Here is a 143,247-nt window from a genome sequence, read left to right on the forward strand (position 1 = left end):
TTAAAATCCAGACATGTCCTCTTCACGGAGGAACTCTATGACAGCGAAATTAATAACGAGTAATTATTTCTTCATTCAGAAGCCCTATAATTTGTTCCTGCGTGGCATCAAAAATAAAAGGAGGGAGTCCAGCATCTGACCCTTGTATATCAGCCTCTTGTCTAAACTCTCTCCACCCGAGTTTTTGGACAGCGTCCAACTATCATGAAAAGACAGAGTGAACACCAACCCCCCACCCCACTACACCCCACTACAAAAAAAACTGGATTCCAAACTCCAAATTCCTCCTTGAGTAAAAAAAGGAAGAAAAGACAACATCAAAACAACACTGAATCAAATTGCTAAAATTCTCTTTCTGACCGCAGCTCCTGCTCGCCCTCACCTATAAGGAGCACTGATATTGATTACCAATGAAGTCAGTTGATGGAGATTTGTTAGCTGGAGCAAATGGACACTGAGAGGGCACCCAAAGTCCCTCCATCAAAATATTCAGAGAGGACCATTTCCGAGGCAGTGTTCTCAGCTCCTTCCTACCGGGGTGAATGGCCTCTCTGTGCAACCTGCCAACTATCTGCCAATGGCTGCTCTCTTTTACAAGTGAATAGACTGAGTTTAGCCACAGTTAAAAAGACACACTAACGTGCCATGGCTGCGCCACAATGGCCGCCCGGGTAATTTGCCAAACCTAATGATGCCGGTTTGGCCCGGGCGAGAGGAGGTAGAGAGCAGGAATCCTAAAGAGGCACACAGCTGCACTGATCCCTCTCTTCCTATCTCTCTCCTCGCTCCTCCCCGTCTCCCTCCGTCCTCTTATCATGATCTCCATTTCTTTCGCTTTGCTTTTTTGCCAGATGACACGACTGGGATGTATAACCAAACACGTACAGCTGCAATCACTCTCTGTCAATACCCGCTGCCCCACTTGAAGGGAGCCGCTCTGTCAGTAGACATGATTGAAGATTACTGGTTGGACAGCTCATTCCCTGTAACATGAATTTCAATGTGAAGCCAGGGTGATGGAAAAATCACAAAAAACAAACATCCAATGGCCTTAGCTACGCTTGAACGGTACCACAACAACAATTTATTTAACATTTTTATGCATCAAACTTTTAGTTTTATCCATTAAGCAGTTGTTGAAGAGTTGTGGTGTCACTGATCAAGATGTTTATATCAATAATTGGTTAATTTACAGCCTATAGCTACTTTAATGCCAACCCTAATGTCATCTGCTCTATCAACAGATGTATTTTTACTTACTTAGCTCTGAATGGCAAAAACGTTAGTAACAGTTCATGTAGTATGCATGACTGCTAATGATTATCTCAGAGTGGATGATGCAGAGACGGAGCTGCGCTCTAATGCTTGCATTGATCTAAAATTTTTAAAAGACAGTAGTTGTGTTTCACTTCAAGGCAAGACTGATAATCAATATTTAAGGAGCTGTGCAGAAGCTACAAACACTCTTGATATGGAGGAGATGGTTTACAAAGGTGCCAAACTGTGCCATGAGTGCTAACCACCGCACAACTGGGGTATTCAGCTGCATGTTAAGTTAATTTGTGATTCTAAATTACATCTAGGCTTGAATGTGGGCGTCTTTGTTAGGCCTGTGACAAAGTGGTGAGCTGGCCAGGGTGTACCCTGCCTCTTGCTCTGTGACCACTGGGACACCCTGAATTTGGAAGGCAGAAGATGGATGCATTCAACAAAAGTCCTCCCATAAAGAACAGAAATACATTAATTCACATGTTATAAGAGCGCAGACAACGCCGATGTGTTAAATTGTACACATCCTTTATGAGTGTTTTAACATTTGGTATTAAAGAGTCTTAGCGCTTGTTTACATTTGTATTGACCACTGTCCACTTTTGATCTGATCCGCCAAGATGAACTTTAAACTCAAGTGCTAACACGGTTTAGATTACAAAGTGCAGCTGCCAAAACAAATCATAGAGATCAATCCACACCTCTCTAATCTGTATTAAGAGTTCCTTCACATACTGAACAGTATGTGAAGGAACAAAGAGCAGTATTCAGGCATAGAAAAAATTCAGAAAGAATTTCAGAAAGAACATTTTTTGGTGAACTTCCAGCACTGAAAACCAATCTTGCCCAACAGGTCTACCAGGACTGAAGCAGACTGCTGGTCACAGAGCTATAGTTGTTGTTATTATACTATTTCTGGCCTGGTTGGAGGAGATTTGTACAGTACTGGTAGTAGTAGTAGGAATTGTAGACACCATGGCCATAAGTCTCCAAAAGTTGACTTACGTGAAAAGGGAAAGACCATCTCTGAATCGAGGACGGGCCTAAGGGTACATCTTTCGCCATCTTACAATGCTGTGATTGTAGCCATTCCCCAACTATCTGTGAATGGTGCTCATGGCCATTGATCAGTGGTCTTTGATCAGTGGTTGTTGATCAATGGTCATGACGATTTGCATAATCAAGATTAAGGAACTGACCTCCCAGGCCATTGTTCTTTCAGTGGGCTGATTTCAGTCATTATGCAAACGTACTGTTTATAAGATTGGGGAAAAATGCAGTCAGCTGAGACTGAAGAAGTCACCTAGATGAGTGACGAAAACGCTACGTCCGGATGAACAGAATCAACTTTTGGAGATTTACTTTCCTGGATGATTGAGAATGCATCAAGACATGGCCATAAGTGCAGTCAAAACAAACTACTGTCAGACTCTTCCAAGCAATGCCTAGTGATTTGACTGGTAGACGACAGATGGTGCACAACGATATGTTGGCAAACTAATAAAAATCCCAATCCACTCAAATTTTTCCCCAAAAAAATTCTTATTCATGCTGTCACGAAATACCAAAGGACAGCCAGCCTTTATGGTCAAAAGATGTAAAATAACGAAATTAATTTTATGTCTTGAATGAATGGGCCGATATTAGCCAACAAATGAAATGAAATTTAAAAAGTAAAGAAGAGATATAAGAAACTTTAACCATATTATGAGGATTGATGTTGCATAGTTTGTCCACCAGAGGGCACTCTGAGAACTACCCTGTTGGTAACACACGTGATTGGAACGCCACAAACACAATAACCAGATCATCTGACCAGAGTTGGGCAGAGTGTAACGCTTGAGTAGCTCAACTCTATGTCAGTCAAAAGCTGATTGGTTGACAAGCCAAAGGAGTGACAGGAGAAGCGTGAAAAAACATCAAAGACGGGTTTGACTTTGTTCGTTATAACCTTGCTCTTCTCCATGGCTGACCAATGGTACAACAACAGCACAAGCAAGAGTAGCCCTTGTTGTACCACAAACTTGGGACACTGCCTCCATCTGAGAAGAGACGATCTCTGCAGGTAGACGGGCAGCCTGTAACTCCCTACAGTCTGCAGAGAGACATGCTGAACTCCTAAACGAGTAAATAAATAACTACACAATAATTTTAGGGAAATCTGTTTGTGTTTCATGTGACCTACAGAATTGCCTGTTATATCTGACTTTTAAATCACCAACTTCTGATATTGGTCCTAAAAGCCCTATATTGTCAAGGCTACTGTGTTCTACATATAAGCCCTTTACTAATAATAATAAAGCACTTTACAATGCCACTATTCATTCACTCTCACATTCATACACTGGTGGAGGCAGCTACAGTTGTAGCCACAGCTGCCCTGGGGCAGACTGACAGAAGCGAGGCTGCCATATCGCGCCATCGGCCCCTCTGGCCAACACCAGTAGGCGGTAGGTGAAGTGTCTTGCCCAAGAACACAACGGCCGAGACTGTCCGAATGGGCAACCTTCCGATTATCAGCTTTAATTTCATTCATAGTAACTGATTAAAATGACTCGTAAATGTCTTACTCCCCAAAACTGTGCACGGCAAATACAAACTGAGTTAATATTATCATTCCAAATATGATTGTCTTGGGTTTTGAATTTCTTGGGTGGCTGACAGTCTGAGCATTTTAATTACTAATCCACTGCACATAACCGATGCTGCTGTCATGAAAAATCTCATAAGACCTGGTCCTTATAACCCACCAGAAAAAATGATCATGGCTACTATTTTCCACCAACGACTAATTTCCATAAATCATGCTCATAGTGTAAAAACACCCCGAAGACATTAATCAGCAAACTGTTGGTGCTGTGATTAACTAGATTACAGCATGATGTCAGTAATTAATTGAAGAGTAAAAGGCGACTCTTTGCAATTTTAAAAATAGAAATAAATATTACACTTGCACACGTGCAACATGTGGCTTTTGCTTCAGAAAGGCTTCATTACTGAAGTGGGGAAAAAAAAAACCCCACGCACACATTCAGACATAATAACCCAGACTAGGAGTATTGATCCAGGGCTGGGAGTTTCCTCTGTCTCCCATGCTTCTCTCCACCCCATTCCTCTGTCAGTTTTAGCACTTATGCTTTAACCAGAACAAAGGAAACATCCACTACACGTTACACAAACACATCCCCACATGTAGTCTCCAAAGTCACAGCTAGGGTGATGTACGCTGAAGACGAGCGAGGGGGAAAAAGAGGAGGGGTAGGTGAAGGGTCATATTATAGATGATTAGAGAAGAAATGAGCCTGCAGTGACACGAAAACTGACAGGCAGGCAGAAGGAAAAAAACAGGCAGAAAAAAGTAGACACAAAGACAGAATGGACAGGACAACACAAAAGAATAAGCAGTTGCACTGATGCAGCCAATCTCCGCATGGGATATGTGAAAGCAACGCACACACGCCGCACAAATATCACACAGAAGAAAATAAACTTACTAGTTCACCATCAGCACCAGACAGATTCGGCAGATGAACGAGCGTGGCACAGATCCCGGCGCTTCACATGGTGGGAGAGAGCGAGACAGAGAGACAGAGAGAGAGAGAGAGAAAGGAAGGTATGAAAAACAAGAGAGGGAGAACTTGTTACACATCGGCACACAGTGGCACGCTGACCAGAGAGTGTGCAGGGAGGTGAGGGGAGGTAAAGGGGTGTGTGAGTGTGTGTGTGTGTTTGTGATGGGGAAAATAAGGGAGGGGGGCAAAGAATTTCTATCTGTGCAGAGCAAACTGTTAACTCAATAGACAGAGATGTTCTGCCCCGTGTGAGATCCAGTTTTAGATTCTGTTAAAGAATTAGGTCACAGTATGGCGGGAGCCAGCTTGAGCGTTTGAATTAGTTGTGGTTTGTTACAAGCTCAGTATTGCTGTGCTTTTGCACTGCATTTAAGACTGATGACTTATCGACATGTCCTGTTATTCACTTATAGTCACCTCAGACTGATGCACTGATGAAGAGTAGCTGATTAGCAGGCAAAGTAACTGCTGACCGACACCTTTTTATGAGTCCTAAAGAATAATCAGAGCTAGCATCTTGAGCATAGAGTGTATATAAAATATAGACATCATCACTGTGGTGTCACCTGTTGATTAACAACAGCGGGGAGTGTTTAAGCTTTTTGAAGCTGACTGTGAAAATGAAAACGCCGCTTGATTTGCGATGGGCACGTCGTTAGCCAATGAGCATGCCCGGGATAAACCTCCTTTCTGGCTCTAGTAATAACCATAATTTACAAAATGTACTTGATGTTTTGTTCAGCAGTGGACCAACCAGAAACACTGTCCTCTGGTTTTAAGGCAGATTCCACTTTGGCTTCACTTTTCAGACTTGGAAGCTACGTGCATGTTTTATTCAGTCTATAATCTCAAGCTAAAGCAAATGGCATTTAAGGGGACACCTTTAATCTTGAGCTAAAGGGGCTGGCTTTGGATCAAAGCAGCCATACGCCAAATCAATCGATCATCTTATCACACAAGCACAAATAACTCAAAAGCTGGTGAAAATCATGATTCCCAGTTAGTATTGGAAAAATACATTAAAAGGACAAAACAAGCAATGAGAAAGCTGTGCGTGAGCCCACCATCGTGATCAATAGTAAATGGACTGGTACTTACAAAGCTCTTCTTTCCTTTAACTGAGCACTCAAAGCCCTTTTGAGCACTTAAAACACTAGGAGTGCTCAAGAGATAAGTTGCACTTCTCTCCTTTGCCCTCTTTCATGTGTGCTCAGTGGAGCAGAGGAGATACACGTGGTGAAACAGCGAGCAGAGGAGAGCAGCAAAACATAAGCACGGAAATCAGATGAAAAAGCTGCACATAAAGGGTGAGCAGGTAACCAAGTGCTCAATTTCCAGACGGCAGCAACCTAGGTTCCAATCTAACCTGTGGAGCTTTGCCCTGCCACTTTCTTCACTTTCCTGTCTGTCGCTACTATCATTATCAAATAAAGGCAATTGACAAAAAACAATATAAAAAAAGGATTGTGTACTGAATTATTTGTTTTTTTTGGTGGAGGTGGAGGGGTGGTTTAACATTTAACTTTCGCTTTCTCTTTCACACTCTTATAACCATGAGAAAGGCCACCACAGGGAGGGACTAACACGTCCCTGGTACTACCAAAACGCTAACAGCGAAGCTTGAGTTACAAGACAGATGGAGTGAGACTTCCAGTGACCACACCCGTAACTCAGTTATGAAGGTGGATAAGTTATTTAAAAAATGCCCTTTTATTGCTGTAAATTTGAGCATTTTAACATGGTTTGAAACCACCTTAAACACGCACCAAGTGTTGCTGGGTTTGCTATATTATATAGTGTGGCAAAAACAATCAGCAGCAGATAGATAATGGATGATAGGAAAATGTCACTTCTATCTGAGAAGCATTCTGAAGTAAAAGAAAATGTTGTGTTTATGGCAAAACCTTTAACATTAGTGCTAAGAATTAAAACACAGTGATGCACGAACTCTCAAACTAACTATTTACGCTTTAATCAGCAGGCACAAAGGCAGACAAAAAAGAGGTTAAGTGCTCTCAGCTACATCTGAAATCATCTGGATACTAAAGTAAGACTTGGTGTTGGTTGAACACAGCTGCAGTAGCACCGATGTGTAAATGAATCAGGAGACAGAGTCAACACCAAATTCCATTAGTTCAGACAAACATTTCGTTTGCCTAAACAAAGAAATTCAGACTTCCCTCTTGAGAGACCCGATGCCCAGCAGAAAACTGTGATAACATCCGCTAATAAATTTAACTGACTGTGACCCATTAAGGGCAAAAAAGTTCAAACACAAGCACGAGTACTTTTACAACTGAATACGAATACTTTAAATACCCTAAAGAAACTAGCTGTGGATTTTTGTGTTAGCTGTAGAATAATTAGAGATCATGTCAGAAAACATGAGTCTAACTCTTTAACTCTTGATGCAGTGAATAAATTTAATATTGACAGCTGTGAGCCAGCCTGGTTTTCCCATCAGGCTTTACAGAAACTTCATCCAGTGGATGTTAGAGGCGGGTGGATCAATCCAAATATTGATAGTCGATACTAGAGCAGGGCGATATGACCAAAAATATTTATCACGATATACATTTGAAAATTTGCGATAACGATATAACTGACGATATAATTGACACTAGACAAAATACTTTACAACTCCACAAGTTTATTAGTGCAAAAAACCCCATCAATGTATTTTCACTTAAACAAGCAGCTGTTTTTTATGTGCATTAAAGTTATATAAAATTCCTTGCTGACAGTTTAACCAAAAGTCATTTCCAGTGGAAATTGGCCGACATATCCTCAGCATAACCATGTATAATATCCACTAAACTTAAAAAGAGGTTATACACACACAATACGGTAATATTATGTTGAAGCACAGTACGTATCACTCCGCGAGGCGCCTGCCTACGATAGCCGTAATGCTCCAACAATCCATCAAGCGGTGCGGCTTCGTAGCTCAGCAAAGTCGTACTAAAACATTTGACAGATTTTCGAGCGCCGTGTACATAAAATTGTTTCGAGGTCAGTAAACACAACCAGAATTCATACATAAGGCACACAGGATTATAGAAAGCAGTATCTTTACAGTATCATTAGACTTTTATTTTCTATTTACAACCACTGTCAATTTTCAGAAAAATCAAAGGATTGATTTTAAGTGTGCTGTATTTTCCAAAAAACATGGTAATAACAACGGCCCGCTAGCATGCTCTACCAAAAATAGTGCTTTGTTGTGTATCTGACGGACGAAAGCCAAACTGAAGTTGCAGCATTTTTACAAACCAATTCTGGTTCATCCGTTTCATTTAACGATCCGCTTTCGCTCTTCTCATTCTGCGTCACCGCCATGTGCGTATGTAAACACAGGCACTGCGCATGCACGTTTTACCCATATTCTATCGCGATATTTCATTTTCTTATCGTTGCCCAAAATTACACCGGTATTAGCGTGAATGGTATGATATAGCCCAGCCCTAGTCGATACCACTGGTATCTTGTTGTCACTGGTATCAGATTGATACCAGTGCGATTAGATTGATGCTTATCATACCCTGAACACACTCTGTGAAAAATATCTGAACCTTTTTTGTTAGTTACTTGTTAGTTAGACAGTAACTTGGTATCAGATCAATACCAGAGTATCACTAGTGGATACCTGGTAATTACACATGCCTTTGGCAGATCAAATGAACATGGAAGTAAGCAATGAGGGGTCGGAGGAATGTCCGGAGAGTAGGGCTGGGCCATATTATACCTTTCACGGTAATACCGGTATAATGTTAGGCAACGATAAGAAAATGAAATATCATGCTAGAATATGGGTAAAACATGCATGCGCAGTGCCTTTGTTTTCATACGCTTATATGCACATGGCGAACAGGCATGGCGGCGACGGAGAATGAGAAGGGCGAAAGCGGATTGTCGAATGAATCAGATGAACCAAAATTGGTTTGTAAAAATGCTGCAACTTCAGTGGTTTGGAACTGGTTTGGTTTTCATCCGTCAGACACCCACCAAAGCAAAAAATTTTGTAGAACATGGAAGCGGTCCATGGGGGCAAAGGGAGGAAACACCACAAACCTATTTCATCATTCGAACCAGAAGCACTTGTTGGAGTACAGCAAAGCTGTTTCAGCACGTGAAGAAACGTCCGCTTCAACTAGCACGGTGGTGAGACCAAAGAAGCTGACTCAACAAACAATTGGCGTAGCTTTAAATAGCTGCACGCTAGGACTGGGCAATATATCGAGTTTTTAAATATATCGACACAGTTTTATACGAGATATGAGATGTGACAATATCGTTTATATATCGATGTAGTCTACGTTACGTTATAACTATACTTGTGGAGCCGCAAGTTTTCCTCTCTTTCGTCCACTGTGTCTCTACGCAACGTTACTCTGCCTCGCCTCTCTCCTTCACTGAACACAGCTCCTCCGCCCCCATCGCTTCACCTGCAGGCAACGACAAGATGGACACGGCAGCTATCACAGAGGAGCTGGTCGGTAAAAAGAAAACATTTGGAGATTACTATTTTAGTGCTGTCAGCGTGACGTTAACGCCATAACTACATTAACGGGGCAAATATCTGTTAACGAGTTACCGCGCATCGCCCCGTGCATGAGGCTGAACGGCGTCAACGTGTTAACAAGCTAACCGGGCTAACGCGTTGACACCTAAAATCCTTTCATTTTCTCAAAATGTCGACAGTGTGCCTTATGTATGAATTCTTGTTGTGCTTACTGACCGCAAACCGATTTTATGTGGTACACAGTGCTCAGAAACCTTTCAAAAAGTGTTTTGGTACGACTTTGGTAAGCTACGAAAGCTGCACTGCTTAAAGGACTGTTGGAGCATTATAGCTACCAAGGAGCCTCGCGGAGTGATACGTACTCTGCTTCAACGTAATATTACCTTACTGTGTGTATAAGGACCATAAATGGCACCTGTTCAGAGACACGGTTACAAAGAGGATTTCAAACTCCAGGCTGTCAGTCACGCAGTAGAACCTGGGAACAGAGCAGCTGCTTGTTATTATGCTCAGCGTCTGTTAGTTTACATTTTGACTGCACAATTGTGAGCTCTTTGTTATGCACAAAAACAACATTGTTTTATTTTATTTATGGAGCATTATTATTTAATAAATGCTGATCATTTATTTCTGAGTAATTTTTTCTTGTACATCTATGCTGTATGTTAATAAAAGTGCCTGTGTGAGATTTGGGACACAGTGTGACTAAGAACTCTCTTTTTGTTCTTACTTTATGGCTTTAAAAAATATCGAGATATATATCGTATATCGCCATCCAGCTAAAGAATATCGAGATATGAATTTTGGGTCATATCGCCCAGTCCTACTGCATCTCTAATGACAAAAGTAGTAAACGCTGGGAGGAACTAACTAATGCAGTGATGCATTGTTTAGCCAGGGATATGATGCTCATTCAGCATGTGGAAAGAGAAGTCAATTGTATCGTCAGTTATCTTGTTATCACAAATTTTTAAATATATATCATGATAAATATTTTTGGCCATATTGCCCTGCCCTACCGGAGAGTATACATAACTGTTCACTTAATACGAGATACAGGCTTATACCATTTATTACATTACCATAGACCACAGGTGTTGAACTCCAGCCTCGAGGGCCAGTGTCCTGCAGGTTTTAGATGTGTCCTTGATCCATCACAGCTGATTTAAATGGCTAAATTACCTCCTCAACATGTCTTGAAGTTCTCCAGAGGGCTGGTAATTAACTAATCATGTGATTCAGGTGTGTTGACCCAGGGTGAGATCTAAAACCTGCAGGACACCGGCCCTCGAGGCCTGGAGTTCGACACCCCTGCCATAGACTATCAGCTACACACTCTCTCCCCTGATATTCCACCTGTCTGTCATCAATGCAAATCCACCACTGGTAATTTGACTTATTCTTTCTGGTCATGTAGTTATTGGAAGAGCATTTTTACTGTTACTCTGAAGCATTTGGAAAGAGCTGGGAACCAGACGCATTTACAGCTATCCTTGGGGTGACCAGTGATTTGACGTGTGTTAATAAGTATGAACAGATTGCAATCCACTTTGGAATGGCAATTGCAAGAAAGTTAATAGTACGACAGTCGGGTGAGAAAAAAAAGACTCTGCACTCACATTTGAGCTTTGGATGGGAAGAATTGTAAATATGTTGCATCTAGAGAGACTGAGGCTTCTCGGTGATATGAGACTCAATATATTTGAGAGATCCCGGCATTTTAATGGCATTTTTGAATGGGGAAAATCAGTATGCTGCGTGTGTGTGTGTATTTGCTTGTGTCTTTACTGGGAAATACTCAAAGAAATAAAAAGAGGTAAGGGTATTTGTTTGAATAAAAATGCAGAAATCTACATCCAGTGCAGGAAATAAGATATACATTTTCCAATTCAACACGCGGCGTCTTTAAATTACAACCTTAGAAATGGCAATGCAGTCCAATCTTTCTGTTGTATTAATTTACATCTAATATCTTTGATGTTCCACTCTCCACCGCTGTGTGCTTTATGATCTTTGCCCGTCCAGGTTCCTTCAAACTTAGAAGCATAATCACATTCTTTCTGTCATTCCTGAAAGGTTTTTTGCTTCCTTATACATGTGTGATATTTGCTTAAGCAAGCGAACACAGCTGCTGGCATGCTATGGACAGCTTGCACCGTGCTGCCACTGACCACTGCTGAGTACAGGAAAGGCCGAAACTCACCCACCATAAAAATTCTGGGCATATCTAAGTGCATCATGAAATTTAAGGACTAATAAATGGAATGCAAAAAGGCATAAATGATCGCAAATACTGTTTCTGTCGTTAAAATGATAAATACAGAAATCTTCTGGCTGTAATGAGCCTGATCAGCGGGCTGTATGACGGACTAAGATCAAATAGCTCTCCTATGGATGCACACCATCATATCTGCGCAGTGCTTTACCAGCTCTGTGCGGACGCTCTATCAAGCCAGCAAGCAGGAAATATGACAGCTCCTCACACTGTTGACAGAAACAGCAGCCAGGCGCGGCTGTACAAGTGGCTGCCAATCTGATAAGGCGAAGGGGTGACCTCCTGTTCAGAAATTAATGGCACCGATAAATCAAACACACTGAAAAACGACAGGCTCGTTTAGCTTCTCGTGGGCCCGGCGGAGCCTAACAGACAAATAACACTGTCCAGTCTCATCCCCAACTTTAACAGGGCAGGATATTCATCTCTCCCAGCCTCAGTCTCACCACAGCGGAGAACCAAACCCCCCACCACTACCACCACCACCACCACCCCACCCCCTGAGAGGATGAATGGCTCGCTCCTGTGCAAACTTCAGGATGACCTCCTCCGGCTGTGTTTTTGCTGCCCCTCCTGTCAGCGCTGAGGCTGAAAGATTGCAGGCACGGTGAGGCGGCAGGGGAGCCCTCAGCGCAAGCCGAAGCAGCACCGGTGAAAAACAACCAGCTCGGAACATTATAGAGGACAGTGGGCTTTGGGTGGGGGCTAAAAGACAGCCAACAAACTGTCAGCTAAACAAGTCAAATCAAATCACTTTTTATTGTCACATCACATGTGCAGGCACACTGGCACAAGTGAATATGAACTTCTGTATCACCTTGAATATAATGGTTCAAAGCGCCTTCAGTGGCTTGGGATTCCCAGCATTCTTTAAAAGCATCTTAGTCTCAGTGTATTTGCTATATTAAAGTTTAGTATGTGGTACGTTTGAACATTTTTGCACATATTTGCTCGCTTTTTACCCTCTTTGATGAACATTTAATCATTTAACCTGTTGTTAATTTGAAATCGTTGCATATGTAAGTCACCTTAAATACAATTTTTAAATGCTATGCCATTCAGAATATGCTTATTCTTAATTATGAATGTGTAAAGCTATTTTATGTCAGCAAAAACTTCAACAGCTCAGGTTGACCAAGCAAAAGTCAGTGGACTGATTCCCAACTACTACAATCCATGTGCTTCATTGGGCAAGATACTGAACCTCAAGTTGCCCTAGATCAGGGGTAGGCAACTCCAGGCCTTGAGTGCTGGTGTCCTGCAGGTTTTAGATGTGTCCTTGATCCAACACAGCTGATTCAAACGGCTAAATTACCTCCTCAACATGTCTTGAAGTTCTCCAGAGACCTGGGAATGAACTAATGATTTGATTCAGGTATGTGGACACAGGGTGATATCTAAAACATGCAGGACACCGGCACTTGAGGCCAGGAGTTGCCTACCCCTGCCCTAGATGCATCCATCTGAGTGTGTGTGTGTGTGTGTGTGTGTGTGTGTGTGTGTGTGTGTGTGTGTGATAAAAGCTTGGGTGAATGAGACTTTGAATGCTCAAACTGAGTAGGATATAAGTGCCACTCTGTTTACTGTTGGATAAATATGCGCTCATAAGTTTAGAAGTACTTTATTTATCCCATATTTGGAAATTCTGGCATCATCATGTCAAAATATTTCTGACGTCCCCTTTTAGAGGCGTCATCTGCGCTTGTGAAGTCAAGAAAAATGGTTCGATAACAAAATAAAAAACCAATTTTTTCCATGTTTTTGTGTCTTTAATCTCAGAATATTTTCAGATTCTCTTCTTACAAATTGATTTTGTATTATTTGCTCATATTTTAACTTCATAATATTAGACAATATTACATTTTTGCACCACATTAATATCAGGGCAGCTCCAGGACTTTTTTTCCTTGTGAATTTGCGAAGTTAATCTCAGAAAATGTAAGTTTTTGTTTAAATATTACACAACTTTTTTAAACTTGTGTTTCTGAATCAATTTGCTTTTATGCACTCGTTATCCACTCCTGTGTTTATGTGACTTGTGGCACTTGTAGATGAACTCTTGGAAATTAGATCTTGGCGTTGGTTACATTTAGTAAAATCAACTTCAGCAGCTCAGACTTGAACTAGCAAACTTATTTTCCAGTCATGCACACTGACATCTGTCCCGCAGCTTGTCTGAGGTATTAGAAAGCATTATTTTCAGTGTCAATTAAACTGCGAGTTATGTTCAAAATCAACTTATTGACCATTTTGTTGATAAGAAATCTATCACGGAGCAAAACTAAATTTGCCTATGATCACATTTCCTCCAAACTTATTAGCAAATATTATTACTGAATATCACAATATCAACACTCTAATATTGTCACAATCAATTAATCCAAACACACCAGCCAATCCCCAATGGGCTCCATTAATCACAGACCAGCTGCAGAGGAGGGCTACAGTGGTAGCCCAACAACTCTTAACCCCCAAAACCAGCGCCACCACCACCCACGTCACCGCCTTCAATGGACTCCTTGTGCAGCACATAGGGCTCCACTGTGAAGCACGTCTGCGTGTCACAAAGAAATATTGATGTTAAACACTTCAAACATTCAGTTCGTTCCGCTTTAAACACTGGCTGTGTTGATTTTCGAAAACCCTGCAGTCACTGAGGTTTACCTTTCTACTGGAGCTATAAAAAAAAGACTCACACACACAAGAAGAAACAGGGGCTAGGTCCAGTTTAGAGGTTAGAGAAGAAGCCCACAGACACTTACGGTGAGTCACTGAGCAACATTCTGGGAAATTTGCTAAAATCAGATCTCAAACATGTAGATTTGCATAAGTCATGTTTGGGTCCAACCTATAGCACGCAGCTGGTCTTGTTCTGTCAAAACTAGAGTCTGGCAGCTTTTAAAATATCATGTTTACTCTTCATATCTTGTTTATTTACTTGTGCAGAAATAGAAATGCAAAAATGAGAGATGGTTTTAGCAGCTGCAAACTTTTTTTTTGCTGTTTATCGGGTAAACTTCGGGAGGGTAAGCATCTCGCACAGCGGCACGAAATCTCTTACCAAAATTCACATGCCATCCGAAGGTCGCTGCTTTTCATTTCCAGAAAGCTTTCTGCTCTTCCTCATAATTACCACCATTGTCCTACAATGCAAGGCACAAAATGCAGAGATTTGTACCAAGTTTATTAAAATAAATAAAGGTTAGGCACACAGACACAGTCTCAGTCTGTCCATCAGGGCCTCGGGAATAAACTTGCTCATTTGCTCTTTTTCCACTCCAGCCCAACCTCATGACACTGTGGAGGTCTGTGGGTAACACATTCAGGAATCCAGTTTAATGACTGAATGCCACTTCCATTTCAGGGGTTATACATTAGCAGCAGAAGGGCTGTTGCATATAGTCAGGGCTCTGAGAAGCCCTGTCTCTATTTAGTGCTGAGGCAGAAAGAAAAATTAATTGCAACTAAAACTGTTATTTATTTGAGTATTATATAGGAATAAACACATTTAATACTTCCTGCACAGTCTAACTGTAAAGCTTGTCATAGATTTGACATGTTTGACTCCACTGCCTGCTGTCAGTCACACATTTAACCGAGGAATAATCATAATAATGATAGCAGCACGTTCATGTTTACCAGTTAAAGTATGGTAAACTTAGAGTCTGAACAGTCTGTCTGAAGGAAATATCTGTTAAGTTCTCGGCCTTTTTTCCTTCTTCTATCACATGGATCTCTTCAATTCAGTTCAATTCAGTTTTATTCATAGCTCCAAATCACAACAACAGTTGCCTCAACGTGCTTTGTATTGTAAGGTAAAGACCCTACAATAATACAGAGAAAACCCCAACAATCAGACAACCCCCTAGGAGCAAACGCTTGGTGACAGTGGGAAGCAAAAACTCCCTTTTAACAGGAAGAAACCATTGGCAGAATCAGGCACATGAACAAGTTTTTCAGCATCACTCTGAAACAGAAGTTTTAGAGATATTGTGCAAATTTTTTAAAAAAAGCAGTCCTATAACCTGACCTTATAACAATAACAATACAATAACCACCTTGTGTTTCTGCCCCATCTTCAATGACAGCAACAACAACAACAACAGCAATAGTGCAGGGAAGACGGAAGTCATGGTGTGCTCTCCGCCCAAGACGGTGCTACAAAAGTTGTTTTAATGTATCTTTGCAGTGGTTTGCAGTTGTCTGCAGTTTGTTTGGCGGGTACTTTTGCACAAATCAACTACTTTCAGAAAGCTGGATACACTCTGAAGCAAAACCCATTTGTCAGTGTCCTAAAAGGAAAATATTCACTCACTATATCATCTACAGGCACCAGGTTCACAGTCCGAGGTGTATACTGACTGAACACCTGGAGGAAAATTACGGGCTGATGTGAAGCCAATCCATCATGTTATCCACTTGCAGTACAGTCACTGTAGCTTTACCGTTGCACATCAGTCCACCAGGAATGTAGTCTACTTCTAAAGTTTGGTTAACCGGTTACAAATAAATCCTGCACTGACGACACTGTCTAATTTTACTAATCTTTCTAAAGATATTAAAATGCATTCACAGCACGTGATGCAGTGTTAAGAAGTTCTGACTTACAGAACAAATAATTTCATCAAACTGTCAACTTCAAAGCTTTAGTACTTAATGCTTCCAACATGTGATTTAAATAAGAAAATATTAGAGCCGAATTTGAGGGGGAACTCCAACTAAAGGATACTTCAGGGTTTTAAACTGAAATATGCTTTCCAGCTTTCCAGGCAATACAAATTTTACATTTGTAAATGGAGTTCGGCGCTAATTCGTTCAACGCATTAACCACAGACGGGCTGATGAATTCCACGAGCTTGTCTATGAAATAAAGTTTAAAAATGGAACAAAAAAAGAAAACAATGTTAATGGAAGCGCGAGCTTACCTCTCACCTTTGGGTCATCACAGGATTCACGGTGAGGGGAGTTATGCGGGCTCAGAGACAGATGCAGGACTCGCTGCAGACCCGCCGTCCACAGCTGTGCACTCTGCTGCAGCCCTGTGATGGCAGGGCGAGGCAGGCTCAGACCACTAGGGGCGCTGTGTGATAAACTGAGTGGTTTCTACGTTTAATACCGCAATAAGTGTGATTTGACAGGCGTCTTTATGCATGACGGAAAACAAAAAGAGAAAGAAAACAAGAAGTTATGTTGCTTTTTTGTTTTTTATAAAAGTCAGTCTCAGGCCCGTATTGAGTCATTATGACTTCCCAGAGCCGATAGCCAGTGTGAGTCTGTGACACTGTATTGCAGAACATTTTCTCCAGTAAGACAAACCTCGCTTTTTAAAGAAACTTTAAAAACTTTACAAAAAAAGTGGATCCACTTAGTCAGGAAGGTTGTGCTAAAATTAGTCTTGGCTATGGATTGTCCAAGGGTTGCCTTCTCTTTCTTGATAGAAGGCATGTGCCACTTATTACTGGCACATGGATGAGCTCATTGAGAAAAAGAAAAATACAATCAAGAAACCACTGAGCAAAGCTTGGCTGCCACCTAGCGGGAGAACATTACGCAATCCCACTGCAAAACATTAACCTAATCATGTACTCTATGTAAACAATGACTGTATCTAAAGCACTGCAGTTTGCATTTCAGATAAGTTATGAATATTTCCAAAAGCCTCAAACACGTTTTTCAATTAAAATAATCAATTACGACCTCTGTGTATTTTATTTTTATTTAATTTTATATATATATGTATGTACATGCACACACGTAGATATACATATATACTATACATATTCAGTAATGTGCATACACTTTATATTTGTACATATATTTATTGTTATAATCCTCAGATTTACCCATTCTTATATTTTGTTTGTTCTTACGTTATTGTATTGTATTTTGCACGCCTCTGTTGCTTGTGAAGCTTGTACACAAGAATTTCACTCACATGTGCTGTACCAGTGTACCTGCACATGTGATGTGACAATAAAAGTGATTTGATTTGATTTGAAAACATAAACACATAAAAACTCAGTCAGAAATAGAACAAGTTCAACATATAATACAGTTAATGTAAGATTAAAAAAATGAGACAATTTACCTTGCAATCTGTATTCAGGTGTTTCTTCTATATACACTATAAATATAAAAATGCAATTTTCAACCATAGTTTGGCTTTAAATCTAGAATTATTTCTTTCTTACCTATTTCTACTTGCAAGATGTGAATGCTTTTGGACTTGTAATGGTAGATGTTCAACATAAAAAAGCATGTGAGCATATGACATAACTAAATGAATGAATGAATGTTGGGAAACATGACAGAACAAAAAACTAAACAACGACAAATCAGCTACAAATCTAATAGGGCAACAAGTGTATTGTTTTTCTGCCTCTTCTTCTTCTCATTCTTTATGATCTGCATATAATACTAATCATCATCGTCATCATATTATAGCACTTTTTTCCTGAAATTACAACGTAATAAATAAAGCCTGAACCATAAAATAATTGCCAGAAAATTATTTATTTATTTATGGTATTTTAAAAAAAAAACCTGGACTGTTCCTTGAACCTTCTGACTAATAAAAAAAAAGAATTAAATATTACTTTGCATTTATGAGTTATAATCTGCATCTGGCATTGTTGTGCAATTTATTTAGGCTTTCATGAAGAAGAAAAAAATCACAGGTCTCAAAAACTCCTGTATGAACTATGATGCATTTGGCTTCATGTGGTTAATTCTAACAATATGCAGTGACTGAGAAAGCATTAAGTTTAATTTCTTTTGTAAAATTACCAAATCATGCCATTTCTAAAGTCTTCACTCAAAGCTCTACTTCAATCTTGTTATTTAGAAAATAAAGGGGAATTGATTCATCGTTCAGTCCTATCTAATCGCAGTTTTTAGTATATCCAACTGAGTAAACCTGTTTGCTTTTTTAGCTGTGATAACGTGTTGATGAACTGTTGCTCTGATTGTTTCTATTTTCTCAGCCATGACGCAATAAACTCCCGCGCTTTAGTAATTCACCGGTAGCTAATAGAAACAACGCATTCACGTTCCCTGTGTCGATTTCAACCAATAGACACAGAGAGTGCGTGCCAGCCAATGGCGAGCGCATGCCTAAGGTCTTCGATCCAATGACCCCTGAGTAAGGTCGATAAAGCTAGCCAATAAGACGCTAGCAGCATTGTGTGACCGAGGCAGGGTCTGCCGGGTTCATTTCGCCGCTCCTCCACCCGGCTGCTCTTTTTGGATCTCACTGCAATGGCGGAACAGCAGCAGTTCTACCTCTTGCTGGGTAACTTGATGAGCCCTGACAACAACGTCAGGAAACAGGCAGAGGTAAGACGAGGAAAAAAACAGTTTTTGGTGGCTGACAAGTTCGGCGAATGCTGGAAGTCGTGTGGCCAAGTTAGCAGAAGCTAACCACTTAGCTGTCCATCCTGGCCGCGCGCAGCCTCTCACGTCAAGCTCGGTAGCCCACGTGCGCTGTGAAGCCGAGTACTAGTCAGCTAACGCTAACTACCACCATGTTGCGTAGTTATACGTGGACATAATTTCGATGTCACAGATACCAGCGCTGTCATGACACCATGTAGCCGTACGTGTCTCGGCAAAGCTCGGGCTGTTCGGTAAAAAGTGAACGGACCCGTTTGTCGGAACCAGCCTCCAAACCTCCAGCTGACAGTGGCGCCTGTAGAGTACAGGAAGTAGCAGCAAGCTAATGAGCTACCCACAGTGCTGCTAGGTTTGTTAGCTAGCACGCTAGGGTTCAGCACATTGGCTTGCTAAAATATTAAAGCGGAATATTGAGACTGAACGTGGCACATATGCTGAGTTACTGCTGCGGTGATAAACAAACCATCAAAGGGATAGGCTGTAGATGGTGAGGTAGTTCATTCAAAGGGGCGATTACTTATGCAATGGCCTCCGGTCGTGTTAACTAAAAGTCAAGTCTTAACCAGACAGTTTTAAACTAGCAGCCGTGTTTCCCTTCGTGAAGTTGATCATCTCAGTTTCAGACACGTCAGTAGCTAGGCTCGTCTCCTCGGATTAGTTTCTCTCAGAGGATTTGTTTAGGCTGTGTCTAGCTCGTCTATTCACTCCCCCCCTCACAACCACCATTATTAGCCTCTTGTCGCCGCAGAGCATTGTTACCAGCGTCCCCCTCCCTCTCCGGCACCCCGACTTTTGGATGAGGTGGTTGAATCTTATCACACACCGCCTCTCTCTACCAGTCAGCGTTTTTCTTTGATAAACTCAGACTGTCTGCCGGGATGCTAAGCTCACTGGAATTCATCCTTTATAGGAACTCCTCCCGTTCTCTTTTACTCGCATAATAGGAATTGATCCACCTGTATGGGACCTAAACTCACATTTTAACAGTTGAAAGATACAGTTAGTCACCCTTTATTTTATTTTAATTTTTTTGTAGTTAATCCCATCACTAGTTCATCCAAGTGGTGGTATTGTGAGAAGCCATGAAGTGCATTTGAATTTGTGTGGCAACCAAACTCATTTAGGCTTTAGGTGGACAAATGGATTAGTGCAGTAGTTCAAGTCAGGTTATAAGAGGAGTGGACTTTGCAGATTGATTTGCAGGTAATTCAAGGGTTGCTCAACCTGAGCGCTTGGTCATTCTGATTCTAATTGTTTGGGATTTGATTTTAGCCCAGCCGTTGGCACATCTGTGCTCCTCCCTGTCTCATTTTGTCAGTTTGGGAATCATTGAAGGTGGCTCTCCCGTGCAGTTGTGTTAAGAGTTTGTATTCGATCCTTCCACATGATGGGGATGCTGAAACTACATGCACATAGTGACTTTTACCAGAGCGCACACCAGAGGTTTCACTGTATCCCTGTGGAGTCTCATTTAACTTGGGTAAACCAGCATAACAGTGGTAAAATAAATGGGTGGCTCTTGTGTATGAGCCCATTAGGGCTCATGTTCAGTTTATAGCCATATTCGGTACACTTGCACAAATGTCACACTTTTACTGCTCATTAAAATACTGATTGTCTTTATAGCAAACATCAGTGATGTACAGGGTTTTTCCTGGCTCAGAACTGGACATTTGGGGTGCGATTATGCAAAGAAACACAATGTGAGTTGAGGCAGAGTGTTACCTTACCTGACAGATGTCTATGTATTTTCCTGTGGGGTTTTTTTTTTTTTTTTTTTTTTTTGCCATTTTTATAAGGAAAATATATTCATGCTTCTGTAGCTTAACCCTCAGTAAAAATGGGAAAAGTGAATATTCAGTCCTGCCTTTATATTTCAGGTAATCCCTGATATGACCTCACTGGACAGTCCTTATTATTTTGACCACAGCATCTGTTTAAGCTTGAGTGTTTTGGGGGGTTTTTTTTGGTTTTCTTTGTAACTGCAGTAAAGGGAACATGATGCTGTATTAGCAGTAGAAATTCATGTTGTGCATGGCCTGTCTGATCCTAACCGCGGTGCTTTCATTTTCTTTTCAGGAGACCTACGACAATATTCCAGGCCAGAATAAGATCACATTCTTGCTACAAGCTGTCAGAGATGCGTCTGCTGCAGAGGAGGTTTGTACACGGATTGTGAACATATCTGTGGCATGACATGGTGAATTTTTTCAGCCTGAAGCAGGGGAACTTCAAAAACTTGGCCACTTAAGAGCCCATCTGAGACATTTATGATCTGTTGTATTGTGCTCAATGAAGTCTTGACACACCCAAAAACGGACCATTTAGGCCAAAGGTCAGACAAAGTTGACGTAATTCTTTCACCTTTAAAATCTTAAGTTGTCAACAAATGTTGTGTATGAAATTTGTTTTTCACTCGTTCACATCTCCGTGGGTTTTTCGGGTGCTGTGTCACAGTTAATATGAGACATTACATGCTAAATAAATGGATTATGTGCATTTTTGCCCTATATGAATAATGTACTGAGTGGGTTTTAATACACACAATAACTTGGAAAAACATCATCCAAAGTAATCAGGGATGCGCTCCAGCCTCTGTCAGAATCTAATAAAAGGATGGTGAAATATTAAATCCAAATATTCTTATATATGTCTATCTGTCGTAATTATTACCCATTCAGATGGCAGTACACATGGGAAAGAGTGATGCAATGCGTGACACTGAAGCCTGCAATACCTTTTATCTCTAAAAGATGCAACATTGCTGGCATTTCAAGTATGTAGTCCGGCTATCACATGTGAGGCCTCGGCGCTGCCTGACTACGGCTTGTTGTGAGTCACAGTTCTGGCATTCAGGCAGTCATGTTTACTCTGAATCCACCAGCTGCTTGGGTCCTCATGCTTCCTCTGCTTTACTTTACCTCAAGGCTGATATTTTTAGAGGCTTGAAATGGGAGCAGGCAGAGAGGTGCTTGGCCCAGGGAGAGTGACTCTGCCATTCTAAGACACTCGGTCTGGTTTTGTTTTTGTTTTTTTTTTGTTTTTTTTATTCCCCTTAATGACCACTCACTCTAAAGGTTTTGGTTTACCAAACGGGTAACATGTCTTTGCAGAAGGAAACGATTTGTTTCACAACACTTGTTAAATAGAGAGCATAAACTATAAAACTAGCTGGTCCAGTAAGCCAACTGCCCAACTAAACTGAAAAAGGAACACTTGTGTATGGGTGTCTGACATGACTGTTTAGGTATGACGTCATGTTGAAAGCAGCATTGTATTTAATAATTTTTTTTGCCCCCACAGGTCAAACAGATGGCAGCAGTGCTGCTGCGGCGGCTGCTGTCTTCCTCTTTTGAGGAGATCTACCCAGGCCTGACCGTGGAGATGCAGACAGCCATCAAAACAGAGCTGCTGACGGGCATCCAACAAGAGACTTCCCCAACCATCCGCAAGAAGATCTGCGACATTGCAGCCGAGCTGTCCCGGAACCTGATCGGTGATTTTTATATTTATTTATTTTTTCTCTCTCACTCTCTTCTGGTGGCTGTTGATTAAACGCTATGGATAAGCCACGACTCAGTATTTCCCATGTTATGCAGGAATAATGGGCAAACATTCTCATGGGTCATTAATGAAATTCTCAGATGTTGATCAAATAACATTCAAAGTGGAAATTACTGAGGAATGTTTGGTGTTTTTGTTTAATGTAGATGACGATGGGAATAACCAGTGGCCAGAGGTGCTCAAGTTTCTGTTTGATTCTGTCAACGCTGAGAATGTCGGCCTCCGAGAAGCTGCCTTGCACATATTCTGGTGAGCTCATGTTGCATGATGAATTCAAACTCTTACTCAGGCGGATGCACTGATGGCTGACTGATGTCTTCCAATGATATCTTTCTAGGAACTTTCCAGGAATCTTTGGCAACCAGCAGCAGCATTATATGGAAGTTATCAAGCGCATGCTTGTTCAGTGCATGCAGGACCAGGCAAACCCACAGGTAAGGTTTTAGGATGGAGCATGGCCAGGGGCCCGTTCTTCGTACGTCGCTTACTACATCCAAGATCAAATGACACATCCAAGATCAAATCATCGCGCTAACTCTGAGCTCGCTATTCCGGTTCCCCGAACACACCTGTTGTTGACGATTAGTATAGCTGGATGAAGTAATGTGAGATCACTGGGTGGCCCAACAGGGGCTACGCATCGATAGTAGAAACATTGATCGGCAACCCTTTGATTGGTCGGCGAAAATGTCGAAGGAGCGCGCTCGGTATTCTTCGGCAGCAGAGCAAGAACTCTTGAGTGAGGGATTTCAGGAGTTTCAGAGTCTAATTAAAACGCAAGGGAACACTGCAAAGGCTGCAAAAGCAAGGAGAGAGGGCTGGCAGAAAGTTGCTGACAAATTAAACTCGTAAGTAATTTAATAATAACAATAATAATGGAGTGGATCTATATAGCGCTCTTCAAGGCACCCAAAGCGTTTTACAATGCCACTATTCAGTCACTCTCACATTCACACACTGGTAGCTGTCACAGCTGCCCTGGGACAGAAGCCAGGCTGCCATATCGCGCCATCGGCCCCTCTGGCCAACACCAGTAGGTGGTAGGGTAGATTTATCATATCACACTATATTATCCAATATTATATTACATTATATTATATTACATTATGTTATATTATATCCCCTTTCACATTAGAGCCACAACAGGACCCACTAGAACATGGGAACAAGTAAAAGTGAAATATGAGAATATTCTACAGAATGGTAATATTTATCACTTATATTGCTTTTCGTCTCTTGGACAGAGACCCTGGAATACTCTGTTTGTTTGTTTATAACAGCAACCAAGAAAAGGGGCAGCGCAAAAAAAGACAGGTGGTGGTCCTGCACCCCCTCGTCAACAAGTTGGTTAAGTGAATAATACCCTCACGGGAATATCGATATCTCTCTATGAGCACACTGTCGCGCTGAGCTAAAGGATCCTGTCTGTCCCGCAATATACGCTGAATTCTGAGGACTCTCCTTATCAATCTTGCACCTTCCGCAATGGGTGGCTCGCGTAAACGGACAGGACATGGCTGCAACAGACTTCCCAAATCCACCTTCGCTTTTATAGCCGTGGTCTCCCATCTTGATTACACGAAGTAAATTGCAATTACTACTCTGAAATCTGAATTACATCTGTAATAATCACATACATGTAATAGAATGTTAATAGTACATTTCCCTTTTTTAGGAAATGACCTGTATGTATCTGTGTGACATCAATAAAAGGATCAAGTGCTGCATTATCTTTAGTTACATTGATGTTATTTATTTATGGTACAACAGTGGTAAAATATCGCTGTTGCTTTCGTATACATGAAGCGGAAATACCTGAGTGGCCGCGATCTAATCCTGTTTACATAAAGTAAGCCTGCTCCCGAGCAGGTTTACGCTTACGGCTCTGTTGCTATGACAGCAAGTCCCGGATGGGCTTCGAAGAACCGAACGATCCAGGATCACGCGAAATCGTCAACAGTCAAATCCGGCTAACTTACTTAGCGAGGTACGAAGAACGGGCCCCAGGTAGCTGAAACGTGATGTCATTTAACTTTGTGTGGATCTTTCTTTCATATCACACACCTCTCAGTTCCCTTTCTTAGCTGCTTTTATGTATTTAAATTAATCTCACAGATTCGTACCCTGGCAGCTCGGGCTGCAGCATCTTTTGTTCTGTCCAATGAAAGCAACACAGCTCTGCTGAAACACTTTGCTGATCTCCTGCCGGGAATCCTGCAGGTAAGCTATAACACATTGGTGTGTTTGTGATTTCAGATCGGATCACTTTGTACTGTAGATACGGAACCCGTCAGTACTTATGTTTTTGCACCGGTAATGGCTTCTGAGCACTAAGAGCATCAGTCATTTAAGATCTATTAATTAAAGTTTAATGTTGGATATCTGCAAATGGAGGCTGGAACTTCAAAGTAAATGGTCTACTGCTTACTCGGAGTGACATGATGTTTTCATACTGTTATGATCGATTCTGACGACAGTCTCTGCATTGAGAGGTTATTGAAGTCATGTGAAAGCAAATACACATGCAAGTGTTTGGTAGCGTTTGTTCCTGCAGGTTATAATAATGCAGCATCATTATGAAATATTGGGCATCTTGGATCCTGTAGCAAATCTTCTATTGCAGTAGCATATTTTGTGTTTGACTCATAAAGGTGGAAGAGGAAGTCAGGACAGAATGTGGCATTAACTTTGCCACACCTGTTGAATATATTTGCATTACAAACCTACCTGTTTGTTTGATTTACCCATCAGGCAGTGAATGAGTCATGCTACCAGGGAGATGACTCTGTGCTCAAGTCTCTGGTGGAAATTGCAGACACGGCACCCAAATACTTGAGACCCAACTTGGAGGAAACACTGCAGCTCTGTCTGAGGGTAAGCTGCAACCTCTAAATGGTGAATATCTCTTTACCACTGATCAAGACTCGAGGCATCGTTTCATGTGCAATTGTCCTGTCTCCTCAGCTGTGCGCTGATACCAACCTTACAAATATGCAACGGCAGCTGGCATTGGAAGTCATCGTCACGTTATCAGAGACTGCAGCGGCCATGCTAAGAAAACACACGGCCATTGTAGCACAGAGTGGTAAGAGTTTGATTCAGCGGCCTCTATAATGATGTGCCCAAATAAGATGAGTGGAGTAGTTTTGATAGAAGTCTGTTATGTTTATTAGTGCCTCAGATGCTGGCTATGATGGTGGATCTCGAGGATGATGATGAGTGGGCGATGGCAGATGAGCTGGAAGATGAAGACTTTGACAGGTACGTCCTGATGCACTAATATATTTCCATCTTTGAGGGTCGGTACAGCATCTGCGTCCCCTACTTCTTAGGCTACGTTCACACTGCAGGCGAAAGCGCATCAAATCCGATTTTTCTGACCCTATGCGACCCATATCTGATCATGCTATGACAGTGTGAACGGCGCAAATCCGATATTTTCAAATCCGATCTGGGTCACTTTCGTATGTGGTACTGAATCCGATACATATCCGATGTTTTAGAAAGCGACTGCTGTTTGAACGGTCAAGTTGCATTAAATCCGTCTTTTACGTCACCGACACAAGACTGAAGCCAATTATCAGCGCCGGAGAAGCACCCGATACGACATCGCGAACGCTTCCTGGCCATCCAGCGTAGATGTCAGTGAAACTGTTGGGAAGACAACGTAAACATTTTATTTGTACTGTTTAATCTGCAGATTCTGACAGAAATCTGCAGCTATCCTTTGAAGCACCGCTCCTCTCTTAAACAGCAATAAGGATCATTATTAGGTTATTTACATTATTATGTAAATAACAAAACAACTTAAAGCAAAAATTGGGAAACGTGAAGTCCGAAGTCTTTATATTAAGGGCCATCAGTCAAACAATACTGTTGCTCTGGGTCTAAACAGAGCGCGTTGTGTGTGACATCTTCTTTTGCGCATGCGGGCCGCTTTGAGCGTTCACACTAGAGCACGTTTGCTGTCGCATTTTATTTGTAGTGTGAACAAGCAGACAAAAAAATCGGATTTGATCAAAAAATCGGAATTGAGCATTAAGACCTGCAGTGTGAACGTAGCCTTAAAGTACTCTGAAGTTCAGTAGATGTGTGCATGTCCATAAGTTCCTGGATGTTTCTTGTGCTTCACCAGTAACGCTGTGGCTGGGGAGAGCGCGCTCGATCGAATTGCCTGTGGTCTGGGAGGGAAGATCATTCTTCCCATGATCAAACAGCATATCATGCAGATGCTGCAGAATCGTAAGTAAAGCTGCACATTACTGCAGCACTGATTTAACTTTAATTAAGCTACCATTTTTTTTCATACAGCAAAATTAACAGCTGCTTTGGTACTAAAGTGCTTAAATTTGTGTCAATTATGTGTTTCCTGCTAGCTGACTGGAAGTATCGCCATGCTGGGTTAATGGCGCTGTCGGCCATCGGTGAGGGTTGCCACCAGCAGATGGAGGCCATCCTCCAAGAGATCGTCAGCTTTGTCCTCCTGTTCTGCGCCGACCCTGTAAGGAAACGGCAGCCGTTGTACAAAAGTGCCACTCAGTTTACTTAACTGTCTTAATGGTTGGTTGATCAATGTTTAGTCGCATCATTTCCCATTTCTTAATCATTTACACTTTTTTTTTTTTTTTTTTTTCTCCTTCCTAGCACCCAAGGGTGCGGTATGCCGCCTGCAATGCTATTGGACAAATGGCCACAGACTTTGCCCCCACCTTCCAAAAGAAATTCCATGATAAGGTATCTGAAGTGACTTAAACAGCTGTGCAAGCATTTTCATTTTCTTCATGGCTACAAAGACAGTTTGTTTATTCGTTTTAGGTGATCTCAGCCCTGCTGCAGACCATGGAGGACCAGAGTAACCCTCGGGTGCAGGCCCATGCCGCCGCCGCCCTCATAAACTTTACAGAGGACTGTCCTAAATCGCTGCTCATCCTTTATCTGGACAACTTGGTGCAGCACCTTCATGTCATCATGGTTGCCAAGCTGCAGGAGGTACAGTAAAGTGTTCGAGGAGACCGTGCATTCACAAAGTCGGTGTGTGTGTGTGTGTGTGTGTGTGTGTGTGGTCTGTTTCATACAAATCATTTCTTCAACCTTCAGCTGATCCAGAAGGGCACGAAGCTGGTGCTGGAGCAGGTGGTGACATCCATCGCCTCAGTGGCCGACACCGCAGAGGAGAAGTTTGTGCCATATTACGACATGTTCATGCCCTCGCTCAAACACATTGTAGAAAACGCCGTGCAGAAGGAGCTCCGGCTGCTGCGCGGCAAGACCATAGAGTGCATCAGTCTCATCGGCCTGGCTGTCGGCAAGGAGAAGGTATACTTTGACCATCAAAGCATACCATGTGCCAAGATCCTAATTCAAGGTTATTCCCTTTAAATTAAGCTTTAACCCTCATATTCGCACATCTTTCTCTCTGCCCTTCTAGTTCATGCCAGATGCATCGGCTGTAATGCAGCTGCTCCTCAAGACCCAGACTGACTTCAACGATCTGGAGGATGATGATCCCCAGGTAGGACGACTTGAACAAAACTTAAAACTATCTAGTTCAAGGTGGTGGTCACACACAGTCAGCTGCTATGGTTTGTTCTCGGTTTAGATCTCCTACATGATCTCAGCCTGGGCGAGAATGTGCAAGATTCTGGGGAAGGAGTTCCAGCAGTATCTGCCGGTGGTGATGGGCCCCCTGATGAAGACTGCCTCCATCAAGCCTGAGGTGGCCCTGCTTGACAGTAAGTAACAGACAGCTGCCGCCTGTGCCTCCTGCACTGACTTCTGATGCGTGTCCAGTTTGTTCTATAAGCCTGAAATGAAAGTCTGCAGGCATTCAAATGATCAGTTACCAAAGCATGCTTTAAACCTGATCAATCCAGTGGTGAATAAAGGCTGCAGCCATGTACCTTTACCCATATTGCAACGAATCAGTGTCCGTAGATTAATAGTCACAAATCTCTGAAGAATATCTGCTCACTGTCACGTGTTCATATTTAATATTGCAGTAATGTGCTGCCTGCTGGGACTTCTATATGTGATTCTTGTATGTGTAATGTAAAGGATTCACTTAAAACTCTTTCACTTTTCTCCTTTTAAAGCCCAGGACATGGAGAACATATCAGAGGATGATGGCTGGGAGTTTGTCAACCTGGGAGACCAGCAGAGTTTTGGAATCAAGACAGCTGGCCTGGAGGAGAAGGCTACTGCCTGTCAGATGCTGGTGAGAAGAAAATGAGACTCAAGACTGTCCTGAGAAGCTGTGGATGTGGTCATCACTCACTCTTCCTCTTCTTTCTTTTTCTCAGGTGTGTTATGCCAAAGAGCTGAAGGAAGGTTTTGTTGAGTACACAGAGCAGGTGGTGAAACTCATGGTTCCTCTGCTCAAGTTCTACTTTCATGATGATATCCTCTTGTTATGACATTTTAAACTTCAGTATAATTGAATGGTCTGATTCTTATATAGCAATTTCCTATTCTTCCAGGGCACTCAGTGCTGCATGATTTTGGGGGGGCAGGGGCATTCAACCTTTAAAATAGTTTAGCTGGATTCAAACATTCAGGAGGAGGCAGCACGATCAGATTCCATGTTTAGATGTTAAAGACTTCAGCATGAACGTCTCTGATGGTTCCACTGTTCAGATTAAGTGAAAATACAGGTGACGTTGGCCTTAACTGTCTCACGTGTGCGGGTGGCAGCAGCTGAGTCCATGCCCCTGCTGCTTGAGTGTGCCCGGGTTCGAGGACCAGAATACCTCACCCAGATGTGGCACTTCATGTGCGACGCCCTCATCAAGGCCATCGGCACAGAGCCAGACTCGGATGTCCTGTCAGAAATCATGCATTCGTTTGCCAAGGTAGCTACATTTTGGGCTTTTTTTTTTTTTTTTTTTTTTTTTTTTTTCCCTTCTCTCCCCATGAGCCATGTTATTTTGTGCACTGACAAAAGTGTGTTTGTTAAAGTGCATAGAGCTGATGGGAGACGGCTGTCTGAACAGCGAGCATTTTGAGGAGCTGGGCGGCATCCTGAAGGGGAAGCTGGAGGAGCACTTTAAGAACCAGGAGCTCAGGCAGGGTGAGACTTCAGAAACACAAATATTTTACCCATGACAAATGATACATCACAAATACCATGAGGGCATGATTATTTTAAATGCTGGTACAAAATCCTAACACATACTTGTGTTATCCAGCTAAGAGACAGGATGAAGATTATGATGAGCAGGTAGAGGAAACACTACAAGATGAGGTAAATATTTTTGCTTTGCGTGTTAACCTTCAAAAATGATGATGATGATGATGCAAGACACTCCAAGCCATCATGGTGTTTGTCTTCTCCCAGGATGAGAACGATGTGTACATTCTGACCAAAGTATCTGACATCCTCCACTCGGTGTTCAGCAGTTACAAAGAGAAGGTGCTGCCTTGGTTTGAGCAGCTGCTGCAGCTCATTGTCCAGCTAATAGTGAGTGATTGTTGAGCACTGTTTTTAGTATCATATGTACATGGAAACTGGAAATGAATACTACTAAACTGTCTCACTTGTCTTCAGTGTCCTAACAGGCCCTGGGCTGACAGACAGTGGGGTCTGTGCATCTTTGACGATGTGGTGGAGCACTGCAGCCCCTCCTCGTTCAAATACGCAGAATATTTCTTGCGGCCGATGATCCAGTCACTCTGCGACACGAGCCCCGAGGTCCGGCAGGCAGCTGCCTACGGCGTCGGCGTCATGGCTCAGTTCGGAGGCGAGAACTACCGCCCCTTCTGCACAGGTATGACCTGGTCTTTACTTTACCTGCTGGCAGTTCAGTTGTTTAGCGACACCTACATGATGTGCTCTGGTCTTTCTTCTTCGTCACAGAGGCCCTCCCCCTGCTGGTCAGAGTCATCCAGGCAGCTGACTCGCGCTCAAAGGAAAACGTCAACGCTACAGAGAACTGCGTCTCTGCTGTGGGAAAGCTCATGAGGTTCCGACCAGAGTGCGTCAACGTTAACGAGGTCCTTCCCCACTGGCTCAGCTGGCTACCGCTCAAAGAGGACAAAGAGGAGGCGGTCCACACTTTTGACTTCCTCTGTGACCTCATTGAGAGGTAGGGTACCGAGACTTCATTTTCCTGACTGTCTATGAACCACCTCCACCCTGCACACCTGACCTCTCAATCCTTTCTCCACAGCAACAACCCGATTGTCCTCGGACCAGAGAACGCAAATCTTCCTAAAATTTTCTTCATCATAGCCGACGGCGTCTCAAATGAATCTATCAAGAGCGAAGACGCGTGCAGCAAGCGGCTCGCTAACGTGATCCGTCAAGTGCAGGTAAGCCCAGAAATGTAGACACAGCCCTCAAATCTACTTTGGGTAATCTGCAAAGCATTTAAACATATTCTTGTCATATCTTCCAGACCTCAGCAGGATTGTGGACACAGTGCATATCGACACTCAATGAGACGCAGCAGAAAGCCATACAGGACCTTCTGAGTACTGCCTGAGCCTGAACCTCGCCTCCGTCACCTCCCTTCTCTTTAAAAATTAAAAATCAAGCCCATTAAGAAAAGTTGAACTCCTGAACCTCCTCCAAACACTCCCTCTTCTTCCTCCTGCTCTGATCTGTAGTGCATATGGATGCTGGCTTCACCCCAACCACAACCCCCTACCAACTACATTACTCCACCTACATTCAACTGACTTGGAGCAGGTTGGATATGAATGACGAAGGAGGACTCTGGCCATCTGCTTTAAAGACTTTTTACCTGTATTGACGGGAGTGGGATAAGAGTAAAAGGTTTTGTCTCATCACCGTTACACGTCTTCTACTCGGATGTTTTTATTTTTTTCCCAACCATTCCCAGACATGTGACCGGTCTCGTCGCGCCCAGACTCAATCACCAAGTCGCCCTACACAAACTCATTGGACAGTCGGGCTCAGGAGGAGCTACAGTGGGGGGGGGACGTGGGGACAGGACAATTCTAGTGGACTGAGCAACTGAACGAGGTGGAAATGCACACTGGGCAATCACTGCCTGTCTCCTGTGAAATTATTATTTTATTTTTTTGTATTTTTATTTTTATTCTTTTCTCGTTACATCACCCCAGCATTTCCTGGGGGGAAATGTCCTCTGACTACTGCAGCTCAGAGCTTTCAAAAGTAATGGCATGTTTAAGTGGCTAACCCTAGAAAATATTCATCGTTAGGAAATTTACGTCATCGTTGTCTGGGAGAGTTGATATCGACTTGAGCAGCTTTCCTCCATAGCCTTCCAGACAGCTGTTCACAGGAAGTGAAGCATTTGAACGGTTAAGGGCCCTTTTTAGGTAGCAGCATAACGACTCGGTGCTCTCTAAGAAGTTGGTCACAGCTGTAAAGCCTGTGGCGCGTTGGTGAAATATGAAGTGTAGAATGAAATGTATTTGTTTAAGTACTACCTTACTCTTAACTTTACAGTTCTGACCCTTTGCAGTCCTGCAGGTATGTGATGGAAATCCAGAAACTACCAAGAATAAAACTACATTTGAGAATTCTGAAAAAGTGGTCTTCATTTTCTGCTTGCAACTTCCAGTCATTCGGCATCTTGGACAACCAGGGGAAACTGTCATCACATGTCTACACGCGCATATTTTGAAGCTTTGTCTAAACTGGCTTTAATTTCGCAACACATAAGATGTTGATTCTGCCAGTGCCATCCTGATTAACATGTTCTGTAAGCTGAAATTCAGTTCAATTCTAACCCAAAGTAGTGTTTACAGCCAGGATTAAAGTGTTCAAACATGTGGCACAGCTGAAAGTAGTTTCTGTATAAAAAAATCATCCATCCATCTTCATCTGCTTTATCCGAGGCCGGGTCGCGGGGGCAGCAGCCTAAGCAAAGAGGCCCAGACCTCCCTCTCCCCAGCCACCTCCTCCAGCTTATCCGGGGGAATACCAAGGCGTTCCCAGGCCAGCCGAGAGATATCATCTCTCCAGCGTGTCCTGGGTCTGCCCTGGGGCCTCCTCCCGGTGGGACATGCCTGGAACATCTCACCCAGGAGGCGCCCAGGGGGCATCCTTGTCAGATGCCCGAACCACCTCAGCTGGCTCCTTTCGATGTGGAGCAGCAGCTGCTCTACTCTGAGCCCCTCCTGGATGGCAGAACTAAAAATCAATTTTAAAATTTTCTCCCCATCTTGTCTCAGAGGTTTTGAAAGCTCCTCTTGAGGTTGTACTTCTGGGAAATTCAGGATACTTTGTCACAACTCAAATTCTTGCAGTGTGTTTACAGGTGCTGTTACACTAAAATGGCAAGATATAACTGCTACGCTTAAAAAGAATTTTTTTTTAAGTGTCTATTATATTACGCACTTATATTTATACATGTATATATTTTTAAAAATATATAAAGTTTTAAATTATGAATTATTGGGTAATTCTGGATCCTGGTAAAACATCCCAGCCACTGAAGACACGAGTCACAGGTTTGCCATGTAGTTTGTACAGAGCTTTATTGGGACATCTACACCAAAAGAAAAGTTTAAAGCTTTCAACCAAACTGAACAGTCATGGATGTTACCCTCTGAAGACAACTGGAAATGTTTCCCTCTTTTAATCAAAAACAGATCAAAATAAACATAAGCATGTCGAAGAGCGCACGGTAAACACCAGGCTACTGGAAAGCTCAAACTAACATCCTGCAATAAAATCCAGTATCCACGCAGGTTATGTTGACTTCTTGATTAAACTGGGGCTGGTTAAACCTCATGGTCATTTTCAAGGCTGCGATTTAAGATGGTGGTAAATTTTATTGAACTGGGGGGGTCATTATTCCCCTTGATTCACAATTACCAACCTTCAAAATGATCGTTAAGTTTCAACAAAAACCGACGTGTTATCGCAGGGGTGGGATGTTGTATTAGTTTCAGCTAGGAGTACGTGGTTTAACTGGCAACTGAGTGTTGTTGCAAAGCAAACTGAAGCGTGGAAATGTTTTCTGTACAGCAGTTAATTCACTTTACATTCCACTGGGGACATTTGCAAATGCTGAAGTTGGCAGTTTAAATCCCCAGACCAGCTGGGAAAACCTGCTGAGGGACATTGAAGCGAGCGCCGCCTTCGCTGTAAAGCCGAGCACAGAAATCCTCTTACAAGGCCATGTGCAACTTTATTTGTCCAGACTGGCTTTAAAGAGAAAACTCATAATGTGAAACGTACTCATTCGACTTGTAGATCCGTCAGCTTCAGCTCAGATATGATCAGCAAGGTGATTTTAGTGTTCGGCGGTGAGCTACAGTTCTCAAGAATGCAGGTAGCCTGTCCTCGGATGTGGGTGGTTGTCTGAAGTGACTGAAAACGCCACGATCATCTGATTTGATTAAACACTGAAGATGAGAGCCGATTTACGCCACAGAGAAAATGAAGACCTTTGAGTTGGATCAACCCTACCGGACCACAAAGGGGTGTGTGTGTCAGTGTCACAGGAGATAACATAGTATTTACAGTGAAGATGTACAAGCTGTTAAGTGTGCTTGACAGGAAGGAGAGGGAAATTTCACATTGAAACACGGTGATTAAGTCAGAGTAATTTCCACAGGACAAACAACCAGAGGAGCCTCCAGTCTGCTTCTCCCTTTCATTCATTTTTCAGTGTCCATTTCTTTGTCTTTGTCTCCTCAGGAAGTCCTTCTCTACTTTCAGCCTTCGCCCCCCTCACTCCTCGCCTACTGAAGCATGTCCACGAAGGCGTCGAACTCGTCTATGTTTTTCTCATAGACGCGCAGCTTCTCCGGCAGCGAGTCCTGCGGAGGGAGAACGCAAACTCACGTGACTACTGAGATTCATTTCCGTGCTGTCAATTCTGTAGGCGCCAAAAGCTTCGCCGTCAACACAATTGCAAATAAGAAGGTATTTACCAGGTCGTCGGCCATCGATTGGGAACTGATGTGAAGTGAGAGACTGGCCAGTTGTGGAGGATTCTGAAACTCTCTGTAGAAGGTGCCCAGATCCATCGGCAGCAAGTCGTCTTTAGAGAAGGCCGGACGCTAGGTAGACGGGAAGAGAAACCACTTCAGCTTCATAATAAAACACCTGGAATCTTGTTTTGCTTTAAATTGGACTTTTTTTTTTGTTTGAACCCAGCTGTGCACTGTTTTTTTCCCCCTAATAAAAAAAATAACTACATACAAAATCAACCATGACGAAGTCGTCCTGCTGCCCTGACCCCTCTGAGCCCTGAGAATGAAGGCTGCCCTGCAGGGGAGACGGGCAGGGAGGAGAATCTGGAGGGTGAACCTGAACACAAACGCACACGCACAGCAGAAAAGGCGTCAGCCTTAAAGTGAACCTCAACTGTACTTGTTGTGCAAGACGACATTTGGGAGCATTATTTTTGTCCACCATAACACTGAAGTTACCATAGGATCATTCTCCTCTGAGTCCAGGCCTCGAGGAGCAAACGCCGCAAATGGCAGGTCCAGACTGGCTGCTGTTATCTACATAGATACACACAGAGCAGGGTTCAGTGTGGTGGGTGAGAAACTAAAATCGGTGTAAAAAGCAGCTTAAGATGACGTACCTGTGTGCTGGGTTTATTAACAAAGGCTCCGACCTTCCTTGTGAACGCATTGAGCGACTCCACAGGGTCCGAGGGAGAAACGCTCCTCCGCCCTTCTTCTTTGCGTCTTTCTCCGCTCTGCGACAAGCCGTCATCATCGCCACTGAGAGGAGAGAGAGGGACAAGACAGGAAGTTTAAATTTCAAAATGATTTAACGGAACTACGGACCAACACTGGAGTTCAGGGAATAAAAATAGGTTACAGTTTTCACTGGTTAATGCAAAGCCAGCGGACAATCACCTGCTGCTCGGTGTGTTGGGGGCATGCTCTACTGTCAGATGAACATCTGCTCCATGAGGAGGCATCAACAGAGCCCCGCCTTCCTTCCCAGCATGCAAGACCTAGAGAAGAAGCAATGGCAGGGTTATGAGAGGACATAAACAAGAATCTTGATGGACATTGTTTAGTTATTTAAGAAGCTAATTAGGAAATAAGAATGTTAATCAGTAAATAGAAGAAATCATAACTGCAGTCCTTCATTAGGCTTTCTAGAAAACAGAATATCAAACTATGAGAATAAACCACCATAACATCATTATTTATAACAGTCAGAAGTCTTTGCTTCACTGATCGCATCGTCCTCATCATAAGTGGGACGTTTTATGCATTCCTGCAATCACCTCAGAAATGGAGTTCCACAGGGTTTGATTCTTAGTCCACTGCCGTTTCTTTCTAATCATGTTTATTTCTAGTCAGTGTTTCAGTGTCAGTTTTCTTTTTATGTGGAACTAATTTTATGAACTTATTAACACTTTAATCATAGTTTTAAAATGTTGCGGTGATAGCCTTGCAGCAAGAAGGTCCTCTTACTATGACCTACAAATATGAAGTTGGAAGATTCTTGTTCAACAGCTGGCTCAAAAATTTAAAATAAAACACAGCTTTTTGTTTAGTGTAAAAAGTATGCCTGACCTCTTCCATCACAAACTACTGAGCTGAGAGCTTTGATGTCTTTCCACGGCTGCCTCGGATCTTAAACCTTTATTTTCTGACACTTCTTCAGATCATTGTAGCCGCTGGTGATTCTTGTTTAATTGAGTTCTGTTGTTTCTGTCTTCCTATTGTGTTCTTGTGAAGAGAAAAATAAACTCTGGGCATAAAACATAATTAACTGCTGATGGTGTGAATGGCATTATGGGGCAGGGATAGCTCAGTAGGTAAAGTGGTCGCCCCATGATCGGAAGGTCGGCGGTTCGAATCCACTTAACGGCTACCCTGAGGTACCCCTGAGCAAGGTACCGTCCCTACACACTGCTCCCCGGGCGCCTGCTTAGTGGGCTGCCCACTGCTTCACTGAGTGAATGGGTCAAATGCAGAGAAAAACAAGTAATTTCCCCATGGGGATCAATAAAGTATCCATTATTATTATTATTATTATTATTATTATTATTATCATCACCTGGTTTGGATTGGAAGCAGGGTGACAAAACTCTGCAGCTCCTGTTAAAGCTGTCGGCTGGTAGGATAACCTGGAGGCGTACAGCTGAACAGGAAGAGACACAGGAGGAACGATTAAGCATGGAGGAGTTCAGGTTTATCATATACTGTGTGACTTTTAAGGGACATGCTGAGCTATCACAATGATAGATTTACTGAGGTGGTGCCATGTGATGTGGATGATCAAACATGTCTAGTGATCAGCAGCAAACTGAAGCTGTGCACTGAACAAAGTAGTGGAAATTTAAACAGAAGATGGAAAGAACAGGATTAGATGAACACACGCCCAAAAGCAAATGTTAAGTCTGAGAAAACAGATCTGTTCAGTGCAGAATCAGGATGTGTCTCACAAAAACACAAAGAGTCACACTCCCTCCCAATGGTCAGTATAGACTCACAGTGTGAGTGACAAGTCCAGGAGCCAATGGGAGCTGCAGACTATCCAGCGGGAGGGGCTTGGGCAGTTTAGAGGGAGACGGGCTCAGCGTACACACACACTGAGCCAAAGCAGGCGCGCGCGCACACACACACACACACACACACACACACACACACACACACACACACACACACACACACACACACACACACACACAGATAGAACCCACAACAAGACAACAGGAAAAGAGAAAAAAAAAGACAAGGAGAGAAAAAGAGAAAGCGAAATGAAAAACAGGAGTGAAAATGGAGAGAAGAATCCACAGGTTAAAGAAAGAGATGACGACGAGGGGTGAGGGAGCGTACGCTAACCTGAGAGGGAGGGGAGGTGGAGAAGGAGGTGGCGCAGACCTCCTGTGAGTCCTGAACGCCTGCAAACTGCCCTCCGTCCTCTTCATCGGGAGCCCTGCACACACAGAGATATTTGTAGTTGAAGTTCTGAGCTGATGGCAGACATGTATACATTTGTTTCTTTTACTGAAAGATAACAGAAAGCCTGAGGTCAAATGACACAGAGTGATATTAGATTAAGACACTGTATGTTTTCCTTCTGATACACCGATTCGACTCTCATGGAGATAAAGGACAGGGAGATAAAGTGTGACCTCAGAATGATGGATTGCATCACCTTGAATCTGACTACTCAACTTCTGCACTTGGAGGTCATTTAAACTTCTCTGCAGTTGTGGGAGACAAAACCAGACTGAGTGGCGAAGCTACCTGTAGTTGCAGGGATGGCCCATGCTGCAGGGAGGATCCACAAAGTGATCCACGATGATCCCCATGATGGGAGCCGACCTTTCGAATTGCCTGAAGAGGAGGACAGTTAAACTGCTCATAAGATGCGTTTCCCATTGGAATAAATATACAAGAACCTTCTCTGAAGAACAGCTGTTGTGGCTTTGATTTGTTGGTTACCTGTTAGACATGAATGCCAGATTGGTGCGGTAGGCGCACGAAAGCGTGATTGTACCGATAGGGGTGCCAACAACTCCAACGCGCACCGTTTGGAAACCTTAAAAACAAGCACAACATAAGCAAATGTAAACCAGCCCTATAGTGTGAAAGTACTTAATGCAATACAGTAGTGATGAAAGCTTACTTTTGAAAAAATGTTTACAGTACAAGCAAATCAAACTGCTGTGTCAAACTGGAGCAGAAAACATGGAGAGATGTGTGTTGTTCAGTGTTTCTGTATTGATTTAACAAATGTCAGTCATGGAGCCGAGTTGGTCCTGATTTAGACTTCTGTGGTACACCATTGCAGAGCCCACATCGCAACCTATGTGACTGGCTGATGTCGTTGCAGACTTTTATGCTTGTGCGGGTGCATTACGTGTTAATTACCACGAGTCCTTATGTTGACGCTGTGACCATTGTTCCTTATGTATCTCTGGAAGTGCACGTCAGTTTTCATCATAGATTTCCCAGTGAAGCATAAATTGGTGATGCTTCAGTTGGAAAACACTGCGACATATGGCACAACCACAAACACCTCTGAACAACAGAAAGTACAACATAACCTGGCGCACACTTCCCTAGAAATTTAACTACATGTCAGGTTGTCGGTCATCCAGGTCATAGTAATCTAAGGAGCTTGGAAAGAAAAGCGACTGGACTTGAAGTTTCTTGAAGACGTTTCCACCTCTCATCCGAGAAGCTTCTTCAGTTCTAAGAGCAAACGGTGGCGAGTCCCAGGTAGAGCTGGGCGATAGAACGATAACGATATGTATCGCGATATAACTTTTACTCGATAGAGAAATTAAGCTATCGCGATAGACCTCGCCGCTCTTGTCCTCTTTTAAAAAAAAGAAAAAAAAAAAAGAAAAGGTCAGCCAATCCAAATTAAGTAGCGCAGAGCCGAACCAATCACAGCCGCAGCGTCACGTCGCGTGACTTGTTACGTACAGCACAAGTGCCAAGCCGCACGTGTGTTTGTTTGGGAAGCAGCCAGCTGGTAATGGAGGAAATGAGTGTGCCGACTAGAAAAATCAACCGAGCGTGACCGAAGAGAAAACAGATGATGGTTCCAACGCCGGAGAGATTGTCGAACGGAAGAGCCAGAGAAGTTCCGTAGTGTGAAGGTATTTCGGCTATTTCAAGTCTGACAAAAAACAGAGTAGCGTGCACTGTAAATTGTGCCGAAAGCAAGTCTGGAAATACAATAAACTGGTGCATGCGTCACACTGTGCGCCACGTTATTGTTTCGGTGAAATGAATTTCTACAATACTGTTAATTCTACTCTCTGCAGTGTTTAAATGCTTACATATACACACACAGTTACTGTCCGTCCACACATACGACTCGGTTCTGCTTCTATGCCCCAGCTTTGTTTACTTTTTCCCACCGAGGCTTCTAGACTTCTGATTGGCCAACATCTCTACACGGTTAGGAATCTAGCTCCACCTGCTGCTTTGGCATGTTCATAGCAGCGTTTTCCTTCATTTCTGCCTTTATGTGTGGACGGGATTATTTTTTAAAACGAAAACGGAAAATCTCCGTTTTCAAAAATACCCGTGTACGTGTGGACGTAGCCTCAGTCTCTGACTGGAAGCGCTAATTCGTCATTCGGCTTTTGTCAGACTAAAGTAACTGTTAAAACTGTTTGAGAAGCTCAGCTATACAACAAGGAGAGATTGAGAATTTCCTTTTAGTTCTCAGTTTATTTGATATTGACAAAAGTTAGTCAGTTTTGTCTGTTCTTCTGTAAAACAAACTAAGATTTATTTTTAGAATTAATATTTTGTTTCTAAGTGGAATTGACAATTTAGTCTGTTTCGTTTGTTCTATTTTGAAACTTAAACGCTTTAGCGGCTGCCTTTTGTGTAGTTTGCAATATTTGCCTTTATTTATCTGAAAAAGTCTCATGTTCCTTAAGTACATCTACCATGTTGAACTTATTATGGGAAATAAATATTTAAATCAAAACAAGCTGCTGATTATTTCACATTTTACTTGTGAGCAACGGCACATTTAAATCTTACAAATATAGTTATTTGGCTTATATCGTGATAGATATCGTTATCGCCTGAAATGAAAAAAACATATCGTGATATGAAAAAATCTCATATCGCCCAGCTCTAGTCCCAGGTATTGAAGCCCTAATGTTGTTGTCCCTTAAAAGGATCGCTGACCCACTATTGATCATGTGCCTCATCACATGAGTCTGAAAAAAGGGTCATTACATATCAGGTTGCAGTCTACAACTACTGTGAATGGCCTGTTTAGCACCATCAACTCCTCCGGGGCATTTACAGCTACTTTGTCAACGCAGTTTTGAATTTATCAGAGAAAGAACAGCAATCATTGTCTCAATATAAGGAATATTTAACAGTTGTAGGCTCTACAAAGCTTTTTCACAGAAGCTTAAATCAGGTCTTAAACTTACCTTCTCCTAATCCACTCAGCTGGACCTCCCCGAAGTAGATCCTAGACAGAAGAAGCAACACGCAGTTTAGAAGAATGGACTGAAAACAGCACAAAGATAAAAAGGAGTGAGATGATGCATTCTGGAAGTGAGGACAAATCACCTGTAGAGTATGACATAGTCGTGTCCCTGCTTTCTGGACAGTTTATAAGCAGGCGTGACTCTGGTGATGGCCAGCAGAGACTTCAAGAGGACAGACAGACGGTTATAGACTGCATATGACACCTTGATTTCCTTATCGCACCTGCAGCAGACAGAAAACACGGTGATGTGTTACAATACAGCAGCTTAAGGGGATTTTAAAAATATCTCTGCAAGGCAGCTCGTTTTCGTGTTTCCAGGTCTGCTTCTCGCCGACTACCTTTCTTTGATACCCCTCTCTAAATTTATCTTGTATGAATAAAGCAGTGTGGTGCTTGGGGAATGGAGACCATTACTGATCATTTTGACTGTACTTTCAAAAGCACAGGTGCACAGAGTAATACCAAAATTAAAACAGTGTTTTGTACAGTGCTGGTGGACCTGACAGGGTGCCGACAGGCTCACTTTACCACCTACAGAAACAAAATAGTTCAGACACAGTTTTCAAACGGAAACACTTCAGCAGTTAGGTCAAATTATCATTCGACTCTTCTAGTTTTAAAAGAAGTCTGATTTTAAAGAGGTTTAAGAGAAGCTAATGCCACTCGTCACTGACCCACTTTACTGATGTGTTTATGGGCTCAATCACTGACTTCACATCTCACTGAATACAGCAAGACACTCGTTTATTTTAAATTACGGTTCTCATTAGAGAAAAAAAACAGCCATAGACCAGAGTACACTTACAGAGAACTCCCTTCTGATTTACAAGTTCCTACAATGAAATAAGCTTCAAGACACCAAGAAGGTGAGGGTCAAAATTCTCAGCTTGAGGCTTGAGGATAGGACCTCATTGTCCATTAAAGTGGGTGATGTCCAATTGTTTATATACAAATTATTTTACTCAAACTGCTGGTTATTACTGCATTTCTGAGCTTCTTCATGACTTGGATGCTCACAAAGCTCTACGTTTAGTACGGGTGTCTGACAGCTAAGTTTTGGCAGAGAAAATCAGTAACAGTACTGATTCAGATACTATAGTTAAAAGATTTGTGGTCCTGCTGGCTGATACTGTGCAAACATGGAGAAGCAAAATCAGCAACCCTGAACCACATGGCCTACAGAAGACTTTTACTAAAGCAAAAACAAAATTCACTCACTTTTCATTCATCTCCAGGCACCAAGTCTCTAACTCCATCGAGTCCCCCTGAAGGAAGACAAAGCAAAGAAAAACTAACGAACACAGTTACATTAAAGAGGCTGCATATTTAGTTAATGATGTGGTCTGGCTGGTGTTGCAAATGTGTAAAACAATGATAAATCCCAAAGCCCAGTTTTTACAAAACAAGAAAACAGGATGCAGGTTTTTTTTTTTTTTTTTTTTTTACCTCTGATGTCTTCAGAGAGATCTCAACACACATGGAGCGCCCGATGCCTGGAAGCTGGCCAGCCAGTGCCTTTTTGGCTTCATGGGTAACCTCTGGGATGTCTTTGATGGCCAAATTAAACTAGAAGGAATATTAACCTGAATATCCATAATCCATGCCATGAAAAGATCCACAGTTAACTTGAAAGCCAAACAATCATGACAGAGAATGACTACGTTGTTTTACCCAGTCAGATCCAGTAGGCGATGATGACGAGCGAGTGCAGATCTTCTCTCCCAGCCTGGCTTGGACTATCACCTGGACAGTCTACAGATACAGAAACAGGCTGCTCAAACAATGAGCTGGTTTTACAGAAACAATCCATAGAAAATTGCTGACAAGCCTGTCCAAACTATAACAGGCACTTTTATGAAAGAGACATATGTTGGAAAAGATTGTTTTAATTCCAGTGCTTTGAGCCACACTAATAAAAACCTGGCTTTCCATTGTTTATTTATTTATTCACTTCTGAAGCCTCAAATGTCCATTTAGAAACCTGCAATTACAGATGTATAGAAAAAGTTATGTTAGTGTCTCACCTTAAGTGCAAAGAACTTAATAAACTTGTCTAAGTCCTTTTGATCCTGGGGCTTCAGGTCACTCTCCATATTGTTACAACCCTGCAAGATAGATGATCAATGGAAACTTATTGAGGAAACAAGGGAAATTATTGTGTTATAACACAATAAAAATAATACAGCCCACAACAAATAAGGAGGATAGTTACAGTAAAAGTGTAAAAGCACAGTGAGGGCCCTAAACTGTGGGAGTGCAAAACCTTTACATGTAAAACAATGATAAACACAAAGAAAGTAAAAGATAAGACTGAAATTGCACAAGTAGTGCAAATTACATTAACAAATAAAATAATTAATAAGTAATATGTGCACTATAAATCTAAGAAACAGCTGCAAGAGGGTAAAATACAAAAATACACCTTCTTACAGCTTTTTAAAACAGATTTATGGTGTATACATTCAACCAAACAAGAGTGAGAAACAAAACGTAAACTATTCATGTACATACATGTGCATGCGCAATTACATGTGTTTAAGTAAAAGTGACTGAAAAACCTAAATACTGGGGAAAAGCTGAATTCAACCCCCATTATCTCCCCATTGTCCACGTGTTGGGGGGTTTTCACTTTCCCATTTCAGGACTACAGTTCCTAAGAAAATATTTCAATTACTTTAACAAAATAAGCATTTTTCACCACACTGGCAACAGTTTAGCGTTTTAACTGAAAAACGTGGACAATATAGTAATAAATAAAAGGAAAACTTTATCACCGTGGTCTTAGCCCTCCAAACAACAGTGGACTACAAAAAAATAATAATAAAAGCAGGCTAGCAGGTTAGGCCTCCACGTTGAAATTGTCCAAATTATAGTTAGAGGTCATGTTAGAAAACAAAAAAAGCCTGACAGCCTTATTACTCTTTACACAACAACCGATGGTAAATTCAAATTCTACAGAACCGTCTTTTTTTTGGACAACTACGAAAGGTTTAAGGTTCGCAAAGCCGAATCTGTGAAGCATGAGGATACTGACCCACGGAGCAGCTGCCGTTAGCCTGCAGCTAACACTAGCTGCCCAGCTCAATAACGTACTTTAACTTGATCGCGAAACAACAGTACTTACATTAGCTGTGACCTTAACAACGGAGCTTCAATAAAATGCAAGCCAGTTTAATGCAAGCGAGACCCAGAGCTGTGTCACACAGACATTTTATACGCCCATTTGAGATGTACACAACGTCAGCAGCTGCTGTGCCACTTTTCTGTTTATCTTCTCCATGTCGACGTGTTTGTGTAGCGGCGTGTTCACCGCGGCGTTTTCGTTAAAATACAAAACTGCTACATTTAGAGTAAAAAAAACAAGTTTTTGACAAAATAATCAGGAAGTATTTTTACGCGATTTGAAAAAAAATTATAACCACACTGAACTTATATCTAAAACATAAACGCCAGTCTGTGTGGCGAATCTGCGAATTCAGAGCCGCAGGTTAACGTTAGCTATTTCAATGACTTGTTTTTTGGGTCCATAAATGCTTTATTTTTTTATCTGAAGGTAAGAGTATTGTCCTTAATCGTGCAAAAATTATTTATCAGTGCTTTCAATTCGATTTGCAACTGTCCCACTACTACATGACAGCAAAGTTGTCATCTCAAGTGAGCAAAGAAAAAAAAAAATAATAATAAACGCAAGCTAGGGTAGCACGTTAGCACGCTGGCTTGACTTGGCTCACATGTACTGGAGCTATCCCTAAAGCTAATGATGGCTTGCTGATAATAACGTTTAAAACATCAGGACATTCCCGCCTAGTATTAAACTCTCGGTATTTAATGGGTTCTTGTATACAAAGAACGTGAACGTGGTTTTCCTTATTAGCGAAAATATAATATCAGCAAAATAGCACATTAATAATTGTAGCAATGTTTAGTGGAATAATATATGCTGCAGATTAATCTGTATGTAAAATTCCTCCCAGGTTTGAGGAAATAAGGCTATAGCAAGTATTTAAATTGAGTTGCACTTATTAGCAATTAAAAGGAAACGTTTTCTTATCCTCAGCATGGCCATCCCTATAGCCATCTTGGACTGTGATCTACTCCTGCATGGTCGAGGCCACAAGACCCTTGACCGCTTTGACCTGGACTCAGTCTCAGACAGTTTCCTCATCACGCAATTTGGCTTCCCCAGAGACTTTATCTTGTATCTGGTGGAATTACTCAGAGAGGTTTGTGGGCCTTCATGTCATGTTAAGAGATCAATTTAACTTTGTCTTTATGAAATATGCAAACACTACTCTGTTGTGTTCCAGGGTCTATGCAGGCGAACCCAGCGCTCCAGAGCCATCAGTCCTGAGGTCCAGGTGCTGGCCGCACTGGGTTTCTACACATCAGGTTCATTCCAGACATCTATGGGGGATACGATCGGTATAAGCCAGGCGTCAATGTCGAGATGTGTGTCCAATGTGACGAGAGCCCTGGTGGAGAAAGCACCTCAGTTCATCACGTTCAACAGGTACGATAATGTTATGCCACTTGATGTCAGGCAGGAATGACAAAAAAATTTGAAACTGTAACTTTGTGTTCCCAGAAACTTGTTTTTACTTCAAAAGAAGTAAAAGAAAATCTCACTTGAATAATAATAATGATGTTTTCCAAACAGAGATTTATCCACCGTAGAGCAGTCCTTCCGGGAGTTTCAGAGGGTCGCAGGATTTCCTGGAGTCCTGGGGGTGCTGGACTGTGTTCAGGTTCATTATATGACATTGTGTAATTAGTGTGTGTGTTTATGTGCATGCACGCTCATGCACTCATTTGTTTTTACAGGGGTAACCTAATCATCTCTCTTACTTTAATTTAATTTCCAGGTGGCCATCAAAGCACCAAACAGCGAAGACTCCTCATATGTGAATAAGAAGGGCTTTCACTCAGTGGCCTGTCAGCTGGTTTGTGATCCCCGGGGACTGTTACTTAGCGCAGAAACGCACTGGGCAGGTGGACTCCAAGACACTGTTGTTCTAGAAAGATCTGCTCTTTACAAACAGCTGCAGGACACAGAGCAGGGCTGGCTGCTGGGTGAGCTCTGGACTTTTTATTCCTTATTAGAAGTTAGCTTGTGGCGTTGGAGTCAGAGGTTATAAGTTTTCCGATTTTCAGGTGACAGCCGTTACCCTTTGAGGAAATGGCTGATGACGCCAGTTGACTGCCCAGAATCCCCTGCAGAGTTTCGATACAATCTGGCCCACGCGGCTACACGTGAGATCGTGGATCGAACCTTCAGAGCCATCCAAACCAGATTCAGATGTTTAGATGGCACCAAAGGATACTTACAGGTATGGCAAATGTGTCACAGCCAATAATCAGGCCCAAACATTTTAGTAGAAATAAACCATGAGACATTTTTAACCTCCAAACAGTGTATTTATTTGTTCACGTTCTGCCCAGCAGAGTGCCCTCTGGTGGACAAACTAAAAAGCTGAAGGATGTTTCTCCAGTGTCCTCTTTATTTTTTTTATTTATCAGATGTCATAAAAGCCAATACTGATAGATCGGCAAATAGGTGATATCTGCTGATAACATCTGACAATCTGCTGAGTTCACGGTATTAGAATGATACACCATCAGTACCAGAGTCAAACAGGCCACGGTCATAACCGAAAATGAGACCTTTACCTTATTTGTGAGTGAAATATAGCAATGCATCTGGCGTAGTATTGCCAGTAATGAGTTGGTTTTTGCATCTGTAGCCGCTACCCCTCCTCTCCTGTTTACAGTACTCTCCAGAGAGGAGTTCATCCATCCTGCTGGCCTGCTGCGTTCTCCACAACGCCTCCTTGCAGTCTGGATTAGACGCCTGGACTCTGGAAAGAACAGAGCCTCTCGAGCAGCCAAAGAGCCTCAACCAGAGACCCGAGGACCGTGACAGCCAGGCAGAGGATCTTCGAAGGCAGCTCATATTCAAACACTTCAGCTGAAGCTGTGGGGGTTAAAGGGGACGAAGATTGGGACCAGTGCAAAGCTCAATATCACAAGAAACACATTTAAAGCAAGAACGTTCACCGACACGCTGTTGCTGATGCAGTTTTTTAATATTTTGCTGGATTCTACTCTACTGACTATACTAAGATAACATAGATATATTTATGTATGGAGAAACATGCAAGACGCTATACAACAAACCAAGGCGACATATCCATACACATTTCAAATAAGTGAACTCCCTGGAAATGCTTGATTATTCCCTCAGGACATTCAAATAGATTCCAAATCTTCATGGAGTGGTTGGAATAATCAAGCACCTCCTGGTGTTTGACAACTATTCAAACTGTGCAGCTGCTTCGTCATCCAGGTTTCTTTACAAGTTGAAAAAAAAAATCACCCACCCCATTATTTATTTTTTTAAATCCCACCCCTCTAATTTTCTTTTCCCCATTAGATTCCACAGGTTAAGATCTTGGACTATGTCACAATACAAAAACAAGACCCTTATTTACAACAACTGCACATTAAGTTGTCTTTTTTTTTTTATGTACATCGGTGCATTAAGACTCACGGGTGAAAATGACAGGCTGCAGTCACATGATTTTCTTCTTTTTTTCTTTTTTTTGGAGCATGTGCGGCATGACGGAACAGTCACAACGTGAAACAGATACAGACGACGTGAGTAAGAAAAGCAGAAAATCTGTGGTAGCTAAATTTTTGGCGCTTAAAATTGATTTTGAAGTGGCAGAACGTTCTTAAAGGATTTAAATAATGAATAAGGCTTTTATTTTGAAGGAATACCGGTCATTAAGGGTGTTTTTTTCCCACTGTTTCTTGAACCTTGTCAAAAAGTGTTTGTTTTTTTTTGGTCAGTTTTCAATCAAGTTATGTAATTAACAAAACTAGTGGTGTTTTACTGCCTGGAATGTATTAGTCATTTAAATGGCTTCATCAATATATACAAACTTTCTACAAACAGGAATAAATACAACATACACTGCTGTCGCATGACCACATTTTTATATCAGGATTGCTATACTTTTTGTGTAGTTTATTCAAAGTTTACTTTTTACATTTAATTACCAAAAAATATATATAGAAATTAAACTTTTTTCCCAAATATTTTGTTTTCTTATATTCTGGAGATTATTTTTGGTCAAATTACTGCGAGGAACCCTCAGAGATTTTCATGCGACAGCAGTGGAACATAAACACTGTATTACAGTTAAAAGACAGAAACAGATCATGTCAAAGCTTTACACCTGATGAATCAGCATGTAAAACGTTACATCATCCTAAATGCCAAAACACAACGTAGCACTATTTCCTTGTTTCCTTTTTTTTGTGCATAAAATAAATATGCTCTTTTTTTGATGCTCAGAATATATTATAAGTTGTATTTTTATGCTTTTTTTAAACGTTATTTTTAAAAAAAAATGGAGACAATAAGATAAAGTAACTTTTTTTTGATGCATAAATTAAATATGCTCTTTTTTTAATGCTGCAAATATATTACATATACATTTTATAATTTCATAAAAATACTTTTGTCATGTTTCCCCAACCTCTTTATGATCCCTCGGTATGAAAATATGATCTCTCTCCCAAAAGAAACAGAGCAGAATTTTGGTCAGAGCTGGAAAAAATTATTCAATTATTCAAATGTCAGATGCAGATGTAAAAAAGCTGAAGCGTAATGGAAATAATTTTTTTCTTAAAGCCAGATAAAAGATCCACACCCTGTGTTGATTGCGCTAAGCGAAACTTTTTTTGGATCTGTAAGAGAGATCTTTGTCAAACAAGTTGCGACTGTTGTGATCTCAAATGTGTAAAGGAATGTGAAATAAAAAGGTTTCACCCAGATTTAAAAAAAGATGATTCATCCATTTTCTGCAACAGAATAAACAAATCGTTTAGTTCGAGGAACATTTTCAGGCCTGTGTTTCCATGTGGGACTTTAGGTGTAAGGCCAAGTTGGTCATATTCAACTGAGCGAAGTGGAAGGCACTTTCAGAATGGCACGGCTTCCAAAAGCATATGTTGATGCCTAGTTGGTGTTGGTGCTTACACATGCTGTTATCTATTTCACACTTGGCTTAAAAGTGTTTCCTGTTACAAATGTTCCTATTAGGTCAACTGCTCTGCTCCACTCTGTGTGTACAGGAAGGGCTTTCACGTATACGGGGAAACAGAGAGCAGAGGAGAGATGACCTAAAAACACAACAGAGGCTCATACTGCGGAAAAAATACACATTGATGACATATTAAGCAGATGCAGCCCTTCGTGCTTTGTTCACCAACCTAATGTGGCACATCAGGAGCATCTTGGAATAAAAGTACAAGAACTACATGATAAAAACTAGAATCCCACAGTGGACGTCACGTTTTCACTGTTTTTAAATGCACACTGCCTTTTTTTTTTACATTTCTTTCAGCCACATTCCCATAATTCTTTCTGTTTGCTCTTGCAAAAAGACCGCGTTGCTTTGCTCTGAACAGGAACGCTACACTTCATTTGTTTTGGGGAGGAATTAAATATATTTCTGGAAACGGGAAACAACTGTTTTAGATGGTCATCTTTAGGGCTGTCTAACAAAGTAACACAAAAGGTCTTTACGCGTGATCACAGCATAAGTGACTCATATATGCCTTTCATTTTGGCAGCTGTGGCTATTTTGTGCTCATGGCCTGTTTAAGCCAATCAAATCTATAAGCTCTGACTGCAGGTTCTTTAAAGTTTAGTAAGGCGACTGTGTTTTTAATGTTTTGTGAGTTATAAACTATTTTTTAATAACTACATATAAAAAAAGATTCGTTGAGTATTTAAAATGATGCAAGATTCTTTTTTGTGCATAACAATGGAGATTCCAGCACGAAGGTCTGTTTAAAATCGAGAATGTTCAAGTACAACAGAGTCTGTCAAAGCAGAGAAGTGACGCTGTAGATAAAGGCATGGTAACAGAGGTGCAGGATGGGAGCCGTAATCTAAGCTCACTAGAGGAGATGATGATAATGGATTTTCTAACAAACTAACAGAAAACGTTTTTTGGTCCAGCTGGATGTTGATTTCAGCAACCTGGAGCATTGGGGTCCTTTGGAGGGATTCAGGGCTGAGAAGTTAGATGAGGAGAGGCTGAGCTGTGTCAGAAAAACTCAGAGTCTCCATCTGGTTTTCTTTCTCTGAGGAGAGGAGAAAGGCAGAGACGGCTGGTTAATGTTTGACAAGTGGCGTGTAAATATTGCAGCATACAGTGGAGTTTGTTTGTACCTCTGCTCTATCTTGGACCCGCTTGTCTGGTTGCTGTGGCCGTCAGCTGTGTATCGGCTGATCTGGTTGTGGGAGTGGCCTTCTGACTGTAGCCTCTCTCCTTCTGATGTCGCTAAACTCTCCTCCAGTGGAGCCTCTTCGTTGTAGAAGAGCAGGCTGCGGGAGCGGACTACGACACAGAAACATGCACCGTTCACTGGACATCCCTTGTGAGCCATCGTTGCTTTTAATTATGTGAAACCAAAAGCTTTTTGTACATATTTCAAAATATCTCCCATTTCGAACAACATCCCAGTTACATTTTTTAGTTCTTTCTCATAGTAAGGGTCAGGGCCTGACTATAAGACCCTGACCCATCAGAAATGATCATATATAAACTTTCCAACAACTGTGAAACAAAGGAAATTCTATGCTGAGTTTAAAGTCAACTGGATGAGCTTTTCTCATATTTTTTGCTAAAAGCTGATTCCTATTGGTTGACTGCTCGGTTCTGTGTTTGGTGGGAGGGGCTTACACACGTGTGGTGAAACAGGGAGCAGAGGAGAAAATCTAATATGACCACAACTCTTAACACTGAATTGAAAACAGTCCAGATACAGAATTCTTGTGACTCCAGTTTTGTTTTTAATTATTAACTTATGTGTTTTCCACTTTTAATTATTTGTATGGGGAACATATAACTGTGCCTTTCTCTCCCTGGACAGTTGCAGAGGAATCTGGTCAATTTTAGGGGGTTAGAGCTTATTAAACCTCACCACTCAGAGGATGGTTGCTGGCAGAAGGAAGTTGCACTTAATTTGATGACAGCCTAACTTCTGGTTTCAGTAGGGCTTTCCCAGGAGTGAGTTGTTAAAGGAAGTGAATTTATAGGGAAGTGCAAAACAGCTCGGAAGGAAAATCAAAACCTGTATCCACTTTCCAAATGGGCTTTCGTTTTGAAGAAAATTGTAACAGTATATATGAGAAGATGGAGAAAATTATATTTCTAAAATGTGATGCCGCTCTTTGCTCTGTCTAATAACTGTAAATGCATTGAATGCATTAGACTGGAGCTACAAAAGGAAACTTCAGCAAAGGATAGACACCTTTTGATGATGACAAATCTGCCATAAACACTAAGATGCTAAATACCGAACATATTTCTAGACCTACCCTGACTGGTGGTGTAGAGGTCCGCCGATGGAGAAGAATGAGAAGAGGGGGAGGACTGAGAAGAAGCGGGGGAGGAGGGCAAAGAGGAGGTGTGACTGACCAGGGAGAGGGGAGAAATGCAGGGAGAGAAGGAGCCCAACACCAAGACAAAACACAGGGCCATCATCTGCGGATAGAGGGGAACATAACACTCGTGTTAATAATAATCACCAGAGCGCTCAGACTGTGATGCTCGTGATGTATTGGGCTCATGCAGACACTTCAAACTTATTGAATTCTGAATTTCAGTGCATATTCCAAATTAAGAAAAGAAAAAAGAACCAAAAAACATTTTTTTAAACTTCTTAGACGGCAAAAGGAAAAAGGAGGAAAAATGGATCCATTCAACAGAGACTGATGGAAAAGAGGAGATGCATGTGATCATCAATATGAGTTTGCTTGATATGAGTAATATGACCACTACAGTTGTGCTTAGCATACATATAGTGATAGGAGCCAATCATTATCATTGACCGCTTTAAGATGATTTAGCCAAACGAGAATGCATCTTCTAAACTTCAAATGGGAGGCAGGTAGGCTAACATCATAGAGACATATTAATTGTAATATTTATACAGTTATAATAAATCCAAATGCTGTCCAAAAGCAAATAAAATCACCTCAATTACAACAAAAATATTAACATAAATGTGTGTGAACAGCAACAGCGGCAGTAGTATTTACCATGAGGCATGTTCCTGTCTGAGTTGAGGCCATTTTACACGAACGGGGGATGACCTTCCCTGAAATCAGCGACTGAAGCTTCTGGAGCTGCTGTAGGAGAGACCTGGAGACAGGAACAGAGGCAGGGATTAAAGAACAAGAAGGGCAGTAGTCATTATTTAGTGTACAGAGAAGACTTTGACTCTCACAGGTTGTGGCCTCAGAGCGTTTGGGAATTTCAATCTCTATAATATGTATATGGCTGCACCCACAATGTGCATGCATGGCTTCGATCTCCACCCAACCCACAACAAAGGTCTCACACACACAAACTCAGACGTACAGTTTGTTTCAGCCGAAAGATGCACGGCTCTCATTATCGGGTTTATTCTACATCAAAGAGAACTCTAACCACCTGATTTACTTTTGTTTTCCGTGTCCAACAAAACAAGCAGAGAGCAAAGCTAAGCTGAATAGAGTGCATGAATAAAACCACTAGAAAACAGCATATTAGTGGGATCTGGGGAGCAGGGCTCTGATGGTATGAGCTGTCTGTGGCTGTGAGGACACACTCTGACCACTAAGTGGAGACAGAGATCAAGTTTCTGACACACAAACACACACGCGCGCAATGCAAACCAGAAAGTCAGTTAAACGTTTAAAAAGTCAGACGCTTAGTCATCTGTTGCTGCTTTTATAGTTTCAAATTTCCATGCTGAAATCAATGACAGGCCCCAGAATAGAGCAGGGAAACGCGACCTGTCAGCTGTAGTAAACTCGTGTAGGAATGATGCTGACCTGCATCACTCGCACGAGTCTTTGATGTAAAACCTCAAGTTATTGCAGCTTAAAATACACGGCAGTGAGCGAGTAAACGTGTGTGAAAAAAGCAACAAGGACAATGGAAACGATTGTCAGGTAATTAAAATTCAGTGCTGGAAGCTAAGCTAAACGAAACATATCCTAAACGTTTGTCTGATGTGGATATGCAGACGCTAATCCAAATCCAACCCCGAGTGTGAGTTACACAACTAACAAACCGGTAGTCCTAACCAAGTCCTGCGTGGATCCGACTAGACGGAAAGAAAACAGCACAGGGGAACAAAATGACCACTAATAACTGCATCTGGGACACTTTTAGGAACTGGGAGCTTAAATTTAGTGCGTTTGTTTAAAGCCTTTTTTTAAACTCACATTTACTCTTATGAGAGTGAACGGGGCTGCGTGTTGACTCACGTTTCCCAGTTTGCGCCAATTCATTGTTCCTCCCTGCAGTGGTTTAACATATTCATCGGTGTGCATGTGTGTGTGTGTGTGTGGCTGGAAGGGAGGGGGCTGCCTTCCATGATGAAAGCTGCTGTTAACTCGCCACTTTAATGACAGGCTGAGTGTGCCACAGTCAGACAGACTCTCCTACCCCCTCCTCCTCAGCCATCCAACCCTCCACACCCACCCACCCTTCTAACCACCCACTCCAGGATAATAGCAGATTGGTTTCATATTGTTATAATAACAGAGGAGACAGCGGCACCTCGGTGAGTCTACGCTTTGCTTATAGAGCACAGATAAATTTCACTTCAGACCCCTTTAATTCTCTCACGCTGCATAGATATTAAAATCCCGTAAAGGTTTTACCCACAGAGCGTGTGTGAGTGTGTGTGTGTGTGTGCATACGCTTGTGTATAAGCTACAGTCCTGTTTGTAGTTTTGCATCTTCATTCTCTCTGGGTGAAAAATGAGAACCATCTTCGTAAGGCCTTCTGCAGCTCGTCCGGCTCTCAGTTTACCAGGCTGCATTCTTTGCACACTTGCTGCTCTCAGTGATCGCAATCCAAACATCATTACATGAATGGTGGGTTTGTATTACTGGTGTGTGGAGCCAGCATAAAACAGCTTCAGTCTGTTCAAAGCTGGAAGATAAAGTAAAGTATGCTGGCACACGTGTGCGTGCATGTGAGTGAAAACCTCACCTGTTGGCTGTCTCCAGGTGTTCTACTTTTCTCCACAGGTCGCTGTTTTCTGACGTGTAATTCTCCACCCTGATACACACACAGTCAGAGATACACACATTGTTTTTATTGTCTTATCCCTGCATATGTTGCTCTAATGAAAAACAGCGTTATCCCCAAAGGCTGGAGTATCATGAACGGTACATTTTGACCACTAATCCACAACATTTTGACCGGTAATTATCTGTTATTGTTGAGGAGGCACAAAAACTCAAATCTTCTGCCAAGTGAAAAACTTCTTTTTCTTCTCTAGACTGCTCCCTTTCAGGTCAGCTGCTTCCATTTAACCCTATCCCGACACACCAACCCCCTGCATGTCCTTCTACACTACATCCATGGATCCTAAAAGGTTAATTGTGTTCACCTGGACATAGTGTGTTCACTGGGAGAAATGTTTTGTCACTCATCCTAGTGACGTCTTCAGTCTCAGCTGACTGAAGGTTTCTGCAACCTTTTAAACAGTACATGCACAATGAGTGAAACTAGCTCCACTGGAGGACAATGGAAGATGCAACCATGAATCTTCTATGTGGGTTTCCTCTTTTCCTCCTGCCTGGCATCTCTATCTTCAATATACTTTGAGCAATATAGCCACTATCCTGCCTCTGTTTATCCAGACCATCTCAGCTTGGCCTCTGTAGGTGGTTGAAGGTTGTAGTAGGAAGAGTGACTGTGGATCATCAAGTGACAAACTTCATAGCTGACAAATGAAGGCAATGCACAAGTGCCAAAAGCTGCAGTTCCCCTACTAGCCATGGCTGTTGAGCTCCTGAGCTTCCCTTCATTGCTCATTTTAGTGACTGAACTCTTGGTAATCTGATAAATTTGGCTCTCCATCCTTGGATCCAAATATGCCCCAATTAAAGCAATGGGCAGTCATCTTTTAGGTACAGTCTGTAGCTACGACATGATTTAACCTAGCCTAATCAGCTAACCTGACTTAAAAGGAGGTGAACAGCCGATTGCTGATTCATACCAGCTTTTCTAAGTTACTGCGCTAACAGCTGGATCTTTGAAAAAACTACATGATGCAAAACATGAAGGTCCTAATTCAGAACTATGAGGTCAATAAGTTTATCGTAACTGACAAAGCCTCTCAAATTCATTTAACCAGCTCATCATTTCACAAGAAAAGAATCCTTTGCTCGGCTCAGATGTACTTTAACCACTCCGTGGGTCCCAGTAATGTCAACACCATTTTTTTTTTACTTTGCACAGTGTCAAACTAGCATCTTTGAGAACACAAATCTGTTACAAAGTTTAAGAAAAATGCCTCACTTGCAAGAGTTTCTCCCTACCCCGTTTTCCTCCTCTGTCTGTCTTCTACTAATCCTACTGATCTCCATTATCAGGGTAACGTCTCGCTAATCTCTCGCTTCCTTTAATCCTCCCGATGTCCCGCTGTGTGTTGCTTGGAATATAACTCATTCATGCACACTCCTTTGAGGAAAGCATCCCGCTGTTTTCTTTTTTAAAGGTTCGTCCAATAATCCCCTCCTCATGTCCGAAAAAAAAAAAATAGAAGGAGATGGATTTCTGTTTTTATGCACGTCCTCTTATGTCTCTGCTGCTTTGGTTGCTTTGATTCAGTTAAAAGAGGCTGCACTCTGACACACCTCTCTCCCCTCGCTCTAATGGGATTAATGGGGCATTTTGTATACCTGTACAAATCTTTGTTGGCACTTGTATTTGTCGCAGTGGAAGCTGTGTAAAAGAAAACCCATATTTTCAACTCTATTTCACTGCCACTGTCAGGAAAGTCAGTGAATCTGGCCCATGTGTTAAGCAGGTTATTGGAGTCCTGCCATAGCAAGGAATGGCTGGAATAATGGAAAGTAGAGAGGAGAGAAAAGCAGTCTCTGTTAAGTTTTGCTGTTCTTCAGTGAATCACAGTGGAGGAGACGAGTGCTGAAGAAATGCTTTGTGCGTTTTGCTTTTTTTAAATTCTCTATCAGACACAAAGATATATATATATATATATATATATATATAGATAGATAGATAGATAGATAGATAGATAGATAGATAGATAGATAGATAGAGAGAGAGATCTATCTATCTATCTATCTATCTATCTATCTATCTCTATATCTATATCTATATATCTCTGACCTCACAAGGACCTGCATTTGCCTCCCATTCACTGGCAGAGCTCTTGCGTCTGTTACTGCGCTCAGCTCCAAAGCAGTTAGGGAAACCTCTAAATGCGAAAAAAAAGAAATCTGGCTCTTGACTAAACTGCAACTACCAAGCTCACTTCAGTGTTTTCTCTTTGGGCCCCTGAATTTTTCTGGGGTTTTTTTCTTTGCCAGTCATGCATGCAATGACCAAAGACAAGATTTTGCATAAAGAGACATGTGGTGAGAGTCATCTTGGGAATAAAACCCTACAAAGCTCTTTAACACTCTCAAATACATTGTAAGGTGAAAGACGTGGAAGATTCTGGTTAGATGTTGCTCTAACTAACCGTTCAAAGGGAGCCTATTGTGCTTGTGCTAATTTTCTGTAATTTACACGATTCTAACATTTCAAATAATAAAACTTTTGGTTTCACATGGCTTTTTCTTTTCTCGGCTCTCTGCGATGTCATAGAGAGGGGATCACATACAGCTCTAGCCATGGCCACAGAAGCCTGGTGCATCTGGCGTTAAAACCTTCTGTTTACAAGGGGAAGCCAATGATTAGAAAGAGAAGGGGAAAGAGAAGTAAAAGGTCTTGTTTTACTCAAAGAGTGAATTGAGGTGCTGCACCAAGGGCTGGCTTAACATTACTAAGGATTATTCTTCCCCCAAAGGGAGGTAGAAGGTAATCGTATCCATTTGTTTGTCTGCCTGTCTGTTTGTTAGAAGTCTAGCGTGCACAGTTTTCACGTTATCATTTTCAAATTTTGTGTGATGGTGGATACCAAAAACAGCTTGAGCTGATTTAATTGTGGTAAAAATCGGGTCAAGGTCACACCATGTGAATCTCATTAAAAACTTTGTATTAGCCACAGCTTCTTATGGATCGTCTTCAAACTTCACAACAATAAACGAGGCCTTGGGGAATATGAGTACCTACTGTAGGTTAGCTAAGTGTTTGACCTTCATTGTTAGGGCTCAAGGTCAAATAAGAATACATTATATTAAAGAGGATGGAGAGAGCAGTTCAATACGACGCCCTGTGATTTCACAGTGACGCCTTAACAGGCTGACGTCATTTTGTAATAAAAACTTCGTAAAAATAAAAGTTTTAGTAAAGCCCTTGCCCTTCGAAGGAAGCTGCACTCTCTGAGTGCTCTTGTTTTGAACTGTGAATCATGCTAAGCCAGTCTAGGAGAGTCATGCACAGCTGCTGGGCTGGCATGACAACAGCAGTCAGCAGTTGAGTCGAGTCAGCAGTTTAAGGTGTGAAAGTCTTCTAAACAATGACAACAATGCTCTTAATATAATTTTAAGGAAACTACAATTCTTATTATTTTTTAAAGGCTTTGGAAAGCACAGACGACAGTTACGAATGTAAACCAAAAGAAATGTGCATGGAGCGGAAAGATAACATTTTTTCCAGCCTTACTTTTTCTCCAGACATTCCACATACTCTTTCTTCTTCCTCCGACTCTCCTGAGCTGAGATCTGGAGAAACGGGCACAAAACCAATCATTGCTCCACCACAAAACCACATTTCTAATTGGAGCAAAATTTTTGGTAAATGTGTTACTATTTCTGTTTGAAATAGTAACACAAGGCAGTCCAAGATTCTGGGAATAGCTCACGTTTTTGTTTTTTTGGTTAATTAAATGTTCAGTTCAGCCGTGCACACTAACAGAAGACAAAAAGGTGCAGTGCCTGCTTACCTTATTTTTGATCTTTCGTCTGACTCTCTTCAGTGCCTTCTCTTCACTCTTCGTGAGAGGAAGTTTGTTAGGTACCGGGTAACCCTCCGCAACCAGGGTCCTCTTCTCTTCTTCTGTCAGCATGAGGGGTCCCGAACCCTGCAGTTTCTGCACAGTGAAACAAGCACTTCATCAGCGCATAATGCTAATAAGCTCTCATAATTCAGTCTCTTATTTATGTCGGTCTGCTTTTAATTTGCATGTTGACAGCGAGCACACCAAAATCTCACATCTCTCTTACATTGCATTACACCCGAGAACAACACTGTTGGAGTTTGTGCGATGGTTTAGCTGTTCACGTGTTTCATTAATAAAAATGAAAAAAAGAAAAAAGAAAAATGTTGCTGACACTGAACAATTGTGAGTAAACAAGATTGGGTCACGATGGCCTCAGAAGGCCACTGAAGATTCATTTATTCTAAGAAAAGCTGCTGAATCAGACAAACAACGTCCAGACGGACGGATTTTCTGACTTTCTGTTCTTTCAGCAAATTATGGGATGTATTTAACCCCAAATTAAGCTGATTTACAGATCAAAAATCCCAACTCTACAGTGTCTGCTTTCACAACAGAAGGGCAGCCTATGAAACTCACAGCGCTATATAAGGACACAGTCATTTGAACATTTCTTATAGCAAACACCAAACCACTGACACATTAAATCCCCCACATGCGCTGCAGAACGGGCACGGAGAGGGAAAAAAACAACAGAGGGCACAGAGGGTAGGGGCTCTTTAACTCACATGCGGCGCGGTGAGGAGGGGCGAAGAGGAGATGGCCGAAGAAGATGAGGATGAGGACGAGGCGCGACCTCCTGGCCTCTGTTGTGGTTGAGGGGAAGACGGCGGCAGAGGGAGGTGTGGGGAGGAGGGGGGCAGTGAGCCATCACTGTCGCCGTGGTTACTGCTGGGAGGGGTGGGCGGCAGCTGGAGAGCATCATCTAAAAAGGAGCGCAGCACGTGAAAGGAATCAGTGCTTCTACTTTAAACAAATGACCACTGAAGATATTCATAGCTAATGTAAGTCCATTCTCCCAGACCCCAAATATTATACTGCTGTGATTATTGTGGCATATGCAGAGACAGCTCGGCGAGTATTTTTGCCCTGATTATGGTCTGCAAGGTAGTAGTGCCTCTAACGCTGGGGTGGTTAAGCCCTCATCATATTTAAAGTGAAGGCTTTTGTTCCAACAGATGTTTGAGGTAATTTATTTTGTAATACTTTAGGTGAAAATGTGCACTAACTAACTCATTCAGCTGCTCACTTCCTTCACAAGGGGTCACCACAATGGGTGGATCCACATATTTGATTTGGCACAGATTTTTTAGACCAGATGACCTTCCTGACTCAGCCCTCCCAGGGATTTGTGTCTCCTTCTGGTTTCAAACCAGGGATGTTAGGTAAATGTCTTAACCACTACACTAGGAAGCCACTTCTAACATTAAAATAATCTGAGTCAGACAAACCACTATAGCACTGTGAGTGTGTCTGTTACCGCTGGGCAGGCTGAGGTACTGTCCAATCTCTCTGGGTTCATCTTTTATAGCAATGAGCTTCATATCCTCTTGACTGCACTCCTGTAGAAACAACAAACGTACCTGACATCAAAAACACCACTCATTTTATTTTTTTAAATGTTTCATCACTGAGGCAAAGGACAGATGGATGCTAACCGTGTGTTTCCATGGTGAGCCTCTGTGTGGAGGGGCAGGGCTTAATATGAGAGGCGGGGCTTCCAAAGGCTGAGGATCTAACCTTTGGCCAACATCAGGCTCCTCCTGCTTCACCAAGATAGCTGACAGGTCCTGGCTGAAGCTCCACTCAAACTCTACAGAAAAGACACCACAGACACAGGCAGGGTCACAAGGGGCTGGAGTCTATCCCATTTATCACATGGTGAGAGGTAGAATACACCCGGGACAGACTGCCAATCTGTCGCAGGCGAACACATAGTGACAGGCAACCATTAACACCTACGGCCAATACTGAATCACCAACTAACCTAAACCCAAGGCATCTCTTTGGACTGTGGGAGGAAGCCAGAGTACCTGGAGAGAATATTTCACACAGAAAGGCCGTCTTCCTGTGAAAGAACGATGCTAACCACCACACGATCATGCTCCCCTAAAGTCATCCTCAGCTTTCTTATACTGAAGTATTTAATCTGAACCAAATGGTTTGATGTGTGAGAACAACAAAAACACAAAGAAAAAGCTAAAGCAGAGCAAAAAACTGCAGAAATACCTCACATTGTTTTGATGTCATAGCAGTGCAACATGGGAACACCGTCCCATCTACACAAACCCTGGCAAACCCTAACCCTAACCCCCATGACTCCAATACAACCATATACATACAACCACGATTGTACCCCGACTATATGGCCCTGACTTTTGCATTCACAATTAAAGGCCACAGTGTTATTGTGTATTGGAACAGACAATCCCAACTTAAGGTTCAATCGCTAACTCCTTCTTTCAACTATCAAATGAAATACCAGTGGCAATAATGAAAAACCACCAGCAACAACAAAAAGTCTCAAGAATTCAAGAAAAGTGTTCCTATTCTTTAGAAAGGAAGGTTCTAGTTAACTGAGAAACTTGAGCAAAGTTGACCTTATTTCTCTTCAGGGAGGCTTTGCTGTAGGTCTTCCAACGGGAAGTAATTGACAGCTTCCAAATCACACTTTGAAGGAGCTCAAAATATCTGAGCTCTTCCTGACAAGGCTGGACAATGTCGTTCTGGCAACTGCGGTGCATAATTTCCCTCCAGCTGGTGTATATACCCTGAAATAAAAGATGGGCTGAACCAGCAACTCGCCCTCATTATGCTTCCTGGGAAGAGAAACAGTCGCCGCCTTTAAACACTGAAAATATGCATAATTGAGTGACCCGGCAATGAGGCGAGAGTGCAATTTCAAAGGAGGGTTCACCTAAACACGATGTGGGTATATTTCTAGAGGAGCACAGGTAAATCGTTGTTTAGTCTGCTTTGAAATCCAGAAAGTATTTTTAGGAAGTTTTAGTGTGTCTGCAGAGATGCCAGTGCATCCAACCTCCTGAAACGACCTGAGGCAAGACAAAGCTGACAAGGCCTGACTAACATCGTGCTGCTTGTTAGTGACTGATGACAGCTAATGAGGAACTTCTTTCTTTCCACTCTGACAAGCCTCATATCTTTGCTGGACTGTTTCTTTTGTCTAAAACTTCTTAAACAGTGGCATGAAAGCAGCATTCAAACCTCTGAGACTGTTTTAACTAAACATTGAAGATTTTGAGTGATCTTAAGAAAAGGGGCTTGACAAGACTGTCTTCAGACGACAAGAAAAAATTCACTGGAAGCTTTGTTAGATACTGCCATGACTCATGAGGGGTGCTGAGTCAGAAGGATCCTGGGAAGAGAAGAACGACGAGTGGAAAGGATAAATAGATAAACAGCTGTAACCTCATCGACCTGTTCCTCACGTTTGCACCCCCGGGACCAGATTTCACATTCTTACCGGTACCTGAAGCAAGACGATCTAAAATAGACGTTGACTTTTATTTTTAAAGCCTTTTCTAAGCACAAGTTCTGCTAACTCCCACACAGCACAGTAGCCCTCTGGAGATATTTTGTCCCTGAAAGAGGGTCGGAGGAAAATCCACAAGAAAGTGTCGTGTCTCCTGAAGCCTGTCTCACAAAACAAAATGACCAAGTTAGCTGGATAACTGCACAGAACAAAACCTCAAACAGCTGTTTTGTTTGGTTACAGATTTGGTTGGTTCCAGATTTTCCAAGCTGCTCTATCCAACTAACAAGATTCCTGTTTGCGAGTCAGAATCCAGATGCTGCAATCAACAGCGTCATCTAATCCATAGATACATTACTCGGTGGTCTATTTCTTGCAACTCAACTCTGACCTTTCCAAATAGGTGGCTTTAAAGTAGCGTTCCACCAATTTTGCACATGGAGTTCAGTTTACTCTGCATTAGAGGCAATTGTGCCAGATTCATCTCAGAAGTGTGTGTGTGTGTGTGTGTGTGTGTGTGTGTGTGTGTGTGTGTGTGTGTGTGTGTGTGTGGGCAAACGTTTAAATGGAAAACATTGAGGTGGTACTTAAATATAACGGAAAACCAAACAAAACCCGAGTCAAGCCAAGTTGAGGCACTGGTTAAAAGAAACTGTCCTTGAAAGTGGTGTGCAATAATTTATAAGTCATGTGACACTGTGGTTGATGAAAGAGAAATCCAATCGTCAATTGAATGTTTAGATTGAAAAAAAAAAAATGGAGCCACTCAATCAATCCACTGTCTTCTGTTTCTCTCATTCACAATTGTATGGCAAGTTGGCAGCTAACACAGGGTGAGAGGCGAGGTACACGCCCGACAGATGGCCGATCTGATGCTAACACAGAGAGACAAACAACCATTCGCACTCACATTAACACCTATGGGCAATTTAGAATCACCAGTTAACCTAACCCCACTAAGTGCATGTCTTTGAACTGTGGGAGGAAGCCGAGTACCTGGAGAGAACCCACACAGTCACTGGAAGAATGCCAACTACACATGCCAAATGCCACACCTCAGCTTATGAAGGAGAGAAAGAAAGAAAGAAAGAAAGAAAGAAAGAAAGAAAGAAAGAAAGAAAGAAAGAAAGAAAGAAAGAAAGAAAGAAAGAAAGATAAGTTTTGTCGCCTTTTATTTCACCTAATGTCTCAGAATGGATGCATTGGTGACAGCAACCTCCTGGCCTCCCTAGTTCTCAGGAGGCTGATCAGTGCTTAGGAAGTATTTCTTAGCCTTAGAAGACAGGTCCTAGTTGTGGCTTCTTCCTTTATCTTCACCTCTGCACCTGCCCGCACCATCTTGTGCCTCTTTAACTTTGTCTCCAAACTGCTTAAACCTGAACTGTCCCTCTAATGTACCTATTTCTGAATCTACTCCTAAGAGTGAGTGAAGGTCTAAAAGTTAAAGTCTAAAAGGCTCCGCGAGCTTTCAAATGGAAATTTTCAATACAACTGTCCTGTTTATTTGAACAGCGCTTATAACCCTGGGACATACGAGTATGTCTAACCAGAATTAAAGGGTCAGCTGCACATGCTTTGAATTAAGGCCCTTTAAAGGTGAGCTGCTCCACGGGGCATAATTAGGCAAAAGTCACGCATTAAAAGTTTTCTTCCTACAACGTTAAAAGCGAAACCACGACACAACTTTTAAAGAGTTAACTGCGGGCAGACAGGGAGGAGTGAGGATGTTTCATTATGTCAGCACTGACACACGAACGCCACGCCAGTGACTTTGATGTTTGTCGCATCAAACACGCATCCTAAAGGCTCCCCTGGTGCATTGAAAGAGGGCTTTTGCTTTTTCGTGCGTGCGTCTGTGTGTGTGAACGTCACGTTAATCACATCCTGGTTTCCTAGCAACATTGTGCTGGTAAAAAACGGACTGAAGTTTACAAGCCGTGAGTGTGTGCGTGATTGGTGAGAGCAAAGAGGGGGGACGGAGGTGTATTCCCAATCAGACAGCTGCTTGCGTGCTTTTGTGTCTGTATCCTGTCCATCACTACAGCAGAGAGAGAATAAATCACATGGCTGCTGACTTTGGGCGTGTGGGTAACGCCCAAAGTCAGCAGCCATGTGAGGAATAAACACCTCAGGGCAGTGAAAAACAATGATAAGAAGCATTATGAGCTACAATATATCTAAATCTACTTGCTGCTGATTATTTGAACCCAATAGTTCAATCACAGTGGGCACAAACATGGATAGCCATTTGCTTCTGAAATCACAAGGGTCTCTCAACCCTATAAAAATCTGCCTTTTAGCCTATACTTGACTGAATGTTCAAAGCGATGCAGGCAATAGAGGGACGAATTATTGCCATCAATGGACTGTGCATTATCTGAGTTTGTACATCAGTAGGTAGTACATGAGCGTAGAAAATTGGGCTTAATAAGTCCAACCGCAGCACTTCCCCCTTGAGCTGGAAGAGCTTAAGTCCAAGGCTGCAGCTAACAATCGCTGCGCTTTTATTCCTAATTTATTCAATTATTCTACACAAAAAAGGTCCTTAGGTCTGCGAATTGATGAAAAACATCCCTGTTATTACTTCCTGAAGGTTGAGGTGACATCTCAAAATATCTTGTTTTGTCCCATCAACAGGCCCCCAACTCCTCAAAAGTCAGAAAAAAAACAGTTAAAAGCAGGAAATCCTAACATTTTTTGGTTTTTATCTGACTGCAGTGAAGCAAAAAGCAAATGCCTAATCAGTTAATCGCATTTTTCCACGCCACGGCATCACTGTAATAGACGTCCCTTTAGCAAGCGTAACTGCCATAGAAGTGATGATAATGATAATGTAGCTGGATAAAAACCTCCACTGGCAGTGCGAGGACCCCACCCCAAACAGCTCATTAGTCCCACTTCAGTATTTTTTTCCATGCTGCCCCGACTCCTGCATGATCTCACACTCATTACGGCTCAGCTACCTGTGAAAAATATCATTCGCCGCTAATGTTGCTGATTAGCAACGTGAGCCTGAAATGTTTTAGGAAATCAATGAGCGCACAAAAGGCATCAGGAGGAAGACAGGAATCCAGTTTTGGGGGTGGATCCGACATTTACCTATGCCACACATCCTGCCTATCAGAAAGAGTCCTCTCCTTAATGAGGCCAGTCCTGTTGCTCGCCTGAGTCTCATTAAGCCTCCTGCCCTCGTTAAGTCCTCTAACACTGTTTTTTTTAATGAATACCAGAAGCTCTTAGCTGTTAGCCAATGCATAAGAAAATGGTCCTGAACACGGAGAGGCCACTGTGATATTTCCACTGACATCACAGTGACACACTTGTCTAAATGTAAAAGTAAGGTTTAGGACAAGTAAAACCAATTGTTTCACTCTCCACGTTTTGGAATTTCGTTGAATGTTGTTAATTAAAAAAAAGAAAGAAAGCTTTAAAGGTCTTCCTGTGTGGGTAAATTGCTGTAAGCTCAGGTAAGAAATCCGGCGTTAATGACCAAATGGCTCCTGGCAGTCACCACGGGGGGTTAATGGAGGCGAGGTGGTTGCTGTGTTTGATCTCAGCGGGGCAGCAGTAGCATTAAAACATTCAATGGATCAGCGCAAAAAGGAGCTGCAGTAAAACACGCAGCTTCTCTTTAACCGAATAAGAGGCACAACAACAACAACAAAGACCACACGCTGAGAGGAAGAAAGAAAGTTTAAAATGACCACAGACAATCTGTACGCTGTTGTGTTCTGCTGGAAGCAGTGTGAGTCCTGCAGTAACAACAAAGCAAGGCAGCCAAGTGACCCTTGAAGACCTCCAGAAACCACCAAACCACATTTGATCACTACTGATTTTAAGCAGCAGAGCCTTCAACTTTCAGGCCCCTCTTCTATGGAACCAACTCCCAGTTTAGATTCAGGAGACAGACACCGTCTCTACTTTTAAGATTAGGCTTAAAACTTTCCTTTTTGACAAAGCTTGTAGTTAGGGCTGGATCAGGTGACCCTGAATCCTCCCTTATTGATGTTCCAATAGCCCTAAGCTGCTGGAGACTTCCCATGATGCATTGAGTGGTTCTTCTTCACTCACCTCTTTTAACTCTCTCTGTGTTTATAAGTTAATCATTAGTTATTATTAATCTCTGCCTCTCTGTCCACCACAGCCATTCAGATAAACAATTAAATGACAGAAAAAATGATTTTTTTTCACCGTGGGCTACATAAATTTTGAATTTTTACACTGTGTTCACAGTGCAATAAATAAATAAATAAAACAGGACATTTTTGTGAATTAACAGTCTGGGCAGTCAGCTGCCAAAACTTTGGCTGTAATTTTACACATTTATTTCTTACAGTTTAAGCCCAAACAGTCGTGCTGACAGATTTCTTTTGTTTACTACAGCAACATTTCTTTATCACAAAAACTAAAAATGTGCTGGTGAAATCGCACTTCTGTTTCTTACATTGAGATAACTGGGAGATTAAATTGAAGTTAAACTTCTTTACACTAATAGAGAGGGCAGTTTCCCCAGTGTGCCTCACCTAAAATCAAAGTGGGCCGTGATGTAAAATGAGTTTGAGGTGACTGCTGTTGCAATTTGGTGCTATATAAATAAAATAGGATTGAACTGACTTGATTTGTTGGGAACCGCCCAAATAGGAGGACATCATAATCTTTTATTGTTACAGTGATACGTTGCTGTTGTAGACTGAGGCTAAGTAAGCACTAACTGATTTCTTGATTTCCATATAAACCGTAATGACCTTCCATCTATTGTGTGCTGTGTTCACTGTATGTGATGGGTACTTTAAGACAAAAGTGGCCTGGATGCAGTTCATCAGGCTAATATCTGATCTCACTTTTATCAACCACTGTGCAATTCAAGCAATGCAACATGGGTGATACTTGCTGGGGCAATAGGGGCAACTTTTTCTGGGTGTTTATCAGGACGCTTCTCGTATAAACAGCCCAGCAGTGGGTGTCAAATAAGTCTGATCTTGTCTGTGAGTGCTACATGATCCTTGCATCCACTGTTTTACCCATCATTGTAATTCTAATTGGACAGGACCTTCTTGTCCAACAAAGCACACTAAGATCCACAAATCCCTTCATTCAGAACTGACGTGCTTTCTGAAAGGTCAAAAACGTCTAACACCTCTTGGTGCTTAATTAACCTGACTCATCGTGACAAACAAGCAGCTGCTCTACTGCCGTGCTCTCGTTTGAAGCTGGAAAGGCCTGCAAGGATGTGCGCATCTTTGGCAAGGCTGCAAGGATTAGAGTTTGATTCTGGGAACTGAGATACTAGGATTTATGACCAAGACTTGCCGTCTCAGAAACATTTTAGCATGCACGCTAAATGGCCTGGAATCTCACAAGACATGTGCTGTGACCACATGTGCATTTTTTTTATTATTATTATCAAAGTCCCCTTCTCCAAACTGCATAAGCAATAACACACAGCAATGGAACTGTGCGCAGAAGTCCAACCCTGAAAAGTCATTCATGCAGCGACACCGCAGAACTTCTCAAATGCAGCAGTCTTGTCAAAACACTGCTACATGCCAATATGACAGCTAATAGTCCAGGAGTGCCACAACTTATCTGTCATTGTGAAAAGTGTCAAATCTAGAAGTGAAAATTGAGCATTCAACAAGTGGCCTAATCTGACATGCAGCTCTTTATTCAACAGGCACAGCACTGTGCATAAAACAGAGCCTAATATAGTAGCTAATGCTAAAAAAAAACTTCTTAAAAGCTTCTTAAACCGCTGAGACAACATGTACAACCAGCTGCATGCAAGACAGTTTTCTTTCACCGCCGCTGCACACAGTAAAACCCCTTTTGGTCATCCTCTCCAGTATAACCACGTTAAGGTTAAAAGGAAATGCTGGAAAACAGGGACTAAATCCGTTTTATGATTATTTATAACACATTGCTGGGTTTGCCATTTGCTTGCCAGAGACGCTTTGGAGAACTTTTTAACATTCATGCAAAAGCAGAGAAGAAGACAAGATGTTGTCGTCCTAAAAGAAAAGCAAAGCAACATTAACATAGTCTTGCAGCGTCTTATTTTTGTGCCAGTGTACAAGCGGAAAAGGCATGTTAGGGCACAGTTGGTTAAGCGATATTGTACCATTTCCCTTTAAAACTTTCGAACGCTGCCTCTAGAGTGAAATATTAAGGCACCATGCAGCAGATGCGGGTTGTAAAATGCATGCATGCACATGTCCAATAACAAATGCATACAACGTGGGTTTGTCAATGTGTGTGTGTGTGCACCATATGTGAACTGATAGTGCTCCAACTGCACAGTGAAGAAATAAAGAAAAGAATATCCACAAAGTACCATGAAATCACAACTAAGCAATTTTTTTAATTGTGCAATATCAAATATTTAATGCTGTATTTCTTTTCCATTTTCCTGTTTGGGTTTGAATCACTGTGCAGATATTCATATTTTGTTTGAAGTTTGGACCGACCGGAGTGACTGTCACTGTAAACTGATTTATTCAGCCTGATATGACTTCATCCTTTGTCCCTCTCTCTTTCTCTCTCAGGAGCAAAGTATTATCTGTCCATCAAGGATTGTGCTTTTTTTTTTCAAGAAATTGTGGCATTTTGGCAGTGCAGATAATTTGATATTTATACGAATGAAGTGGATTTTATTGGATTACAGGAGACAGAGAAGCAAAAGAAGATAAACAGGCATCAGAGAGACAGAGAAAAGGAGAGAGAACGAGAGAGATAACCTGACAGAAGAGAGAGAGAGAGAGTTTCCGCTGGCTCCGGCTAAAGCTGCAGATTTAAAACCATACGCTTGTCATAGTGTTGTGTGCGTCTGTGTGTGTGTGCGTGTGTCTGTGTGTGTGTGTGTGTGTCTGTGTGTGTTAGGTGGGCAGGGCTTAGCTGGAGGAAAGCTGCTCATACTGGGTTCATACAGCAGGATCCCCGGGACAAACGGAGAACAGACAGCACCCAGACAGACGGCGCGAGAGCGAGACAGGTAGAGACGCAGACAGGGAGGGTAGGGATAATGAGGAAGATGAGTCAGGAATAGACAGAGGAAGGTGAAGAAAGCAGGACTCAGAATATGCAACATTTCTCCTCAACTTGCACACAAAGTGCAAGTGGATCGTTAAGCCATTGATTATATATGACAGGATTGAGCCAATCGAAGTGCACGACAGTTGACAGGCAGCAGAGAGGGTCAGGCTGCCTGCTATGTGTTATATCAGGCAGAAACCTGAGCCAACCAGATAACCAGGGGACAGCCAGCGTGATAAAGAGCCAGACTAAACATCAGCAGGAGAGCTTTGCTTGGCTCTGAGCGGTTTAAAAAGAAGCCAAGGCTAAGAAATAATGAAAAGATCAAACTTACCAGAGTCTTGGTCCATTTTGACTGACAGGGCTGGGCTCTGGGGGGCTGAGTCTTCACTCAAGGAGTAGCTGTGCTCTGCTTGAATATCTGTGAGATTAACAAGGCCGTCTCACAAGGATGGAAAATGTAGCAGTGCAAGCTCTGTGTGTGCATATTTGAGAGCTTTCTCATCTTCTGAGTCAATTGTTTTCAGTTCCAATTTTTAAAAAGATTTCAGTCACACTCTCTGTCATGTAAATACAGAGTTATAACATGACAGCACGATTACAGAAGGAAGCCACAAAGCCAGTTCAGTGCCCGACACCTCATGAATGAGCGGTGTCACTGCAGTGCTCTTCCGGTCTCTTGGCTGCATCAGTGATAGCTATTAAGACATATCTTGTCATTAAGGCCTTAATCGATGATGATCATGAGAGCACGGGTTCCTCATGAATGCTGCCCCTCAATATTCATGATTTTCTTTAATTAGACAGAAAAATCTGCTGGGAACTTCATGATGTCCAAGATTTAAGACTCTCACAATTACTCCCAGTGCTGTGCATAAGTCTCGAGCTACCTATCATTTCTTTATAGTTTGCTTCCAAGGAGCGATAGTTCTCCAAGGTCTTTCAACAATTTCCCTTTGGCTCCCTTTTGACCTATTATCAGTCCAGTCATGACTATTGTCACAGGAATGTTTTGTTTATTAAGCCATGTAACAACTCAAAGGATGAACCAGTGTTGATCCTACAAATAAAAAAAAATGTAGCAAAGAACCCATTTTAAATTGTATCTTTAGGCACTTTGTTGCTAGGAGACTGTCACAAAAACACATCATTTGTTCCCATTTCTTCATAGTTAAATCTATGAAGAATGTCAACAATAACACAGGATTAAAAAAGTATTGTTGCACCAACAAGCTGATTCCCAAAGAGGTATTAGCTGAAAATTTGCCATATCTCAACATGAAGTTGAGTGTATCCTTAAAATCTTGAGGAAATAATTGAGAACAAAAGAAGAAGAAGCAGACCTAAAAAAAATCACTTTGGATGAACAGTATCTGCAACTCATGTCCGTAGGAAACAGGAAAAATCCAGCAAAGACCTGACACAGGACCTGAGAGATGATACTGAACTTTTAGGTGATCAGCTATTGTTCAGCGAAGGCTCATTACAAATTGTCTCAGTGGAAGGATAACAAGGAAGTCATTCTTAAGAAAGAGAAATGAGGAGAAAAGGCTGACATATGCCAAATTACACAAGAACTGGACTGAAAATCAGTGGCAACAGGTCTGATGGAGTGATGAATTCAAATGTGGTTAGAATCATTGTCAGGATATGTGGAAGAGGTTATGAGAGAGGTACAACAGTGAGTGTCTACAGTCATCTGTAAAACACGGTGGAGGCCCTATCATGGTTTGGGGCTGAATTTCAACCAGTGGTGCTGGAGTTCCTGCCGAAACTGATGCAATTATGACCACAGAAATGCACCATCAGATTGTGATTCACAATGCAATACCATCTGAAAAGCAACTAATCAGGAACAGCTTCATTGTTCAGTATGACAATGATGCAAAACACACTATCAATGCAGTAAAAGCATACAGTACCAGTCATGGATTGACCTCCCCAGAGCTCAGGCCTCAACATTACTGAAACTGTGTGGGAACATCTTGACAGAGGACAGAGGGAAAAGGCAGCCAACGTTCAAAGAAGAGGTTTGAATGTCCTTCAACAAGCCTTGAGAACTATTCCTGAAGACTACTTAAAGAAATTAAAGGAAAGCTGACTAAAAGAGTTCAGAATAAAGGTGGTCATGCCAAATAGTGACTACCAAACTCATTAGAATAAACTTTTCCAGAGTACTAAAAGTACTATTTTCTGGATAAATGTATACATTCATGATGCTATGTACATATCCACATGTAGTACATATACATATGTCCATACATAGTGAGAGTGCTGTTAAGACTTTAATGTAAAAGTGACTCAGGCGTTCTTGAGACATGATAATAACATAACATCCTGCTTTTTGTCCTTTCTTCTAATCATTCTAATGACTTTGTGACTATGGCAACGACTAACAGTGACACTCATTTGTCTCAAGTGATGAGCTGATGACAGCTTCCACAGGCTGTGAGCGCCTATTTTGCAATAACTTTGAGCTGATAAACAAGATCCAGTAACAAGTGAGTTTAATCTGTTCCGTTCCGCAGGCAGGAGTTCTGGAAGTCAGACTTTGGCAACAAAAGCTGGCTCTCATATCATGAAATTTGAACTCTTGGGCACAGAAGGAGCCAGCGCTGATGTCAGAGAAGGCTTTTGATTCAACCCAAGTAATGAGACTGGGGACTTTTCTCCCCAAAGGTTGGCTAAAGCAATGATATGGTTGCCACAGTTGAGCTAGTTCTGACCTTTAGACAGGTTTGAACGGTGAACTTCTTACAGTGGCTTTTCCCATAACCACAGATGTGACTGGTTCCAACTTTCTAACTTGTGCCCAGCAATTCTGGCCCTGGCGCCAGTCATTTGGTGAAAATGCATGAAACTGGTTCTAGAGTAGGCACCAGGATTGGTGCTTCATTGGTGAAAAAGAGGTAAATGTACAGTTCTGGGCTGCCCTCAATGAACAAAGACCAACAAAAAAAGAACTGCGGTGCTCTCTTGAGTCGCGGCTCCAGACATCTGTTATTACTGCGCCAAAGAAGAGTACAAAGAATGGAAACACACAGCAAATGACAAGCCGACACTGACCGTGCACTCAGGGAACTGTACAGCGCGATCAGCAGCGAGGAAACCGCACACCCAGAGGCAGCGTTTATCACAGCCGGAGACTTTAATAAGGGAAACCTAAAGAAAGTCTCACCAAAACTCCATCAACACATCCTTTTCAACACACGTGGAAACCGGCTACTCGACCACTGTTACACCTCTTTCCGGGATGCGTACAAAGCCCTCCCCCGCGCCCCATTCGGCCAATCAGATCACTGCTCCATCCTGCTCCTGCCCGCCTACAGGCAGAAGCTGAAACAGGAAGCTCCAACCCGGAGGGCGGTGCACTGTTGGACGGACCAATCGGAGTCTGCGCTGCGGGACTGTTTTGATCACGCGGACTGGGAAATGTTTCACGTGGCCGCCAGAGACATTGATGAATACACAGACTCAGTCTGTGGATTTATCAGGAAATGCGTGGAAGATGTCGTCCCATCCAGAACAGTCAAATCCTTCCCAAATCAAAAACCCTGGATTAACGGAGATGTTCGCGCGGCACTGGCGGCACGGAACACCGCCTTTGCCTCCGCGAACACATCGGACTACAAACACGCACATTACCAACTCCGGAAGACGATCAAAGCAGCCAAACGTGAGTACAGGGACAGGGTGGAGCAACAGTTTGACAACCCTCGGAGTATGTGGCAGGGACTAAACACGATCACAGACTTTAGAGGGAAAACCAGCACACCGCAGACCACGGCCTCTCTGTGTGAGGATCTAAACGTATTCTACGCTAGATTCGACACAGCGAACACCATGAGACCGGACAGTGTGCTCACCGCGGATGACGTCAGTGCGCACACTGTGTCTGAGGAGGATGTGCGGAAGTGCTTCAGGAAGGTGAACGCACGCAAAGCTACTGGTCCGGACGGGATTCCCGGCCGCGTCCTCAGGTCATGTGCGGCTCAGCTGGCTGGAGTGTTCACGCACATCTTCAACCTTTCCCTCTCTCTGTCTGTAGTCCCAGCCTGCTTCAAAATGGCCACCATCGTCCCTGTACCCAAATCCTCCACCATCTCCTCATTGAACGACTGGCGACCTGTAGCCCTGACCCCCATCGTAAGCAAATGCTTCGAGAAGCTGGTCAGGGACTTCATCTGCTCTGCACTACCCGACTCACTGGACCCTCTACAGTTTGCATACCGCCACAACAGGTCCACTGATGATGCCATAGCCCTGACACTACACACTGCCCTGTCACACCTGGAGAAGAGAGACACGTATGTGAGAATGCTGTTTGTAGATTACAGCTCAGCATTCAATACCATCGTTCCCTCGAAGCTGGACAGGAAACTGCAGGATCTAGGACTGAGCAGCTCCCTCTGCAGCTGGATCCTTAGCTTCCTGTCTGACAGACGCCAGGTGGTCAGACTGGGCAGCATCACCTCATCCCCCATCACACTGAACACTGGTGCTCCACAGGGGTGTGTACTGAGCCCTCTCCTGTACTCACTCTACACCTACGACTGCACAGCCACTAACAGCTCCAACATCATTGTGAAGTTTGCGGACGACACTACAGTGGTGGGTCTTATCACCAACAGTGATGAGACGGCTTACAGGGAGGAGGTCAGCGCCCTGACCCACTGGTGTCAAGACAACCATCTCACCCTCAACGTCGCAAAGACAAAGGAGTTGATAGTGGACTTCCGGAGGTGCAGAGAAGTACACACCCCCATCACCATCAACGGCGCTGCTGTGGAGAGAGTGAGCAGCTTCCGGTTCCTTGGTGTACATCTGGCTGAGGATCTTACGTGGTCAGTACACACAAACAAAACAGTGAAGAAGGCGCAGCAGCGCCTCTTCTTTCTCAGGAGACTGAAAAGATTCGGCATGAGCCCCCGCATCCTCAGGACCTTCTATCACTGTGCCATTGAGAGCATCCTCACTGGATGCATCACCACCTGGTATGGCAACAGCACCGCCTACAACTGCAAAGCTCTCCAGCGAGTAGTGCGGTGCTCTGAACGGATAATTGGAGGTGAGCTTCCCTCCCTCCAAGACATCTACAGGAAGCGCTGCCTGAGGAAAGCGGGGAGGATCATCAAGGACTCCAGTCACCCCAGCCATAAACTGTTCAGACTGCTTCCATCAGGAAGGAGGTTCTGCAGCATCCGGTCCCGTACCAGCAGACTGAGAGACAGCTTTTTCCATCAGGCCATCAGACTGCTGAACACGTCATAGACACCTCAGCTTCACTACTGGAACTTCAACATTATGCACTCCATACTGTATATAAATGCCACTTGTTTTGCACATATTCAACTCTGTATATTTTATATATTTTATTATTATTATTTTTTTTTTTTTACTATTTAATTTGTAAAAATGTGTATACACACACACACACACACACACACACACACACACACACACACACACACGTAGGAAAATATTTAGTATACACATCCAGAAATGCATACACTATTATATATTGTACATATATTTATTAGTTTCAGGTTGGCCATTCTTGTATTTTGCTCGTTTGTGTTGTTGTGTTTGCACATCTCTGTTGCTTGTGGGGCTCGCACACAAGAATTTCACTCGCATGTGCTGTGCCAGTGTGCCTGCACATGTGATGTGACAATAAAAGTGATTTGATTTGATTTGAAATGAATTGCAGCAACTGGCCTTAGCTTACAGTTCAATAGCTATTGTCATCATACCAGCATACGTAAGTCCAACCTGGTGCTGTACCCATGTGTATTCGATCCAAGGATCAATCAGTGCTCCTGGAATTACTGGTGATTACGGAAAACAAGTGAGAACTAAACAACTAAAAGGGATGATACGGAGCAAAAAAAGCCCAGCCATAAGGAGCTGTGTGTGGGTGGGTGTGACAGGTGGATTTGGATTATCTCTCATAATAAAACAAGAGGAGCTCACCTGGGCTGCTGTCCATGTCAATGTGTAAAAATGAAGGTCTTTCTGCCAGTAGGGGTCGCTCTAATACATGGTCGTCGAAGAAACTGTTAAATAATTCACTGCTGAAGTCGTCCATCTGGTCACCCGAGAAAGGCTGGAAAACATATACAGAAACAGACACAGACAAAGGAGTATTTAGCTGACGTTACTTTATAAAACCACTCTGGTACAATGAACCTCATGCAATTCAACGTTCAATGAAAAGCACAAGGATAAAGACAAGGGAAGATGGGCTCAAGGTATGGCGCTCAAATGCTTTTCTTTCTCCAACCAACAGTGCAAATCTGAAAACATCCAGCTTTCAGTGATATAAAAAAGACAAAAGTGGCAACCTTAGATAAGCTGGGACAAGAAAATAGCTGGAAAATTACTTCATTTTCTGCAAATCGACTCATCAAATAATGGACCTATAGTTTCAGTTCTACGACAGACTTATCTCTCAGTGTCAGAAACAAGACAACATAGGCTGTGTTGATGACACGAAGAGTCAGTCAATGGGAAACAGCATTGACAGATTAATCCTCTAGTCTGGATGAATGAGTCACTGAGCAGAGAGAGACGGTGTTCTGGAAGCAAGGGACAGCACGGTGCTCTGATTTCACTGGTTTATGCACACATAAATACGCACACACACACACACGATATGAGTCACCCTGGTCTTCAGAAAACATGGGAAAAGCTGAACCAAAGCCTATGCGCACATACACATGGGTTGGTTGGAAACCCATCAACACACTGCTTGGAGGCTCTTCAGACACAGTGACAGAAATAACTTGATTTAATTAGCAAGAAACACAAAAGTTGATTTACATGTTTTATTCCTGGAAATTAGCTTAAGCGAGGCTCCCAGAACTGCCAGAAGTGTCACAACAGATAAAATCAGTCCAGGAGCAACAATAAAGACATGATTGGGACAATAAATACAAGGCTTACCTCAATATTTCAAATACTAACAATGGATCATATGCACGGAGGGAAAGGGCTTGTAAGAACTGTAAGAAACCAACTGAGGGCTACCAACGGAGCTGACATAAACACTAAGTTTTAGAGCACATTTTAAATTTGATAGGTAAACATTACTTTCTAAGCGTTCCTGTTATGATTAGATTCCCGTGTCTGTCTATTATGGGGGAATTTTTTTCCCCCTGTGAATTAATACTATCAGATAGAGCTCACATGAGCAATTTACTTTTAACAGATTTAACCTCTTCAAAAGTATATCTGACTTTTATTAATTGGCTTTATTCAAATGTTGCTGAATGTATCCATCAAAAAACATTAAAAAAAAAAAACTCTGCAGAGCTCGCTTAATAACCATGACTGCATTTGAAAGTGGGGGTGGAAGTGTATTTGAATGTCTGTGAAGGTTCTCAGTCATCCAGGTCATCGTAGTCAAAGGAGCTTGCAAAGAAAAGCGTCTGGACTTCTTTAAGTTGCTTGAAGACGTTTCACCTCTCATCCGAGAAGCTTCTTCAGTTCTGAGCATTCCTCGCTGCACTGTACAGCACTGCACTGTACAGCACTGTCCAGCATACAACTGTATGCTGTACAGTGCAGCGAGGAATGCTCAGACCTCTACATTGGAGAGACCAAACAGCCACTTCACAAGCGCATGGCACAACACAGAAGAGCCACCTCCACAGGACAAGACTCAGCAGTCCATCTGCATCTTAACCCTTGTATGGTGTTCGGGTCTGTGAGACCCGTGTTCAGTTTTTTTCAAAAGAAAAATTAAACAATTAATTATTTTTTCACGTGTAAATGTGTTGTGTCTTTCCACTCACTCCACTTGATTATAACTGATTTATTTATAACATTTTATATAAAAGAAAAACGAGAAGCACATTAATTCATAAATGTGATCTAACAAAGGTAAAGGGAAAAAATTAACCATGTTTGCTGTTCATATGTCTTGTAATTGGGATGAAGTAAACATCTGTTGAGTAATTTAACATAAAATTGTTTGATAGTGTTAATTTGGAAAGCCAAAACTCTAGCGGGTCCACCAGACCCATGAACACTGGCTGAGTAACAAAAATACGAACACCACACAAGGGTTAAGGATAAAGGACACTCTTTCGAGGATGCCAATGTTCACATTTTGGACAGAGAGGACAGATGGTTTGAAAGAGGAGTGAAAGAAGTCATCTATGTCCACTGTGAGCGACCATCTTTGAACAGAGGCGGGGGTTTACGACACCAACTCTCTGCCATCTATAATCCAGTTTTGAGATCCCTTCCCAGACGCCTTAACGCCCACTCACATCCTGGGCCATCTGACCTCAGGAATTTGCATGATAAGGTGGGGCCAGGTTTCACAATGAACACACCCGAAACTCTGGCTGATTGGGACCCACACCCAGTTTCACACCTTGGCTCAGGCGATTAGAGGATCATCAGGGGGTCCTTTTGTCCCTCTGTGGGGGGTCACTCCCACTAGGTTTATATCTGGGACTCTCCACCATTTGACCTTAGAACTGAAGAAGCTTCTCGGATGAGAGGTGAAACGTCTTCAAGCAACTTAAAGAAGTCCAGACGCTTTTCTTTGCAAGCTCTTTTGACCAAGTGTATTTGAACTTCGGGGTATGTACTGATGAACGGACATCCTCCTTCAGGATTTTCTGGTAAAGCGCAGAATTCGTGGTTGCATCAATTACAGCAAGTCATCCGGAAGCAGCAAAGCAGCTGCAGACGATCACACTACCACCACCATGTTTAACTGTTGTTATGGTGTTCCTTTTATGAAATGCTGTGTTAGTTTTATGCAGACGTTACGGGACTCAAACCTTTCAAAAAGTCCAACTTTTGAATCATCAGAATAGTCTCTCAGACGATCAGGATTTTTTTCAAGATGAATCATGAACTTTGACCTTAACTGATGCAAGTGAGACCTGCAGTTCCTTAGATCTTGTTCTGGGTTCTTTTGTGAGCTCCTGGATGAGTCGTCGATGCACTCTTGAAGTCATTTTGTTAAGCAGTCATCTCCTGGGAAGGTTCACCACTGATCCAGGTATTCTCCATTTGTGGATAATGGCTGTCACTGTGGTTCACTGGAGTCCCAAAGCCATAGAAATTACTTTATAAGCCTTTTCAGAATGATAGATGTCAATAACTTTGTTTCTTATCTGTTTCTTTAGATCAAGCCTATTTCACTTTATCAGACATGTTGTATTTAAATGATTTCGTGACTCAAGAGGACTGGCAGCAATCAGGACGGAGTGTGACTGGTGACATTAAACTCAAGTTTCTAAGAAAAATGTGGTTAATAACTGTTAATTCATGATTTAACAATGAGGGAAGTTACTTTTTTCACAGGGGGACAGTTAGGTTTGGAAGTAGGGAGGAAGGTTCGGGATTTGGAGGTTCAGCAGACATGCAGCAGATGTACAGGTGCAAATGAAAATTTTAAAGATCTCTGCTACACTGAGGTGCTCCGGGTGGCCTTGACAGTAAGCCAGGAAATAGTCCTGCACACAACGGCAACTGTAATTATATGTATTTCTGTCCTATATCAACACATGCATCTTTTAAACCCACCTACGCATGTGTGAGTCATGGTCCGCTGGAGTAAAAAAAAAAAAGATAAAAGGAAGTCCATGAACCAGATCAATTTTTGTACCTGAACCTCAAGGCTCACTGAACCTCCAGGCAAAAAAGAAGTGTGTACATACGCAAGAACCCGAATGATATATAGCTCACGCTATGATATGAAAAGTTTAGTTGGTTCCAAATCAGCGTGCAAACAACAGCGCAGTTTGTCCAGGACGGTGGCTCCATCAAATAAAAAGCTTTCTGTTCCATATTCACATTCTCAATGTCGCTCTCTTTTAATCTTGTGTTTTGAATTCATCCATACTTTCACTTCCTTTACTACCTATCCACCTCTGGGTTTGCCCTATCCTAAGGCAAACGACTGGGTAAACCCTGGACAGGTTGCCAGAAAGGCAGACATGAACCCAGAACCTTCTAGCTACAGGGAGACAGTGCTAACCACTACATGACTGTGCTGCCTATTATAAACTCAGCAAACTCCTTCTGTTTATAGTCATGCAAATTCCAATAAAAACGCAGTCGCTGCTTAGTGCAGTTGAAGCCAAGACAGCATAAGCCAAGCCTCAGGTCAAAAACATCTATGAACAAGAAGTAAAGTCAAGGTTTCTGTAGCAGTGAACCTGCGGGGTCTTGGCCACCCGTCGTCCTCCCTGTGGCTTTTGTGCAGTTTTCCCGAGGTGCAAAGTCTTTCACTGCAGACCTCCTGCGGTAAAGGACTGTGTTTAGCAGGGCCTGGCGGTTGCTCTTTTGACATGGATGGTCCAAAACACCCTCTAGTGTGAACCTAACTCAGTGGTGAAATACAATGCAGAAGGTGCAGTCATCTCATCATTTTCCCTTTTGAATATAACTCATGTATACAGTAATCCAAAATGACCAGATATTAGCTCATATCTTAGTATCAGTCTAGCATACACTCAGTGATCCTCTTTCACATGTGCATACTCGCCCATTCATACACACATACAGGAATAGCATATGCATCGTGACAAGAGAAGCCCTGTTGCACTAAATGCCATCAAAATATCCGTTTAAGTAACCTCGACACTGCCCCTATAATACTGCTCCATTAGGGACTATAGGTCACATTTAAAACCACCCTATTCAAAAACAAATCGAGAAAAGTTTCCTAATTGCGGTCATAATGGGAGTGATGTAGAGAGAGGGACAGAGAAAAAGCAGAGAAAGGTCCATAATTGAAGCATTATGCATCTAAAATTAGTTCTAGTAGCTGCATTAGCTCAACAGTGCAGCCAATATGTGGTTTTCTCTTTATTCTGCTATACTGTGTTGGGTTTTACTTCATATTTGTCTACATTTGGCTTCAGTTTTGCATTCAGCTGGAAGAGCGACTCTATTTTTGGGGGGTTGGTTTGTTTTCCACTTGCTTACCTCCAACACACCTGGAGCCTTCGATGCAGCTCTCACCCAATACAAGCACAATCCTGTGTGAGGTTAATCTTTTGCTTATCCATCACCTGGCATTGGGTTGATGTATGCGCGGCCACGCTGACTTTTTTCCCCCCCTGCATCCTGCACATTCAAGTATTCTGGCTGATAAGCCTTTTTCCTCTTGTGGCTGGACATGTGCAGACTCCTTTCACTAGAAAAACAATGGGAAATCTGCAGTTTCAAGACTCGGCTAAGTTTCATCCTTCCAGGTAAACCTTAAAGGTAAAAAAAACCTGGAGGGTGAATTTCACGTGCAATGGAATATGCTGCAAGAGGGGTGTGGCGATGACAACTTAAGAAATCTTTCATTTTAATGTTAATAAATGTTTTTCCAGTTTGTGTAGAGTGTAGATGTATACACCACAATACTGAGCCAAATGTAATAACTGAAATAATCAGATGCTGCCAAAAGTCCCTGCATCTCAACACAGCAGCAGCAGCAACAACCTCCTTTACAATCAATCATCCCTCACACCACCAGGTGAAGAGCTGCTGACACAAATAAGACTCTATGGAGAAAGCCAAGCTGTTGTTGTGGCAGCTACAGAGTTAACTTGTGGGCCACAAGTAAATTTATGCACGCAGATAAAGCAATGTTTTTGTGCCCCACCAATCCGTTTTCAGACTAAAGGTCAATATTCAGTTGACAATTTCTCTGAGCTAAATGCACCGATGCTAATCTGCATCACACCTGCACTACCTGACATTCAAATGGCAAACGCACCGGCAACATTTCCCATTCCTAGAACTGCCTTCTTTGCAATTAATTTATTATCGCAATGAACTGTTTTATCATCTGTACCGAGAACACCCTGTGTAGCGCAGCCACACTAGAAGAATACTTTTATTATTGGGGAGCTTAATAAACACAGAGTGTCTTCGGGTTCGATACTCGATCCTCAAAAATCTGCATCCGTGAATGGAGGAGCCGAAGTCTGAACCTGTTATTACCTGAAACGCTTCCCCTCTCTGCTGGGAAAAGATCCACTTTAGAGAAGAAAACAGTGTTAAAAAGCAGTTGACAAGTTTTATAGCTCATTTCAGGGCTGATGTGTCATTAGAGGGGACAAAGCTGAGAGATAAACCACACAAAGAGAACTGGGAAAGACAGAGGTATGGGGTAATTATAAATGTAGAGAGCAGCTCTGCTATGCCTGTAATTAACCGTGTGGAGTCTTAACACATCTCTCTCTTCTCTCTTTCATTCAGCTACCTCGCTGGTTCAGGTGAAGATGGCAGAAAAAAAATGGACTAAACTGCCTAGCCACTAGTCAGCGGTAGTAGAGTTCACAGGCAAGAAGAACCACCTCCTATATCTTTACGAGGACTGAAAGAACAGACTTGGATCACTGAGGCCAAAAACTGTATGTCATTATGGAGGGAATACAGCAGTGGAAAGTATCGTAAAAATCTTCAGAACAACATGTAAAAGGCCAAAGGAAAATACACTGAAAGAAAAATATCTTTATGAAGTCATGTAGCCTTGTAAACTGTCACTGACAATCATGTGGATTTGATCACAGGCTTCATATAAAAGTTGGATGTAGCCGCTGTGACGTCCCCCAGCGGTTTGTGGACTACTGTGTTGAGGCCTCCCATCAAGCATACTGGCTGTCACCATGAAATTTAGATGAAATGGTGGAGCGCTACGTTTCTGCTAACTTTAGTAAACTTGTTTAGCAAGGTGCAAGAGACACAGAGACTGATACCTGCTATTAATGTTGACAAAGGAGATTTACTTACTTTATAAAAGGAATGTTTTGAAAGCTTAAGCCCTTTAATTTACTAGATAATTGCATTCAAATTCACCAGCACCACAGTCTGTAGTCCTGTTCATTGATTCAAATTAGCGAAGCTACAGCTCACAACTGCAGCCACCTGTCAATCAAGTGGGCCACGCTACTCATTAAGTTAAATGCACAAGTCATATAGAGGTGGTGAGCTCACACTGGAGTGGTTCAAGTGATAATAATAACAACTGTACGGCATTAAAACATTCACAGCAGGTGGGATATCCGGTCTTTAAGTGATGGCCTGATGAAAGGATAGTTGCAGATTTCTGTCAGAATCTGCAGATTATGCAGTACAAATAAAATGTTAACGTTTCTCCAACGTTGTCTTCCCAGCAGTTTCACCGGATGGCCAGGAAGCGTTCACGATGTCTTATCGGGCGCTTCTCCGGCGCTGATAATTCAGCCGTCGACACAAAATATCATCATGTGGTGGCCTCGCTGGATCCGCTGTCCACCTGCTGTGTGATGACCCTCCTCCAGGATCCCCCCACCCAAAGGAAATACACCGCTCTCAAGGCGCTGCTGCTGTTGTGCTACTCCCTCTCAAATGCAGAGCTGCCCGAGAATCCCTCTCTCGTGCCTGGATGATGGTACCGCACTCAAGCTTATGGAGAGCACACCGTCCTTGCTAGGAACGGATGACGGCAGATTCCTCTTCACACGTCTTCCTCCGACAGTTGCCGGTGCGAGCTGGCCTCGCCAACTCCCCGCTGCTGGCTGTGAAGGATTACCACTCACTTGCAGAAGAAGCGGATCGCATTCTCCTGGCTACTAGGAGGTTCGGCATCCAAGCAATAGTTCCTGACTCACCGATGGCATCTCCCGCTCCCCCACCGATTCTCAACGACTCATCGATGGTGGCTGGGATGGTGGCACCAGCGTGCCTTTGCAGTTTTAAGGCCGAGGGAAACTAGTCCGCCAGCGCTCTGTAGCGGCCGTGACCGCTGGGGATAAGGAAAGGCTACTCTTCATAGAGAACTCATGCTCAGGGAGTTGACTCCGGCTCCCAGAAGAGCCTCGGGAACTCTCGTGTCGTCTTTGCATACCTTCACAATGGTATATTATTTCATCTTAAAAAAAATTGGAGATTTCCCACATACCACCAGAGAGAGCCGGACCACACTTTTATGAAGACTGAGATAGTGTAAGGAACTTGGTCAATTGAGAGAAAGTCGATGCTTCTCCACATTGAAGGGAGCCAGTTGAGGTGGTCTGGGTATTTCACATGGACATTTCCTGGACGAGGTGGTTGGGGCATGTCTTACTGGGAGGAGGTCCCGGGGCAAACCTACAACACGCTGGGGGGATTATATCTCTTAGCTTTCCTGGGAACAACTTAGTGTCTCCCAGATAAGGTGGAAAAGGTGGCTGGGGAGAGGGAAGGCTGGGAGTCTCTACCTAGACTGCAACCCCCACGACCCAGACCCAGATGAGTGGCAGAATGGAATGGATAGATAGATGGATGTTATATTGAAATTCACTTCCATTCAGTTGTCCTGAAGGGGGAATTCAGCAAGAGAGAGAAAAATCTTATTTTTTACTGTAAACATGTTTATTTCTGCTCTAAATTTGGACATTTTAAAAAGGAAGTCTATGGAAAGTCACATCCTGTACCAACCTCAAGTGGCCATCTGTGATGGCTCGACTTTTAAGTCTCGAGGTTTGAATAGAATAGAATAACTTTATTATCCACATCAATGGAAAATTGTCTTCGGGTCCTCAAGCCATAAACAAATCAATCAATTCATACATACACACATATAAAATTGGCACTTGGATTTGATGAATAATGTTTATAATGGCCTATGCAAGAAAGTATTTCTTGTGTATCATAAGTAAATTAATAGGTAAAACATAATGACTACTTGTAATCAAAGCTTCCAGACTTCATTAATCCATGCTTTAGCTAATCATGAAGTAATACAACTACTATTAAATGTATCAAACCTGCTGCATTCTGCAGGGATACAGGGAGTGCAGAATTATTAGGCAAATGAGTATTTTGTCCACATCATCCTCTTCATGCATGTTGTCTTACTCCAAGCTGTATAGGCTCGAAAGCCTACTACCAATTAAGCATATTAGGTGATGTGCATCTCTGTAATGAGAAGGGGTGTGGTCTAATGACATCAACACCCTATATCAGGTGTGCATAATTATTAGGCAATGTCCTTTCCTTTGGCAAAACGGGTCAAAAGAAGGACTTGACAGGCTCAGAAAAGTCAAAAATAGTGAGATATCTTGCAGAGGGATGCAGCAGTCTCAAAATTGCAAAGCTTCTGAAGCGTGATCATCGAACAATCAAGCGTTTCATTCAAAATAGTCAACAGGGTCGCAAGAAGCGTGTGGAAAAACCAAGGCGCAAAATAACTGCCCATGAACTGGGAAAAGTCAAGCGTGCAGCTGCCAAGATGCCACTTGCCACCAGTTTGGCCATATTTCAGAGCTGCAACATCACTGGAGTGCCCAAAAGCACAAGGTGTGCAATACTCAGAGACATGGCCAAGGTAAGAAAGGCTGAAAGACGACCACCACTGAACAAGACACACAAGCTGAAACGTCAAGACTGGGCCAAGAAATATCTCAAGACTGGTTTTTCTAAGGTTTTATGGACTGATGAAATGAGAGTGAGTCTTGATGGGCCAGATGGATGGGCCCGTGGCTGGATTGGTAAAGGGCAGAGAGCTCCAGTCCGACTCAGACGCCAGCAAGGTGGAGGTGGAGTACTGGTTTGGGCTGGTATCATCAAAGATGAGCTTGTGGGGCCTTTTTGGGTTGAGGATGGAGTCAAGCTCAACTCCCAGTCCTACTGCCAGTTTCTGGAAGACACCTTCTTCAAGCAGTGGTACAGGAAGAAGTCTGCATCCTTCAAGAAAAACATGATTTTCATGCAGGACAATGCTCCATCACACGCGTCCAAGTACTCCACAGCGTGGCTGGCAAGAAAGGGTATAAAAGAAGAAAAACTAATGACATGGCCACCTTGTTCACCTGATCTGAACCCCATTGAGAACCTGTGGTCCATCATCAAATGTGAGATTTACAAGGAGGGAAAACAGTACACCTCTCTGAACAGTGTCTGGGAGGCTGTGATTGCTGCTGCACGCAATGTTGATGGTGAACAGATCAAAACACTGACAGAATCCATGGATGGCAGGCTTTTGAGTGTCCTTGCAAAGAAAGGTGGCTATATTGGTCGCTGATTTGTTTTTGTTTTGTTTTTGAATGTCAGAAATGTATATTTGTGAATGTGGAGATGTTATATTGGTTTCACTGGTAAAAATAAATAATTGAAATGGGTATATATTTGTTTTTTGTTAAGTTGCCTAATAATTATGCACAGTAATAGTCACCTGCACACACAGATATCCCCCTAAAATAGCTCAAACTAAAAACAAACTAAAAACTACTTCCACAAACATTCAGCTTTGATATTAATGAGTTTTTTGGATTCATTGAGAACATGGTTGTTGTTCAATAATAAAATTATTCCTCAAAAATACAACTTGCCTAATAATTCTGCACTCCCTGTATTACGCAGACCTCCTCTCTGATTATGCACTTCTGTGCCACTGCCTCAGCAACGGTTGTTAGCATTAGCTCAAACGCTCACATAATTGCTGGCAGTAACCTGGACAGTTTTAGGTCCAAAACCCTGCAGGACTAAGGTCCATTATAATGAATCCCACAGTGAAATAAATCTGGTTCTCATACCCGACCATGCGCATGACTTATGCCTTCAAAAAAATAAGAAAAAAATCCAGACAAAGTGAAGAAATAAATTTCTTCCTGATGCATTTGTTTAAAGTGTTTCCTATAAATGAGTTATATGAGCCGCACGTGTGTTTCATGTGTCTAGTCTATGTTTAGCTTTCTCTGATTTAAGCCTTGATTTTTTTTTCCTTACATAAAAGCAGGGATTATTTTGCATGCTTAAAAAAAAAAGAAAAAAGAAATACCAAAAAATTCCTGGTTGCTCCAGTCTGTAGGAGATATTTCCTAGATTAAAGGAATTTCTTCCATCTTTATCACGAAACAGGTGAAATTATCCTTCACTGCACTGGTAGAGTTTTCAAACAGGTTTTAAAATTCAGTAAAATACTGAATGACTGCCCTAGACCTTTTTTTTGTGTGTAAAATGAAACTGCATTTTTGAGAGACCTGGAAACATCATGTCATTATCCTGTAACGCTGGCTGCCGCAGATAAGAAAATGGTAATGTTCTCTACTGTATTTGGCTTCATGTGGTGATGTGTGGCTGCAGTGGGTTGGCTGGATTTGGCCTCACTTGAACTACATTTGTGAGCAAGAGAAAAGGGAGCTGTGGTTATTGTGTGTGTGTGTGTGTGTGTGTGTGTGTGTGTGTGTGTGTGTGTGTGTGTGTGTGTGTGTGTGTGTGTGTGTGTGTGTGTGTGTGTGTGTGTGTCTGTGAGACAGACATGAAATGAGCTATAGTTCTCAATAAAACAGCAGAAGAGTATTTTTCCTTCTCTTCTCACACAAACACACACACTTTGCTGCATGCCTGCACACATTCCTTCTGGCAGCTGAGCGGCCAATGGGCAGCCAGTACGCAAATAAGTTGGGCGTGTCCTTTTAAAGCTGGAGTACAGGGTCTGAATGGAGAGTAGAATAGAATAAAATAAAATAAATAATAAAAAAGAATTGAGTGTGGATGGAGAGGAAGGTGAAAAGACTAGAGCAGAAAGAAGCTTTACAGCCTAAATATTTAACAGTGTTACTGCTTGAGCTCAATTTGTGTGATTTTCAACTTGAAAAAACAGCATATCATACTAATAATATATATATATATATATATATATATATATATATATATATATATATATATATATATATACACACACACACACACATGTAGTGTATATAGTGATTTCTATGTCAGTTTATCCATTACTCATTTTAGTTTTGTAATATTTTAAGTGATAAAGTTAAACAGCATCGTCAAAGTGAGCACTTGTTTCTTCTGTTGTCATGTGTGAGAGTAATCTGGATACATTTGAGTTTAGGGTTAGTGGATTAACCAGGATGTATACTAGAAATTTTTCATCTTGCCTTTTGAACAATTTATAAGCAAAAGATTTTAAAAATTAATCAATCATTTTTATTTTATTAAGCAGACATAGTAAAAAAAAAAAAAAACTTCAATGGCTTTACTTCTCTTTATTCATACTTGAAGTTGTTAACAGGCTGCATTGTTGTTGCCATAGTTACAACTTCGTTACCCCTGCGTTATGTAGCTGTGGGTCATATGACTACGAAATAAAATAAAAGGCACATTAATCCATTCTGAGAAAATAATTAGCTGTGCCTCCAATCTCATTTCCTTTAGGATTAAGGAGAACATTTATGAGTTGCTGGCAGGTGGTAATTTGGTGCTCTCTACGCATGATCAAAGCATCTGTAAAGGTTTAACAGTAGCCGAAGGACACTCCCGTTTAACCGTGCCTCTTGTGTTTTTAAAGTGATTCGCGCTTAATGCTTACGTGTGTCTTAATTTTTCTTTCTTGTTATTATTCAGTAGTCATCAGACGAAGAGCTGAGGAGGGTTTCTTGTACAAACACCTTATGTTTGGAAATTTGAGGAATTTGCTTGCGTCACGATCGCATTATATGAGTTCAAAATGATAAATCAATAAAACTCCACGTCTGTGCTCATATTTGGTCGCACTCTGCTCTTTGTCAGGCCCGGCAAATTCATTTCACGGGCAGTAATTTGCAGTAAATTGTCCCATTAGCTGACAATTGATTTTTGTTTTGTCTTGCTGCCCACACCTATTTCTTGTACCCACTGGCTATGAAAAGCTATATACTGTAAAAAGGTAAATAAAAAGCAGAACAAAAAATGTTTAAACCCCTGCTGGACTGGACCACAGTGCACAGCCTATTAAAAACCAAAGAGCTGAGGTCTCCCTGCATCCAAGCAGTGAGCCTTCCAGCTTTTAACACATTATTAAAAACTTGTCCATTGTGGTAATAAATGCCACTTAAATATATATATATATATATATATATATATATATATATATATATATATATATATATATATATATATATATATATATATATATATATATATAAACAGAGTTCTCTGCTCATCTCTGCACAAACCACAATCTCAAACAATTCTGTACATAAACATAGAAGAATTGTAATTTTTATTTTAAATGAGAATAAAAAGACAACAAGTAACATGAAAGACTTGTTAACTGCAACTAAGTTGGTTGAGACTAAAATGGAGCCAAAAAGGAGTAAATATGCAATTTCCTACTATGGTTAGTAGGAAAGCAAAAAAAAAAAAACAACAACAACAAAAAAAGCACATTACTGTGGGTTTAAATAAGAACTCATTTATTACAGAAAAGTAATAGAGTTATATACACCTGAAAAAAAATAAATAAATAAAAGGAAAAATGAACCAACGGCATGCAGAACTCTCAGCTCATGCTGCAGACTTGAGAGAGACTGAAATTTCAGTTAATCAGCCATCCTTTCCCATGTCCTCTGTGGTGCAGCCCAGCCTAGTGGCTTCACAGCAGAGTGGACTACTTTATTTAGAACAGTGTTGTGGGGTTTTAAACCACGAGCAGACTGCTCGGCTGACTCACCGACTAGAATAGAGGTCTGCCTAAAAAACCTGTGGCGTTTAAAAAAAGAAAAGTGGGGATGACACAAAGTGGAAAAAGAGTGAGCGAATGAAGGGAAACAAAGACAAAAGATGCTGCTCTTAACAGAGTCTGCCCTCTGTGGTTTGCAGCAATTAAGTCCCTAAAGAGAAGGGTGCAGGAACTCTCTGGAGCACGGCGCACATTCACTGTACTTGGCGAGGATGAACGCGTCCCGCCATGCTCACAGGCTTTTATCGATCCTCTCATCACTATTAACTCTGACTGTGTTTACATTCAACAGTGTGGCTAAAAAAAAAAGTGCAGAACCAGAAACACGAGCTCGGCTGCCAGCGTTAAACAGACAATCTCCACATAACAATGACTCACTATTCATGGAGCAATTTGAACCCTTGATTCTTTATCAAATCCTGGCTTGCTGTTGCAGCACTTTTGCTATATCAAGAAATCTACTGTTGGTGCTACTGATGAACAACCATGATTCTACACAGCCACATCCTGTTGTTTGTAATAGTGACAGACGAGGTGTCTCTGCAAGGATGGGGATGTGCTCAGAGCACCGAGGGAAACAGGTGCCGTTGGACTCGCAGGTGTGCGGGGGTTTAAGTCGCCATGAGTGATGATGACCAGCCCCAATCCTAACCCCATGTTTCTGAGAAGCAAAAAATGTTTGTTTGGGGTTTGTTTTTTTTTAAATCAGAAAGATTGCCAAAAAATTAAATAAATAAAATAACAATACAAGTAAAAAATATAGTGATAGCACAGAATTGGGGTTAGGGTTATCACTGATGACTCCACAAGGTTGCATAAAAAGACAGATTGGAAATCGGATGAAGCCATCAAGAGATAAATACAATAATTAGGTAGATTACAATAAAGGAGGGATTAAAGACTATTTTCTTTTTTCTTTATAAAATGATTAAGATTTAATGAAATAAAAACACTTGAGATTGTAGTGAAAGAGCTAGTACACTGACACACTCACACAAACTAAATTAATAGTCAGGTGTGCTGGTGAATGCTGCAACATCTGCCAGCTGAACACACACACACGCAAGTTAACCAGTAACACCCCAGCCTGTGTGTGTTCCCGATCTCGTAAACACATTAGTTTACACAATTAAACACACACACACACACACCCCTACACACGTACACACATGGGGTTATGAGCACAGGTTACGAGCCCCGGATGTCTGTCAGGATCTAACAGCTACACCGCCCTCCTGAGGTCCGGCTCCGGGCGGAACAGGCAGTGTAGGTGCGTTTGATTTTAACGTAGATGGCAAGAAAAAAAAAAGATAGAAAGAGAAAGAGCACTAAGAGTTTGCGGTGATAAAAATGTAATAAAAAAAAAGCCTCACCACATTAGTGAGAAAATCTCCGTCGCTGAGTTCCTCCAGGTCCAACAGGTTGGTCCCTCCGGACGGATAGAGTTTCTCCGCTGTTAAACTGTCTAAGATAGAGTCCATCATGACTGCCTGCGTCTGTCTGCAGCTCACCGGACGGATGGACAGCTGTGCGCGTCTTTAAGTCAGACCATTAAAAAGCGGGCAGTTTGTTTTCACACGGCCTCGCGCCGCCTGTGTGTGACTCCAGCTGCTGCTGCTCTCTCTCTCTCTCACTGTTCAGCGCTGACAAATGTCAAATTTTCACATCCTCCTCGAGTTGCGTGTCGCTGAGACGTCGGCGCTTCTTCCAGCTCTCTCCTCGCGTGCGCCGCCTCAGCCACTCGCTGATGAATATTCAGAGAAGCCCCGCCCACGTGACGTCCAAAAAAAAAAAAGAACGCGCCCACAAAACAAAGTTGTAGTCTGTTATTCGCTCATTAACAAAAAGGAAGAAAAGAAGAAGACTACGCGACCCATTTAGGGCTTTAGATCTGGGGTGTCAAACATAAGGTCTGGGGTCCAGAAGTGGCCCAACACAGACTCCAATCTGGCCCACTGGATGGCTGCAGAAAATGTGAAAGTTTTACTACTGATAAAGACCTCCTCAGTTGCCATACATACTACACCACAGTAATTAAGTACACACACACACACACACACACACACATATATATATATATATATATATATATATATATATATATATATATATATATATATATATATATATATATATATATAAAAACACCCAGCACGCCCCTGTGGGCGGTTTATCCTTCAAGCTCGGGTCCTCTACCAGAGGCCTGGGAGCTTGAGGGTCCTGCGCAGTATCTTAGCTGTTCCCAGGACTGCGCTCTTCTGGACAGAGATCTCCGATGTTATTCCCGGGATCTGCTGGAGCCACTCGCCTAGCTTGGGAGTCACCGCACCTAGTGCTCCGATTACCACGGGGACCACCATTACCTTCACCCTCCACATCCTCTCGAGCTCTTCTCTGAGCCCTTGGTATTTCTCGAGCTTCTCGTGTTCCTTCTTCCTGATGTTGCTGATGTTTATATATATATATATATATATATATATATATATATATATATATATATATATATATATATATATATATATATATAGGTGCGGTGACTCCCAAGCTAGGCGAGTGGCTCCAGCAGATCCCAGGAACAACATCGGAGATCTCTGTCCAGAAGAGCGCAGTCCTGGGAACAGCTAAGATACTGCGCAGGACCCTCAAGCTCCCAGGCCTCTGGTAGAGGACCCGAGCTTGAAGGATAAACCGCCCGCAGGGGCGTGCTGGGTGTTTATATATATATATATATATATATATATATATATATATATATATATATATATATATATATATATATATATATATATACATATATATACATATATATACATATATATATATATAGTTCTCTGATGACTCTGCAATAGTCGGCCTCATCACTGATGGGGACGACAAGGAGTACAGAGAACTTACCCATGACTTTGTGGACTGGTGCCAGCAGAACTACCTCCAGATCAACACTAGTAAAACCAAGGAGCTGGTGGTAGACTTCCGCAGGCACAAACATCCTCCACTGCAACCACTAAACATTCAAGGTATGGACACTGAGGCTGTGGACAGCTACAGGTACCTGTTTATCTGAACAATAAATTGGACTGGACTCATAATTCAGATGCCTGCTACAGAAAAGGGCAGAGCAAGCTGTACCTGCTGCGGAGACCCAGGTCTTTTGGAGTGAAGGGCCCACTCCTGACGATCTTCTATGATTTTATGGTGGCCTCAGCTATATTTTACAGTGTGGTCTGCTGGGGTGGCAGCATCTCTGCTGGGGACAGGAAGAGACTGAACAGGCTGATCCAGAGGGCCAGCTAGAGTAAGTGAAATCCTTTTCACTAAATAGAATCTGTAATATTACCCAATTTACATCTAACTGAGTTATTATGCACTTATTTTAAGATCCATGAAAGTTCTGTGAATATACGCAGCTTCAGTATCAATAAACAAACAGCACACACAGTATATGATCCACCTGCAGACATCTTTGAGCATGAAATACATGCAGAGATTCAGGCCTATCTTTCAGAATGTGTATTTTTGTGGAGATGAAACTGGGAAAAAGACAAGTGACTATAAAGACTGTTTTGACACCTCAAGATACTCCCTGCGGCTATCACACACACACACACACACACACACACACACACACACACACACACACACACACACACACACACACACACACACACACACACACACACACACGCACACACACACAAAGTGGGAATGAAACAGATATTTCTCTTCACTCCACCATGATTGCTCAGGCTCGCCTGTCTCATTTCATCCCTCTCATTCTGTCCCAGATTGTTTCTCCTCTAAGACACAGATTGAAATACAGCATGGCAAGAGAAACCCTGTTCATTGTTTCAGAGGTGCACAATGTGTGTGTGCTGCAACTCCGACCTGTCCCACGATCTGGCTAGATTTTAAGTGAACCCAGCATGTCATCTGTTTTGTAGGATTAGTACCAGTAGTAGTAGTAGTAGTTGTTATGGTTAAATGCCCTATGGACTGCTTGGTCATCCATGATTTAGATTCACCTAAAAATATCTCAAAACGCCTTTTAAATTGGCATAACAATAAAGCCGACCGACGTTAGTGAAAGTGTTTTTGTGTGTGATGTCTCTACAGCTATTGTATGGATTGTGATGGTTGTTTTTAGGACAACCTTATAATAATAAATTTCAGTAGCCCATAAATGCATGAACTAGTTTTTAGCATCTCTCTGTGACAGGATGTTTCTAATTTTAGAGGTATTGTCCAAATGCAAGAAAGCAGTGCTACACGTTTGTTTAATATGTGCATTGAAGGACATATCCTGGTCATAAACGACTCCAAGATTCCCCACAGTATTACTGAGGGCCAAAGTAATGTCATCCAGAGTAAGCATTGGGTTACACACCATGGTTCTAAGACTTTTAGGCCTGAGTACAATAACCTCAGTTTTATCTGAATTTAGAAGCAGAAAATTAGAGGTTAACAAGTCTTTATGTCTTTAAGAAATTCTTGCAGTTTAACTAATTGATGTGTGTTATCTGGCTTAATGGTTAGATAAAGCTGGGTATCATCTGCATAGCAGTGAAAATGTATACTATGCCTTCTATTGATACTGCCTAAGGGAAGCATGTATAGCGTAAATAGAATTGGTCCCGGCACAGAACCCTGTGGAACGCCATAATTAACCGTAGCGTGTCATAAGTCTGTTAAATACCTTCAATTTCTACAGCATGCTCTAATGTCTTTAATAAACTGTTATGGTCAACAGTACTGAGTGCTGTGCTGAGGTCAAGCAGGACAAGCACATAGATGAGTCCACAGCCAGGGGCCATAAGAAGATCATTTGTAACCTTCACTAAAGCTGTTTCTGAACTGTGATGTGCTCTGAATTCCAGCTGAAACTCTTCAAATAAACCATCCCTCTTCTGACTCTCTTAAGACTTTTTGAGATTAAAGGAAATTTGGAGATTGACCTATAATTACCTAAAACAACTGGGTCAAGTGATGTTTTTCTAAGTAATGGATCACTGGAATGGAATACTGACACGTTTAAAGACCTGTGGTATGCAGCCCATTAATTTGATAGATTGATCATATTTAAGACTGCAGCATTCAAAAATCCCATACCAATCTGAAACAAAATCTGCCATTGAAACTGCAAACAAACAGAGCACTATAATACAATACAATGTTTTTTGAGGGTACACTCCCCAGACCTCAAGTCAGATTTGGCCCCTATCCACGCAGTGACTACTGCCTTATACGCATCAGCCTTTATAATTGATAGAAAGCGAAAGCTGAATATAACAGGTCAGCAATTTAGTACATTTCCAGTGTTGTTTGGATTGTTTTTGAACCCAAATGAGGATTTGTCCTTCATGAAAATGATAACTCACCAGAACTTCATGGGGCCCTGAGGATTATCAGCACAGATTTAGGACAGTGTTTAAACGTGATGTATTGTTCATATTGAGGTCATTGCAAAGGGTGTGGTGGAGGTTAAGAGACATGTGCTCTTCAGAATGGACCACACTGATTATCATCAGGTATTTCTGTGTTTGTTTTATGTTCCATTTCAAACAATAGTTTGTTATGTAATGATCTCTTACTCTCCAGGCTTCTTTCACCTGACTCTGGTTTTCCTTTTTTCCTGCTTTTTTCCTTAGCTATCATTTCTTCCCTCTCTGCTCCCCTTCCTTATCCCTTCTCATTCTTCTTTTCTCCTTCCACATATCACTTTACGGATGGTGTCCCACCCCAAGGTACAAGGTGTCTCTGTTTTTCTCTCTCACACACACACACTGGTGTTATATAACTGTGGTGACCTTTCGTTTACTCGAGCAGGGCCCTTTTAAACCTACAAATACCAATTTAACAATTGAAGCTATATTGTGGGAGGTTTTGACCACAGGTGGAGTTTTAATGCTCTTGTTGCAGTAATAATGGAGCAATGGGCCAAAGAAGAAGACAATAAGTTGATTAAAACTGCACAATGTAGATATTTTTGCAAGAGTGTATATATACACTCAACAAAAATATAAACGCAACACCTTTGTTACTGCTCCCATTCCCCATGGGATGGACGTAGAGACCTAAAATTCATCCCAGATACACAATATAACCATCCCTCCCAAACAGTGGTCACAAATCAGTCCAAATGTGTGGTAGTGGGCACATCTGCTATATTGAGATAATCCATCCCACCTCACAGGTGTGCCACATCAGGATGCTGATCTGACATCATGAGTAGTGCACAGGTGTACCTCAGACTGCCCACAACAAAAGGCCACCCTGGAATGTGCAGTTTTGTCTCACAGCAAAATGCCACAGATGCCACAAGCAATGAGGGAGCGTGCAATTGGCATGCTGATAGCAGGAATGTCAACCAGATCTGTCGCCCGTGCATTGAATGTTCATTTCTCAACCATAAGCCGTCTCCACAGGCGTTTCAGAGAATATGGCAGCACATCCAACCGGCCTCACAACCGCAGACCTCGTGTAACCACACCAGCCCAGGACCTCCACATCCAGCAGGTTCACCTCCAAGATCGTCTGAGACCAGCCACCCAGACAGCTGCTGGAACAATTGGTTTGCACAACCAAACAATTTCTGCACAAACTGTCAGAAACCGTCTCAGGGACGCTCAACTGCATGCCCGTCGTCCTCATCGGGGTCTTGACCTGACTCCAGCTCGTCGCCGTAACAGACTTGTGTGGGCAAATGCTCACATTCGATGGCGTCTGGCACGTTGGAGAGGTGTGCGCTTCACGGATGAATCATGGTTCACATTGTTCAGGGCAGATGGCAGCTGAGAATGTCCCAGTTCTTGCATGGCCAGCATACTCACCGGACATGTCACCCATTGAGCATGTTCGGGATGTGCTTGACCGGCGTATACGACAGCGTGTACCAGTTCCCACGAATATCCAACAACCTCGCACAGCCATTGAAGTGGAGTGGACCAACATTCCACAGGCCACAATTGACAATCTGATAGACTCCATGCGACGATGTGTTGCACTGCATGAGGCAAATGGTGGTCACACCAGATACTGACCGGTTCTGGGTCCCCAGACCCCCAATAGCGCAAAAAACTGCACATTCCAGGGTGGCCTTTTGTTGTGGGCAGTCTGAGGTACACCTGTGCACTACTCATGATGTCAGATCAGCATCCTGATGTGGCACACCTGTGAGGTGGGATGGATTATCTCAATATGGCAGATGTGCCCACTACCACACATTTGGACTGATTTGTGACCACTGTTTGGGAGGGATGGTTATATTGTGTATCTGGAATGAATTTTAGGTCTCTACGTCCATCCCATGGGGAATGGGAGCAGTAACAAAGGTGTTGCGTTTATATTTTTGTTGAGTGTGTATATGTATATATATATATATATATATATATATATATATATATATATATATATATATATATATATATATATATATATATATATATATATATATATATATATATATATATATATACACAGTGGGGCAAAAAAGTATTTAGTCAGCCACCGATTGTGCAAGTTCCCCCACTTAAAATGATGACAGAGGTCAGTAATTTGCACCAGAGGTACACTTCAACTGTGAGAGACAGAATGTGAAAAAAAAAAATCCATGAATCCACATGGTAGGATTTGTAAAGAATTCATTCGTAAATCAGGGTGGAAAATAAGTATTTGGTCACCTCAAACAAGGAAAATCTCTGGCTCTCACAGACCTGTAACGTCTTCTGTAAGAAGCTTTTCTGTCCCCCACTCGTTACCTGTATGAATGGCACCTGTTTGAACCCATCATCTGTATAAAAGACACCTGTCCACAGCCTCAAACAGTCAGACTCCAAACTCCGCCATGGCCAAGACCAAAGAGCTTTCGAAGGACACCAGGAAAAGTATTGTAGACCTGCACCAGACTGGGAAGAGTGAATCTACAATAGGCAAGCAGCTTGGTGTGAAAAAATCAACTGTGGGAGCAATCATCAGAAAATGGAAGACATACAAGACCACTGATAATCTCCCTCGATCTGGGGCTCCACGCAAGATCTCATCCCGTGGGGTCAAAATGATCATGAGAACGGTGAGAAAAGATCCCAGAACCACACGGGGGGACCTGGTGAATGACCTGCAGAGAGCTGGGACCAAAGTAACAAAGGTCACCATCAGTAACACACTACAACGGCAGGGAATCAAATCCCGCAGTGCCAGACGTGTTCCGCTGCTGAAGCCAGTGCATGTCCAGGCCCGTCTGAAGTTTGCCAGAGAGCACATGGATGATACAGCAGAGGATTGGGAGAATGTCATGTGGTCAGATGAAACCAAAGTAGAACTTTTTGGTATAAACTCAACTCGTCGTGTTTGGAGGAAGAAGAATACTGAGTTGCATCCCAAGAACACCATACCTACTGTGAAGCATGGGGGTGGAAACATCATGCTATGGGGCTGTTTTTCTGCCAAGGGGACAGGACGACTGATCCGTGTTAAGGACAGAATGAATGGGGCCATGTATCGTGAGATTTTGAGCCAAAACCTCCTTCCATCAGTGAGAACTTTGAAGATGAAACGAGGCTGGGTCTTCCAACATGACAATGATCCAAAACACACCGCCCGGGCAACAAAGGAGTGGCTCCGTAAGAAGCATTTGAAAGTCCTGGAGTGGCCTAGCCAGTCTCCAGACCTCAACCCCATAGAAAATCTGTGGCGGGAGTTGAAAGTCCGTGTTGCTCGGCGACAGCCCCAAAACATCACTGCTCTCGAGAAGATCTGCATGGAGGAATGGGCCAAAATACCAGCTACTGTGTGTGCAAACCTGGTAAAGACCTATAGTAAACGTTTGACCTCTGTTATTGCCAACAAAGGTTATGTTACAAAGTATTGAGTTGTATTTTTGTTATTGACCAAATACTTATTTTCCACCCTGATTTACGAATAAATTCTTTACAAATCCTACCATGTGGATTCATGGATTTTTTTTTCACATTCTGTCTCTCACAGTTGAAGTGTACCTCTGGTGCAAATTACTGACCTCTGTCATCATTTTAAGTGGGGGAACTTGCACAATCGGTGACTGACTAAATACTTTTTTGCCCCACTGTATATATCACTATATAGGGGTTTAATGACATGTTCTTCCTTTTTTCTCCAATACATGAATCTTACAAATGTAGCTATTGTTAACTTTTGAAATTATACAGACAGAACATACATTATTCCATGCAGTGCAGTCCAAAAGGAAATCAACTACTTCCAAAGTTTTTGCTCTCTTTGTGCTGGTTAGTTCTTTCCTCTCCCATCAATCATCTCAAGACTACTTAGATTTGTCTTTTGACCCTTGTGAGGACACTGGCCCCTAGGCTAGAAACCACTGGTCTAAAATATAAATGACTTTATATAAAGTAGCTCTTTCTCCAACCTCTGCAACAGTAAAATTATGCTAGAGGCTAGACACTACAGGCAAAACTTTTTTTTCTTCCCCATGCACTGGTAAACATGGGCTTACTTTGCTTCTCTAAAAATGTGCACATTTTTATTTTAGGTGGGGGAACTTGCACAATCGGTGGCTGACTAAATACTTTTTTGCCCCACTGTATATGGGCGGTCTTCATCCGTCTTCATTTTTCAAGCTCAGGTCCTCTTACCTTCACCCTCCACATCTTCTTGAGCTTTTGTCTCAGCCCTTGGTATCTGTTCCTGTCATTTGATATAGCTACATCTATCGCTACAGCCATCTTCCTCTGCTTGTCCACCACTGCTATGTCCGGTTGGTTGGCCATCACTAGTTTGTCTGTATGTATCTGGAAGTCCCACAGGATCTTGGCTCGGTCATTCTTGGACCATGCTGGAGGGCATGTCCCATTTTGATATAATCTCCTGATTGACTCTGGCAATGAAAAAGAAAAAGAAAAGAAAAAACAACAACATTTTGTATAATTCTAGCAAATTTGAACGTATGACCACCTTTATTCTTCAGCAAAGCCTGAACTCTCTGAGTCAGCTTTGGTACAAAAATACCGTTTTATGTGTGTCATATTGTATGTCATAAAGATTTAATTAAAGAAATGTGAAGAAACGATACACGTTTGTGACGGGCTGGTAGTAACAAAGTGCCTAAAGATATAATTTGAAATGGTTCTTTGCTAAGTTGTCTGATATTTTAGGCACAACAATGGTTCTTCCCTTGAGTTAGATAACTCAACACTTGAGTTAGATAACAAAACTTTGAAAGACCTTCAGATAGAACGATTGCTCAAACCACTTAAAAAAATTATTAAAAAAATTCCTATTGAAAGCAGAAACAGTAAACAGTTGCCCTGCTTTGGCCCTCTTGATAGAATAATCTGTCTCTTTACCTGTTAAATGGTCTTGTTTTTACCAGACGACTTTGCCTACCATGAATGTATATTGTGTGTTTTTCAGACCTTTTCAGTAAAATACAGCCGTCTGCCTGATGAAAGTGCTTAAACCAAAGCATTGGGCTCTAATTTTTCTATTTTGTGCCGACATGTCTCGTCTGCCCTCTGTCCACCAGCCTTTGATTCTGAAATCGATTTCAGTGCTCATCTTTGAAGGATGTCTCAATTCCTAAAGTACATTTCCACCAGAGATGAGCAAGAAGAGAGGATGTTTGCCTGTTGAACTATCCATTGCAGGACTGTTTTTGGCTCCTGTGAAAGAGAAGCAAACAGCTTGACCCATTATGTGACTTTGTGCTTTTTAAAAAAAATCCTTATTTCCTCTGTCTAAAACAAGCTGAAAACAAGATAAGCTGCAGGGAATGAGAGAGTCAATCTCCTGATTGACTCTGGCAATGAAAAAGACAAAGAAAAGAAAAGAAAAAACAACAGCAGATGGGTGGAGGTTTTGTGTTCACAACCAGAGCTCTGTGTCTGAGATGACCTGGTATGAGATGACCATATTGGGGATATCTCCTCTCACTGGTGTCCTAGTGACCTAAGAGTAGAAAAAAAAAAGGCTGACACTGAACCTTTAGAGCAGCCTGAAGCCCGTGGTTTTGCCTCACAAGGATTCCTTGTATATACATTGACATCATTATTTACTTAAACTTTGGCCATATTTAATATTAGCAACCACTGTAGCAACCACAGTATAATTATGACAGATAATAAGAAAAAAGAAGATCACCTCTGATAATCAATTACAAATCTAAATCACTGTTATCTCAAATCACTGCTAATCTCTTAGCAGTGACTTAAATATTTCTAAACTGCAGCTTATGGATGTAAACAATCATTATATTAGCAAAGTCTGAAAAACTCGCTTTGATCAGCAGATTTGAGACATCTTTTTTGGATACAACGTGTTCACTTCACCTGGAAACAGCAGAGTGAGAGACAAATAAAGTTTAACATTTCATTTAATATTAATATATTCAAAGTAGGTGAATAATCTTACTTTTAAGGTATACATTTACATGTGATTAAAGTTTAAGTTGGTCTAACAGCAACACATCTCAGTACAAACTTAAAAGAAACTCAAAGCCTGCTTAAATGCACATGCTTCCCTATTGGCTGTCTATCTGCTAACGTATGTGACAGGCAGCTTGTGATTGGCTGTTTCTATAACGATGCAGGTATGACTCATGTTCTATTCTGAGTCAGAGTTGAAGAGGGGTCCTGACCTTTCATCTCCTTGGTGACCGTTATGATGTCACCACACCTCCTTGCTGTCATCATCCTCTTCTGGCTCCCTCTGTCTCTGTCACTAATCCACACAGGTCGGTTGGCATCACAGGCGAGGAGAGCAGTGACATAAAAGCTCAAAGGCAGAGGACATTCAGTTTATCTCTGCGTGAGTAAATGATGTGCCCACTCTCCACCACACAGTCACTACCAGGCAATTACTATTAACCCTGCCTCTGCTGACCCAGATAACAGGCCTGAGCGCATTCATTCATGGCCAGTAGACACGAGAGGCTGTCCACTGCTGATCTTCATTAATATCCAGTCATACTTTTTTTATCACTGACTTTCTTATCCAAGTCTGTTGATGTTAAACTACAGTGTCAGAGCTGGTAGTGAAAATACTGAGGGAAAATATATTTGGTACATAAACAAACAAATTAAATAAATTGTGCACCTGAACTTTTGCCCTTTGCCAGGAGGGATAGGTTCCATCCCCCCATCACGATAAACTGCATAAGCAGTTAAGAATATGGATGGAGGAAAATAATACAGGAAAACATGGAAACAACAGGTACAAACAGGGAAAATAAATCATAACAAATGTATGTTAACACAAAGGCAACCTCAACAAGAAATGCAGTGGAGGAGTGGTTCATAGTTTTGCCTCACTGCCAGAAATTCCTGGGTTCAAATCCACCGTCTGACCATTTTCTCTATGTGGGGTTTGCACTGTGGGGTTGTTTTGATTTGTGATTATAAGTGGGCCACATGTGTTAATGCGACAGATCAGTGACACATCCGGGGTGTGCCCAGCCTGTTGCCCTATGGCAGCTGGAATCTGCTCCAGCGCCCCAGAATTGGATAAGCAGAAGAAAATGAATGATTGGAGTTAATGCCTACAAAATTATTTTAGTGCACATAATGGCCTGATAATTTATCTGTTGAGATGATTATTATTTCTAATTTTGGCACTTTCTGTGCTCCGTACCCACTGACCAATATGTCACAATCTATGCCCAACTAGTGCCACAAGTAATGTATTGAGAGATGAGAGTTGAGCATATCAGTCGTTTGGACTCACAACACTTAAAAATTAAAAAATGCGCTCCTCCTTAGTTTACAAGAAAAATCAGTTTGTCCCAACAATCCTTCTGTCATCTTGATCAGTAACAATGACAGAAATATAAACAGGTAATCACAGAATTATCATTAACTGAATATCTTTTCACTGTAAACAGCATAACACTGAGGGTTTATGAGAAAAAAATCTAATTATAACTTTAAAGCTAAGATCGGTAATTCTCTGAAGATGTTGATCTCTGTGTTTATATATAAAGCGTTTGGGGTTCTGTGGCTGCTTGTTGGTGGCAACTGGGTGGAGCAGTTGATGGTCACGGAGTGGACAGAGCGGAGTGATGGAGAGCAAGCACATATCCAATTTTCCATTATGTCTGTACGAATAGCCGGAGATAGATTGGTGAGTATGAGCAGTGAAGTCTGTAAGAAGCCCAGTATTTTTCCTCCCTGTTGGAGTCTGACTTATTTTCTGTCTCTCACAGTCTTGCTTTGCACCGTCTGCCTTTTTTAGATGTCTCTCGCTGATCATAAAGTTCAGAAGTTCAGACAAAAGGGGAGATGCATAGGAAAAAGCAGAGACATGGTCGAGTAATGCCAAGACTGTAATGAAAGCCAGCCTCATTCTTCACACACTGTTACATCATCCACACACTCCAACAACAAAGCCAAGTCAAAGTGTTTCTCACACACTGATGAACTCTGCTGACTAGAAGGATTCCAGTGTTGATGAATAAATTATAAATGAAAACATTAAAGCACAAAAATGACCTTGTAAAAATAAATATGTGATTTTCAGTCTTCCATGGCAAAGATATTGGCATTATATTCTGCTATACTAGTCTTTCTCTTTTCAGGGAAGTTTTTTCCACAAGATTTTACAATTTACTGACAAAAAAACCCTGTAAAGGGATTGAGGTCAGGTCTTTGTGGGGGTCACTCAACTCCTTCCACACCAAAGTGGGTGGTTAAATATGTATTGTTTGTGCATGATGTCTGCACCAAACCAAATGATTGTACCGCCCCCTGCTGGTGGGTGGAACATATTTAAAAAACCAACAACATGTTTTTTGTGAATAGAAAATAAATGCAAACGCTTGCGTTTGCACCTAGTAAACATACATACCAGACTAATAACATTAACATATTGTATTTGTGTTTTCAGTCATCCTACATCATTCCAGGGTATCTAAAGTTCAATCTGATTATCTCTAGAGCCACTCCTAATGCCTATAACCACTGGGACCACTTTGGACTTTACCTTCCACATCTGCTCCAGTTGGTACTTCTCTATTATCTCATGCTCCTTCTTCCCGATGTTGCTGATAGATTGCCACATCTATCACAGTTGTGGTCTTCTGCTCCTTGTCAACCATCACTGTGTCTGGTTGGTTGACCAGTAGCCGGTTCTCTTTTTTTAACTGGAAGTCCCACAGGACTTTAGCCCGTTGTTCTCAACTACCTTTGGGGGTGTCTCCCATCAGGATTTGGGGACTTCTGGTCCATATGGGGCAGACATGATCCTGTACACTATCCCAGCCACTTGGTGTGTCAGTGTTCATGGTTCTTACATTCTGCTACTTTATGCAGGATAGTCTTCAGGGCACCTTTGCACAGTCTGCAGCTTGGGTCCTGGTAGATTTTTGACTCGATGGATCTTTCTTCTGAGGCCTGTTCTTGTGCTGCCATGATCAGAGCCTCTCTGCTGTACTTTAAGCCACTGGTACCTACTTCCTTAATCTGCCAATGGTACATCCCATGCAGGGCTTGGTCATCTATGACAATTCCTCCTCCTTTACTTCATCACCATCTGTCTTCAGCTGCCTCGGGCTTTCTTGGAGTAGCTCATCTCAGGTGGATGTTTCAGATGTATTTATGGATGCTGACACTTTCTAATCATCTCTTATTCTTTCTTTATTGCCTCAGGCTGGACTTTAGAAGGAGACCTCTCTGTGTTGTGAAATGCTTTTGTGTCTTCACATAAGTGGCATCCATCTCCTCTGGTGGCCAGATTCCAAATGAGTATCTGATGAATGATGGCGTGGATTCTGCTGGTTTCTCACGGCCTGTCTTACCTTTTCAAGGTATTTGGCTGTGGCTAACCTTTGTGCATCTTTATCATTGCTTCCTCTGGGATACCCATTTAGTTGTAAATGTCCTGTATATCTGCTATCCTCCCTTCTGGTAGCTCCACCCATTCAGTCTGGATCACCTCTCCTCTCTTTACAACCCTTCGACCACATTTATCCAGTCCAAATCAGATCCTGATGTTCTCGTTGTAGATCCTCGTTAGATAGATCAGTGAGTTAATGTTTCAGTCACTCCTGGGATGCAACGTAATGTCATCCATTTGCAGGTGGTAGCTCACGGTCACTCCACTCCTGAATCTATAACTGGATCCACTCTCAGTGATGAGCTGGCTCATGTGGTTGAGGCCTATGCAGAACAGCAGTAGGTGCATTGGAGCTGGTCTCCAGTGTTGTCTTCCACAGTCCCATTAAGTTCTGAATAAATGTTATTAGTGTACTATTAGCCTTTACAAGTATCCATATGTGGGGCACTGAGTCGTAGGCTTTCTAGCAGTCAGTTCAGACACCACTCAAGTGTATTGCAGCAACTCATGTGATTAGCTGATTGTGTACATGCCTAGACATGGGCATTTTGATCTCATGATCAAAATGGGAAAGAAACGTGATTTTACTGATTTGAGTTTACAGGAAGTCAACTGAATAACCGTTTTTTACAACTCTGAATTTACAAAGCAGATGGGCTACAGCAGCAACACCGAGGCTACAATTTGCACAGGCTCAAAAAAACAAACAAACAAAAAAAAAAACTGGACAAATGTTACCTGGTCTGATGAATATTGATTTGGCCCAATTAACATGAAAGTATGTTGGAAAGGTACATGTACATTCTGCCTTGTACCGATAATTCAGTGGTAGTTTAATGGGGTGAACGATATTTCTGTTATGTATTATTTAAATGCCACACCAGACCTTGCTGTTGCTGCTAACCATTTCCGTGCCTTTATGACCACACTGAACTCATTTTCTGATAGCAGCATAACACATGATGTGTGACAGAGCTCAGATCATCTCAAACTGGTTTCCTTAACATGCCAGTTTACTGTACTCAAATGGCCTCCACAGTCATCAGATCTCAATCCAACAGAACACATTTGTGATGTGGTGGAGCAACAGATTCACAGAGTTGACAAATTTGCTGCAACTGTGATGCTGTCATGTTAATGGATCAAAAGAGTCAGTGAAGAATGCTTCCAGTAACTTTTTGAATGTATGCTATAAAGAATTAAGACATTTTTAAAGACAAAAAAAGACTCCAACCCAGTAGTATCAAGGGATAACTAATAAAAAGTGTCTGGCGAGTTTCTATTTTTAAAATCCTGGTCTCATCACCCATAAATCCAGAAACCCAGACGTTGCATGATAACTCTCAGTCTGGATGTGAGATACGGGAGATATCTAACACTAAAAGAACTAAAGCAAAAAACAAACAAAAAAACCCCCAACCCATTTTACACTACAGTTTTTTCCATGGGGGTTTGTTTGCTGTTGTCACCACTGCATGGTCTTAGATCTGGTCAGTTTCCTGGTCAGAGCGTGACGAACAGTCAACATGTAGGAGCGACGTTCAGGCAGAGGGCGCTGCTGATCCAACACCAACCTGTGGCACACACACACACATACACACACACACAATCAAACAGCACATGAAAAAGAATCATAAAATCCTCTGGGCTCTAACAGTACACCCTAGAGAGATGTCTAATTATTGTTTTTGCTTTCCAGTATCGTTCAGGATCTTTCCTATCACCATCTATAAGAAAATCGTTTGTACTACCTTTGTTTATTGCTGTGTGACAGGGCGCAGTCCATCAGGAGCAGTACTGACTGTTGTTTTGAGTATATTTAATTAATAAAAATGTTGCATTCATAGTCGAAACACTGAAAACACGATTAAAATCTGACTAGCATGGATATCACATGTCTGACAAAACACAGAAGAAACAAACCTGATGAGCTGAAGCACTGCTGCTTCCACTGCTAGGACTGCTTCAGCCACAGACAACTCTCTGAAACCACACCTAAAGACACAGAACGAAATCAATGGCTCATTTAGTTAGCATGCAAGGAAATAGTTTTTACTTACTTTATTTAGCACTCAGACTTTGTAGGCACCATATAGTGGAATTCAGGCTGAGCAGAATTGATATCCAATACATACACTACTATACATAAATATTTAATTCTGTAACAAAAATGTGAAATTCATTAATAAAATATTGACCATGTAGTCAAAAAAAGCTTGTTTCCATATAATTTATAGTAGACTACATGCTGTGTGCCTCACCATCCCTCCATGTGTACATTATACATGAAGTAAGATAAGATAAGATAAGATAAGATAGAACTTTATTAATCCCTCGGGTGGGTTCCTCTGGGAAATTCGACTTCCAAAAAGCACAGCAACGACCGAAGTTACAGTTACAGAATTGTTATATATATATATATACACACACACACACACACACACACACACACACACACACACACACACACACACACACACACACACACATATAAATACAGAGACAAATATAAATAAAATATACAAAGGGGATAAATAGAATAAATAGGAATAAAAAATAAAAATACAAGTGAATTGCACATTTCAAGTATTGAGTCTATTGCACTGTTGACTATTTACAAAAAGTATTGCACAAGGTATTGTACAGTGAGGTGAAGAGGCACTACAGCTTAGTTGTTCCCCCCTCCTTTGTCCTCCTGTTTCCCCTCCCTCTCCCCTCCAGAGAGGAGTTAAACAGTTTGATGGCGTGTGGGACAAAGGAGTTTTTAAGTCTGTTAGTTCTTGTCTTGGGGAGAAGCAACCTGTCACTGAACAGACTCTTCTGATTGTTTATGGCCGTGTGCAGAGGATGCCCAGCATTGTTCATAATGTCCATCAGTTTCTTTAATGTCCTTTTCTCTGCCACTGTCACCAGAGTGTCCAGCTTCATGCCGACCACAGAGCTAGCCCTCCTGATCAGTTTCTCCAGCCTGGATGAGTCCCTCTAAGTAAGAGGGAGTAACAGCAGAAGCTCCAGCTCAGAGCACAGCATGAATCAGTGACAGCAAATTTGGCATGGATTAAGTCAGAAACAGCATAAAAGGGGGCACTGGGGTTGCAAAGTGGTTTGCAGATGGACAGCAAAGATGGGCAGGCTAAAACAGCTTCAGCTGGGATTTGCCAGCTGGTTGTGTACAAGAGTATCAGCTTACGGTTACAGCCCAGCTTGACTGGACTGACATTATTCTTAATCAATGACAAAGTTATTTTATTATCAAGTATAACAAAGACAAGAAAAGCATTGTACAGTATTACCATGCACATATGAAAACATGAGCACTCAAACCTTAAATCCTTGGCTAGTCTCTGTCCTTCGTCTGTTGTCACCTGCCTGCCGATTTCCAAATCTGCCTTATTGGCGACCAGGACCGCGGGAACCACTGACACACAGACACACAAAGTGAAGTGACAATAAACCATCACGATGACCCTATGGCACGCAGTTTGGAGTCATTCTGTCAGCACACTACTAACAGAAGACAGGGTGGCACAACCAAACATGGAATCTACGTCCACTCAATCTGTGAATATGTGGGTGTGTTTATGTGTGTATGTAAAGGTGAAAGAGAGACAGAACAGAGGCCTGATGTTTGTGTGAAGAACAGACTGTTAGTTCAGTTTTCAGCAGCCGTTTTCTCATACAGATCAAAATATCTCCCCACCCAGATTCTGCTTGGTTTGGTCAATGAGCGTCTTGAGTTGTGGGACCTCCAGGAAGCTGAAGCGCTGTGTGATGGAGTACAGCAGCAGGAAACCATCAGCCCAGCGAATGGAAGACTCCAGAGAAGCTACAGAGCTCTCCTAGAGGAGAATATATCATCAAAAAGTTTTCAGATTTATTCATAAATAATAGACATAGCTGGATATGTGTTAACAACAATATGAAATAAACATAAATTTATATATTATGAACATATTATACATACTATATCAGAACAGGAAGCGGTAGAGCCCTACTCCTTTGATCTTTGGAAAGTTAATTAGTATTCTGTGTCCTACCAACACTTAGTCCATGGTTGATGGAATTTAACTTATATGATGTCTTTTTAACTTTCAGCTAGTACTCAAAGCACTTTTACACTCCAAGCTGCATCCACAGGTATTTTTATTTTATCACTCATGCACACCCACAAAGAGGATCTTCAGTATCTTTCCCAAGCACAACATACAGATGCAGAAGCTGGAAACTGAACTACCTACTGGTACTGGAATTAGGAAACAAGCAAGAAGTGTAATGGGTGTAACAACTGAAACAAATGGCATTACTTGTCCAACTACACTGCAGACTGTGGAGGACTGTGAGTGACAAAATGAATGAACTAAACACAACATTAAATAATTAATTTAACATTGAGTAAATTTATTAAAAAAGGAAATAAATAAAACATTTTTCTGAAGTTTTAAAAGAAATGAATTGCTATTTAATTAATTAATTACATATTTATAAAATAATTTCAATTTTAATTACTGACATAGTCAATTAATTATTTAGTGATGCAATTAATTAATCTATTTTGGCACTTGTGACCCTCCATACAAAAAATTGTTTGCAAATTATTTAAAAACAGCAACAACAAACCCCCCTCTAAAGTTGACTTTTACGTGGCAGAACAAAAAACATTTGAAAATTTTGCAAAATAAATGCTTTGATTTGAAAAACATAACAAATAATTTGGACACAGCAAAAGTCTAGCCTTTTAAAAAACTACAAATAAAAGTCAATATTTACCTTCCAAGTTAAGTCCAGAATCTCCAGATCGACAGCTTCCTGATCCACCACCCGGCTGCATTTGTAGGTCACCTCTGAAGAACACACACACACAGACACTCACAGAGAACTGTGTCACTTTCAAAAATCCTGCCAGTGAAGAACTCAGGTAAGTTATGTAATGTTTACTGTCAGCAATGCAAAAATATTTACCCAGGTCTTACCCTTTTTATGGTCGTATTCACCAATAAATCGCTTGGTTATGAAACGAACACACAGCGCTGGAGACACAAAACAGACACAGTGGCTGAAGGCGAGAAGCATATTTCTAACACATTCTGCACAGTCGCACACACACAAAGTTCCTTTTAGTCATTTGAATCTGATCTAAAGCATCCCGTGCTCACGTCATGCCTCCTTATGTGAGTGTTGCCTTCAGAACGACCCTCTTTGTGACTTTATTTAAATAAATGCACAAGTGCTTCCTTTGTGTTTGGGTGGAAAGAGCCCAAAGGCTCGTGTCTGTTTGACTTTCATGTCTGCTATTTAAGGCCTTGCTGTATTTTATCAGGATACATTAAAAGGTTAAACACGCTTGTTTAAATCATCACTTGAGCCTTTACACCTGGAAAAACACTGAGTTTATTTTCAGGCATGCTGCCCACCACTGTCACAATCGAATCCCAGCATGCAGACTTTGTTGACATTGTGCATAGATGTTTTGTTCCCTGAAATTTACTCTGGTCCTTCTAATATGAAGGAAATTAATGGAATTTGATGTGTGAGCCTTTAAACCATTGACAAAGTGCCGACAGCTAAATCTGGCATTGCTATTTTTGGAGTTTGCTATTCGCATTAGTCATTATACTGTAAGAATGTATGATAATTTTTACTCATCACACGTCTTATGTTTCCTCAGTTATTTTCGTAGGAATATGTGTAATATTAAAATGTTATGGGTGTGTTGTAATGTCTCTATAACTGTGCCATGAATCTGTCTTCTCAGTGCATGAAAGCAGCTGAGCTCATAGTCGAGCGCACAAACATTTGAAATGAAGCAACAAGTTTGTCTATTACACTCAACTGAAGACGAGCTATTTTTAGAGCTGGACAAAAGTAGCAGACCTATATGACATTCAAAACATAGCAGTGGAGGTGATGGAGGTACATGTCAGTGCTATGAAAGATAAACACTCTAGGTTTTCCATTTTTAGCAAAAACCTTTAAACCGTGGCTCGCAGTTAACCCTAAACTTAACCTCTTTCATGCACTGCTGAGATGTTATCTGATTCAGAACTTAAAAAGCACGTCCCCCTCTCTGCGTGCCTGTGGTTTTCAGCTGCTTTGTCTCCAGCTTACCTGTTTTCCCAGTGTTCTGAGCTCCCAGAATGAGAAGTTTAACTGGAACCATTTTCCTGTTGTAGCCAAAATTAGTCCAGCGTGTGCCCTGCTGTTTGTCCCCGATTGATGCCCTGCAGGGAAGAGCAGAGGATGCTGAGCCAGCTTTGGGAGACAAAACAAAAGTAAATGTAAAAATAATAAAAACTGCACACAGTCTCAAAGAACTGAGAAAGAGCACGAACAATGAAGCTAGAAACTGAATAGAAGACTTACTACTGCCATAGTACTGACCATAAAGTGAAAATAAACTCCAGATATGGGGAGTAGTAAAAAACAATAAATGAACTCGCTGCTTGGTCTTAGACACTGAGCAGACAAAGAGTGGAGAGATGAGACCGTCTCCTCTTCTCTCCTGTGTCCCCCCCTCTCTCTTAGGTAACTGCATATGACAGGAGCCATTTGTCTGTGGGAATGGCGTCCAACTCCGAGCGCACATCCTATTTTGGATCCATTGAGAACAAACACACAGGCACTCCTTTAACTACTTAATCACATCAAAAGCTCGCCTCTATCTACAGAAGTTCTTTGACAACAGATATCGACCCAGAGTCCAGAACGATCTCAAGCCTCACTATAATAACTTTGAGACTCAGATGAGTGGCTCTGAGTGCACATACTTCAATTTCAGAATGTCAACTGGGCCAAGAGCATATTTTGGAGCTCAAGTGTTTCTTAGAGTTTATTTTTCTGTCTGTTATAGAATGAATATTAAAAAACTTTTAAACAGCTACATTTCAGAAGGAAGGTGTGAAACCCATCGTGCTTTTCTTTACCTTCTGCCATGCAGATATACTGCTTCAATGCTGGATGCTCATATAAAACATGAAGTCACTCTGTGAGTCAAAAGCTCAGGCTTCACATATTGTTTTGTGCACTTGGATCTACATGCCATAGAGATAGGACGTCCTTATATGGTCATCTCAGTCACAGCACCTGCAGTCTTTTGTTTGTGAGGGGCAGCCAGTCAGAAGAAAGGAAGGGAGAGGAGCTAAAACTTGTTTCCAACAGTGGATCAAATGAGGAGCTGCACTGCAGCTCAGTGTAAATAAGGATTATTTTAAACTCAGAACATGCAGAGCTCCTACAGGAGTCCAAATTCTGACTTATTACTTCATTTCTAGAGTCTAGTAATATAATACATATTTTAAAAAACATACATTGCAAAAATAAAGTGAAGAATATGAGGACTCGTTTGATTTTAAAGCATTTGGAAGGCGTCATAAGTGATATAATTTGAATGTTATTAAAATGATGCAATGGAGGAAAAAAAAACACCTTAAAACCGGAGTAAAGACATTTTTAGGATTTTATTTATATTTTGTATGTTTCTCAGATTTATTCCACAAAGCTGGTTCTCAGCGGCGAAAACGATTCAACAGTATACACAAGCATTGAGGGCGACTTCAAGACACAAAGTTCAGAGATGTGTGTTGCTTCAGAGGAAAAAGGCAGAGCTGTCGTCATATCAAGTGTTCAGCAAACAGATGGCTCGTCGACGGCGGCGGCTCCTTCTGTGACGGCTTTGACGCACTTCGCCATTGTTTGGGAAGCCCTGCTGATGGAGTCTGAAGACAGAACGAAGCAGCACAGATTATGATACATATTTGCTTGCACATTATTTTGAGAGAAAAAAATAGCTATTATATATATAAAAAAATAAGTAAACAAACATACCTGTCATGTAGAAGTCCTTTACTGTAAGCTGAGGCGGCACCAGAGGAGCTGCTAAGAGCTCCTGGTTCACAGTCTGAGAGGAACAGAGTGAGGAGATAAACAGCTGAATCAAGTTGTCAGGTAAATCAGAGGCAGACCAACTAACTGTGTTTCTGTACCATAGCGAGCTCATTGGCTTGTTTAAAGTAGTTCGCCTCCTCTACATCGTCGTAACGGACCAGGTTAGGAGAGACTTCGGCTAGCCTGGATCGGATCTCATCTAAGGAGTCGTAGGGCAGCGTTACACCCGTCAGCTGAAAACGCACAGAGACGTTAAGATGACTGGTTTCGTGTTAATAGTGAACATCAGTACGGAATACTCAAAACACTTCCTGCTTACTTCAGACAAAGCTCTGATGATCTTCCAGTCCTCTCTGGCGACTCCAGGAGCAGTGACGGCTATCTTGGTGTGCTGGCTCCTGCCTTCAGTGTTGACATAAGTGCCGTTTTTCTCCGTGTATGCAGCACTGGGTAGGATGATGTCTGCCATCGGTGCTCCTACGTCACCGTGATGACCTGAAGGGGTTGCAAATTGATGTTCATTCATGTCCCCAGATTAGCAGCATTTGGTTTGTCAAATCTGTGTGTGTGTGTGTGTGTGTGTGTGTGTGTGTGTGTGTGTGTGTGTGTGTGTGTGTGTGTGTATACCCTGGTAGATGATGAGGCTGTCTTTGGGCAGGTCAGCTCTGCTGATGCAGCCCGCATCAGCTCCCAGCAGGAAAAGCACTTTAGGTGGATTCTTCCTGATGGCGTCCACTCCGGCCTTGTAGCCTAGATCGAGGGCAGCCACTTGACTCGCCACCCTGCTCTCACACACACACACAGACACACACACACAGTATGAGCATCTACTGTATCTCATTGCATTAGGGTTACTTGAAATCAGCTGCTTAGCTGTACCTGTGCAGGACGTTAAGGACTTTCCAGCTGTCCTCCACTCCGCTGCTGGCTCGAGCGTTCTGAGCAATGGTGGAGACGGCGCTCAAAATTGCAACTCCATCTTCTCTTTGCAGAGCGCTGCTGCCCACAACCACAACTGGACGCTTGGCAGCTGAAAGGACCTGCCAGGAGAGAACGGAAAAAAGATATTCAGTCTGGAAATGACTGCCCCTGCCTGAGCCCGGTTCTGCTGGAGGTTTCTTCCTGTTAAAAGGGAGTTTTTCCTTCCCACTGTCTTCAAGCGCTCACTCATAGCGGGCAATCTGATTGTTGGAGTTCATTCTCTATATATTCAAGCGTTTAAGGCCATTTACCATTTTGAATCTCACTGGACGACGTGAGTGCCCATTACCTTGCAGAAAGCATGTGTGCCATTGGCCAGCTGCTTCAGGACTGAAGTGTCTTCTCCTAGGTGATCGTACGTGTAACTCAGGTCAACCTTGTGGCCCACCGTAGCAATCTGCAGCTCATTATGGAGCCAGCTGACAGAGTGAGACGATAACAATTACAAAACTTAAAAAAAAAAAAAAACAACTTAAAACTTAGACTTAAATAACAAACCGTTAACTGTGATATGTGTTTACCTCTTGCGGATTCTGGCATTGAACAGTGGGGCTTCATAGCGAGGGTTCGTTCCCACGAGCAGCAGCAGGTCACAGTCCTCAATGCCAGCAATGCGAGAGTTTAGCAGGTAGTTGGAACGCAGGTCAGTTCTGCAGAAAGCAAAAAAAGAAGTAAAAAATAACACTGTCAGCTAATAAAGCCATGTATTTTAGCACCTAAGGGATGATGAGAGGTTCTTCCTTACCCTGCACCTGCCATGGGGAACAGCTCCTCAGTGCACAGGTTTTCTGAGTTGAGTCTGTTGAGGAGATCTTTGAGGGCGACCAGAGCTTCAGCGTCCGCCATCCCTCCCACTATGGCTGCCACCTCACTCCCCTGCACGCTCTGCAGCTGCACAAACACAAACATTTATGCATGACGACAGCCCCAAACTTCCTGACTACAAACAACAACAAACCTTAAAGTTTCCCAGAATTTATTTATGATTAATTTAATTACCAAGCAAGAGCCAATAAAGAAGCAAAAGCACTTACTGCTCCAGCAACACGAGTGAGAGCATCCTCCCAGGTGGTCGGGGTCAGCTGACCTGATTCATCCTTCACCATTGGTTGGGTCAGCCTCTGCCTCTTCAACCCATCATATGCAAACCTGCAGATACAGTTTAGTTCAGATACAGTGGAATAGATATATATATTTAAAACAAAAACACACCCAACTGTTTTAAAGATGATTATAAAGTGTGAGACTTTATGTCCAGTTCTGTATTACCTGGTCTTATCAGAAATCCATTCCTCATTGATGTCATCGTGGAGCCTGGGCAGTATCCTCATCACCTCGCCTCCACGTGTGCTCACAACAATATTGCTACCGACAGCGTCCAACACATCGATTGACTCGGTTTTCCTGCAAAGACGGCGGAACAACATGACGTAAAACTGCTCCGGGAAGTTCAAGAGAACTCGTGTTAAATACAATCGAGCATCAGACCCTTTCCTACCTAGTCTCCCACGGTCTTGCAGTGAAGGCGTAGGGCTTGGAGGTGAGCGCCCCCACAGGACAGATATCGATAACGTTGCCCGACAGCTCCGACATGAACATCTTCTCCACGTACGTCCCGATCTGCAAGTCGTTTCCTCTTCCTGTCGTTCCCAGGTCTTCAACGCCGGCAATCTCGCTTGCAAAACTACAAACACACGCAGGCAGGGCAAGCTGTTTGAATATCCACCTCCATGCAAATGTTACAGCTCCATCAAAGCATGAACTGGTTTTAATCACTGTACATCAAATCTTTCAACACTGCTTTTAGTTATTTATTCACCCTTTATTACAGAAGTGCAATATTTTCTTTAATTACTGTGACCTTTCCCTCTTGAAGCACACATTGATGTCTAGCACTGTGCATGTATGTGTGCGTTTTAGATGAATAAGTGTGTTATCGGTCTTTATTATGTCCTCATGTTCGGTTTCTAGGTAGTTTAAAACACAATTATAAAGGAATTGTGGACCTTCCATGAATGTAACGTGTCTTTTGCCACATTACATCGCTGTTAATGCCACATTATTACATTATTCGTGACTGACGTGTACATGACACTCACCGGACGCAGCGCGTGCACTGAATGCAGCGGGTCATGATGGTTTTAATGAGAGGCCCGATGTTTTTGTCCTCCACTGCTCTCTTTCCTTCTGAGAAGCGGCTGCGGTCTGAACCGAACTGCATGGACTGATCCTGAGAAAAGAGGAGAAAAAGACGGGAAAAAAGCTGATCCTTTGATCTAAATGCACTCATGAGAATAACTTAAATTACACTTCTGCAAGGTTACCTGCAGGTCACACTCTCCTCCCTGATCACAAATAGGGCAGTCCAGTGGGTGGTTGGCCAACAGGAACTCCATTACTCCCTCTCTGATGAGACACAAACACATGAATACACGCCTTTAGTTTTCCTTAGTTTGACTTGTTGTTTTCAAAGTGTGCCCAAAGTTTGAATAACATTAAGCTAGAACCAGAGACCGCTACAGTTTTTACCTGGCTTTTCGTGTTTTCTCTGAGTTGGTGAGGATGTTCCAGCCTTTCATGACGGGCATGGCGCAGGCTGCTACTGGCTGAGGGCACATGACACAATACGCATACATTACAAATAAATTAATCATTAATCATTAATAGATTAATCATTTACGCTGAGATTGGTCCCAAAGCATCTTAAACTCAGTCTCAGCTAAAATCCTTTTCATCAAGTATAAACAGTAGCCTGACGTTACCTTTGGTGCTTTCTCAATCTCCACCAGACACATGCGGCAGTTTCCTGCCACAGAGAGGCGCTCGTGGTAACAGAACCTGGGGATTTGAACCCCGACCTTCTCACAGGCCTAGCCAGGAAAAGAAACAAGGCAATTTGGTTAATATACGTGATGTGAAATTACAATCCAGGCTTTAGCGAATAGATTGCCAGGTATTTTACGTTTTCTTGCTAATTTTGTGGTCTGCCTTCTTTAGAATTAAAATGTGAAAATGACTAACAGATGAGTCAAAGCTTTGCTAAAATATGCACATTCCTATTGCACTAATATTCCTTTATAAAACAGGAAAGTGACTAAATGTCAGCTGATCTGTCCTAAGTGGTTACTGCCCAGTTGACTGGTGCTTGAAGGAATCATAAATCCAGACTGCGTGGTGTTATTTCACAGTGTTTGAAAACTAGGCCAAAACTTAATCCAGAGATTAGCTAGCTACCTAAAACTGACCCATTTGTTCATCACCCCTATCCTCGCTACTCTACACTGGCTACCTGTTAGATACAGAATTAGTGTATTTGAGCCCATTTTTGAATATGAAGCTCAGATTCACTTTGATTCACATTGATGCACGAAATTACTGTCATGAAAACACAGATACCACAAAGTACTACACAGCATGAGCTGGCAACACTAGGTGACATCTACAACAGCTTGCAGTAAAATTGTGTACTGAAGCTTTCGTACCTGCAGCACAGTAGTTCCAGGCTCCACCTCCACTGGTTTCCCATCCACAAATACCTCCACCATGTTGCTGGCTGCACGCACTGGGGTACGCACTTGAAGTGCATGCACATAGAAAGAAAAGATCCTACTCAATCAACAGGCACATTTTTATGCCTGTTACATGCATACAGTAGGTGCTATATTTAGAAACTTGCATTAACTGCTATGTAATCTCTACTTTAACTCACAGACCATACCTGGGTTGGAAGAAGCCAGGCTGCCCTTGGCAGCTCCAGCTAGAGCCCGGCCAACGGTCGGCAGTCGCAACATGACTCTGTGAGAGAAAACATATGAGCGCAACTCAATGTGCTAATGCTGAAGTCATCATAATTACTGAAAGTGTACACAAGTGTTTGCAAAGAAGAAAGCAAGCATAAATGCCAGATCGTTACTTTTGTTTTTATAACACAATCACTACAGTGCAGAAAAACGACAGTGCACTAAAGGCCTCTGCTGTTGCCACTTTTGTCCCCATCTATATTCTGAAAATGCTTTATTACATGGTTGTTATGTTTGATTTAGTAAGTCTAGTTTAGGTGACAAACTCCTACTCCTGAGCCACGGTACCCAGTGCGTCTGGGCTTTGCAGCTGTCAACAATAACAAGTGTTATGGCCGCGATTTCAGTGTTCAGCATTTTAACAAAATAATGCAGAGAAATGAAGAATTTACAAATAATATCGAGACAACAAAACATCAAACAGCACAGCACAACGGCTTTAAATAATACTCTGCTTATGTGGATGTGCTAATGAGCTGCGGGCTAACAGTGACAGCTAACAGTATTACTCAAGGACACAGAGACGCTGCATGTTCGTAGAGGGTAACTGAAGTTATAAGCTCAAATATTTCCTTTTTCGTTTCCTTCCATTTAATTACACATATATGTCGATGCGTTCATGTATGCATCACATTTGTTTGGTTCTTACCTTTCGCTATTTGGCCTTCTTGACCAGAACAGCGGTGATCTTAGTTATACCACCAATTGAAACGGCTATGGCGTTAGCGGAAATAGCAGGATGTCGTGTTTCCGCTTGAATACGAGGTCACACTTTTCACAATAAAAGTCTTAAAATCGTTCAAACACTAATATTCAGCATAAATTGCAGTTTTTATTTACAGTCTGTAGCTTCAATGTAGCAACAAAATGTCCCCGACTTAAAAAATTAAAAAAATTAAAGTAAAGTAAATTAAAACTCTAAAATAAAATTTGAAATCTCAATTATTTAAAACATGACGGTGTTTGAAAAAAAAAGAAACTGAACTCGGTTTTTAAATTTTATCTTGTGGACATAAAATGTATTAATAATATGGAACAAAGTAATGATATATTGGTCTGTGTTTTGGGAAAAAACAAAATAAAACAAACAAACAAACAAAAAACCCACTGATAACTACACGGCGTTTTAAATTGCCACACTGGAGACTTTCTCACCGTATGAAAGTTCAAACTTCACCTTTGACTACATTTCCCATGAGGAAGGGAACGTTACCGGAACTATCTACGTGTGCATTTTCGCGACAGTTCAGGAAGCATCATATGCAAACAGCTACAGAAAACGAGCAGTAGTTTGGGCTTTCTCATGTGAAGGACTGCAAGAGAAACAGGTAATTTTGTCGTTAAGTGAGGAATTTCAGTCGTTTACCAAAAAACTAAATAGCTACTGAGCAATTTGCGTTATGGTTATTGCTGGTGAGACTTAACGGGCCGTCTCATCTTATTAAAGTAGCTAGCAACGTGCTAACTGTGTCTGCTAGCAAACAAAGCGACAAGGAGATTAAAACATATCAGTGTTTATGCAGGAAGTCACTATTATTATTTAGTGTGTGTCCTATTTAATTGATACGTATGAGATGACTTTACATAATGTGTAGATGTTTATTCCAACTTAGTGAAAATGCACCAGATAGCTGCTTCTGTGCTGTTCTTTTTAAGCAGTTGTTTTTTTTTTTTAATTGAAGAAAGCCAAGAATGCTTATCAATCACAACTTGCTGTAGGACATATATAATATTACAGGTTAAGAAGATATAGTGTACAAGTTTGCTTTGCAGGACTATGTGCCAAATTTGAAACCAGAATTTACAGCTAAGGTACAGCTTATATATAACTTACACTAGGCTGTAGGGCATCGTGTCTAGGAGTTAAGCTTGATGAACTTCTCTATGGCTGTCCATGGTTTTCCAAAATGGCTTTATTGTGGGTTCCTTATCAATTTTACAATCACGCACCAAATCCTTCATACTAAGCATTTAAGCACATTTATATGGCAAACGTATCACACAGAGCATGTCAGGTGTAATAAAAATGAGTGGAAATGCACGTAAATCATCCATCATTGCTCTGGAAGCTTTGAGAGTAGGCATAAAATGGCATAATACAGTATAGTTATAAATTCATCCTAATTTTGTCTCAGGTTAGAGTCCTTTTCACTTTTCACTCTTCTCATCTGATTTTCAGCACCATGTTGCCAACCACAAACAGCAACGGTGCCCTGGCTTCCAGGGACGCTGCACGCCACACAGCGGGTGCGAAGCGCTACAAGTATCTGCGGCGGCTGCTTCATTTCAGACAAATGGACTTTGAGTTCGCCCTGTGGCAGATGCTTTACCTGTTTACCTCTCCTCAGAGGGTGTATCGCAACTTCCAGTACAGGAAACAGACTAAAGATCAGTGGGCCAGAGATGATCCTGCTTTCCTGGTCCTGCTCAGTATCTGGCTATGTGGTAAGTCAATACTCATTCCCTAAATAATTAAAGAGCACTGTGGTCAAGGTTTGATGAGGATATTTGTGAATTTTACCTCTAACCTAATCTGTTTGACTACATTTAAACAATCACTTGTCCTGCCAGTGAAACCCCGATGTTGGCTGTCTGCTATGATACCTAAACACTCCCTGTGTTGTTGTGCAGTGTCAACAATAGGCTTCGGTCTTGTGTTGGAAATGGGAGTCGTGGAGACGCTGAAGCTGCTGCTCTGGGTCGTCTTTGTTGACTGTATAGGAGTCGGTCTGCTCATATCAACTATAATGTGGTGAGCAGTAGCATTGAATAAATTAATGAGATGTCCTCTTATTTACTCTAATTAAGGCGTATTGTTTGTTCTTTACTGCATGCCAAATCTTATGTGTTCTTCTCCAGGGTGGTCACCAACAGGTACCTGCTGAAACAACCCAGCAGAAACTTTGACGTGGAGTGGGGCTACGCATTTGACGTTCACCTCAATGCTTTCTACCCGCTTTTAGTCATCCTGCACTTCCTGCAACTTTTCTTCATCAACCGTGAGTAGCCTGTAGATCTGTATGAGTTTAATCAGCATGTGTGAAATTAAATCATCTGATTCAAACCAACAAATGTTTGTCAGTACAGTTAAAATAAAATTTAAAGGGCTAAAGAAATGTTTATGATGCTCTTGCTTCACTACATTTCTCTTTTTCATTTCTTATTTCTTTAATTTTGTACCATGGCAGTTGCTAATATTTAGGCTTGATAATTTCTCCATAGATGCATTACAGCACTGATGACTCTTCTTGTGTGTTGTTTTGTGTGTTTTTTAGATCTTGTGATGATAAGTTCAGATTGGTTCTTGGGATATTTTGTCGGAAACACTCTATGGTTGATTGCTATTGGTTATTATCTCTACATAACCTTCTTAGGGTACAACGGTAAGTACCCTGCACATCATAATGCTGCATGCATTTTCTTAATCTGTTTTTGATTTATTGCTGAAAATTCAATTTCATTATATCTTAGTTACATTAGAAATGAAAAAAAAAATCTTATTTTTTTTAATTTATGAATTTTCAGGTTCATCATTTGTTGATTTTCTTAGTCTTAATCTGTGAAAATACTGACTGTTGATTTCTCCAACAATGTGTCACTTTGTTATCACTAAAAAGCTGCTGTAAATTGGTGATTAACGCCAAAAGGTGATCAGAAAAGTAGCATAACATTTTCTACTGCGCATGAAAATGTTTCATAAATTTTTGTAACTTAACAACTATAATTTTGCTATAATTTACAAAGTCCAATCAGCCCTAATTTTCAACATTATTAGTATTTTATGGGCTTAGATGTGCAATAACAAAATGTAATACAGCACTAAACTGTGATCTTGGTTTTGCTACCATCTAGTGGCCATTTGGTGACATTGACACAAGTGCAGCAGACTAAACTTTGAATTTACACACATCTACAGGTGTTTTCGCTAAAGTAAAGTGAGAAGGCTTTAACTTATTAGAGATTCATTTTCTTTGTGGCTATAAGGCAGCATGACCACCATGGAGCACGTATACCTTGAGAGAAATGTAGTTCTTGCTGTCAGTGGTTCATGTAAAGAGTCTTCTCTTTCAATCCTCACAGCTCTACCCTTCCTGAAGAACACCGTGGTGCTGCTCTACCCCTTTGCTTTGCTCGGCCTTCTCTACATCCTCTCCATATCTCTGGGCTGGAACTTCACTCGGGGTCTCTGCTCTTTTTACAAGTACAGAGTCATGCAGGACCGGCTTGCCTCTGAGATTGGACACTAGCTGGCTCCAGGCTGACGCAAAATCTGTTTTCAGCTCATCTCTACGTGACAATGACTCCACGTCCAGCTGCTGTCAGACAGGATTTTGCTGAGAGGGACCTCTGGTGGACTCTTGGTAAACTGGTTGATTGATGCCGAGCTGGGTGACACTGCTCAGCTCTCTCTTGATTTTCTGTTTGGCTGTGATGTTGAGCTGCGGCTACAAAGTCCGTAAACGGTGATGTGTTCAGACTGGTGACAGAAACGATGGGGGGGTGGGGATGAGACGCAGCTTTTACTGTTGTTTTTTTGAATGATTTGTAAATATGACTCTGGCAGGTTGTAATATAAACACAGAGGTTTGTTTTTGATGAGTTTGCTTTGTTTCTTTGAGTTTTCTTAAAAAAATAATCAGATTCTGCTTATTGAAGAAGGAAAAAAAGTTAAGTTAGAAACATGGGATGCAAACTTATTTTCTTTCTTTTCTTTTCTAAAAGTGTACATTCCAAAGCACTTTCAATAAAAGGTTTTAACTTAAGGTGCCTCAGTTTTATGTGCTGGCACAGGTTCAGCACAGTTTAGTTTAAAGCTCCCAGCAGCAGCAGCGTTTTTGTTCTCTGGATTGCTTTTGTAGTAACACGCTTCAGTCTCATGGTGTCGCTGTTGCAGTTGCAATCACAACTGAGAAACTCGCTGAAGCATCGCTGATGCTTTTGCTTTCTGTGTAAATGAAGAGTGACTATTACAAAGGCTGGAAGATCTTAGCAGATGTGTTCAGTGTGTCCCATCAGTTCATACTGATGATACAAAGCAAAAAAGGGTAAAATAGTCATCGTGCTATCCTGTGATGTTCTAAATAAAATGGAAAATTAATGTAGTCTTAACTTTATGAAAGTTATGTTACCAGTAGGGATAAATAAATAGCCCTAAAGGTAGAAAATTTATCTTAAAGTCCATAAAAATGTAATTTTATTTAAGAAAACATAATATCCAGCCTGCACGCATTAAAGAACTCATTCAAGTAATTTCAATAATTATGGGATGTTTGCCTTTCTGTGTGTGCATGTCAGTGGCCTCATTCAAAATGTCATGAGTGAGAAACTGATTTTCCCAAATTCCGCACCAATAAACTGAACTCAGTTCTGCTTAATATTCATTTTATTTTTTCATAAATGGCTGTTGGTAAGAGCAGATGTTAAAATTAGGCAATGGAAAGGTAAAATAGGCATGTTAAAATGTTATCACTATTTAATCAACATTCCCAGAGCAAAAAGTACATATTTTTGCAAAAAAAGTTTAACTTTATACAAAGTGCAGCTGCTGTTTTGCTTGTAGTTGAATTACTTCATCTGCAGTTTTTTCCCCTTGTAACAGTAACAGAAATGCACACATGAAGGTAGCTCCAAGGAACATCTTCTCAGCATCTCTTAAGTTTTCAGAAAAGATTAAAAGTCCATCAGTGATACTGGTGTGCTCTGACAGTAACAAAAGTGAATAAATCACTTACTGTCATCCATTTCACTGGGTGCATTGATGCCAGCTCCTCTGTAATCTCAAACTCTTTTGTTATCCCACGCTCTCATCGCTCACTGAGTGACACGCAGTCTGACGACGCCACATTTTTGGATTGCCTTGGATCGCTTGGAACCCTGGCTCAATAGGTGCTAAGAAAGGACTTGGTACCAGGTGCTGCCACCTATTAGAAAACCCTTAAATATGTGTTGAGTTGACTCGAGTAGATACTAATGGAGAAGGGCTGTGTGAAGACGTATTAAATGTAGGATTTAGTGTGTGAATGTAATCAGCACCGTCACTTTAACCTCCTAAGACCCGAACTCTTCCACGGCATGCATTTTTAATTTCCCTTTGATATTTGGGCTGATTGGGTCCTGATGAATGTAAAAACAAAGAATTACCAGATTTGTTTTTTTTACCTAATTTTTGTCTCTAAGAAAAATGAGAGCCACATGAGGATATTCGTTTAAAACTTTGATAGAACAGTAGCAGTATAATGTCCTAGTAAGTGGATATCAGGCCCTTGTAGAGCAAAATTGAGTATTTTGGTCTAAATAACCCAAAATGTGATGTCCACATATGTGGACGCCAGGTCCTAGGAGGTTAAATATTTAAATATATTTGATGTTTCCTACTCAGGATTTAACCTAATGACCATGAACACCAAAGCCTGCTCTGTACCAGTCCAATTGTGCATCACTGTGATCTTCACCACAGTTCTGCAAACGAACTAGTTTTGTGTGCACTCGACTGTATCTAACTGCCTGGTACAATATTTCCATGCAGTCTTTCAATAACACAAAATTTTGCATGACGTTTCACAAAAAACACAATTTAATCACATTATGTGTATGAGTTAATTTTCCAGCTGATAAAATGTTTCTCTCAAATGTACAGTTCTAACCTTTGAAAATTACTTACCATCTTCCTCTGCTGTCTTTCTCACACCTTTCTCCATCTCTCAGTGTGCATATTTTTTTCTCTCAATGGGAAATAAAGTAGCTGTACTTTTATCTAGCAGATAAATTTAATGAGAAAGAGCATTCAGCCGTCAAGTCAAGTGGCGTTTTATTGTCATTTCAATCATGTACAGTGGTACAGTACAGAGTAAAATGAAAATAGGTTCCTCCAAGACCCTGGTGACAGACAATCGGCACAGGACTACGTAAAGTGCAATGTGCAAAAATTGCAAAAAAACAAGACAAGATAGTGCAACATTAGACATATCAGGATGATACAGACACAAGACAGTGCAATGGAAATGTGCAAAATACTGACTGCTGGATTTCCCAGAGGACCCCACACGAGGGATTAATAAAGTTTTATCTAATCTGTTGTGCCAAAAGTATCTTGGTGTGAGGGGTCTTTGCAGATGGAGCGGGTGCTATAAGTGTCCGTGATGGAGGGGAGAGAGGCTCCAATGATCTTCTCAGCTGCTCTCACTATCCGTTGCTGGGTATTGCAATCCAATACGGTGCAGCTACCATACCAGACAGATATGCAATTACTTGGGACGCTCTTGATAGTCCCACCGCAGAACGTGGGGAGAATGGATGGAGGGAGATGGGCTTTTCTCAGCTTCCGCAGGAAGTAGAGATGCTGTTTGACCTTCTTAGTTGAGGGATCAGGCCCCTCCTCTGTGGAACCAGCTTCCAGTTTGGATTCAGGAGACTGCCCCTCCCTGAGTCTGCTCTGCTGGAGGTTTCTCCCTGTTAAAAGGGAGTTTTTCCTTCCTACTGTCACCTTCCTCTTGAAATGTAAAATGTCTTGAGGCAACTTTTGTTGTGATTTGGTGCTAATATATATATATATATATATATATATATATATATATATATATATATATATATATATATATATATATATATATTTGACTTGAATTAAAAAACTGAGCAAAAACTATATTCGTCTTTGAGATATTTCATTTATGTATTGCAACTGCTGCTTTATCTAGCCTGGACTGTAACTAGATTATGGGAATAACAACTAAAAGAGGGTCAAAGGGGGTCAGTTAACCTCACAGGATGAGCAGAGATTGCATGCTACAAAACTAAATGCAACAGCTTGAGTTCAGCTTTGACTTATGCTATCTAATATAACCAAAAAAAATAATGTTTTAATGTTTAAAAAGTAAAGGTTGAGCATGTAAGCAGACTGTGGGATGACATTATATTGTCATTAGGAACTTAGCAAGTATCTCCAGTAATATGTGTGCACATCAGAACTAATGGGAACAAGTTCTTATCATCAATTGATAGCATCTGAACACTGTACACTTTATCCCCTGAATTATGCTACACATAAAAATAGATAAGTGATAAAATCCAAAGTTTATCACAATTTATTCAACAACGGCTTTTAACTTTATGTGAAGTGCTGTTTCTATTTTGCTTGTAGTTAATTACTTTGAAAGCAACAATGTAGCATTTTCATATTTTACAATTCTTGTAGCATTCGTTGTCATGGTCATCATCCTGATATCCTGTTGCAATTATGACGTAAGTGTTAGGATGTTAGGATGAATGGATTAGGGGTTAGGGTTTGTTTTTAAGGATTTAGCAATTGCACAATGTGATCATGGCAACTTGGCCTCACAAAACTCCCTGACTGAAATGAGCCATCAATCCCTTTTTCATTTATTGTAATTGTTTATTTGTATATATATACAAAATCTGTACTTTTTAAAGAGTCTTCATATGTTTTTTTTTATCATCAAATTTATATTGCAAATGTAAATAAATATACATGATAGTATCGATCCCAAGTCGGCATCGGTATCGGATCGATACTAGCCTGGTGAGATCGATTCTTTACTTTGAGTTCTGCTTGTATGCTATGCTGTGCTTTCGGCAAAAACGAAACAACCAGGTCGCTGGACTCACCGCTCCTGTGTCAGCGGAGAGCACTTTGCTCCCTCTCCCCCACTTTTATGTTTCGGTGTAGCACTGACACGTCACGTGACTTAGACACTTTGGGGGTTGTTAAGTTGTTTACATATTAATTATATATATATTTTTTGTTTTTGTTGTTGAGAATTTTAATTGTGATTTTTTTTGTATTATAGTTTATCAACAGTATTTGTTTTAATTTGTTTACTGGTTTGCGTGCACTTAAGATTAAAAAAAAAAAAAAAAAGATCGCCACCACGGCAGACCCGATGGCATTTTCATAATTAATTCTTACAATAATCACACGGTTGCTGTAACAGTACATTCAACGGCTGCAGCTCTCCCGCTGGCAGCCGTACACATCACCACCACCAAACCTGCAGCGGCATCGCAGAACACGCCCTGCCACATACCCCCATCGCCCGCTTCACCTCACCCCGCGAGCAGCAGAGGGAATCGACTCGGACCATCGGCGCCCCATGCCCCAGCCCAGCGATGGGGAAGTGTCAACTCTGGTTGCCCGCGCCTCCAGCGGAAGTCCCGGAGCTAGCCTGATGGCCACCCATATCGCAAGCAGCGGCGGCGCAGCAGGCGTGGAAGTGAGCTGGCGACCATGCAGCCTGCCGAAGTGGACAGCATGCCGCCTTCAGGTGTGGCAGGACCCCCACGCACCTCGACCTCCGTCTCCAGCTTGGCAGGTCCTGCTGGCGCGCCAGCCTCCGGCTCACCCCGAGCCGCGCGCTGTCCACCCTTACAGTGATCACACGGTTGCTGTAACAGTAGCCTACATTCAACGGCTGCAGCCCTCCTGCTGCCAGCTGTACACATCAACTCCAAAAACAACAACAGCACAAGCAGCGCACAGGTTTTAAGCTGGCGAGGCATCATTGTAGATGCAGTGAAGGTGAGTCCATCTCACCTGCAGCGGCATCGCAGACCACGGCCCACCACAATAATAAAACATTTTTTATTTAATTATAAATATATTGTTTCTCCTAATTATGCCCCGGGTTTTAACTAATTATTAATACCAAAGGAAACATCACAAAAAACACTTAAGGTCATGAAAATTAATTGCGATTTAGCAATTCAGTGAGGCATCCACCTTATTTATTGAAAAGTATCGTATCGGTATTGGTATCGGCGATACTGGCCCGAATTTACTTGGTATCGGATCAATACCAAAATATGCAGCATCGCACACCACTACAGGCTACTGAACTGCTGAAATGTTGGACAATGGACAACACTGAGGGGACTAACTTCACTAACTTTCACATTGGTACTTAATGTGGTACTTAAAAGTACCACCACAACACATGAGGTGCAGATTACAATACAAATATCGTGGTTTCATTCAACTTTTAGGTTCATTGTTAAAGAGCATGTACAAAAACATTATGACATCTTTCATTAGCATGATACACCACCTTCCCCCAGAGACAGAGTTGTGCTAAAACAGGTGCACGTGTCTTAATGAAAGAGGCTCACCCCGACATAAAGTCAGACTTTATGTTCATTTGATCACCACAGAACTTGTGTGGTTACATCATTAGCAAAAACCTCGATTTAATTCTTTCACCTCTGCAGTGGAGTTTAGTCTGCGGACACTCAACAAAAAGGTGCTATTGTAATAGGGGGCCATTTCTTACTCCTGTGAGAAGCAAGAGTTAACTTGAGGATCAGGTTGTACGTGTCTGTTGGTGGTTGGCATCCCAATGACACTTCTTCCAGGGCTGAAGTGGGACTGTTAAAAAGTGTGTTAACGCATTAGTATTACAGGCTGTGCAAAACTGCATTCTTGACACTTGATTCGGGAAGGTGTGAAAGGTAATCCTGCAGCATATTTTGCCACTCACACTTGACAATACACCTGTGTTTGCTAACATCTTGCTGCCACGGTACAGTGTAAATATAAGCAAATGAATGAATGAATTAAAAAAGGAAAATACATTGATAATTTTCTGCTAGGACATTATGTGTTTTTTAAGAAGTCAGCTAATTGGATTATATTTCAGAAAAGCTTTTTAAGTATTTTTTAATTTTATTTTTAAATTTAATGTTATTTTTTCGCCATTATAAAGCAAGCGACTGCTCCACCAGAACCTGAGTTTTTACATGTTTGCATGAGGAGATTTTGGCTGGACATAAAAAAACAGTTTTGAGGAACACTTTCCCTTTTTATTGTTTGCTTACACGTATATGATTTATTTAAAGATGAAATAACTTGGTGTCATTGTAAAGTGTGGGATCAGATTTATTAATTTAAAAGATGGCTGAGTGCTGTTTAAGTGAACAGTCTGCTCACTGGAGTTCAATCATTAAACCTTCTAATAACTAAAAACAGAAAGATTTATGTAGCTTTAATTTACACATTTCATGCCACAGAGTAAAATCCATGCATAAAAGTGAACTTCACACATAATTTGAGCTTTAAGAAAGTGACATCTGGTTCTTTGACAGTCACTCAGTCAAACAGATACGAAGATTATTTGATAAGACATCCCGAGAAACTGAAACTTCAACACAGATATACCAACAGATGAACTGTTGATGTAAAAGTTTGTACTTGTTTGTAAAGTGACATTGCCATTTTGCTTTTAGTTTAATTATTTTATCTGCAGGTTTTTTCTTGTTAATTGACAGAAATCCAGTCTGCTGTCCACTTATATTTCTGTCAGAGGAGGACAGCTGTCCTTTTCAGATCCCTCAGTCAGATGTGTGTAAATACTTTTAAAAGGTAAACACACGGAAAGCTCCCCGACCAGATAACATCCCAGGTCGTGCTCTCAAAGCATGTACACATGAAGTGGTAGCTGTCTTCACAGACATCTTCAACCTCTCCCTGTTTTTGTCTGTAGTCTTCTCATACTTTAAGAGGACGGCCATCATCCCTGTCCCAAAGAAACCTAATGTGAGTTAACTGAATGACTGTCACCCAGTAGCACTCATCTCTATCGTTATTCACATCTTCACTGCCTGCTACACTTGATCCTTTTCAGTTTTCATACAGGCAAAATAGATTCACAATGAACTTTTTAACTATCAAATAAGGGACACTCTGGCATGCCAGAAGCACAATGCGCAACCAGCTGGGTACAATGTAAATATACAGTGTAAATATACAGAGATTTAAGGTTGACTAAGGGAACCAATTTTTGCTCATCATACAAGACCTCCTGGCTAAAATGGGATAGTTGGCAACCCTAGCTCTCCCACCGGGACCATAACAACACATGTGTGGATGCTGTTTATTGACTACAGCTCAACTTTCAACATTATAATTCCATCCAGACTCATCACGAAGTTTGGGAATCTGCACATCAGCATCTCCTTATGCAGCTGAATTTTGACTTGTTCCTGAGCCATAGCAGTTACATTTTTTTCTTCTTATCTTGGTAGAACGTGCGCTTTGAGCGTCTGAGGTCTCGGTTCTTGGCAGTCACTCGCTTACACAGATAAAAAGATCATCTGATTAGAGATCCAGAGAAACCCAAACTTCAACATACCGACTAACAAGTTGTTGTTGCCAATGTTTATCCATGGCCACTATCCTCAAATCTTTGGTACATTCTTCTTTGTTTACAGTGATCTTATGCAGGAGCAGCAATATTCAAACTTCCTGCTGTCAGATTTTCCCCAGGTGCATTTAACAATAACTGAGTTTAAAAACAGAAAGGACGAAGATGTTGATGGTTTTAACATGATACGTGCTTCATAAAAAACGTACTGGATTTCTCCACAAATGTTCAGTATGTCCCATCATTATTTATTTTCCTGTGTGCAGATCCCGTGGAGAAAACAATGTTGTGGTGAGCTGTTCAGGATTAATTCTAAAGTGTGTGAAGTGTGAAGTGGTTTGGATCTGTCAATGCCCTGTGGAATATCGCTCACTATCATAATGAACAATAAGCTCATTTTTAACTTTGTTTCTTGAAAGGATATATTTTGCAAACTCTTGAGTCATGAGTTCTGTAGCTGCGTCTTTGGCTCAGTGAATTTGAATATCTTACTTTCACAGCTGTCTGTTGCTTATCTCTGCTCAGATATAGCGTTCTCATTTCTGGTTTTTTAATCAGTATAAAATGGTTTGTAAGGAACTTACAAAGCAGTTTCACCACTGAGCACCATATATGGTTAGTCTTTCTTTTACAGGCATTTATCAGAAATGCATCATCACTACCAGTATGAAGACAATGACTGCAGCGCTATTTGATCAGAATATGTTGTCTTTATATTGCTTGTTTTATGCTAGCATCTTCTTGCAATTGGGGCCTTCATTTGTTTCTCTATTTGGCTCCAGGAAGGAAACTATAAAATACTACAAGGTCAAATATCAACCATGGCTTTCGCTCTAGCATCCACATCACATAGACTATCTAGTCTTTTTATGCGGTACATGATCCCAGTTGTAGCAGAGTAACAAGCACATTACACATTTTAAGATTACTTTGATGCTTTTTTTTCTGATTTTGAAGTTTTCTCAGGTGTATGTTCAGGACAATTACTGGAAGCCACATTTCCTTACCCTTACCTCTAATGAATCTCTGTAGCCAATAAAGGCCCAAATACAGCTGCCCTCAGTTCTTATAACATACCAAAAGTTTGTCATGGCCTGAGGCATCTCATAGTAACGTGAAAGGTATCTTTCCGCATCCTTATGAGATGCTCCAGATTCCCATTTGAAAACAACCGAACGCTGCTCGCAGCAGTAACACACACTTGGAGCAGAGGCTCCTAACATTAACTCTATCCATAACTTTAACCTTAACCCTATCAGGTAGTGTTTTTCAAAGCGATTCATGATTAGAACAAAAAACACATTTACATGTATAGATTCATTCCAAACGGCTCTCATGCCTCCAAACGCATACTGATGACTTGTCACAGCATCGTTACCTGTTGGGATGAGAACGTGTTGTTTCCAAAGCACCATAAATTGGGGTGTCTGTAGCTCAGGTAGGAAACCTACTAATCAGAAAGTTACTGGTTCAATCCCCCTCTGCTCCAGCCTGCATGCCAAATATCCTTGGGCAAGATACTAACCCCAAGTTGCTCTCCGATGCATCCATCGGGAGGATGAATGCGTATTAATATTAGATAGAAAGCACTTACAGAGAGAAAAAAGAAGTGATTGGGTGAATGAGGCAAGTTGTAGAGAGTAGAAAGGTTTTATATAAGAACCAGTTCATTTTTATATTTCAGATTTACTTTCAGTTTTCTACTTTTTACATGTAAGATTGATGTACATGTATCACACCTAACTCGGTGACAGCAAATTTGAACAACTGTAATCATTTCTTTCCGGCATCTGAAATATTAGTTTAGTTTGGGGTTGTTGTTGTTTTTGTTTCCTTTTGGCTCCTGATATTAGTCAACTACTATTTGTCAATGTTGAATAATGATAAATGAATTATCTACAGTTGCCTCAAAGCGGTGTATAATGCAATTTCACCAGCTGAGACCGCATCCTTTTTTTAGGTTTGATAGCATTTTTAGTAGATAATGGCAGATGGCTTGAGCATGAATTTAAGCTGCAGTTTGGGGAAGGTCACAGAGGGGACAGCCAGCGACTCCTGAGCTGTGCAGATCCCTGAGTGCTAATGAGAAGTAAACGAATTGGAAAAAGGAGGGAGTGCGGGGCTCAAAAGCAAGAACATACAGCTTGTAGTGCTGAGTGAAAACAAATATGTTCAAATTATACATTTTCACAATTTATTATCAAATGGTCAGAATTTCAAAGTAGTTTTACATGACGCCATGGACCTCCATCTCTCTGGCTCAAAGACAAAGGCCAAGAGCAAGAAAAAAACAAGAGGATGCAATGACAGAAGAAGCTGTGTCAACACACAGCTTCGATGGAAATGATGATGCAGCTTCAATAAGTGGTGCAAAAGTGAACATGAACGGTGCTCTGAGCTGAAACTGCTTTGCAGCTCCCAAAAAAGTTGATTCTGAAAACGTTACATCCAGATGAAGAGAATCAAAGTTTTCGTTACATGGATGATTGAGCAGCGTTTGATTAAATGAACAATAACTGCTCTTATTTGAATAAAGGAAAAAAATGAGTACAACATAATATCTGAACAGAGATATATCGGACCATGAAAGAACTTTCTGCAGCCATTAACAAACACCAGAATAAACACCCCGAGGCTGCTTTTATTGTTGCTGGCGACTTCAACCACACCAACTTAAAGACAGTCCTCCCCAGATTCCACCAACATGTCTCCTGCCACACCAGAGGAGACAAGACTTTAGACCATGTGTATTCCAACCTGGCTGGAGCCGTTTCTGGTCACCACCCAGAAACGGATCACCATGTACCCCAACCAGAAGCCTTGGATGAACCGGGATGTTCGTCTCCTCCTGAAGGCCCGCAACACCGCCTTTAGGTCAGGAGATGCACACGCCTACAGCACAGCCAGGGCTAATCTAAAGAAGGGCATCAAAAAAGCCAAACACCATTATAAAAAGAAGGTAGAAGAACACTTCTCCAACTCCAACCCCCGACGCATGTGGCAAGGACTCCAGACCATTACAGACTACAGGACCACCAAACCCTCCCCCGCATCCTCTGATGTCTCCTTCCTCAACGAGCTCAACAACTTTTATGCTCGTTTTGAGCGAGGGAACCCCACAACCACAACCAAAGCAGACATGACGCCAGACCACCAACCTCTGACTCTCTCCCCCACCGATGTAGGAGCGGTGCTGAGCAGGATCAATGTCCACAAGGCTGCAGGTCCCGATGGCATCCCCGGGCGTGTTCTCAGAGCGTGTTCTGGGGAGCTTGCAGGAGTGCTCACAGACATATTCAATCTGTCCTTGGCCCACGCTGTGGTACCGGCCTGCTTCAAATCCACCTCCATCGTCCCGATACCCAAAAACTCCAACCCATCTTGCCTCAATGACTACCGCCCAGTAGCACTCACCCCCATCATCACTAAGTGCTTAGAGCAGCTGGTCCTAGCACACTTCAAATCCTGTCTCCCCCCCACCCTGGACCCCCACCAATTCGCATACCGCCAGAACAGGAGCACAGAGGATGCAGTCTCCATCGCACTGCACTCTGTCCTCTCACACCTGGACAACAACAACACCTACGCCAGAATGCTGTTTATAGACTTCAGTTCAGCATTCAATACAATCCACCCCTCACAACTCATCAAGAAACTGACAGACCTGGGCATCAGTTCCCTCATCTGCAAATGGTTACTGGACTTCCTGACCAACCGCCCCCAACATGTCCGGCTGGATAACCACTGCTCATCTACCATCACAATGAACACCGGTGTACCACAAGGCTGTGTGATGAGCCCTTTCCTCTACTCCCTCTTCACCCACGACTGCAGACCTGCTGATGGTTCCAACACCATCATTAAGTTTGCAGATGACACCACGGTGATTGGCCTCATCAGTGACAACGATGAGGCCGCCTACAGGGAGGAGGTGGATCGTCTGGCTGAGTGGTGCGACAGAAACAACCTGCTGCTTAACACCGAGAAGACCAAGGAGCTCATCGTGGACTACAGGAGGAATGCTGACCCACATCCACCCATCCACATTAAGGGGACGGCTGTGGAGCGTGTGAGCAGCTTCAAGTTCCTGGGAGTCCACATCTCCGAGGATCTCACCTGGACGACCAGCTGCTCCAAGCTGGTCAAGAAGGCTCATCAGCGCCTCTTCTTCTTGAGGACTCTGAGGAAGAACCACCTGTCCTCAGACATCCTGGTGAACTTCTATCGTTGCACCATCGAGAGCATCCTGACCAACTGTATAACAGTCTGGTACGGGAACTGCTCTGCCTCGGACCGGAAGGCGTTGCAGAGGGTCGTGAAAACTGCCCAGCGCATCGCCGGAGCACCACTTCCTGCCATAAAAGACATCTACAGGAAGCGGTGTCTGAAAAGGGCTGGGAAAATCATCAAAGACCCCAGTCACCCATCACATGGACTCTTCACCCTCCTGCCCTCTGGGAGGCGCTACAGGAGCCTCCGGACTAAGACCACCAGGTACCGGAACAGCTTCTTCCCCACAGCTGTCAGACTCCTGAACTCTGCCTCCTGACATCTGACCCACGTTAACATATGGACTGAACATACACACACCCACAATGGACAACTGTACCCTCAAACACACAATAATAACATGGACTGAACCACCACTCACAACCACCAGCACTTTATATAGCCTCTGTAGAAACTATCTACACCCTCACTTATCTTAACTGCACTACTGTATAGCTCTGTGTAAATAATCATTCTGTACATTCGATAATCTTTAACCCTACAACTGTTTACAACTTGCATAGTTCACATTTCTGTGTAGCTGTATATCTCAGATTTCTGTAAAGTTATTTATTTCATATTCTGTATAGTTTTTCATATTTATATCCTGTTCATAGCCTGTACATAGCTCGTACTCACTACAGCCTGTACATACTTATAGTTATAGCATATTCACAACATACTTCATACCGTGTACATTATAACATACCATAATAGACCCATTTCTGTAATATACTTACATATCTATACTATGGCTAATATATATTGTAATATATCTATATCACTAAAGCACTTCTGGATGGATGCAAACTGCATTTCGTTGCCCTGTACCTGTGCATGTGCAATGACAATAAAGTTGAATTCTATTCTATTCTATTCTATATAACATGTGCTAAATTAACATTCACTGAGCCAGCCACTTGTTTGCATGAGATCTGAGACACTGGAAGCAGCAAAACAGCTTGTAACATGTTGTTATGTTTGATTCAGGTGGACTAAAGAGTCTAATATGGGTAAACTATTAATGATATCAATAAATGAAAGACTGCAGTCCACTTTAGCTAACTAAAGATCCAGAGGAGGCAGAGCATTAACAAGAACACTGTCAGTGTCTGTGTGTCATGGTTCTGGGTCTTTGTCCCAGTGTTTTGTGTTGGTGGACTTTTGAATGTTGCTTCATCATTATTGTTGTGTTCTTATACTGACTGAAGTTTCCTAGTTTACTTTTCCTGCATTCGTGAATTTTCTGATTATTGTTTTTTCTGTGTCTCCTGTGGATGTCAGTCTTGTTGTCACGTAATGTCTGTCATAGAGTTCGTCTCTGTGTTCTGTCCTCAGCGTCCCCTTAGTGTCCCCAGCCCGTCTTGTGTCTCCCTCTCTTTGTGTCTTAGTGCTGTCTCTGGGTTTTGTCTCCTTTACCTGTTTCCAGTGTCCCTCTCTTTGTGTGTTGTCCTTGTCTCCTCAGTCCGTCGTGTGTTCCCATGTTTGTTTATTTCCATCCTAGTGTCAAGCTCATGTGTCCTTATCTCAGTCTCTGTGTTCGTGCTACTTCTTGTCTTATTTTGATAATCCTAGTCTGTGTTCCCATGTTTGTCTACTCCCGGATCACCCCTCAGTGTATATACTGTATCTGTTTTCCTCTGTCCTTTGTCAGAGTGTCTGTTCACCTACCCCCTGTGTCTCCATATTCCCAGTGTTCAAGGTTTCCGAGTGTTTTCCCAGTTTAGGTTGTCATGGTTGGTTCTGTTTGCTACTCAGCCAGAATAAACAGCTCGCTCTTTTTAAAAGTAGGCTCCAGAATGGATGATGGCATGTTCGCATGTCTTTATGCAACACTGAGTGTGCTGAACTAAAGGTAGGCCTAGTTTCATTTTCATGGTCATTATTATCAAGACAATGATTACGCCTTATTCTGATTATTTCTCCCTTTTGGAGGTGTAACGTTTACATGAGGGGTGTAGGAACATTTCCCCCTAAATATTTTTAGATACATTTTTGTTGAAGTCACAGTTTTTGTCGTATTGATGATGCAGCTAGAATAAGTGCTTTTAAATAAAAGAATAACCATTCAAAGTGCTCAGTGGTGAAACTGTAACTCTTTCAGAGTTTGACAGCTGGACAAGTGATGCCGTATTTAAAGAAACATGAGATGAGTGCAGCATATTATCTGAACAGAGATCATTCAATGAGCAAGAATAAACACTGAAAGAGAAACACTTCACTGTTGATTATCATATGAAGTCTAATGAAAGCTGTTAATCTGTTAATATCCTGTTAATCTGCAAATACAGAACATGCGACTTTAAAGCATCCAGCAAAGTGATAACTGTCCTCTGCCCACTAAGTAGTGACTCTACAAAAGATTATTTTCAATATCATCTTTATATTATATTTAGTTATTCTCCAGCGCAACAATGTAAGGAGCTCTGTGATTGGTTAGGAAAGGACAGACTGGCCACCTGGATTTTTCTTCACTGCACATTGATCCATAGCTTTGCTCTGTAAAGGCTAACAAAGTGCTTTTGCTTTACAAAGACATTCAGCGTCGGTATTCACTCTTTTAAAATGCCACTGAACACTGGAGTGAAATGGAGCCCTGATCCTCAGAGTTTTATTGTTGCTAACATTTCTTATAGATAGCACAGATAGTGCCCCACTGCAGTAATCACTCATGTCTAGATATTCCTGTCAAAAAGGAGTTTTTCCTCCCCACTGTAACATGGCAAACATAGCAAACGAATAATCCAGCTGAAGCTTCAGACAGCCGTCAGACAGTGAAACACTGCCATCTGCTGGACTCCAATAACAAAGACGCTGCTTTGACGGGTGAGGGAGTTTCAACAAGTCTGCAACGACTCAAGCATCAAACTACAGAACTATTATAGCGGACATGGTGCTCTAATGACTGCTTCATTAACGCAGGTCAGAAAGGATCAAACATATCAATAAATTATAAAACACAAAACGTCTCTTATTGCCCAGGGCTCAGGAAGTGAGTGTGTTCCTTATAGCCTATTAAACCTTAGCAGGTTATTTTGATGTGTTACAGATGAAACAGCTATCCAGTAACATTCAGCTACAAAAATGCTTTTTTATAATTACTTTTTTACAGCTTCGCACTTTTACACAAGTTTTATCATCAGTGTCACAATGGCTGCTGCTAAAATTGAGTACAAGATATTTGTTGGCCTGATTAAAGGTCTTGATGCGTGCTCAATCATCCAGGGAAGTAAATCTCCAAAAGTTGATCCTGTTCTTCTGGACGTAGCGTTTTCAGTCAGAGAAACCAGCCGACTGAAGGAACAATGGGCTGGGAGGTCAGTTCCTTAATCATGATTATGCAAATTCTCATGACCATTGATCAACAACCACTGATCAATGGTCTTGAGTACCATTCACAGAGAGTTGGAGAACGGCTGCAATCACAGCATTGTAAGATGGTGACAGATGTACCCTTAGGCCCCCTCCTTGATTCAGAGAGGGTCTTTCCCTTTTCACGTAAATGGCCTCCTTGACTCCGCCCTCAAACCAGCGTTCATTGCAGTTATTGTTGACAATCACATTGTATCGTGTAACCATCCAGCTCACATATTCAATGTAAATGATTTGTTGAACTCAAGACATGATGAATGTTCCTGCATTAAAACACATCCAGCCTAGTGTTCTCACTCTCCCTAAATGGATCTGTTACATTAGTGATATGTGGGAGTTGTGTTTCAGTCTTTTCCACATGAGGACATTTACATTTAGTTTTTGCTTTACTGATGAGTGGCTGGTTAACCTGCAGTGGTTGAAGTATGTGTCGGTCGTCTGGAAGAGTAGGTGTAGAAGACGTCTTTAATGAATGTAATGCTCTGAAGGTGTCAGTGATTACTGTGAATTCATTATAAAAGTGGATTTCAGTGAATAAAGACAGGCCCTCATGGTGAAGCTCAGGAGTCCATAAAGTGTAACAGGAGAGCTGTGTCATACTTTCAGAGATTTTACATGAGCCAGTCTTTCAAAAATTACATAAATAAATAATTAATTCATTCATCCACAGAAAACACAATGCTCATATCTGAAAGTAAACTCTGATATATATCCCCGACTAGAGTTAGTACTAAATAAAGGATCGCCCCAAAATGACTAAATATATAAAGACACTCTCCAGAAGAAGTTAAAGGGATTTTATTTATTGTACAAGCAATATCTTCATAAGAATTACAAATTCTGCAGACATATTACCTTCTTACTGAACCTGAATAACTCACACACAGACGTGTCTGCTGCTTATCTTTGTTCAAACATGATGTTTTATCTTCTCTTCAAAACACATTACTCATCTTTCTGGCATCGTGTTACATGAAAACACCTGCATTCTACCTGTGTCATTGTACCACAAAGACAATGATTGCAACACTGTGCTTGCAAAATAGAAGAAATAAGACGACCAGCAAATACATCAAAGATGGTAAAAGTGATTCCATCTTTGTGTCTCCTCCCATTGTTTCCCCAGTCTGTCTAGTTCCCATATTCCCAGGACACCGCTGGACAACAAGTGGGTATTCCAAGACTGAGAGACGGCCAGAGTTGGCAAAAGATCAGACATTCTTAAGTAGAAGTAAAAATACTATTGTTCCAGTGAAAGTTAAAGTACTGATTCAACTTCATTACTCAGCTAAAGCAAAAAAGTACAGGCTCGAAGCGCTTACAGAGAAAAGCATACAACAGAATGCTGATGGCGGCAGTAACACACACTTGGAGGAGAGGCTCCAGCCGTCCATTCCAGCCCTATCCCTAACATTAACTCTAACCATAACTTTAACCCTATCAGGTCTTGTTTTACAAAGCGATTCATGATTAGAACAAAAAACACATTTACACATACCGATGATTTGTCACATAGCATCGTTACCTGTTGGGATGAGAACGTGTTGTTTCCAAAGCACCACAAATTGGGGTGTCTGTAGCTCAGGTAGAGCAGGAAACCTACTAATCAGAAAGTTGCTGGTTCAATCCCCGCCTGCATGCCAAATATCCTTGGGCAAGATGCAAACCCCAAGTTGCTCTCCGATGCATCCATCGGGAGGATGAATGCGTATTAATGTTAGATAGAAAGCACTTACAGAGAAAAAGCATAGAAAAAAGTGAGTGCATGAATGAGGCAAGTTGTAGAGAGTAGAAAGGTTTTATACAAGAACCAGTTCATTTACCGTTATATTTTAGTTTTATTTTCAGTTCTGTACTTTTTACATGTAATATTGATTCATTAGATTGACTACATGTATTAGACCTAACTTGCTGACAGCAAATTTAAACGACCGTAATAATTTATTTTCAGCGTCTGAAATATTTATTTAGTTTGTTTTTTGTTTTCTTTTTGGCTCCTGATATTAGTCAACTACTATTTGTCAATGTTGAACTAATAATGAATCTAAGAACAGCTATTTGTCACGGTTGGCCAGCGTCAACCGTGGGGATGTGAGGAAGGAGGAGCCAGGCACGGAGCTCTGAATGCAAGCAGTGCGTTTATTTACAGTGAATGGAAAATAACAATAAATCCGCAGTGCGTTCCCGACTCCCGTGAAATGTCCTCTTCCCAGTGCTAGTGTTCCTTGTCTCCGCTCCTCAGTGTCTGAGCACCCCGTGCTCGCTGCCCTCTCGTCTCCACGCTTCTCCTGGGGAGATAACAAACAGGCAGCCGTAAGACACATACAATGCGGCAGACTATCCGTACTGACTGGCCGAGAGACTAACGTGAAGTCACGCAATGATCCAGCGTCAGAGAGAGCGCCACCGCATTCTTAAGTAGCTCCTCCGACAAGGCTTGATCAGCTGTGTGATGGTCTTCAGGTGTGGCCAACCACCTGGCAGGGCCACACCCACCAGGCCTGAAGGTGCCTGTAAACAGGTGCTCTCAGAAACGCCGGCACACACACACACACACACACACACACACACACACACAGATATACCTGCAAGCAGGGAGAAGGAGGGACAGCACACCAAAAACACACATGTCCATAACTGCTGGGTCGTTTAGACTCCTGAGCTGTGCACGAGGGGTCGAACACCCACTGGAAGGCCGGGCACTTGTTTTCAACCGTAATATACCTGATGTGCTCAGGTAACCTGTAGCGCCATGAAACCTCTGTCACACCAGGGCGCATAAAAAATGATGCTTTAAGAGACTGATGGGATCGGGCAGCAGGGAAAACATCCACAAAATGCTACTTTCAGTTTTTAAGTAGAGTCATTACATGCTTGTTAAAAGCAAACTCTCATATAGTTTTTAATGTGCTTCTTTCATTACAATGACTAGATAAAGAATGTGGCCCTGTCTCTATTTAACACTGGCTACCCCAAAATGTTTCCAAACCTTCAACCGTAACTTTCACTGAGAGATTTTTAGATACGGTTATTGAAGCTGTGGGGTTAATTTTTTAAGTAACATGAGACGAGAGGCAGCAGCATACACACAGAGCATCAGTGATAGAAAGCTAGGCTAACATAGGGTAGCTACCTGTTCAAGGAGAAACATGTATAGGCCCATCTCAAGTGCCAGTGAACATCTAAATGATTCAGGGAAGACTTTGGAGAAAGTGCTGTGGGGAGATGAAACGAAATTCCAATTATGTGGCTTTAACTGACCTTTTGAAATAGGAGTGTGATGCAAAAAATAGCATCCCCGCAGTCAAGCAGAGAGATGGAAACATTATGATGTGGGCTACAGGACGACTTAGTCGGGGTTCCAAGCAGTCAGGAAATGTGACATCGTCAGACTGCAGGCCACGGATTGGCTTTTGTCTTTCACTAAAATCAAAACTGCAGTTTTTTTAAAACCCTGCAACAAGGCAAATAGCTGCACAACACCGTGGTTTCCAAGTGTGACAAAAAGCCACAGATACATCATCGCTGCGACGTCTTCCTTTGTTGTGGCATTCGTGTTGCTCATAAATGACAACATGGACATCGGGCCGCTTTGCTGTAATGACCCCACGCACATTAGGTGGTACTTGATTGTAATGGAAAATGAGTCACAGCAAGCTGATCTGAGTATGTACTAATGGAGAAGTGCTATAAGATCACGGAGTGGTCTAGTCAGTCTCCAGACATCAGTACTGTAGAAAATCTGTGGAGGGAGCTGAAGTTTCAACTTTCCAAGTGGCAGTCAAGAAACTTACAGGATTTAGAGAGTTTCTGTAAGGAGCAGAGGGTTAATGTTTGTGTGTCCTCACTGTAAAGACTGCAGGTTACTGGAGCGTGTCGTGTCATGTTTCCTGTTGCTCTGAGGTGCATCCAACAAATACACAAATCATTTACCACTAATAATAACACCTCCCCCACTTAAGTGTGTTCAACAGGAAGCTAAAGACTGGTGCTGTTAAAGTGTTCAAAAAACAGCAGGAGCTCGGTGTGAGGCCACAGTGGGCCAAAAAACACAAGATGACCTCCAGCAAGGACAAAATGTATCTGGACGTCTCTGTGAGCATCTGTCTCACTGTGTAAGTGTAGCACAGTGTCTGTGTGTGCATGGCTGGGCAAGAGAAACAGCACAACTGAAAGCCAGCACTCAGACGAGGACCCGGTGCATCGTCTGTCTCATCTCAGCCAGTTTACTTACAAACTCTTTAAGTTTGAATTTTAAAGCCAACAATGTGCACAGGGCAGTGATATTTAAAATGAAGGTAAACTATTCCAATCTCTGCAGCCCCAATTGTGTATCACACACACACTAAGTTCTCCTCCTGCCTTCAGCCCAACCGTTGAGCGCGATGACAAATAGAGCCGCAGAATTTTGCTGCTGTGTAATTAAATTGAGACGTGGGGTCAAAATTCCCACCTAGATTGAGTGAGATGAAATAGAAATCGGCTCTCCTCTAACTGACTTTATAGAATTAATTACATCAGCTGCATTTATAACTGTTATTAAATAACAGCAGCACACGAGAACTAAAGTGTAATCCCAGCACATTTCGCTTCGCTTGCACTGATTCTTTAGAGATGACGACCGTGGTGGGTAATTAAGGGCAAACAATATACAAGTGGCGTGAAAAATGGAGGCTGCATTACCTTTCCAAAGCTTCCTTTCCCGATGGCCCGCAGTATCTGGAAGTGGTCAAAGTTTACTGTGGAGAAAATGAGAAGCAGTTAGTGAGAACGTGTCAGTTTGAGCTGAGCTATAAAACAGGGAACATGACATGTACAGCACTGTGCAAAAGTCTTGAGCCATCCCTCATTTGCTTCCAGGGATCCGGACTTCCCTGTAATCTTTAAAGTGGTATTAAGGAATAGCTCTCCAGGCTTTTTAAAGTGTTTCTGATTTTTAATCCAGGGCTTGTATTTGACCACTTTTTGTCTGTTAAGACCCTTCACACTAATCTCTGAAACATTCAAACATAAACAGACACCTAAGTCACGGAAAGGACCACAAAACTTAACAAAGAACCAATTTTAAATTGTATCTGTACACATTTACTTGCAGCCTATTGCAAAAAAACAAAAGCCCACATCATTTGTTCTCACTTCTTTAGTTGAAGAATGCAGTTAATAACACCGTTAACACAGACTGACCTGGCAAAACACGAAAAAATAAGGGGGTGGTTCAAGACTTTTGCTCGGTACTGTATGAGAAATGCAAATGTGCACTTCACAATGTATCGCTGCACTTCGGCAGTACTGTGCAGATTAAATGTTTTTTCCTTCCCGATGCATGTGAAAGGTTAAGACTTACATCTCCAAATGTACTGGAACTGATTTGAACCAGAGGACTCAGCCACACTGTTACTATGTACTGCAAAAACACGTTTACCGATGAAGGTAAAGCAGACGCTGTCCTGACTGTGTGGCTAAATTTTGTGCTGAAAGCATCAAATCAATTGAATATGATTAACTTGCTATGAGAGGTTTTTACTCCAAGTGTGACTTTTTCTGGCTTCATACACCTTTCAGGGTCAAATTCAAGCACTTTGTAAGCACGTTTAATGTCCATTTTCAACATTTTCCAGCACATTACCATAAAAAGGATGCATATTTCACTTCGCATCACCTGAGTAAGACCACGTGAAAGGCCAAATGAATAAGTCTTCTCATCAGATATTGATGCTTCTTTCTTATGTGACACAAAAAACAGGAGGAGACAGATCTTTGCTTGTGTTGTTTTTTAAGTTCATTCATTCAAAACTAACTGTAAGACGCTTAACTACATTGCAGTCTGTGTTATTGTTGTAGACCTAATTATCACCTTTAAAGTGTTTGTGCTAATAACATCATGTAGAGTAAGACAGGCATAGAGAACAGCACTGACTGGGAGAGGCTTTGAACACATGACATACTCAGATCAATTCAACACTTTAGACTTTAAAAATGCACAAGCGTCTTTCAAAAACCCATTTATTTAATCTATCATCATTGATATTATTATGTACAGTTAGAATGTACTGTTCATCTCCCTTAAATAAACAGGCAGCCTTAAAGTGTGAAATAGTCACTTGTCTACTGTCTCAGTGGCTGATAGTGCCCCACAGGCCTCAATGTCAGCTCGAAGCCATTATGTTTCAATTGTTTAATGATAAACAGATTTTGAATGAAAGCCAGGAAACTTCGCTAGCACAAAAAGTGCCTATTCTTTCTTCCCATATGGTTCAGTCATATTACCGTCATTTCCCCCTAAGCTGTTCCCAAAGACACCAGGTTAATACTTGAAAAGGCTGCAGCGATACACAAAAATATCATCAATATTCTGTTTACTTGGTGACAACGTCGCTTTTAGCCTTCAATCAGAAAGCCTGACGTTGGCTAGTTAAGCATCGGGCTAACGTTTAACGCTTTCACTTGAGGGAAGTAACTCGTATTACTGCTACTGCTGTGTAATCTTGGTTCAATTCACAGCATATTCTACAAGTTACCCTGCAATAACTAACTGTTAGAATAGCGCCACCGTATTGTATCGCACTGAGTGCACTTCAATCCTTTATCCCGCGAGTTTGCTAGCTAGCAAAATAATAATACCAATTTTAAACAAATAACATGTGTAACGTACACACTCGAGAAAATTATTTACTAGTACTTACGCAAACTCCCCCGTTGTGAAAACGTACAAATCCTTCTTGTATTTTTCGTTTTCCAGCAAACACTCATTAAAACGGCCTCCAGGCACATTAGCGCACTCACCCCCGACTGATCAGGGAGGGGGTGGGGGGTCACACACTGAAACAGACTAACGTGCAGAGGTACAGCCCAGGCAGAGAAATGTTGCTTTTAGACTTTGCGACTCGTTTTATTTCTCTATCTGATAAGAAAACTATTCAATCAGATAGTTCTTTGTGGTGAATGAAATACGGTTACAGTTTCAAGAAGTTTTAAGCACCAAATCCGAAATCCAAGCACTGCAATATTAAAATCCAATTCAATTTCTTGTTTGCTCCGAAATCTACGACATGACTATATACAGAAAAGCTTGACATGGTATGCAAAAAAAAACCCCGAAGACAATACAAATACAAATACATGAACAAAAAATGTTTTAACTGTCAGTTATGTCATTTTAAAATTTTCCAAAACTAACATTTTCTTTGATTGACTGATATTAAATTGATTAGGGTCAAGTTTACTGTGAACAATATTACACAAGCAAGCACGTGTGCGCATGCGCACATATTAGAATCCCTTCGATCGCTTCTCATATGTGCGCATGCGCACATATTAGAATCGCTTCGATCGCTTGTGACGTGGTAACTTTGCTTTGATCCTTTCTGACGTCATAACTTTGCTTTGATCCGAAAACCTATAAATAGGAGCGCTCACCTGTTACTTTATGCTTAACGGACGTTGACCTGCAGCAACTAAAACCCTTTTGAGAAGATTTGAGAGCAATTTACGAGAGGAACCAAAACAAGTTCAGTTTTGTTTCTCACCAATTCACAGCGCAAACAGACACATTACACCATGTCAGCCAACCCATCCTTCGGCTCAGATGAGCTTGGAATATCTAAAGGGACCATTTTGGGAGATCACCACATGGTGGAGGCTTTCCTTGGAGAAGGAAGCTTTGGTGTTGTAACCAGATGTCGCGATACAAAAAACAACAAAACTGTTGCTATTAAAGTCAACAAGAGCGACCCTGAAATTCTGCTCCAGGCAAAACTGGAAATTTTCATCCTGGAGCAGCTACGACGCTTGGATCCAGACAGGTGCAACATCGTCGAATGGAACGGCTATTTCCTCGATGGAGAGCGCATTTGCCTGAATTTTGAACTCCTCGACCAAAGCCTGTCAGACTACATAGGGGACCGGAATAACCGAGGTCTCCCAATGAGAGAAATCAGGCCAATTTTGAATCAGCTCACAAATGCTCTATTCCACCTGGGTTCTGTGGGAATAGTGCATGCTGACCTCAAACCTGTCAACATCATGGTTGTGAACCGCAGTGAGTCTCAAGTCAGAGTCAAACTTATAGACTTTGGCATCGCATGTAACACCTCTGCAGTGATTCCTGGTGACTGTGTGGGGACAATTGGTTATTGTGCACCTGAGATTATGCTTGGCACTCCATATGATGAAGCAATTGACATGTGGTCTCTAGGGCTGGTAGCTGTGGAGCTTGCTACAGGGGTGCCTCTCTATCCTGGGGAAGACGATTATGACGTTTTGAAATTCATAATTGAAACCCAGGGTCAGCTACCAGATCATCTCCTAGAGTCTGGCTTGTACACTGACAGCTATTTCATCGAGGATAACCACAAGGAACAGCGCTGGACATTTAAGACCCCAGAACAATTTCAATACGAGACAGATTATCGATCCAAGGAAACTCGATCGATAAAACTTAAGTGTCTCGATGACCTCGAACAACTGCTGAAAGTTAGGCGAGGACCGGAAAATGGCCAAACATTATTTGTAAGGCTAATCAAAGAAATG

At 41.9% G+C, this 143,247-nt stretch overlaps 8 protein-coding genes across 9 annotated transcripts in view; 4 read left to right on the forward strand and 4 right to left on the reverse strand.

Moving 5' to 3' along the window:
• The first annotated feature begins 18,837 nt into the window (after nucleotides 1-18,837).
• On the forward strand, nucleotides 18,838-32,098 carry ipo5 (importin 5). The gene is made up of 26 exons (XM_085347633.1): nucleotides 18,838-18,973; nucleotides 21,110-21,190; nucleotides 22,334-22,526; nucleotides 22,741-22,843; nucleotides 22,932-23,028; nucleotides 24,710-24,814; nucleotides 25,346-25,468; nucleotides 25,559-25,679; nucleotides 25,768-25,855; nucleotides 26,730-26,836; nucleotides 26,971-27,095; nucleotides 27,239-27,328; nucleotides 27,410-27,583; nucleotides 27,692-27,910; nucleotides 28,023-28,106; nucleotides 28,194-28,326; nucleotides 28,687-28,808; nucleotides 28,894-28,990; nucleotides 29,270-29,442; nucleotides 29,549-29,660; nucleotides 29,779-29,834; nucleotides 29,928-30,050; nucleotides 30,138-30,357; nucleotides 30,447-30,675; nucleotides 30,760-30,901; nucleotides 30,988-32,098. The coding sequence occupies exons 1-26, from the start codon at nucleotides 18,896-18,898 to the stop codon at nucleotides 31,072-31,074; spliced, it is 3,282 nt and encodes a 1,093-aa protein (XP_085203759.1). The 5' UTR covers nucleotides 18,838-18,895; the 3' UTR covers nucleotides 31,075-32,098.
• A 948-nt stretch (nucleotides 32,099-33,046) lies between these two features.
• Nucleotides 33,047-43,764, reverse strand: atg13 (ATG13 autophagy related 13 homolog (S. cerevisiae)). 2 transcript variants are annotated; one of them, XM_085347272.1, is made up of 18 exons: nucleotides 43,618-43,764; nucleotides 42,518-42,598; nucleotides 42,165-42,245; nucleotides 41,940-42,059; nucleotides 41,712-41,758; nucleotides 40,574-40,714; nucleotides 40,432-40,472; nucleotides 37,961-38,057; nucleotides 37,763-37,852; nucleotides 37,355-37,448; nucleotides 37,003-37,101; nucleotides 36,567-36,650; nucleotides 35,408-35,508; nucleotides 35,128-35,269; nucleotides 34,967-35,044; nucleotides 34,737-34,844; nucleotides 34,466-34,594; nucleotides 33,047-34,351 (listed from the first exon to the last, which is right to left on the reverse strand). In XM_085347272.1, exons 2-18 carry the CDS (start codon nucleotides 42,584-42,586, stop codon nucleotides 34,274-34,276), a joined length of 1,599 nt encoding a protein of 532 aa, XP_085203398.1. In that variant the 5' UTR covers nucleotides 42,587-42,598; nucleotides 43,618-43,764; the 3' UTR covers nucleotides 33,047-34,273. The 2 variants fall into 2 exon arrangements, with proteins under 2 accessions (XP_085203398.1, XP_085203399.1); XM_085347273.1 differs by lacking the exon at nucleotides 37,003-37,101.
• Nucleotides 43,765-43,986: 222 nt separating this feature from the next.
• Nucleotides 43,987-46,462, forward strand: harbi1 (harbinger transposase derived 1). The gene is made up of 7 exons (XM_085348677.1): nucleotides 43,987-44,046; nucleotides 44,551-44,716; nucleotides 44,801-45,003; nucleotides 45,151-45,238; nucleotides 45,356-45,563; nucleotides 45,645-45,820; nucleotides 46,262-46,462. The coding sequence occupies exons 2-7, from the start codon at nucleotides 44,552-44,554 to the stop codon at nucleotides 46,460-46,462; spliced, it is 1,041 nt and encodes a 346-aa protein (XP_085204803.1). The 5' UTR covers nucleotides 43,987-44,046; nucleotide 44,551.
• A 3,150-nt stretch (nucleotides 46,463-49,612) lies between these two features.
• creb3l1 (cAMP responsive element binding protein 3-like 1) lies at nucleotides 49,613-89,128 on the reverse strand. The gene is made up of 13 exons (XM_085348186.1): nucleotides 88,826-89,128; nucleotides 73,982-74,114; nucleotides 68,343-68,429; nucleotides 59,145-59,299; nucleotides 58,967-59,048; nucleotides 58,215-58,411; nucleotides 57,433-57,579; nucleotides 57,153-57,211; nucleotides 53,562-53,630; nucleotides 51,613-51,715; nucleotides 50,890-51,055; nucleotides 49,738-49,906; nucleotides 49,613-49,649 (listed from the first exon to the last, which is right to left on the reverse strand). Exons 1-13 carry the CDS (start codon nucleotides 88,934-88,936, stop codon nucleotides 49,613-49,615), a joined length of 1,515 nt encoding a protein of 504 aa, XP_085204312.1. The 5' UTR covers nucleotides 88,937-89,128.
• Nucleotides 89,129-103,731: 14,603 nt separating this feature from the next.
• Nucleotides 103,732-108,426, reverse strand: LOC146608746 (ras-related and estrogen-regulated growth inhibitor). Its single transcript, XM_085348716.1, has 7 exons — nucleotides 108,372-108,426; nucleotides 107,237-107,293; nucleotides 107,034-107,107; nucleotides 105,967-106,105; nucleotides 105,591-105,684; nucleotides 104,190-104,261; nucleotides 103,732-103,840 (listed from the first exon to the last, which is right to left on the reverse strand). The coding sequence occupies exons 1-7, from the start codon at nucleotides 108,421-108,423 to the stop codon at nucleotides 103,732-103,734; spliced, it is 597 nt and encodes a 198-aa protein (XP_085204842.1). The 5' UTR covers nucleotides 108,424-108,426.
• Nucleotides 108,427-109,720: 1,294 nt separating this feature from the next.
• Nucleotides 109,721-115,649, reverse strand: ndufs1 (NADH:ubiquinone oxidoreductase core subunit S1). The gene is made up of 19 exons (XM_085347404.1): nucleotides 115,578-115,649; nucleotides 114,847-114,923; nucleotides 114,611-114,702; nucleotides 113,891-113,998; nucleotides 113,658-113,734; nucleotides 113,453-113,534; nucleotides 113,228-113,358; nucleotides 112,627-112,812; nucleotides 112,398-112,532; nucleotides 112,163-112,277; nucleotides 111,874-112,019; nucleotides 111,650-111,778; nucleotides 111,418-111,547; nucleotides 111,027-111,187; nucleotides 110,775-110,929; nucleotides 110,467-110,642; nucleotides 110,246-110,380; nucleotides 110,088-110,160; nucleotides 109,721-109,978 (listed from the first exon to the last, which is right to left on the reverse strand). The coding sequence occupies exons 2-19, from the start codon at nucleotides 114,917-114,919 to the stop codon at nucleotides 109,887-109,889; spliced, it is 2,196 nt and encodes a 731-aa protein (XP_085203530.1). The 5' UTR covers nucleotides 114,920-114,923; nucleotides 115,578-115,649; the 3' UTR covers nucleotides 109,721-109,886.
• A 527-nt stretch (nucleotides 115,650-116,176) lies between these two features.
• unc50 (unc-50 homolog (C. elegans)) lies at nucleotides 116,177-119,498 on the forward strand. Its single transcript, XM_085348258.1, has 6 exons — nucleotides 116,177-116,256; nucleotides 117,108-117,373; nucleotides 117,560-117,680; nucleotides 117,788-117,927; nucleotides 118,204-118,311; nucleotides 119,009-119,498. Exons 2-6 carry the CDS (start codon nucleotides 117,112-117,114, stop codon nucleotides 119,173-119,175), a joined length of 798 nt encoding a protein of 265 aa, XP_085204384.1. The 5' UTR covers nucleotides 116,177-116,256; nucleotides 117,108-117,111; the 3' UTR covers nucleotides 119,176-119,498.
• A 22,777-nt stretch (nucleotides 119,499-142,275) lies between these two features.
• Nucleotides 142,276-143,247, forward strand: part of LOC146608749 (uncharacterized) — a 2,337-nt gene continuing 1,365 nt past the window's right edge. The window contains exon 1 of the mRNA XM_085348678.1: nucleotides 142,276-143,247. This exon is cut by the window's right edge and continues 1,365 nt beyond it. Within this exon, the coding sequence (XP_085204804.1) occupies nucleotides 142,276-143,247 (972 nt within the window).

Source organism: Diplotaxodon limnothrissa, linkage group LG23 (genome assembly GCF_057381915.1).
Source record: "Diplotaxodon limnothrissa isolate DT_005_m linkage group LG23, D_limnothrissa_male_GT1.1, whole genome shotgun sequence".
Classification (NCBI taxonomy): Eukaryota; Metazoa; Chordata; class Actinopteri; order Cichliformes; family Cichlidae; genus Diplotaxodon; species Diplotaxodon limnothrissa.

Excerpts from the sequence above, each read along its gene's own strand:
- ndufs1 (XM_085347404.1), bottom strand. The coding sequence starts at position 114,919 with ATGTTGCGACTGCCGACCGTTGGCCGGGCTCTAGCTGGAGCTGCCAAG. Across the intron at positions 112,020-112,162 it reads TCACTCGTGTTGCTGGAGCA|CTGCAGAGCGTGCAGGGGAG; the intron begins GTAAGTGCTTTT and ends GTGTTTGTGCAG. Across the intron at positions 110,161-110,245 it reads AAGCCAATGAGCTCGCTATG|ACTGTGAACCAGGAGCTCTT; the intron begins GTACAGAAACAC and ends TGTTCCTCTCAG.
- creb3l1 (XM_085348186.1), bottom strand. The coding sequence starts at position 88,936 with ATGATGGACTCTATCTTAGACAGTTTAACAGCGGAGAAACTCTATCCG. Across the intron at positions 57,212-57,432 it reads GACGAAAGATCAAAAATAAG|ATCTCAGCTCAGGAGAGTCG; the intron begins GTAAGCAGGCAC and ends CCGTTTCTCCAG. Across the intron at positions 49,907-50,889 it reads CCTCTACACCACCAGTCAGG|TCCGCTCCCGCAGCCTGCTC; the intron begins GTAGGTCTAGAA and ends TCTGTGTCGTAG.
- atg13 (XM_085347272.1), bottom strand. The coding sequence starts at position 42,586 with ATGGAGAGTGACCTGAAGCCCCAGGATCAAAAGGACTTAGACAAGTTT. Across the intron at positions 40,473-40,573 it reads GACTATGTCATACTCTACAG|GATCTACTTCGGGGAGGTCC; the intron begins GTGATTTGTCCT and ends TCTTCTGTCTAG. Across the intron at positions 34,845-34,966 it reads CAGAGGAGAATGATCCTATG|GTTCACCCTCCAGATTCTCC; the intron begins GTAACTTCAGTG and ends GTTTGTGTTCAG.
- LOC146608746 (XM_085348716.1), bottom strand. The coding sequence starts at position 108,423 with ATGGTTCCAGTTAAACTTCTCATTCTGGGAGCTCAGAACACTGGGAAA. Across the intron at positions 105,685-105,966 it reads CCAAACCAAGCAGAATCTGG|TGGTTCCCGCGGTCCTGGTC; the intron begins GTGGGGAGATAT and ends TCTGTGTGTCAG. Across the intron at positions 103,841-104,189 it reads GCAGTGCTTCAGCTCATCAG|GTTGGTGTTGGATCAGCAGC; the intron begins GTTTGTTTCTTC and ends TGTGTGCCACAG.
- ipo5 (XM_085347633.1), top strand. The coding sequence starts at position 18,896 with ATGGCGGAACAGCAGCAGTTCTACCTCTTGCTGGGTAACTTGATGAGC. Across the intron at positions 22,844-22,931 it reads GCTGCCTTGCACATATTCTG|GAACTTTCCAGGAATCTTTG; the intron begins GTGAGCTCATGT and ends ATATCTTTCTAG. Across the intron at positions 28,991-29,269 it reads CAAGTTCTACTTTCATGATG|GTGTGCGGGTGGCAGCAGCT; the intron begins ATATCCTCTTGT and ends TAACTGTCTCAC.
- harbi1 (XM_085348677.1), top strand. The coding sequence starts at position 44,552 with ATGGCCATCCCTATAGCCATCTTGGACTGTGATCTACTCCTGCATGGT. Across the intron at positions 45,239-45,355 it reads GGGTGCTGGACTGTGTTCAG|GTGGCCATCAAAGCACCAAA; the intron begins GTTCATTATATG and ends TTTAATTTCCAG. Across the intron at positions 45,564-45,644 it reads AGAGCAGGGCTGGCTGCTGG|GTGACAGCCGTTACCCTTTG; the intron begins GTGAGCTCTGGA and ends TCCGATTTTCAG.
- unc50 (XM_085348258.1), top strand. The coding sequence starts at position 117,112 with ATGTTGCCAACCACAAACAGCAACGGTGCCCTGGCTTCCAGGGACGCT. Across the intron at positions 117,681-117,787 it reads CTCATATCAACTATAATGTG|GGTGGTCACCAACAGGTACC; the intron begins GTGAGCAGTAGC and ends GTTCTTCTCCAG. Across the intron at positions 118,312-119,008 it reads AACCTTCTTAGGGTACAACG|CTCTACCCTTCCTGAAGAAC; the intron begins GTAAGTACCCTG and ends CAATCCTCACAG.